This window comes from Pongo abelii, chromosome 13 (assembly GCF_028885655.2).
Source record: "Pongo abelii isolate AG06213 chromosome 13, NHGRI_mPonAbe1-v2.0_pri, whole genome shotgun sequence".
Classification (NCBI taxonomy): Eukaryota; Metazoa; Chordata; class Mammalia; order Primates; family Hominidae; genus Pongo; species Pongo abelii.
In genome coordinates, this window is record NC_071998.2 from 24783709 (window position 1) to 24927015 (window position 143307).

Here is a 143307-nt window from a genome sequence, read left to right on the forward strand (position 1 = left end):
CTCCCAGGTTCAAGCGATTCTCCTGCCTCAGCCTCCTGAGTAGCTGGGATTACAGGCACGTGCCACCATGCCCAGCTAATTTTTGTATTTTCAGTAGAGATGGGGTTTTGCCATGTTGGCCAGGCTGGTCTTGAACCCCTAACCTCAGGTGATCTGCCTGCCTCAGCCTCCCAAAGTGCTGGGATTACAGATGTGGGCCACCACGCCCAGAGAATATTCTTTATAATAGAAGGATCCACTTTAGAATCACATGTTGCATTGTTTTTTTCCTTCAGTGTTTCATTTTTCCAAAAATTACACCAAGCTAAAGCAAAGCTCTAGTTGATGCGGGTGTGTTGTGTAGACGTTAGCAGTACTGCCCTCACTACATGCTCTTTGGACAGTAGTGCGACCCCAAGAAAAGGATGGTTAGTTGTTATTTCTCTATTTTCCTTCAATTGTGATGGGAACATTTTCTCAGTCTTTGACTATTATGACCTTGACATTCTGGAAGATTTCAGGATGGTTGTTTTCTAGAATGTCTCACAATTTGGATTTCTCTAATGTTTCCCATTAAAATTATTAGCATTTCTTAAGGCAGTACTTGAAATTAGGTAAATATATTGTTACTCATCAAATTCCATTTATTTATATCACTATGGATTCATAGTTTATTTTGTTCAATTGGTAATAAATTGTTTCTATCAATATTTATTTTCATTCTCAAATTTTTCCATATTTGGCCAATGGGAGCCCCTTCAAACTGATTTCTGTGTCTTTTTGACATAATCTTATCATTCTTTGAGTTCTTCCTCACTTTCTGACACAAGATTTTCCAGGTTCATCTTGTAATATTCTTAGCCAATCCCTGGAATCAGCAATCAGCCTTTTCTCCAAGAATACCTAGGTCCTTTTATTGGAGAATGGTGTTTAGAAACCAAGACTTGGCTGCTAGATGTGCTCATGGCCTTGGGAAATTTCTGCTCCCAGACAATACACACACACACACACACACACACACACACACCCCATTCTTATTTCATCTATCACTATATTGAAAATCATGAATTTACACCAATTTCTCAAATTTAAATAATGTATCAAAGGATTCATTTTAGTTTTCTCCCTGTCTATATTTGTAACTCCTCTGACTGTCAGAAACTTGGGTAACTCTCATCTATATATAGGTGCTATTTTTTTTTTTTTTTTTTTTTTTTTTTGAGATGGAGTCTCGTTCTATAGACCAGGCTGGAGTGCAACGGCCCGATCTCGGCTCACTGCAACCTCTGCCTCCCAGGTTCAAGTGGTTCTCCTGCCTCAGCCTCCCGAGTAGCTGTGGATTACAGGCATGTGCCACTAAGCCCAGCTACTTTTTGTATTTTTGGTAGAGATGGGGGTTTCACCACGTCGGCCAGGCTGGTCTCTAACTCCTGACCTCAGGTGATCTGCCCGCCTTGGACTCCCAAAGTGCTGGGTTTACAGGTGTGAGTCACCATGCCCAGCCATATAGTTACTTTTTAATCAGTGTTCCTGTGTTCAACACTCTCTTCATCACGTCTTGGCTTCAACACCCTGTACTCGGTTGCCCTACTTCACAGGAGACTTCCTACCATGCTCAGGTCCTGAGTCCCTTTTTGCTCTCCTGGGCTTTGACCCTCTTTGCTGGGCTGCTATCCTCCCCACCCCCACCCTTACCCCTCCCTATCCTGGTTGGGCTTTGACACCCTGTCTATGCTGTTTGGACTCTTATGTTGCTCAACCCTACCTAGTGACTTTTTAACTGAATTTCTCAGGAAAAGGGAGAAAAAAAAATGGAATAAGGTAATTTGTCTTTATAATCCACAGGTCCCTCTTTTATCTTTATTTTTTAGAGATGTTACCCAGGCTGGTCTCAAACTCTTGGGCTCAAGTGGTCCTCGCACCTCAGCCTTCCAAAGCACTGGGATTACAGGCATGAGCCACTGCACCCAGCTATCCATACCTCCCGTCCCTGAACCTGAGGAATATACCTGTGAAACTGTGTCCCAAAGAGTTAAAGAAACCAATGACTAGCAGAAATTCCTGAGTTTGCAGGATGGCAGATAAGAAAAGAAACAATGTGCTGAAATGCCAAAACTCCCTCTGCTTGAGATAAAAGAACTGGCTGAAATCAGTTGGAACAAATAGGGCAACTGGGCTGTTGCACAGAAAGAGCTTTCTGGTGTCACAACCCAAATTTCCACCACGTTTCATTCTAAATCCCCCTGAATTGCACATGTGACCCATGAAGAGGCATGAAGAAATAATTGTGCATGACTGAGGACTTTCCAGACCTCCCCTTTCCTTCCACCAGTTACTTACTAATCTCAGAATCCACCCCCAAACATTTTTCTGATAAAAACACTACCTTAAAGCCAGCCCAGGGAGACTTGAGCCAGCCCAGGGAGACCTAAAGTCACCACAGGGAGATTTCAGCTGGACTCTTCTATCTCCTTGTTGGCCTACCTGCAGTATAAAGCTTTTCTTTTCTCAAAAACCTGGTGTCACAGTATTGGTTTCTAGAACATTGGGCAGTGAGTGCTTTTGCGCTTTGGTCGGTAACACCTGGATCTGATTTAGACAGTACTTTGGACCTGAAGTCTTAATTAGTTGAACCTTTGGGGGATTTTAGGAAGACACTAATGTATTTTACCTGTGAGGAGAATCTAACTAATTTGTGGCCACTGGGAAAACTACTGTGGAATAAAGGTGCCTGACAATTCTTTGCCTCTCCTCCCGTGAAGAGGTGGAATCAGCCAGGTGAAATGGCTCATGCCGGTAATCTCAGCACGTTGGGAGGCCAAAGCAGGAGGACTGCGTGAGCTCAGGAGTTCGAGACTAGCCTGAGCAATATCGCAACATCTCATCTCTACTAAAAATTTTAAAATTAGCTGGACATGGAGGCGCATCCTGGTAGTCCCAGCTACTTGGGAGGCTGAGGCAGGAGACTCACTTGAGCCCAGGAGTTTGAGATTACAGTGAGCTGTGATCACACCACTGCACTACAGGCTGGTTGACAAAGGAAGATCCTGTCTAAAAAAAAAAAGAAAAAACAAGAGGCAGAGACAGTTTTACTCCCCTTGAATCTGGACTGCCGTATAAACTTGTTTTAAGCAAAAGAATTCCCTGGAAGTGATGCTAAGGCTGGGCTTTAAGGGATCTCCATCTTCTGTATTTTTGAAACGCTCCTTTTTGGAATGCTTCCTCTAGTTTGTGAGGAAACCCAAGCAGCCACATGGAGAGTCCTTTGTGGAGAGGTCCAAGTGGAGAATGAAGGCCCCATAACCCAACCCATTCTGAGTTTCCAGCCCCCAGACAGCACCAACTGCCATTCACATGAGTGAAGCCATTTTGGAACTTCCAACTGTGCCAGTGCCTCAGCTGACACCATGTGAGGCAAAGCTGCCCAGCCAACTGCAAAACTGCGAGAAATTGTTGTTTCAAAACAGTAAGTTTTGGGGTAGGTGTTACACTGCAATAGATGACTGAAATAACTATCTACCATGTGCCAGGCACTATTTGATGCCCTTCTGATCCATGAGGGTAAAAACAGAAATGTAACCTGACAGGTGCAGAAGAGGGCGCCATAGGAGGGCAGAGGAAGGCCAGCTGCAGGGAGAAGCAGGGAGCTGGTGATTCTGGGCAGATGAGCACATGGATGGGCCAATGGCCAAGCCCCCATGCCAGCTTTTGGCCAATCAGCACTGCAACTTCCTCCTCCATTTGTCTTGCTGGATGGCATTAATTTTTCACCTGACAAAGTAGAGAGTGGAAAAGAGCTGGAGACAGTGGGGAGGAAGGTTGCCTGGGTCTGTCTCACTAGCACCAGTTCATGTCTGGACTGCTGGACAATGTTGTCCCAAAGGTTTCTGGGCCATCTGTATTATTTGTAATTGACTGATTCTAGGTGCCTGTGGATCAGGGGCAGCTGAGACTAGTGCTCAGGCCTCAGTGGACTCTGCAAGTTCCTGAGGGATAGGCAATCAGCAAGTGTTGTTCCTTTTCCTCGATTTCTGGCCACAGTGTGTCCTGGGACAGGTCTGTGATTCTTAATACCCCCCGCAGTCCTGTCTCCTGGCCATCATCTATACCAATGGAAGACACATCCCCATTTCCCCCTCCACTTAATTTTCAGTTGCGGGACTAATCTGACCCACCCTCACTCACTGGCCAGGCCGACTTTACCCCTAGACCCAGGATGCTGGGGTCAGCTTCACCTTTACCAACTCCTTGGAGAACTCCACTTTACGTTCTAAACTAAATTAGCAATAATTTTTCCCTTCTCTCCTTCCCACATCATCAAGATGATCACAGTATTTAAAAAAGTATTTTAACAAATAGCCGGGCTCGGTGGCTCACAACTGTAATCCCAGCACTTTGGGAGGCCGAGGCAGGCAGATCACGAGGTCAAAAGATTGGGACCATCCCGGCTAACACAGTGAAACCCCATCTCTACTAAAAATACAAACAAATTAGCCAGGCGTGGTGGCGGGCGCCTGTAGTCCCAGCTACTTGGGAGGCTGAGGCAGGAGAATGGCATGAACTCAGGAGGCAGAGCTTGCAGTGAGCCAAGATCACGCCACTGCACTCCAGCCTGGGTGACAGAGTGAGACTCCCTCTCAGAAAAAAAAAGTATCGATTCAGTGCCAACTATGTGCCATGCTCAGTTCTAGGGGCTGAAGATACAGTAGTGAACAAGAGAGAAATTTCCTGTTCTCACGAAGCTGATCTTCTAATGAGGGAGGCAAGACAACAGAAAATAAATGCATAATGTTGCGTAGTTGATATCCACTCTGAAAAAAATCAAGCAGGTTAAGGCTGGGCGCGGTGGCTCACGCCTGTAATCCCAGCACTTTGGGAGGCCAAGGCAGGCGGATCACCTGAGGTCAGGAGTTTGAAACCAGCCTGGCCAACATCAGGCATGGCGAAACCCATCTCTACTAAAAATACAAAAAATTAGCCCGGCGTGATGGCAGGCACCTGTAATCCCAGCTACTCAGGAGGCTGAGGCAGGAGAATCGCTTGAACCCGGGAGGCAGAGGTTGCAGTGAGCCGAGATTGCACCATTGCACTCCAGCCTGGGGGCAAAAGCAAGACTTTGTCTCAAAAAAAAAAAAAAAAAAAAAATTCAAGCAGTTTAAGCAGATTTGGGCAGGAGGCCATTCTGCATAAGGTAGTCTGAGAAGGTCTCTGTCATAAAGTGACATTTAAGAGACCTGAATTGAATGAAATATTGGGGACAAGTGTTTCAGGCTAGGTGAACAGCAAGTACAAAGGCCCTGAGGCAGGAAGAAATATGGCAAGTTCAAGGGATAGCTATCAGGCTAGTGTGGCTAAGGCAGGTCCAGCATGGTAGAGTGACAGATGTGGGTGGGGAGGGAGATAGGAACCAGATTGAACAGGGCTTCTATGGATTTGGTTCTGAACAAAATGGCATGATCTGATTTATGCTTACAAAGATTTCCTGGATGCTCTGTGGAAAACAGACTAGGGAGGAGGAATGGAGGAGGTGGAAGCAGGGTGTCCAATTAGTAGCTGCCATATAACTCAGGGCAAGATGATGGTGGCTTGATCGAGGATGGTTACATCAGAGTTGGCTGGTGGTGAATTTTGATGTTTTGAAGGTAGCACTGACAAAGCTGGCTGAGGGCTTGCAAATGGCATTGAGAGCAAGAGAAGCACATCAAGGACACCTTTTAGATTCTGGGGAACTGAATAAACAATAGTATCACTGTCTGAGGGAGGTAAGAACGGGAGTGGTGTGTAAGGAGTAGGTTGCTGGGGGCAAGATGTGTTTGAGATGCCAGTAAAATAAGCAGTTGAATCTGGAGATCAGGGAAGAGATCTGGGCTGGAGACAAATCAGTGATCAGCATTTGGATATTATAAATCATTCTGAGGGAGTGAGTGTAGACACAAAAGAACATCACGGACTACGGTCGGGGCCTTCAGCAACTGGGGAAGAAGTCCAGAGAGGAGACAAAAATGGCCAGTGAAGTGAGGAAGATCAGAAGGACCTGGTGTCCAGGAAGGCAAGTGAGGAAAGTTGATTCTGTATGATCACAACCAAAGTGTCAACTCATAAGCCTTCATTTTCTCATCTGTGAAATGGACATCGTAACACCACCTACTTCATGGCAGATTGTACTGGCACACAGCAAACTCTCAGAATAAGGTAGCTACTGTTATTCCCTGCTGGTTGGCTGCCAGAGCCCTCAGCTTCCCTATCCACATTACTGACAGCACCTCCATGAGTCTTTCTCTGGGGTGAGGTGTCTCTGTTCACTCAGGGTCTGAGGCCTCTGGGTCAAATCGAGGTCAAGTGGCTTCGGTGCCTAAGTCTCTCACCCACACAGCCTTCAGCCCTTACTTGCAAATCAACAAAGGGTAAACCTGTGGAAAACACGGGTTTCGGAGCCAGAATTCTGCCTCTTGCCAGCTGTGGGCTCTTTGGCAAGTTTCTTAATCTGCCAGGGCTCCACTCTACGACATGGGGAGAACTGCTACTTCATGGGACAGTGTGCAGCCCAGTGTAGACTGTAACGCCGGCTGCTCTCCTGCACGCTGGCCTGGGAGTTAGAGGCTTCTTGCTGCTCTCCTCCTCAAAGTATACAGGGCTCCCGCCACACACACATCTGGAACCAAGCTGGTCTGAAAGCCCCTTATAGCCCAGGCTGGGGAGGCACAGAAGTGGCAACCCGTCCACTTTCTTTGCCGCAGGACCCCCCGTTAAGCAGAGGGGTCCAGCCGGGCTGAGTTAGGGAGGGGGTTTCGAACGTGCCACTCCTCGCCCGGCGTCGAAGCCCGTTTCCTGGGTAACCTTTTGCTGCCTCTCTTCCTAGCCCACCAAGGCCCACTGGCCAGAACGCCGCCGCGGCCCCAAACCACCCCAGATAACCACCCGCCAGCTGTCCTCTCCGTTCTCTCCGCCGCCGCGCTGCAGGCCCAGGCTCGCACCCGAGTCCCTTCGCACCCCAGGAAGTGGCGAGGCCTGTCGAGGGCAGCGTGGAGGAGGAAGAGGAGGCGCGGCTCAACGCGACCGAGCTCAGGAGGAAGAGGGCGGTGCGCGGCCAAGCGTCGGAGCTCCAGTCAGACTCCGGGGACCCCACGAGGCCGCCCCGCCCGCTGCCCACCCTCCCGAGGCCCCGCCCAGCTCGCCCATCCCGCCCATCCCGCCCATCCCGCCACGGGCTGCCCCGCCTTCCCGCCCTCGTCCAGAAAACCCCGCGCCCGGCCCCGCCCCCGCCTCCGTCGGGGCCCCGCCCCTCCCCTCCCCTCCCCTCCCCTCCCCTCCCCGCCGGCGCCTCGGGCGGCTTCTCGCCGCTCCCAGGTCTGGCTGGCCGGAGGAGTCTCAGCTCAGCCGCTCGCCCGCCGCCGCTCCGGGCCCTCCCCTAGTCGCCGCTGTGGGGCAGCGCCTGGCGGGCGGCCAGCGGGCGGGTCGCCTCCCCTCCTGTAGCCTACACCCTTCTTAAAGCGGCGGCGGGAAGATGAGGCTTCGGGAGCCGCTCCTGAGCGGCAGCGCCGCGATGCCCGGTGCGTCCCTACAGCGGGCCTGCCGCCTGCTCGTGGCCGTCTGCGCTCTGCACCTTGGCGTCACCCTCGTTTACTACCTGGCTGGCCGCGACCTGAGCCGCCTGCCCCAGCTGGTCGGAGTCTCCACACCGCTGCAGGGCGGCTCGAACGGTGCCGCCGCCATCGGGCAGCCCTCCGGGGAGCTCCGGACCGGCGGGGCCCGGCCGCCGCCTCCTCTAGGCGCCTCCTCCCAGCCGCGCCCGGGTGGCGACTCCAGCCCAGTCGCGGATTCTGGCCCTGGCCCGGCTAGCAACTTGACCTCGGTCCCAGTGCCCCACACCACCGCACTGTCGCTGCCCGCCTGCCCTGAGGAGTCCCCGCTGCTTGGTAAGGACTCGGGTCGGCGCCAGTCCGAGGATTGGGACCCCCTCCCGGATTTCTCCGACAGGGTCCCCCAGACATTCCCACAGGCTGGCTTTTCTACGACAGCCAGCCTCCCTCTTCTGGATCAGAGTTTTAAATCCCAGACAGGCTCGGGACTGGATGGGAGAGAAGGTTTGCGAGGTGGGCCCTTGGGGAGTCCTGTTGGAGGCTTGGGGCCGGGACCGCACAAGGAAGTCCCGAGGCCCCTCTAGTCCCAGAACCAGAGAAGGCCTTGGAGACTTCCCTGCTGTGGCCCGAGGCTCAGGAAGTTTTGGAGTTTGGGTCTGCTTAGGGCTTGGAGCAGCCTTGCACTGAGAACTCTGGTAGGGACCTCGAGTAATCCACTCCCTTTTGGGGACTGACGTGAGGCTCCCGGTGGGGAAGGAGACTGACCTCTCGGTTCACGTGTCTTGCCATAGAGCCACTCTCCTGAGAGTGGGTTTTTCTCCTGATCGTTTGGGTCAAGTGACTTCTCTCTGAACCTCAGGTTTCTCTTCTGGGATAATAAATGGTCACCCTTTCAAGGGGTTGTTTTGGAAGATTATGTGAACAATGTAAATAAGGGCTTAATTAATGAGGGTAAGCCCTCAGTAAATTGTCACTGTGTGTTCATTTCTTCCTCTGTGTGGATCGTGACCGAGAGCCCTTCCCCCTAGCCTCCTCCCGGTATGGGAACGCAAAACCTAGGGGAGCAGGGATCTCTCCCAGGGGCAGAGAGCTTGTGTACTCTGGGGGCTAGAGGGCTAAAATATAACCAGTCAACACCACATTGCCCATTTCTGGTACTTCCGGTAGCAGCCTGAGTCTCAATTATCTTGCCCAGATTATCTGAACTCTGACCTCTAGCCTGTTTCAGCATAGGCAGAGAGCTTGAGTAGGTGAGTTTGCATTCCTCATAGCAGGAGGCTGAGCCTAGTCTGGACTTCTCTTTGACCTGTAACCTACAGGCCCACAGGCCCAAGGCAACCACAGGTTGCTTCCAGAGTTACCACACAGGTGGTCTCTCATTTCTAATGCTAAGTTTTAGATAATTGTTGTGAGTGAGGGGCCCTGGCAGGCAGGATGAAATCCTGCCGATAGGAGTTTTCTGTCACTTTCCCACAGAGCCCTGGCTACTACATACTCTTGCTCAATTTCGCCAGTAATTGCGTCAATGTGTTCATATCAAGTTTGGGAAGAACATCTTGGAATTGGTTAGACATGAACTGTGGTAGTAATGGGGGCTTGTTTTTTTAAGCAGATAATTAAATTCCTTTGCATTTGATGATGATTCTGGGAAGCAGACTAGTACCATAAAATGAAATGGACTCTGCCTTGCTGCTAAGTGTCTGACTTGAGACATGCTATCGAGTTTCTCAAAATCTCTTCCTTGTGTAAAATGTGGTTGTCGATGATTACCTTACAGGGTTTTTTTTAAGACTAAATGAGATCATGTACATTAAATACAGGCACTCAGGCTGGGCACAGTGGCTCACGCCTGTAATCCTAGCACTTTGGGAGGCTGAGGGGAGAGGTTAGAAGTTTGAGACCAGCCTGGCCAATATGGTGAAACACCATCCTATCTCTACAAAAATACAAAAAAGTTAGCCAGGGGTGGTGGCATCCCAGCTACTCAGGAGGCCGAGGCAGGAGAATTGCTTGAACCTGGGAGGCAGAGGTTGCGGTGAGTCAAGATTGTGCCAGTACACTCCAGCCTGGGCGACAAAGCAAGACTGTCTCAAAAAAAAAAAAAAAAATACAGGCACTCAATACACCGCATAATAATAATATAGTAATAATATTTGCTTAGGACCTTTAAAAAGTTTCATTTTTTCAGACTCCCACTGAAATGGCTCTGAACAGCAGAGTGAAGGGGGAGAGAGACTGAGTCTCCAGGCCAGAAAAAGGCCAGGTTTTTTGCTTTTGTTTTTAGTTGTTGCCTGGATATTGCACAGAAAGAAAAAATAATTAGCAAGTTAAACAAAAGTACCGCAAAGTTGATTAGATTGGTATTTGAGTATCACATCTTCTCTTGGAAGCGTAAGAGACAAGGTCGTGACCATATCTCTGCTTAGTTTTGTTTTGTAATGGTGTTGCTAGTGATCGGCTTGTCACCAGTTACTGGTGTTTCTAAATGGACTGTAATTGGCTACTTGAAAGGACTTCCCGAGAAAGAACATTTTGGAGGACGAGGAGAGAGTGCCTTCTCTAGTTTGGCTGCTTTCGTGTGACATGCAAGGGACCATGACGTTTAGGCTGCTGCTGAGGCAGCCCCAGAAACGGGGGCCGAGAGGTCTTTTCTTCATTTTAATAGGGCCTGTAGGTTTGGATGGTTAGGTACAGTTCTCAGAGTGGAGGTTCCTGGCTATGAGGCCTTGAGAAAGCTGAAAGTCTCCTTGGGAGTGTGTGGGTGGGGGGAGTCGAGCCCATCTGTTCATGGGCAGGTGTCAGCCAAAGCCCTTGCGCGTGGTTTTGTGGTTGGTGGGAGAAAGCATCCGTGGGGTTTAGAGTTGTGGCCTTTTCACTACTTGCAGTTCCTTTCCCCGACTTGGCTTTACTTTCTGGTGTCCAGGGGTCTGGGCCAGATGCTGAGATTCCTCTCGGCTGACAGGTGTGGGTTATAGGTAAGCCCTTCCCTGGAGGACATAACGCACTGGATTGGACTGCTGATGGGTTGCTGTTGGAGCCGTCAGGGCCTTGGAATAGTCTTCAGATAGACTTGGGTTAATGTGACCTGGGGCAGGCTGCAGGTATGGAGCCATAGTACCCCCCGCCCCCACACCAGGCACCCTGCTATGGGCTAATGTGAGGCTTGCAGGAGTGAGTGATGCAGTGGGAAGGTGGGCCTTTCCTGAGGATTCTACAGCTTTCTCCAGGAAATCCTCCAAGGTAGTTTAGGCCTGCAGATGCCATGCTATCCTTCTTTCCTAACCCTGTCTCAGGTCCTCAGCAGGGCCATGCAGCATCCACTTATCACCCTGCAGCGAGGCCCTCTTTTCTGGCCACCTGGGTGTTTGCCTGCTGAGCTGGGAGGAACAGTGGCCTTGGGCTTCTTCCCCCTGTCATGTTTATCTCTGCTCAGATTGGGCAGCAGCTCAATGGGACTTGAGCAGCTGTGGCACTGCCAGTCTGGAGATGAGCAGGATGATGGGGGGAGGTGGGCAGTACCTGAAGCTGAACTGGTGAGAGAGGCAGGCTGGCCTGGGGGCTCAGCTGGGGCCTGGGATGGTTGGTACAGTCCCCTCAGGGGGTAGGGGAGTGAGTGTTAGACTGCTTAAGCCTCAGAGGCTGCTCTTGCCCACCTATGCTTTGAGGAGATCTCTTCATTTGTTCAAAGGGAAGACTCTGATCTAGAGATGGGCACTTGGACCAGCAAACAGCAGCTACAGGTAGCCAGGGCACCCGAGGAGCACTTGCTCATGAGCCGGTTTCCCTGGTTTTTATGGGGGCTGTCGCTGAGCCTCTGCCAGGGTTTGTGCCCTAGCACTTGCTGGTCTTTGCTGGGCTCTCAGCTCTCGGGTGTTTCTATACCAGCACGTTTCCCCACCAGCACGTTTCCCCCTCCCTCATATGCACACATGTGGACGCAAGCAGGCTGCCCAGGACAGAGTGTACTTTGAGGCTTGGGAAAGGACTGTCTCTCGCCCTTTCGGGGATGAGCCTTGGAACCTCATCACCTTCCGGCTTGGGGTGGAGCTTCATCCTGGGGGTTGAAGCTTTAGGCTCAGATAACTAGTCTTGTAAGCCAGTTTTGTCCTGTTGTTTTTTTTGTGGAAAATAATGTATTGACGTATACACAGACATTCTTTGTCTAACAGTCTGAGATTGAGAAATACCCTCCATGACTATTTGGTTTGCTTTCATGGTGAAACTTAGTCGCTTTCTTAGACACAGCCTATGGCGATAAGAGTGATCCCTGGCTGCTGTAATTCATTCCAGACTTTGAGTAAAAACACGGCGCCGCCTCCACCTGCAGTGGAGCCTCTGATGAACCAAATGGAAACTCCTTGGGGAATGGGGAGCAAGAGCCAAATGTGGGATTGGACTTAAACTGCAGCTTCTTAGAACTGTAGCATTCCACGATGAGATTGTCTAGTGCTCTTCCTGGAGGTTACTATTCAATAGTTGGCTAGTGCACAGGTTCAGGGGTGACCTGATATGCCCTGAAACAGGGTGACCTGTTTCAGAAGACGATCCCTGCAAGGTGTGTGTCTTGGTCCATCTGAAGGGTCTTGTATGGTGATCTTGTATGGATATCCATGATGGCTAAGGCATCTGATAACTTCATTCCTTCAGTTCCAGCAGTGTTCCTGTATTATGCTGGGCACTAGAGCTTCAAAGAAGAAAACAAAATGCCTCTTCTTCAGGAACTCTTAATTTAGGCAGGGGAGGCATAATTGAACAGTGCTGACGTCATCTAAGGGAACCAAAGTGTGTATTTATCCCCTTCCCTATCACTCCCCTCCCTCCTTCATTTCTTCCTTTCTTCTTTCACAAACTCCAAGTTCATATCAAAATTCTCCAGCCCTGGTTTTATTTGGTTGTGTGAAAATTTTCCTCTAATTTCTGAAGCTATGCATTAGTTCTGCTGAGTAATCTTTAACTTGCTGCTTTATAATGATTATAATGAGATATCACTGGGTATTATGGTCTTTGGGTAGCAGCAGGGTAGCGATTTCCAGGCTGGGACTAAGCTAATTTATGGGTTGGGAATTATGGGGCAGTTAATGGCAAGGCAGTCCAAGCCTTCCACAGATTCCACCCTAGGGACCATCCAGACTTAAGGAACAGGGCCGGCAGGCTCATCCCCTTTGCACTCAGCTGGGCTATGGGTGTATGTTTGTGAAAGAGGTTTATTCAGTAGTCATACCTGCTGATTTCCCTGCTATCTGTTTACCCAGTGCCTCCTGTACATTGTTTCTTACTCTTTGTTCTCTGCTCTTACTGTGAAGAAGCAGAGACTGGAATTCTGCTTGAACCCACATCTACCTGGAAATTCCAGTTTTCCTTATCCAGTGGAGCAGCAATCCAGTTGTCTTACGACAAATGGTCTGCCCTTGAAGCTTAAATCCTTTGAGGGCCTGGCATGGTGACAGTTTTACATTTGGCTTTGGTATAGACTGGTGTGGTCCCTGGGCAGTGAGGTCACTGTAAGGCCAGCCAGCCAGACCCTGGCTCCTAGGGGAATTAAGAAGGCATGGGATTAGACTCACAGGGTCCCTCCTGTCCCTAAACTTGGTAGGGGTTCCTGGGAGCCAGACTGTGATTGAGATTGTAGAGACCTGAGACCTGAGTTGTAGGGGCCTCTGTGTTGATCTGGGCCATTGCAGGATGAGCTGAGGCGGTCACTAGCTCAAGGAGTGATCTCAGGATATTGTTCTGTAAGTCAGAGACCTACAGGTTGGAGAGTGGGGCTTGGGGGTGGGGGACAGGGTTTAGTGGGGAGCTGGTTCTGGGTGAATGTGGCCTAAAGGGATTTGTCCTTAGAAGACAGAGGGGTGAGTCACACACTCAGTGTTTCAGGTTCCACTTTGCAGCTTGGCCTCAGCCCGCCCCTTCCCTGCACAAATGAAGGCCAGGGGCTATATAATTGGCTGTTGCTGAATTCTTTGGCAGTGATTTTAAAGTCTGGTCTGAGTGTGTTATGTAGCTGCTTCTCTATCCACTCCCCACACCCGCTGCTTCTCCAGAGCCCCTCACAAAGCCCAGGCAGAGAGAGAGAGAGAGAGAACAACTTGCCTCACAGGGATGTTGGGGATAGTGGTATGGGTCTTTGCTTTTGCCCTTTGAGGGGGGATAATCTCTTCCTTCATTTTAAAAGTAAAAAGCAATGCAGGCTCATTGAAAATAATTTGAAAAGTTGAAAGAGATATAAAAGCACACCCAAATTCCTATCACCCAAAAGAAACATACTGGCATATTTCCTACTAGTCTTTTTCATGTTTGAGAATATAGCTGATATCTTTTTTTTTTTTTCTTTTTCTTTTTGAGACAGGGTTTTTGCTCTGTCACCCAGGCTGGAGTGCAGTGATCATGGCTCACTGCAGCCTCGACCTCTCGGGCTAAGCGATTCTCCCACTTCAGTCTCCCGAGTTGCTGGGACCACAGGTGCACACCACCATGCCTGACTAATTTTTGTATTTTTTGTAGAGATGGGGTTTTGCCATGTTGCCTAGGCTGGTCTCGAACTCCTGAGCTCAAGTGATTCACCTGCCTTGGCCTCCCAAAGCGCTGGGATTATAGGTGTCAGTCACCACACCCAGTGTTATAGCTGTTGTCTTTATAGATGGACAGATAGATTGACATAGATTCATGTAGATAGCCTGGTGTTCAGCATTTTTCATTTAAGATTCTGTCACAGACTTGACCCTATACCTTTAAAAATCACAAAGGCATTATCATATTCTGTCAGCTGAATCTGCCATAACTTAAAAAAATAATTCAACTGTTGCTGAACACACACATATACATATATAGTTTTTGTTTTTTCTTAGTGATGTAGTGATGCTTGTGCAGAAAGCTTTATGTACTTTTTGGATGGTTTCTGTAGGAGAGCTTTCTAAAAAAGGAAAAAAAGTGTTGAATGTTTTTTGAGAAGGGCTAGATTTTCAAGCCAGTCTTACAAAAGGATAGACTCATTGGAAATTCCAGATTTGCTTAGTGCTGGCAGATGAGTATCACTTATTGCTGAACAATGTGTCTAGAATTCTGATTAAAAAAGAAACTAGGTCCAGGAAGTGCCTGGGGGCAGGGGCAAAGGGCCAGGCTACAGGATAGGCTCTTAGGATCTGGCTGAGCAGAAATCTGTGGTGAACAGAATCGGTGGGGCTGATGCTTTCTCAGTAACTTCTCCATTTGTTTCTTTAGCAGCTAAGTCCCTGTGCTGGACTTCTGTGGACTACTGTGGCTCTGGGGCTGTGGTGGTGGGTGAACAACAGCTAGCTAAACCAGCTGTTGACATCATTGAGATGTGACGCACAGGAAGGTGGGAGCAAGCTTGCAAATCAGATTCTGAAACATATAGCACAGCTCTCCCACCTCCAGGTGGTCCTGAGATCTAGGGAGGAGCCATAGTGAGAAACTTTAGGTTTCTAGGAATTCTCTTAGGGAGAAGCTCTCTTAGGGAGAGGCAGAACCTGATTCTCAGTTGGGGCTGGTTCAGGTGGGTTAGATCAATAAAGCCTCAGGCCAGTGTGCCAGGCTATTCCCAAGGAGTATACTTTGAAGTTACTCCCTTCAGAATGTCCTCAGTGGAGATAAATTCTCTCTGAGGAGCAGTTTTGTCTGCCGGGGTCATTTGGCACAAAGCCTGGAGCGCTAGGGCAAGGTTGCACTGAGGGAAGGGGCAGGATTATGTCAGCAGTGTGACGGATACGGTGTGAGGTCAGGCTCCTTCCTGCCCCAGCACGGGGGCCTAGAGGTCATGGGGAGGGTCCCTGGCAGGGGATTCAATCATTGCTTGGCCCCATGACAGGGTATATTCTAAAAATGCCTTAAGTTTTTTTCTTTCAAAGTTTCTTCCTGTTTTGCATAATGGCCTTTTGCCTTTGACATCCTGAAACCGCAGAGCTGTCATTGGTGTTGCAGGACACTGCCAGCTTGGAAAAAATCAACAACAAAAAAAGAAACAGGAAAGGATGTGGAGTTAAGGGTGCGGCCTAGGGAAGCTGGTATTTGTGTTATGGGATTGTGGGGATGTGGTATTGAGGTGTTGGGTAGCGCCTGACATTTAGAGGAGTACTCTGGCCAGAGTCCCTGCCTGCCCAAGAATAGGTAGAATTGAGTCTTCACACCAAAGTCAGGAGAGACTCTCCCCAGGAAGAGAATGAATAGGGACTCATTTCCTCATTCAGCAAACTTTTATTGGTAACTACACTATATGAAGTGTGAGAGATAGACATGAACAAGAGAGGCCCCCACTCTTGGGCAGTCCCTTAGTAGTAGTAGATAGACTCTGGCAATATGGTGTGGTCAGAGAGAGGAAGCCTGGGTGCTTTGAGGGTACTGAGGAGGTGCAGGGAGCCAAATGGGTGGTCTGGGCCAGGGCCAGAGTCAGAATGAAGGACCTCTCTTCCAGACGTTGATTTTAGCATCTCTGTCTCTCAGTATGTTTGAACAGTCTCCCTTATTGGAAGGGCAGGAGTCTACTGCTAAAATTAACCTGCGATTTCCTCTACTTGCTGTCATGTGGAAAGAATACTAAAGCTGAAATTCCAAAAGTTGCACACCTTTACCAGCAGGGCAGGAGAGGAAAGGAAGTGGAGGCAGAGTGAGCTGAAGATGATAAAAGAAAGAGAAGGTGGTGCAGTTTGGACTGTTATGGACAGAGGAAGTCTGAGGGTAGCTGGACTGAGGGATCAAAGGGAGGCAGTTGAAAGGGAAGAGAGCTGCAGAGAGGGATTTCTTGGTCTGCAGAAGGTAGGAGCAAGCCTTGAAGGCCCCTGGAGTGAGGATTCCGAGCTCTGGTCTTCATTCTTTTTCTAATTCATTACATCATTTTAGGCAAGTCCTAACTCCTTTGGTCTCTGTTGTCTTTCTGAAATTTGAGTGGGCTGGGCCTGCTGGTCTTTAGCCTCTGTCTTTCTCTACCTCCTAGATTCCAGTTTGGCGAGTGGGGGGGGGGGGGGGGAACCTGCTTGTATCTGCAACATGAAAGGCCTCTGGAATTCCTTTTGAAGCTCACTACCCATGAGGCTTCTGCTAAGGATTTCATCATGTCTGTCTAAGCAGACATAAAAATTTTAGCAGGTGGATGACCCATAGAAATGGCACAAGGAATGTTTCTGTCACACTGTGGTATTTGATTTAAGAAAGTTGTTATCCTCTCTGTGCCTCAGTGTTCTCACTTGTAAAATGGCAATAACAGTATCCACCTCACAGATGTTATGAAATACAGGTAGTAGCCATGAAAGGGCTTAAAACAGTGCCTAACACAGAATAAGTTGTGAATATATGTTATTTATTGTTGGTAGTATAATACTTATTTGGCTTTTGCTTTGTAGGACCTTTTTTTTTTTAGTTGAAAATACAATGTTACCATGTTAAATGTTAAAAAAAATTCTACTTACCATTGTAACAGAACATGCTCCCACTCCTGTATATAACAGAGCTTGCTATTACTTTTCAAATGCATACATATTCCAATGCATATATTCCAGTGCAGTTGTAGAGTGAAACTTTGCATGCAGCCATTTTTATCCAACATTATCTTATAAAATGTTATGTTGTTTATGATTATCCTAATTATCTTTTGTTGCTGTCTAGTATCCTTATAGATATTCCATTAGCATACACTATTCCAGGTTTCACTATCGTAGATAATCTAGAGATGAACATTTTTGTAGTGTGTAGCTCTTTGCTTCAGTTGAATTACTTTCCTGGGATAAATTCCTGGGGAAGAATTTCTAGGCCAGAGGATATGGTCATCTTGACAATACTGATTCACGTTGCCGCATTGCTTTCCAAGAGGTTTGGAATCATTCACAGGTTCTAAATTGGAAAATCCTGGCTTTTGAAGTATGTGGATTCTAAGGGCGAGTTGGATCTAGCTGGAGCCTCACACTGACACTTCCATCCTCTGTGTGTTTGTGTGTGTGTGTGTGTGTGTGTAGTTCCCTGTGCTGGACACCATGTGGCCTTTCTGGACATTAGGGTTTTCCTGTAAGTGATTGCCTCAGAGCAGTTCCTGTTGAATTCACTCTGTGTCCACAAAAGGAGCCTTACTGTGGCTCTTTCAACACCCACCTACCTTTGCCAAGTTGGTTTACAGAAAGTAAGAACATTCTTTCCTTCTTCCTTGATATGTGGTGTTAAACCTATAGCATGGGGCAGGCTCTGGCTTTAAAAACCTGACTTAAAAATAATGGTGTTGATCAAAAAGTTTGTGGATCGGTTTTTGGAAACACTGCATGTAGCCATCCATAGAAACTCTTATATTCTGTTGGGCTAGCCTGGGCGCCTGATCATTTAACTCATGTGGATGAACTTCTATGTAATAGCCCTGGTGTATGGGATCCAGAAACAGGGCCCTAATGAAGAAAGGCTTTTAAATTATGTTGGATAAAAATAAGTTGTTACAGTAGCCCAAAGTCTGCAAATATTAATTGCCAGTTCTGTCCTTGTAGTCATCCCCCATGTGCCTGCATCTTTTGTAGACTCTTGTAGATTCAGAAGCCCACTGAATTGCATAAATGATGGAATGATTTTAGACTTAGTGATTTCAGTGACTAAAAGTTTATAGATCCTGGCCGGGCACAGTGGCTCACACCCGTATTCCCAGCACTTTGGGAGGCCGAGGTGGGTGGATCACCTGAGGTCACGAGTTTGAGACCAGCCTGGCCAACATGGCGAAACCTTGTCTCTACTAAAAATACAAAAATTAAACGGGCGTGGTGGCATGCACCTGTTGTCCCAGCTACTCAGGAGGCTGAGGTGGGAGAATGGCTTGAACCTGGGAGGTGGAGGTTGCAGTGAGCCGACATCAGGCCACTGTACTCCAGCCTGGGTGACAGAGTGAGACTCTGTCTCCACCCCCCCGCCCCCAGAAAAAAAAAAAAGTTCACAGATCCAGCAGATGGGGCATATTTAATTTGTGACAGCCACTCCTTAGCTATGTCATATGTCTTCTTTTCCTTTGACTGCATTCCGCAGCAATCAGTTGTGACTTAATATGGCACTCTGGGCCCACTGAATTAGGTCAGAGCTGCTAGTAGTATATTGTTCCTAGAGACCTAGGGCAAGATTTTCTTACTACTTAAAATGAGGGAGATAATTTCTTACCTCAAGATGTTGGTAAGAGGAGTGAATGAGATTAGTTATATGGTAATATCAGTACTCTGAATGTCTTTTGATCAATGCCTAACTCATCTTCTTGGGCACAAAAGGCATACAGTCAGTACCCTTAGGCCACATATAAAATTCCTCCAAATGCAGGTTTTCATCTGCCTTGGGGCAGAGTCAAGAGAAAGAAGAGGAAGAGCTGTGAGGCTCTGACCACAACTTAGGGACAGAATATAGCCCAAAGCGAGTACCCCAGGCCACAAGGAGAAGGCCGCTATCTTGTTGAATCCACAGCACTGGAAACTTGGAGTGTGTGTTCCCCTGTGTCAGTTACACTGGAATTTTATGGTTGCACACATTCTTCCCTTCAGGTGGACATTGTTCATCAGTATCCTGGGCAAGAGGCCATCATAAACCACAGACAGCTGAGTGATTAGGAAGAGGAGCTGAAGAGGGAGCATTAGATGTTTGATTGAGTCTTAGGTGAGAAAGTATATCATTAAAACAAAAAGATAGATGTAGGTGGGCTGTCTTGTGTGCCTGGTGTGTTGGTAGAAAAACTAAAGCACAAACCTGTAGATAACCTGCTTTATTCTACCTTGGGGCTGGTGTTGGAATCCAGGATGCCAGACCCTAAAGTCCAGCTCTCTTTCCAACCTACTGAATAATCCGAGAGAAATCATGTTCTCTCTCTGGGCCTCAGTTTGCCCATGTATAAAATGAGATGAAGGATTGGCTTGGATGCTCTCCGGAGTCTCTTCCTGCCTGGAGTTCTGATGTAGCCATGTACTCCTGCTCAGCATCACTAAATGGCTTTGTGGTAGGACCATTGAGTGCTGCCTCCATTAGGGCCAGCTATGTAATGCTGGGGTGGCTGTCAGTGGGCCCTAAGAGCCAGGGTTGGTCTTACTGGAGAAATCCACATCCACCTAAACTTAAGACCCAGGGGTGTGCAATCTTTTGGCTTCCCCAAGCCACACTGGAAGAAGAGTTGTCTTGGACCGCATATAGAATACACTAATGATAGCTGATGAGCTTAAAAAAAAAACTCAATATTTTAAGAGAGTTCACGAATTTGTGTTGAGCTGCATTCAAAGCCATCCTGGCCGCATGTGGCCCATGGGCCATCGGTTGGACATGCTTGCTTTAGACCTTCTAGCAATTCTAGTCTCTAAACAGGAAATCAAAAGTCAAGATGAATAGATAAGTTGGTCAGTGTGAAAAAGTAATCGGTGGGAGCCACTGTAGATGCAGGGTTCTAGGCTCCATCAACAACCACCTACATCACCGAACAAAAGATAATGCTTGTTCAGCACTTATTACATGCCAACCATGGGAAAAATACTTCAGTTGCATTGTTTTCATGAACTCTCACAGCAGCTCTTTTTCTTGCCTAAATGCCCCGTGAAAACCTCCAGTACAATGTTAAGTAGATACGCTAAGAGACAACATACTTGTCTTGTTAGCGGGAAAATATCCAGTCTTTGACTATTAAGAATGATGTTAGCAGTGGGTTTTTCCTAGGTGCCCTTTATTAGGTTGAGGAAGTTCCTTTCTATTCCTGGTTTGTTGAGTATTTTTATCATGAAAAGGTGATGGGTTTTGTCAAATGCTTTTCTGTGTCTGTTGAGATGATCATGTGTTTTTTGTCATTTATTCTATTGATATGGTATATTATACATTGATTTTTCAGATATTAATCTTGCATACCTGGGATAAATCCCACTTGGTCATGGTGTATAATTCTTTTTATTTGTTGCTGGATTGAGTTTGCTGGTATTTTGTTGATTTGTATTCGTAACAGATAGTGGTCTGTAGTCTTTCCCTCCCTCCCTCCCTCCCTCCCTCCCTTCCTTCCTTCCTCTCTCTCTCTCTCTCCCCCCTCCCCTCCCCTCCCTTCTTTTCCCCTCCTCTCCCCTCCCCTTCCCTTTCTTCTCTTTCATAGTTGTTTACCACTGTCAGAAAGGGTCTGTTCGTTTTCTTTCCTTGTGAGATCTTTGGTTTTGGTATCAGGGTAATACTGCCTCAAAAAATGAGTAGGGAAGTGTTCCTTCCTCTTCTGTATTTTGAGAGAGTTTGTGGTCGGTTTTTATTAATTCTTCTTTAAATATCTGGTAGAGTTCACCAGTAAAGCCATCTGGGCCTGATGTTTTCTTTGTGGGAAACTTTTTGATTCCTAATTCAGTTTCTGGTTATAGGTGTATTCAGACCTTCTATTTTTTCTTAAGTCAGTTTTGATAGTTTGTGTCTTCCAAGGAGTTTGCTTCATCTAAGTCATCTAATTTGTTGGCATACATTTCATAGTGATTCCTTATGATCCTTTTTATTTCTGTTAAAGTTGGTGTAGGGATAGTCCCTCTTTCATTACTGATTAATAATTTGAATTTTCTTTTTTTCTTAGTCTTGCCAAAAGCTTGTCATTTTTATTTATCTTTTCAAAGCACCAACTTTGAGTTCATTATTTGTTCTCTTTGTTCTTATTTTTCTGCTTCATTAACTTCTCTAATCTTTATTAATTCTTTCATTCTGCTTGCTTTTGGTTAAGTTCGCTTTTGGTTAAGTTTGCTTTTTCTGGTGTCTTAAGGTAGAAGGTTAGGTTACTGATTTGAGATTTAAAGATCATGCACTTTAAACATTTTGATAGATACTGTCAGTTTGCCCTCTGGCTTTTTCTCATTAACAGTGTATAAGAGTGCTTATTCCTCACACTCATACCAGCCCTGGATGTTACTAACCTTTATATATTTGCCGGTATCATATTCAGACATAGTATCTTGTTTTAATATGTTTCTCTGATTACTGATGAAGTTAAGCAGATTTTCACGTGTTTATTGGCCATCTGTCTTTCTTTTTTCATTCTTTCTTTCAAGATGGGAGTCTTTGCCATGTTGCCCAGGCTGGACTCGAACTCCTGGGCTCAAATGATCTTCCCGCCTCAGCCTTCTGAGTAGCTGGAACTACAGGCATGAGCCACCATGGCTGGCTTGCCCATTTGTATTTCTTATGTGAGTATTTTTTCTTTTTTCTTTTTTTTTGAAATGGAGTCTCACTCTATCCCCCAGGCTGGAGTGCAGTTGTCCGATCTTGGCTCACTGCAGCCACCGCCTCCCAGGTTCAAGTGATTCTCACACCTTAGCCTCCCAAGTATCTGGGACTACAGGTGTGTGCCACCACACCTGGCTAATATTTGTATTTTTAGCAGAGATGGGGTTTTGCCACGTTGGCCAGGCTGGTTTCAAACTGGCCTCAAGTGATTCACCTGCCTTGGCCTCCCAAAGTGCTGGGATTACAGGTGTGAGCCACTGTACCCAGCTGACTTTTTTTTTTTCTTTTTTTTAACCTTTTTTTTTTACCCTTTTTTTGGCCCATTTTTTTTTTTTACCCTTTTTCTTTTAACCCATTTTTCTATTAGTTTTAAAAATATGTTTGCAGGAGCTTTTTATATTGTGGATTTTACTTGTTTATTACATATCATTTGTAAATATGGTCTCTCCATCTGTCACTCTTCTTTATCTCCGGTTTCTTTAGCTATATAGAAGTTTTTATGTTATGTTATGTTATGTTATGTTACATTATGTTATGTTACTTTTTGGAGAGGGAGTCTTGCTCTGTCGCCCAGGCTGGAGTGCAGTGGTGAAATCTCGGCTCACTGCAACCTCTGCCTCCTGGGTTCAAGCGATTCTCCTGCCTCAGCTTCCCGAGAAGCTGTGATTACAGGCGCCCGCCACCACGCCCAGCTAATTTTTGTATTTTAGTAGAAACGGGGTTTCACTATGTAGGTCAAGCTGATCTCAAACTCCTGACCTCAAATGATCCTCCCAAAGTGCTGGGGTTACAGGTGTGAGCCACTGCACTCGGCCAGAAGTTTTGAATTTTTATGTGTTTAAATCTATGTTTTCCTTCAGGTTGCTTTCATACTTAAGCAGGTCTTCACTATCCCAAAATGATGAAATTTTTCTCCTGAGTTTTCTTCTAAGTTGGTTCTTTAGAAGCCACCAACTTGGCTTCGACAGCAAAAGATGAACAGAATTTCTGTTCAACTCTCAACGCTGCAAGAAGCTTTATGTAATACTCCAGGGACCCTTTAAGGTCCCAGACTTTTCCTCCAAATCTATCACTGATTGTAGTGGCTAAGAGTAGAAATGTGAAAATTTAGCCATGTGTGCTGATAGAGCTGTAGTAATTTGTAAGCTTTGAAGTTCTAAGGAGTCGGGGGAGAAGGGAAAGTAATATTTATTGAACATCTATTAGTGCCAAGCACTGCAATATGTATGTATATGTATTATTTCACTTACATCTGAAAGGAAGGCATAATTATCCCCACTCCTTAGAGAAGGAAATTGGAGCTGGCTACATTTAAAGTAGCCCTGACACCAGAGAGGTATTGCCAGGAGTACATGGCTGGCTGAGTGCCCAGATGGCCCATAGGAGCAGTGGGCCCTCCACAGTCCGAGAGGTCTGGTTCTAGGTGGAGAGAGAAGGATGTGCTCGTAATCAGCACCGCAGCTCCAGAAAATCTGTCAGGGCTCCAAAACTGATTAGAGGGGCAGCTGACTCAGTAATAAAACTCCCAGGAGACTTACTTACATACTGGAATGCAAAGTTGCAGCTTTACTGGGAAGATTAGAACTGTTGTTGAGTAGCTTAGAATTCTCTGGCTGAATTAACTGCAAGGGAAGCCGCAGTATAAGCTAACAGCTGGTGAGTCAGCAGTCAGAGCAGGGAAGTGAATTTAACATTAGATGGGTCAGTCTCTCGTGGCTGATGAATTCATCCCCACAATACTGTACACCTGCCTTAGGGACCTTTGTCTGGACTAGGGGTTGGGGTCCCCCCTCCTTTGTACAGCCCTGGAAGGACACATCCAGCTCCATCTGCCATCTCTCCCTTACTTATTTCCTTCCTTCCTTCTTTCCATCCAGCCATCAAGCTTCCTTTCATGGCCAATAATCATCATTGGGGTCTACTCACGGACTCTCTTGCCTTATGTATTTGTTTTATTTTGTCCTCATTCCCACTTCTATTTCCCAGGTATATCATAGGCAACTATTCTAATGTATTTATAGTTTGTGTATCTGTTTTTGCTCTTGCCAAAATGGAAGCCACTGCTTTATATATAGATGTATTCTTAACTTTAAAAAACCTTTTTTTAGATTAACCTACAATAAAATTGGCTTTTTGGCATATAGTCTATAAATTTTAACACATACATATTTTTGTGTATCTACCACCACAATCAGGATACAGAACAGTTCCATCACACCAAAAAAATCCCTCTTGCAGTCACATTCTCCTCCCACCCTTAATCCCAGGCAACCACTGATCTATTCTTCATTACTATTGTTCTGTCTTTTTGAGGATGTCACATAAATGGAGTCATACAGTATATATACATTTTTAAAACATATGTAAATGGCATTTTATAGCTCATTTTGATTGTATGTTTTTCATCCAGTTCTGGTTTTTTTTTTTTTATTTTTAAAAAGTTTGACATAACTTCAGACTTACAGAAAAGTTGTTAGACTAATACAAAGAATTCCTGGATATCCTCTGGAGTCCCTAAATGTTAACATTTTACTATATTTACTTTTTCCTTCTCTCTTTCTGTGTGTGTGTGTGTATCTACCTGTAGACAGATAGATATTAATATAATTTTAGATAGATATATCTAGATCTCTCTCTCATATATATGTGTGTGTATATATGTGTATATATATGTGTGTGTGCATATGTGTGTGTGTGTGTGTATATATATATATATATATATATATATCTCCTTTTACCCTTATTCAGTGTATATTTCCTAACAACAAGGTGATTTAAAAATATATATAAACATAGTATAATTAACAATCAGGAAATCAACATTGAAACATTTCTGCTATGTCATCTACAGGTCTTAGGAAGACTTTGTCAGGTGCCCAAATAATAGCCTTGATGGTAGAAGAAAACCATGTGTTGTATTCAGTTGTCATGTCTCTTAGTGTCTTGTAATCTGGAATAATTCCCAAGCCCTTTGGATTTCATGACAGTGACATTGTTGAAGAGTACAGGCCAGTTATTTTGTAGAAGGTCTCTCAGTTTAGGTCTGTCTGATGTTTCCTCCTGATCAGATTCAGGTTATTCACTTTTGACAGGAATACCACTGAAATGATGCTGAGTTCTTCTCAGTGTAACGAGATCTAGAGAAACACACTGTCAGTTTGTTCCTTATTGGCAGTGTGAACCTTGAGGATTTCATTGTAGTGGCATTTGGCATTACTCCATTATAGTTACTATTTTACCATTTTAAATTAAAACTATCTGGCCAGGCGTAGTGGCTCATGTCTGTAATCCCAGCACTTTAGGAGGCTGAGGTGGGCAAATTGCTTGAGGTCAGAAGTTTGAAACCATCCTAGTCAACATAACATGGTGAAACGCCATCTCTATAAAAAATACAAAAAATTAGCCTGGCGTGGTGGCGCATTTGTAGTTCCAGCTACTCAGGAGGCTGAGGCACAAGGCTTGCTTGAGCCTGGGAGGCGGAGGTTGCAGTGAGCCGAGATCATGCCGCTGCACTCTAGCCAGGGTGACAGAGTGAGACTCTGTCTCAAAAAAAAAAGTAAATAAATAAAAAAATTTTTAAAGTATCTTATGGGCATATACTTTGAGATTATGTAAATATCCTGTTACTCCTCAAACTTTCATCCACTTTTTTTTTCTTACCTTTCATTGTTTTCTTTATATCCACTGAGTTTTAGCATCTACAAATGATTCTTGCCTGAATCAGTTAGTTGATGGTTTTCTAATTCCATTATTCCTTCTATGTTTGTTAATTGGCATTCTTCTATAAGGAAGAGCTTACCCTTTTTCCCTATTAATTAATTCATATATTAATGCAGACCTATGCATCCTTACTTCATTAAATCATAATCCTTTACTATCATTATGTATTCTGATGTTCAGACTATCCCAGATTTAGCCAATAGATCCCCTTTACGGGAGTGGTCTTTGGGATTCCTCTTTAGAGGTTCCTGGTTCCTTTTGACATATCCTATTATTCTTTGAGCATTTTTTTTTTTACTTTTAGGCACAGCAAGAAGTTCCATGGTCCTCTTGTTCTTTCCCCAACTCAGCCCTAGAGTCAGTCACTTCTCCAATGAGCTCTAGTTCCTTTTAGTAGAGAATCATAATTAGAAAACAAGAATTGGTGCCAAGTGTGCACCTTTGTTTTTAAGGTCCATCCATGTTGCCGTGTATATGTCCAGCATGTTGATTCTAACTGCTGAATAATACCTCATGATTGTCATCCATCCCAGTGTTTCTTTTTCCCTTCTGTAATGAGGGACTCCTGGACTGCCTCCAGCATTACCTTCGCAAATATTGCTGTGAGGAAAATCCTTAAACATTTCCTTTATGGGCAACGTGTGAGCATGTTTATGTTGATTCAGGGGTGGCAGACACAGCTCCAGAATGGCTGCCTCAGTTTACATTTCCACCAGCAGAGCATGACAGGCTCTGCGTCTCCGTGAATAATCAGCATTAATCAGCTTCCTATTTTTTGCCAAACTAATGGATGATGTGCTAGGATAACTCTTCGTTTTAACTTGCTTTTCTCTGATTACTAATGAGCTGGAGCATTTCTTCATATGCCTCATGGTCTTTGGGATTCCTCTTAGGTAAATTGCTTATTCATTATAATCCTTTGCCTGTTTTTCACTGGAGTTCTTATATTTTTCTTGAAGATATGCAGGAATTCCTTATACGTCCTGGATATTAATCCCTTCCTGGTCTCAGACATTGCAGATATCTCTGAATCTGTTACTTACTTATTTATTTACAATTTTTTTTAAGAGCTGGGGTTTTGCTCTGTCACCCAGACTGGAGAGCAGTGGTATGATCATGACTCATTGTGGCCTCGCAATCCTGGGCTTAAGTGATCCTCCCACCTCAGCCTCCTGAGTAGTTGGGACTACAGGTGTGCACCACCAGACTTCGCTAATTTTATTTTATTTTTTAGAGATGGGAGTCTTAATATGTTGCTCAGGCCAATCTTGAACTCCTGGCCTCAAGCGATCTTTCCACCTCAGCCTCCTGCATCTATTATATATATGTTCACTTCGCTCATGCTGTATTTTGTTGGAACATTAAACTGTTTTTCCCATTGTTTTGTGCAGTCTCTCACCAGCGCTCTTCTTTTTCTGTAACTATGTTAATGCCCTTTGTTCTTCCATATTTTAGGTATGCTGGTATAGTTGAACTCTGCTGACTCTCCTCAGCAAACAGTCTCTTTTTATGACACCTTATCCTCTACTGGATTCTATTAAGAATGACTTGGCTGGGCGTGGGGGCTCACACCTGTAATCCCAGCATTTTGGGAGGCCGAGGTGGGCAGATCACCTGAGGTCAGGAGTTCAAGACCAGCCTGGCCAACATGGTGAAACCCTGTCTCTATGAAAATGCAAAAATTAGCTGGGCGTGGTGGCGGGTGCCTCTAATCCCAGCTACTTGGGAGGCTGAGGTGGGAGAATCGCTTGAACCTGAGGGGGAGGTTGCAGTAAGCTGGGATGGCACCATTGCACTCCAGACTGGGTGATGGAGACACTCCATCTCAGGGGGGAAAAAAAAAAAAAAAAAGAATGACTTGTCTTCCTCTTAGAGTGTGAGGTCCACATACAAATATTATTCTTGTATTTATTCAGCAAATATATGTCATAGGCCTAGTGTGTGTTAGGAACTGTGTTGTCACCAACAAAGTTTAGAGAGGTTATAAAACTTGCCTGTAGCTTTTTAGAGGTGGAGGAGTGATTTGAAACGTAGCCTGTGATTCCTTCCTCCTGTGATTCCTTCCTACTGTGTTGCCTTCCCTTGAAAATTGCATTTGGGGGCCAGGTGTGGTGGCTCTTGCCTGTAATCCCAGCACTTTGGGAGGCTGAGGCGGGTGGATCACCTGAGGTCGGGAGTTCAAGACCAGCCTGGCCAACATGGCGAAACCCCGTCTTTACTAAAAATACAACAATTAGCTGGATGTGGTGTGTGGTGACATGCACCTATATTCCCAGGTACTCAGTAGGCTGAGGCAAGAGAATCACTTGAACCCAGGAGGTAGAGGCTGCAGTGAGCTGAAATTGTACCACTGCACTCCAACCTGAGTGACAGAGTGAGACTCTGTGTCAAAAAAAAAAAAAAAAAAAAAGAAAAAAGAAAAGAAAGAAAGAAAATTGCATTTAGTTCCTGTAGACTGTGTGTCAAATGTCTAAATCTCTTCTAACAAATGGCCTAAGGAGGTGCAAAGCAAAGCATCCTCACCAGCATCCTGACTTGGCAGTGAGGCATGGGACCCTAGAGGGAGTAGTGGTAAGTGTGACTCTGGAGTTCTTCCTGGGCTGCTTGTCAGTGACTGGCTCCAGGTTGAGAGGAGAGCCCAGAAGAGGCAGGTGGCTGCCCCAGCCTGGAGGTGAAAGTCTTAAAATAAAACGCCAGATGCCTATACCATTCTGATCCTTTCTGAGAAGCTAAAATCATCCCTTCTGGAAGCGCTCTAGTTCTAAAAGGACAGATATACAGCAAGATCTTCCTGGGGCTAATATGGGGTTTATAGGCAAGTAGGCCTCAGAGCTTTTTCCTGGTAGAGATATCTGTGGGCAGGCACAGTTTCCACAGTTTCCAGAAATTCCAGCGGAAGGAGTGAGAAGGAGGAATCTGCCCTTGGGTGAGGACCAAAGAAAGCAGAAATTCCTCTTGGGACTTTTTCCTCCAGAGACCAAACACTTGGGAGCCTGTTTACTGGGCTTTAAAAGCCTGTGACCCCCAGTCACTCTTTCTTGACCCCAAGGCTTTGCATTTCTATGGCTTCCCCACTGGACAGAAGTGGAACTGTCATGCTGCCTGTTCTGGGGTCTCCCAGAGGTTTCCCCACGTCCTCTCCTTGTTTCTACTGCCCCACAGAATTGGGGATCTGTGACCACATATGGTATAGAAGTAATGCTTGAGAATGGTTTAGATCAGTGATGTCAAATAAGATTCACTTTTATGCCACCTCCATCAGTTGAAGGCCCCCCGGGCCCCTAAATTGGAAAAGATTCTGAGACAGAATCCCCATGGGTACAGCGCAGGGACGGTAAAGGCACATGTGCTGTGATTTGCTGTCCACTGTGTGGATGCGTCCAGGAATATCAGAACCCTGGAAGATTATTTAAGGGGAAGTTAGGACAGCTTTTTTGCCATTCCAAGAGTGTTCTTGAGGAAGTCTGTCTTCCTCTCTGGCCTTCAGTTTCTTTCCTGTGTAACCGTGGGGCCCACACATAATTCCCACGGCTCTATTGGCCCTTGTCTGCCAGGATTCCCTAGGGTCTGGTTCGAGGTGGATCCTGGCCGTTTGAGGTGGCAGAATCTGATCATGGCGCTGTTTCCTTAGATGTAGGCCTTGGCGACAGCATCCTGGGCTGAGTGACCACCTGAGGTTTTTCTGGTGATTTTGTGACCCATGTAAAACTTTGAGCTTTGGGGTTATTCTCTCAAGGAAATAGTGACATTTGGTGAAGAGCCTGTTTGGTGTGGCTATGTGAGGCTTAGCCAAGAAAATGCACCATTTTTATTAGGAGGTTAGGCCATCCATTGCCACAAAGTGTCAGATGTTAGGCCTAGAGTCTGGAGAAAACTTATTTTAAAATTGATGGGATGCTGGAGGGGTTGGGAGGTGGTGGCTGTAGCTCATGAATCAGGTGCTAAACCTAGAAACAAAAGGCCTCATGTGGCAGACTGTTTCTGAGCACAGATGAATGGACGAGCAACTGGCCCAACTTTGCCCACTTGGTCCAGCTTCCCACTTGGCCACCTAGGCTTGCTTTGAAGACCTCGTCTGGCAGAAATTAGAGTGTTTTTGCCCCACCTTGATCTTAACTGTAATTTAAGACTAAAATCTTAGATTCTAAAACATCAAAGGCAAGATGACTCCCAGCTCTGTGAGTTCAGCTTCTCACCTCTTAGTTGAACAAGTGCAGTGTGGGTCAACACATGATTGCTGCTCTTGCTGCCAGGAACTGTCCCAGCATAGAAAGGAATGGGACACAACCCCTGCCCTCAAGATTCTAAGGGAGGAAGCAGGCAGGTCGACTAGTGCCTCATCCCTGCAGGGCTCCAGCCAAGGTTTGTGAAGGATTTTGCAGGCATATGGAGTGGGGACTGATTGGTCCTGAGAGGGGACTGGGGAGAGCTCTGAAGAGGGGATGACATTTGGTTTGAACTTCAAAAAATTGTTGCTTTACCTGTTTCCTGAAGTTTTTGAGGTGGCTTATAAGAACACATACCATAAAAAGGACCAATATAAATTTAAAATCAGAAAAAGAGAAAATGGGCTGGGTATGGTGGCTCATGCCTGTAATCCCAGCACTTTGGGAAGCCAAGGTGGGTGGATCACGAGGTCAGGAGATCGAGACCATCCTGGCCAACATGGTGAAACCCCAGCTCTACTAAAAATACAAAAAATTAGCCAGGTGTGGTGGCACGTGCCTGTAGTCCCACCTACTTGGGAGGCTGAGGCAGGAGAATCGCTTGAAACCTGGGAGGCGGAGGTTGCAGTGAGCTGAGATCGCACCACTGCACTCTAGCCTGGGCGACAGAGTGAGACTCCTCCTCAAAAATAAATAATTAAAGAGAAATGGAACTTAGAAAATTAAGAGGAAGAGTGAAAAGGTAGATATTTAGTCGGGGACGGTGGCTCATGCCTGTAATTCCAACACTTTGGGAGGCCAAGACAGGAAAATCTCTTGAGACCAGGAGCTTGAGACTTTCCTGGCAACATCTCAAATGAGACCTTATCTCTACAAAAAATTTAAAAATTAGCTGAGCTATGTGGCTCGTGCCTGTGATCCCAGCTACTCAGGAGGCCGAGACCACAGCCCAGAAGGATCGCTTGGGCCCAGCAGTTTGAGGCTGCAGTGAGCTGGCACCACTGCAATCCAGCCTGGGCTACAGAGCAAGACCCAGTTTCAAAAAAAAAAAAAAAAAAGATATTCAAACCATGGGTCCCAACATAATTATTATATTTGACTATTTGCAAAAGCTGAAAGCAAAACATGTTACACATTTTCAGAGAGGAAAATGCACAGTAGTTCCTGAGTATAAGTTGTTTTTCTTGGCCTCATTCTTAAATAGCTTCATGGGGGTGGGAGGGAAGTGGTAGTTAATAAGTGAACCTGTAAACCGGCGTTTCTCAAAATGTAGTCCAGGGAATTGCATCACAATTGCAGTTACCTAGAGTGCTTGTTAAAATGCAGATTCCTGGGCCCCTGCCCCGGGCTTATCAAATCAATCTGGTGAGTAGGACCCAAGAATCTGCAAATTCACATACTTCTGCAGATGAGTCTTCTTGTGCTGCACAGCGTGAAAGCCTCTGCAATAGACGGAAACCTACCAGCATTGTGAAAGCAAGCTTGAGTGCTTGGCCTGTGAAGGTTGAGTGGGACTTTAATGAGGGAGAGAGCAAGGCATGAGAAATGGCAGTTCCACTGAGGTCAGTCAGCGGTTCATTGCTGACGAAGTCACTTTTAAGTCATGTTTTAGAAGAACTACCAAGTGTGGCAGGTCAGGCATGTGGCAGGACTGTTTCTGAGCACAGATGAATGGATGAGCAACTGGCCCCACTGTGCCCAGTTGGTCCAGCTTCCCACTTGGCCACCTAGGGTCTGCTGTGTGGACCTTGTCTGGCAGTCTCCTTTAATTTATTAATTTTTTATTATTTTTTTCTTTTTGAAATGGAGTCTTTTGTTTTTGAGATGGAGTCTTGCTTTGTTGCCCGGGCTAGAGTGCAGTGGCATGATCTCGGCTCACTGCAGCCTCCACCTCCCAGGTTCCAGCGATTCTCCTTCTTCAGCCTCCCAGGTAGCTGGGATCACAGGCAAGTGCCACCACGCCCGGCTAATTTTTGTATTTTTAATAGAGACATGGTTTCACCATGTTGGCCAGGCTGGTCTCAAACTCCTGGCCTCAGGTGATCCACCCACCTCAGCCTCCCAAAATGCTGGAATTACAGGTGTGAGCCACCGCACCTGGCCTATTTTTTTCAGCAAATTCTTTGTTTTTCTCTCTGTTCCCAAATGCAGGGTACTGAGACCACAGATGTATTCTGTTTCCTGTTGAAAAAATGTTTCTCACTTAGCTGGGTGTGGTGGCATGCGCTGTAGTCCCACGGGAGGCTGAGGCGAGAGGATTGCTTGAGCCCAGGAGTTCGATAATCATGCCATTGCACTCTGGTCTGGGTGACAGAGCGAGAAACTGTCTCTTAAAAAAAAAAAAAAAAAAAAAGAAAGAAAAGAAAAAGAGGTCCTAGGGAAAGAAACAAATAGTGGCTTGGATGGTGAGTTGGTGGAAAGGACAATGGGTGTTGGGGGTGTTGAACTTGTGTTTGTGTGTGGTGTACCCAAGACATATCATATCAGCATTAAGAATAGACTATTCCTGTTTTCTGGTCACTGAGTTGTATGTTTTGACATCCTTATTTTGGAAGATACTTCCTTATTAGGAATGGGACTAGGGAGGGGGTCACCTTTCCCATCTGTGGGTCATATTTTAAAATATTTATTGTTCAAGTTTAAAGATATAACCAAAGGTATAAAGAAAAATACCACAAACATCTGATTTAAGAAACAAACCAGCCAAGCGCGGTGGCTCGTGCCTGTAATCCCAGCACTGTGGGAGGCCAAGGCAGGCAGATCATGAGGTCAAGAGATCGAGACCATCCTGACCAACATGGTGAAACCCCATCTCTACTGAAAATACAAAAATTAACTGGGCGTGGTGGCGTGCGCCTGTAGTCCCAGCTACTCGGGGGCTGTGGCAGGAGAATCGCTTGAACCCGGGAGGCGGAGGTTGTAGTGAGCCAAGATTGTGCCACTGCATTCTAGCCTGGCGACAGAGCGAGACTCCGTCTCAAAAAGAAAAAAAATAAATAAATCATTTCCTACACCTTCGAAGCCTTCATGAGTTAGATTTTGAAACTCAGTGCAAAATGCTTCACGTGAGAATCGAGAGTCCCTTCTGGTGGCTCTCCATCCCCTGCTCTTCTGTCAGGTTTTCTTGTAGGTTTATGGAAACCTTTGTTACTTGTGCAGGTGGCAGAGAAGTGGAGAGGATAGCTGCGCGCCACCCACACAGCTAGGATTTGTTGGCGTACTCCCATGTGCATGGCAGCCAAGTGGACACAACTCTGTGATGAATCCTCCCAAGAGGACTGAGGGGCCCTGATGGAGGAGCTGCTTCTTTGCAAACCTTTCCTTGACTCTCTTCCTGTCCCCTAGTTGATTCCCCTTCTGTGCTAGTTTTAGCTTATTGTTTACCTGTCACACTCACCAGTACTGTTGGCTTTGCTGGTCTCCTTGACTCCTGGGGGTAAAGACCTTTTTTTGTTGTTGTTGAGACAGTCTTGCTCTGTCGCCCAGGCTGGAGTACAATGGCGTGATTTCGGCTCACTGCAACCTTCACCTCCCAGGTTCAAGAAATTCTCCTGCCTCAGCCTCCTAAGTAGCTGGGATTACAGCTACACCACACCCGGTTAATTTTTGTATTTTTAGTAGAGATGAGGTTTAGTAGAGATGGGGTTTCACCATGTTGGCCAGGCTGGTCTCAAACCCCTGACCTCAAGGTGACCTGCCTGTCTCAGCCTCCCAAAGTGCTGGGATTACAGACGTGAGCCACCACGCCCGGCCTCAAAGACCTCTTCTTTACTTGCTCACCCTGCCGCCCACTCCCCTGCCAACCCCTGCATGCCCTGTACCACCTGGCACATGATACATACTAACTGGGTACATGTTTGAATATGAATGGATGTGGTGCTGTGAATGCTTAGGGGAAGTGGGTGAAATGCTTAAGAACCAACCTTGAGTGGTCTGGGAAGGCTTCCTTGGGGGGTGGTGTTTGAGGTAAGGCCAGGCAGCCGTTAGATTTGTTAGATTGAAGCCCTTGCAGACTTAGAGAGCTTGTGCTCTTCCCAGAATGACGGGTGAGCCACGTAAAGTAAATGGTGCTTCTCATTTCTAGCCCAAGGGGCCTCAAGGGGCACCGTGATTTCATGAGAATGCTGCAAGCAAATCTTTTCTCAGGCTGGGGAATTTGGTGGTAATGCCTGGCTCAGCTTGCGGTGCACACCTGGCCTTTGGAAGATTGGTACAGAGAGAAGCGGCCCACCCACATGAGCCTGTGGAACAGCACTGGTTGGGGAGCTGGTTTGTGAAGAGGGGCTGTGCAGTGTACTGTCAGGTCTGAGACCCAAGAAGAAATTCCAGTATCCCAACTCTCAGAACCACAGAGTTCTAGGCACTGCCTAGTTCCACGTGTTCCCAAATGTTTCCTGAATACTTGAATTTCCTGTCCAGGAAATTTTCAAAAGAAACTTAGAGGCCTGACCCATGGCTGCCAAGGAAGGATTTTTTTTTTAATTAAATTTTAAAAATCAGTCCAGCATGAAAATCTGTGATGATTTCATAAGAGAAAGGACATTTTAATATTCAAAGAGTAAGAAGCAGTTAATCTTGGAAGAAAGGGCATTCCTATACATTGATTACCTTTAGTTTAATGAAAAAACACCTACATGGTCTTTACTTCTATGATTTCATTCCTGGGCTAGTGAAACATTGTCACAATAAAGCATCAGGCCAACGCTTCTTTCGACCCACTGGCCAATCAGTTGACAAACAGTGACTAGATGTTTCAGCCTGTTTTGCTGAGGCTAAAGGATTGAACTAGTGCTTCAGCCAGCATGAAAACCAGTCAGGAGTCCATGCTGGTGTTGGCTTAGATTAGCAGGGCCTTTGATGGAGGGGCATGTATGTGTTTGGGTTTGCTGTGCCAGGCAGGGGAGCAGTGGAATTTGTCTGAATTGAGCTCACACATTGAAGTTATTGAGCGACTTACATGCAAGGCCATGACCTGGACTCCCAGCCGAGAGGCCCACGTGGCGGGGCTTGAGCTGGGGGAGCCGAGGACAGCTTACATCTGCTCATCTGCTTACGTAACCCTGCCTCCCAGCTTCCAGAGCCAAGAAAACACACAAGCCAGCCCAGCGGGGCCGAGAGCATGTGGTAGCACACGCCATGCGCCGCACAGCAAGGGCGCCTTGGCTCGGCTTGAGGCCTGTCATGAAGCCCTCAGCCCTCTGCCTCTTCCCAGAGCCTCTCCCCGCCACCCCAGGCAGTGGCTCTGAAACCTGGTCGCAGGTCTGCATGATTCTGAATAGAGGTAGTCATTGCCTTCCTGGAGTCTGAGCTCTCTGGAGTTTCTCACTCGGACAGAGCCAGGTGTGTAGCAGAGCATGGCCCCTGCAGTATGGCAGGAGGTGTGCAGGGCATTCAGGAGGCCTCCTGGCTGGCACTCGACCCAATTTGTCATTCAACGCCAGGTCTGGGGCTGCTGTCTGTTGTCTCAAAGGAGTGAGCTGCAAGATCCTTAGAGTTGTGGAGAAAAAATTGCCAGATTGGCAAGAAGGGCAGGATTGGGGGTCAAGGTGTCTCAGTGTGTTGGAAGCATGATGGGGGTTGTGCAAGGGGCACAGCGAGTTCAGAAGGGAGCAGGAGAGTGAGAAGAGGCTGTTCAGTGATAAAGCTCTGCACAGAGCCATTGGAGGAGCAAGCTCCTTGACCATCCTTAAACCAGGGTAATTTTCATTTAGGTTCTGCCACATGCTCAGCAGGGAGCTCCTGGAAGGCAGGATTTGTCTTGTCCATCCTCCCTCCTTACCTCAACCCACTCCTCCTTGGGCTGGCACACAGTAGGTACCCAGAAAGTATCAACTGAAACAAATTGAAATTGGTCTTTATACATATCACAGGGCAAGTTTGCAGTTAACAGACATTTCAGAGTAAAGACTCTCTGGCTTGGTGCTTGATCGGCTTCCGTGGGTTGTCAGCATGCTGTGGACAGCCCCGGCATGGGAGCGAGTGGGCGTGTGTGTGTGTGTATGTGAGGGTGAGAGAGCGTTAGTGTGTGTGTTGGGGTTGGGGAGAGAGGAGGGGGAATAGAAGATGGACCACCTGGGTATCAGCTTCTGCCCTGGGGAGACGGTGGTGTCAGTTGCTGAGGGAATCCTGAGGAGAAGCAGGTCTGGCTATAGGTGGTGATGGTGGTGGGGTTGCATGAGAGTCCATTTGGGGCAGGTTGAGTTTGAGGTGCCCATGACATATGGCTAGCCATGTTCTATTGGCTGTGAGGTCAGGAGAGAGACGTGAGATGGAAACAGAGGTTTGGGAGCTGTCATGTGCTTAAACCAAAGACCTGGGTATAGGGAGAGTGAGAAGAGAAGGGGGCAAAGATGGACATCCAAGAAAGAAGCTGAGAAAGCCTAGGAATTGAGGTAAGAGGAGACGTAGGTAAATGTGACTCTTGGTGATCAAGGCTTCTTTCCACCTCTCCTATGCAGGACACTCACATCTCCTGTCTGCTTGGAAATTCATGCTGAGGGCAGGGAAGGTGGGAGCAAGGATTTGTCCAAAGATCTTGCTTTGGATCCCTGCACTCCTCCTGGTTTACCAAGTGTCACTGGACATGTCAGGGCGTTCTGAGACCTTAGAGATCATCCAGTCCAGTCCCTGCAGTTTACAAATGAGGAAACCAGTACCCTGAGAGTGGCTGTACTATCCACTCTCAGGATACCAAAGATCATCTGGAAAGTCACTGGTGGAGCTGGACCAGGGCCCAGGCATCTCTTCTCCTGTCCGGGGCTCTTGACTTCAGGACCACCTTTCTGATACCCATGATGGGGCAACACCAGGACACTTTCCAGCCTGCAGGTGTCTGTCCCGCGGAAGCGACCAGGCCACGTGTGAATTCCTGTTTTCTGGGTGGGTTTCAGAAGGTACGAGCAAGTCGGCAGGGTGACAGCCCAGGTGCTTCTTGGGTTCCCCAAAATGGGGTTATGTTTAGCAGCATCCTCAGAACCAAAGGTGGGGTGGGGGCTGCAGATGTTGTGGGGGCCCTCTGAAGTGAAAAGAGCCCTGTGACAGATCTTTTCTTCATGTTTTTCACAAGTTCACTGTGCAGCAGGGCCCCCCAGTGGGCTTTGCCCAGGGTTGGGTGTTGGGCAGCCCAGGCCTGGCCGACCTTGTGGGGAAGGGTGTGAATGGTGGGAATCCCCGAGGGCCGTCTTTGCCTGAAAGCCCTAAGGCTTGACATCAGATGCCCATCAGATGGTCCATCGGAGCCCTACTACCCAGCTTGCCCAGTGAGAATCATCTGGGCTCCTTGTTACGTAGCCATTTAGGTCCTTCCCAAAATCCGCAGACTCTCTAAGGGAAGGGCCCAAGATTCTGTATTTGTACTAACTTCCTCAAGCAATTCTGATGATAGGTTTGGGAAAAACTTGTCCAGGGTGACCACTGACTGAGTCCTGGTCTTCTCTGAAGAGTACAGTGCCTGCTCACTTTAGGGCACCCTGGGAGGTGGGAGCTGGCTCAGCAGGCAGTCTTACAAGGGACTGAGCTTCAAGGCCTCTGTCCCTCCAGGAGGGAGGTGCATGACCAGAGAGGGAGCAGGGCTGCAGAGAGGGAGCCCTGAGGATCTTCTTCCCTGCCCCAGAGGGTCTGCTGCCTGAGCTCTGTGATAGTGCAGAGAGTAAAAGGACCAAGCTTGATTGAGGCCTATCTCTCAATGCAAAAGTTTGCTAGTTAGAGGAGAGTGGGAAGGGCATTTCTGGCAAAGAGAAAAGTGTGGACAGGCATGGCTTAAGGGATGGGGAAGGAGACAGACAGAGCTGAGATTGAAGGGCCTGTTGCTCAGCTGTGGGCCTTGGCCTTCCCTTGTGCAGGGCCACACAGCCTTAGAGCCACTGGAGGTTTTAGTGGGAAAGTAATATGGTCGGGGCTGTATCTCAGAAGAAAACGAACTAATGGGAACAGGTCCTGTGATGGTGGACCTGGGTCAGCTAAGGAGGGAGGGAAGGTGTGAGATGTGTACTGGGGAAGGGGATGGAAGAGGCAGCTATCTGGTGAGAGGAACCAGGCCCACAGCTTTTTTTCTCGTGCTGTTCAATTCAGAAGGGCGAGTGATTCCGGGAGTAGGGGGTGCTTGGAGAGCCACGCATTATTGATAAACAGGGCAGGCTGAAGCCTGCTCACTGGCCCTGGGCGGGTTCTCACCAGCATGTTTCAGGTTTTGATCTGTGCTTATGGTTGGTGTTCCTACCTGTTCTCTAGGTTCCTTCCTTTGTTCTTATGGCTCATTTGCTTCACAGGTGAAGCTGGTTACACTAGAGTAACAGTTCCCAAAGTGTGTTCCCTGGAAAAATGGTTCTGTAGCCAAATAAGCTTGGGAAATGGTGGGTTAAATATAACCAAGGGGGTTTTTCGACTGCACAACTTCTCAGAGCCTTTGGTGTGTGTTGTGACTTTGCAGAAGCAGGATTTAATATGCAGCATTCCCGTTCTTATTTGACCACGAGACATGTTTTTCCATTAAGCATCTTGCTGGGTCTGATGTTTTCTGGAACACATTTTGAGGCGGTCTGGTCTGCAGAGAGTATGGGGAGCCTGGGTTCAAGTCTTGGCTCTTGACTTGTCAAGAGGGAATCAAGGCAAGTCAGCAGAGCCTTGATTCCCTGTGTTGCCTGGACTGCACCACGTGTACCACATACCTGGTATGTGACCTTTTCCTCATCCCTCTTCCCACCTGCCGTTACCTCACAATCCACAATCTGCACCTCATCCATTTTTCTTCTGAGGCAAGCACTCTCTTACTAACTTACTTCTCTCATCTGCATCCATGTTCTTCTAGGCCAGAAACTTGGGAGTCATCCCTCCCTCTTTGTTACTTCTTCTTCCTCTTTGTTACTTTATCCCCTCTGTTACTAAGCATTCTTCTGTGTTTCCAGCTATTTCTTTTATTTTCCCTCAGTCTCCTTTGGGGTTTCTTTGCCTCCATCCCTCCCAGACCTTGGTTCACCTTCCATCGAGTCCCTTCCTGGGACGTGGTCACTCATGCCACTCCTGCTACCTTCCACTTCGAAGCTAACTCCCTCCACACTGACTTCCCCAACATGCATGTGCACACGTGTGTGCCACGCACGCACACACACACACACACACACACACACACATCCTTCCCCAGTTAGGCTAGAATCAGAGAGATGATGTCAGCCATTTGTCCAAGGCCACGCAGCTGGGAGGTGGCAGAGCTAAGTCTCAACCTCAGGGGTTTTGAGAAATTGCCTTCTCATCCATGATCACTGATTTCTACAACAGCCTATCAGGAAGTCTGGGTAAAAATTATTTCCATTTTACAGTGGAGTCTGAGCGGGGAGGGTCCTGGGCAGGCGAGTGCTTCACAGAGTGACCAACCATCTAGGTTTGCCCCGCACTGAAGGGGGTTTCTGGGGATGGTTGGTCACCCTAATGCTGGATGTGGTGCCTGATGCTGGGCAGGAGGGCCCTCTCCGTGGCCACGTTGCCTCCCAGGAGGAGACATTTCCTCTGCAGCTGCAGCCTGGCCATCTGATGCAGCCTGTGGAGTGGTGGCGAGTCCTGTGGCCTGCTAACTTCTCCCTCCCTCCACCTCTCTAGTGGGCCCCATGCTGATTGAGTTTAACATGCCTGTGGACCTGGAGCTCGTGGCGAAGCAGAACCCAAATGTGAAGATGGGCGGCCGCTACGCCCCCAGGGACTGTGTCTCTCCTCACAAGGTGGCCATCATCATTCCATTCCGCAACCGGCAGGAGCACCTCAAGTACTGGCTATATTATTTGCACCCAGTTCTGCAGCGCCAGCAGCTGGACTATGGCATCTATGTTATCAACCAGGTGAGGCCTGGGAAGGTGGAATGAGAGAGGATGTGTGTGCGTGCAGATGTGTATCAGATGTGTGTGTAATGAGGGCAGGGGAAGGGGAGTGATTTCACAGATACCTGGCACTTACAGCGAGGAGCCAGCTCCCCCAGCCACCACCAGTGCAGATGAGCTAAACGCCAAACAGTGTGCTTGCCTATTGCTGTCAACTCTATAGCCAAGGGAAATGCTGGAGTGTTTTCGTTGTTCTGTTTTTGTTTTCTGGAAGTAGCCTTGCAGCAAAATTGGGAAAAAAAGACAACCCTAATTATTCCAAAGTACACACTGATTATTCCCTGGCTTTGTGTGGCTGTGTATTTTCCTTTTAAAAACAAAACCACCATTTAGATGTCAGACTTTTAGGTAACTTCAAAGTTTATTCAGTCAGTCAGAGTGTGTCTCCTGGGGCACCTGGAGACAGTGCCCTTAGTTCAGGTCGCCTGCCTGCATGCCAGCCCCTGGTGAAATATCTGGAGAAGTCTGATTCATGGGCCATCTGAGAGTTATGTGGACTGGGCCGAGTCTGAGAAAAAGTTTCTCACTGCTCATCTGATCCATATGTGTTGGGCTTTAGCCCTGCTTAGGAAAGTAATGCTAAGGATAGGTCAACTTTCATCACCATGGCATGGAGAATCAGATTGATCTAAGAGGCATCTTTATTGAAATAATTTTTTCAGTTTATTTGAGGAGCATTATTTTCCCAAGAGTATAACTTTGATATTTCAAGATTACCCCTAACACTTAAATTCATGTCTTTAGACTATAACCTCCTAGGTGCAATGACACATCTAACTTATCTAAGCACCCAATTTCATTGAAATTCATTTGAAGAGTCTGAGTACGCCCATTTCTACAAGGCCCAATGTCCATTTCATTTCGAGATAAACTCTGCTTTAGGTAGGAGGATTGTTGGCAGTGTACGGCTTCCATCAAAGTCAAGGGACTCTGTGCACCTTCCCTATGACCCCAGGGGAAGCACTTGAGGACTGCTGTGGCATTGTGCTGCATCACTTGCTGCAGGGAGATTCTGAAGAAGTGTAAGGTCTCAGTCCTGCCCTGTCCCGAAGCCTCCAACCCACTTCTGGCAAGTGGGACCCTCCCAGGGAACAATTTGTTAACAGACCCAAATATCCTGTGATTGGATGGTGGCTGCCAAATGCTTTGGAAGCTCAGAGGAAGGAGAGAGAGCAATGGCTTGGAAGAGCCAGGATATAAACTAGGTTCTAAAGTCTGCAGGGAGATGGGCTTCTTAGCTGGGGCCAGTGAGCAGGGACCTCAAGGCAGAAAGGAGCCTTGCATGTTCCTGGAAACTGAGATGCCCACTGGGGTAGGAAGCACCAGAAGCTCTGGGGCCAGGTGTCAGAGTTAAGCCTGTGAGGCAGGAGAGAGCAGAACAAGCCCTGTTACAAGGAAACTGAAGCACGAGAGCAGGTGGTGGGCAAACCCCTTGAGGCTGTTTGAATTCTTTGGCCAAGTGAGACACAGACCAGGGCCCTATGAACACCTGCAAGCAGGACAGCCACGCAGTTGTGGGTCACCTTGGAAGAATATTGGAGAATGCAAGAGAGAACAGGTAAATGTCCTGCAAAGTGCAGGTCACTTTAACCCAACAAGTATTCATTTAAGAAAAGCTCTGTGATCGAGAAACATTTGTCTGATGCCAGTTAGCACATACCAATGACGGCAAGATTCAGGAGCCTGTTATTAAAGCAGTGGCAGCGAGCACCTGGAAGAGGCAGCCACCATCACCAGGAGCCAGCAGGGATGACTAACAACAAGCCGTGCCAGCTGCATCTCGTTTCTCTCTTGACAGTTGCTATGCCAGTAGATGAGGGATGTGCTTTGGATACAAAGCTGTCATATCTTATTCAGCAGGGCATCTGACAGCATCCCACAAATCTGTCTGAGTAGAAGACAGACAGCTGTGGTCTGGGTGCCATATAGGTAGATTAAAATATATATTTGGGCCTAGGCACAGTGGCTCATGCCTGTAATCCCAGCACTTTGGGAGGCCAAGGCAGGCGGATTACTTGAAGTCAGGAGTTCAAGACCAGCCTGGCCAACATGGCGAAACCCCGTCTCTACTAAAAATACAAAAATTAGCTGGACATAGTGGTGGGCGGCTGTAATCCCAGCTACTCGGGAGGCTGAGGCAGGAGAATCTCTTGAACCCAGGAGGCAGAGGTTGCGGTGAGCCGAGATCATGCCACTGCACTCCAGCCTGGGCAACAGAGTGAGACACCGTCTCAAAAAAATAAAATAAATAAATAAATAAAATATATACTTGGGTAAAGAGGGTAAAAGAGAGTTAGTGATGATGATGCTGAATTTTTGAACTGAGGTGGCTGTTTTCAAGGAAGACTGGAGGGTGGGATGCTACGTCTAGATATGTTGCAGTTTAGGTGAATGTGAGACTTCCCTGTTTTGAAGTCAAATATTGGACCAGTAAAATCTAGCCACCAGCTTAAATTCCTGTGATACAATTTACACACTCCCCAGGCTCAACACAGTAGATTTCTGAATGTCCTCTGCCAGCTACATGCTCCTGCCCATCTCAATCCGAGTAGACAGAACAACTAACCAAGCCAGCTCAGACCGGTGGCACAGCTGTGCTGGCTAACACTGGGCACCACCTAAGAGAGTGCTCCTCCAAAAGTGTGCTTCCCCAAATGGAGCCAAATACGCTTGAGGAATGCTGGGTTGAACCATGTAAAGCAGGTCTCATTCCCGCAGAGCCTTTGGTACCCTGGTATACACTGTAACCCCAGAAGTGTTTCCTGAGCTTGCCTGACGAGAGAACTTTTCCAAGAACCGTCCTCAAGTGATGAGTGTTTTGTGAGTCACACTTTGGGGAAAGTGGGCCTAAGTTAGCATCTCCTCCCAACTGCCTCCCTGCTTTCCCTGGAACACTAGGAACTGCCCATCCTCCCTCCCTCCCTCCCTCTTCCCACTTCACAACTTAGCATCAGGAATATTTTAGTTTTGGTTTTTCAAACATGTATACCTCCTTTTTTCTTATCTTGTCAATATCATCTTTTTTTTTTCTTTGCTTTTCCTCATACTTTTTTTTTCTCTTCCTCCTTTCCTTCTCCAAGGATTAACTTTCCACCTTAGGAGAATCTTTTCCTCTTTTTCTACCACTTCCCCAGCTACTCTCTTATCATCTGCTCCAATCTCACCCTAATTGATCATTTTGGGAAAATATGGTCAGAGTCCAGGTAACTAAGTTGAGAAATACTTAAACTCTGCCATACCTTTTCAGTAAAGAATATTACCTAATAAATAATAAAATGGTAATGGGAAACCTGAACCCTGAAAAAAAAGAGGTGGAAGGAGAAACATTTGGAGCACATCCTGTCTACAAATTAGAAACTGCCTGCGTTGTCTGTTTTATGGTTATATTCTAGAAGAAGAAGAAAAGGATTTTGTAGCACCTGGTTTTGACCTTTCTACACTGTTTGTTGAGCAAATGAACCTTATGGGCTATTAGCCCTCTTTATAGCCTCTCAGCTTCTCCCTGGCCCAGACACCCTGCTGTCATTTTGACTCTTCATTCACACACACAAATACACATGCACACACACACACACACATACCATTTAAGATTAGACAGAAATAATGCTCAAAATAGGTGTGGCTTCTGAGACATTTAGTCCAAGGGTTCCCAAACAGGCTTTTCAGTATCAGATTTGTTTCTGCCCCATTGAAATGCTACACAACCTTCCGCTTATAACAGGTCACAAGGGTTTCATTCTACTTGAAGTAGGGGCCATGTCCCATTTCCACTTCCTTAGCTTCCCATTCAGTCTCTGCTAGGATTTGCCTAGACCCCTGAGACCAGACAATGTAGAAACTTCTGCTCCATGTCACAGGTGAGGAAACAGGCTCAGAGAGGGACAGTCTCCGAAAGTTACATAGACAACAGCAGGGCTGCGGCTCAAACCCCAGCGTCTGACTCCAGGTTTAGTGCCTTCTCAGGGCATCAGTGACACTCCTCATGGCCAGGGTGCCCCCAGTGTTGCTCACAGTCTAGTATCCAGGGCTGAGAGTGTGCTGTGTGCTCAGACTGCCTGGGTTCAGTCCTGGCACTGCCACTTTCCAGTCAGTGACCTCAGGCAGGTTACTTAAGCTCTGCAGGCCTCAGTTTCCTCCTTGGTGGGGAGTGCTGTGAGGCATCCTTCTCATGGTAAACCTTCAGTAAATACCAGCCGTTACTGGGAGGGTCCACTCCTGCCTCTGCACTCTCCATTCATCCTGCCTGTTTCCTCTGCCTGCTTCTGTGGTGGTGAATTCCTCATGGCTCCTACTACCTCCTGCTGCACCCCCAACTCAGGGCCCGCATCAGGACCCTTCCTCCTATTGGTTTGCACTCCTTGGAATCACAGGGTAATGGATAGTGGAGTGAGCCAGGTGGCAGAATCTCAGAGGCCATCCCGGGCCTGTAAGCCTCTTCAAAGAAGGGCCACGTATCAAGCTCCACACACAGGAGTGAACTTTCACAAGTTGTTATGACTCATACTCTGTCTATAGTAAGCTGTTAACCACTACCATTTGGCTTATGCCTCTGTAATTATTGTACTAACTTATATCTTAAAATAAGGATATTGAAAGAATGAGCCGGGAGAGGCTTTCCTGGTTGAGATATAGAAGAACAAGAGTTGCTCTTTTTCCTTAAGGTCTGTCCTCCCACCCCCGACCTTAGCTCACCAGCATGGGAGAATACTATTTGGCTCCCTGTACTCCGAGACATGGATGTCAAGATATAGCATTCTAACTTCAACGGCAGCAAGAAAAGAAGCAGCAGAAGGAGAAGATATCATAGCAAACAGGGATGCATGCTGCATTTCCTAATACTCGAACCCAGAAACGAGACTTCACTCCAGGTGAAGGGAGGGCAGGTCACCACCTGGTAGCACTAGCCCTAAATTAAGGAATGCAGAATGTTTGTGGGATTGCCCATCATAAAAATTACAAAATGAGTAAGGAATGCAGGCACAGCTGGCCAGGTGGGTTTGTCACAACCATGGCAGCCCTTTGCCCCACAGCCAGTACACAGAACTGGTCTCTCCAATCCCGATTGCGTATCTTCTGGCACCTCTGTTCCTCTCCCTCAGCTGCCCAGGATTTTTCTGGTTCTGACCATGTTACTTCCTCTTTTAAACCTGTTAGCATTTCATGACTGCCCACAGGCAAGGGTCTAAATGGTCGGAAGGCCCAAGCTTAGCATCCCAGACCCTGACCTACCTCCAGCCACTTCTTCCTCCTCTCCACTTCACTGGACTCCCCATCTCCACCCAGACACCTCTGTTGTCCCCTCTGCGTGCCTTTGCTTGTGCTGTCCCCTCTGTTCCTAGTGTGTCTCTGGCTATCTTTTAAGCTTCCCTCCCCAACCTCATTAGTTCTATGGAGCCCCTGGAGTAGAGCTGACTTCTCCCTCCCTGCTGCTCCCAGGCTTCTCAGAACTTTCTGGAAAGGGATGATTATCTGAGTTCCAGCCTCACCCCAGCCCCCGGACTCTCAGTCCCTTATGTCTGCCTCCCTTCATTCTCCCTGACCACACAGCTGGTGCATAGTCAGTACAGATGCAGTCAGTGAGTGGCGCCACGGGGCTTCTCCCCGGGATTCCTGCCCCTTTGTTTCTCCCTAGTCTCAGGACTCCCTACTCCTGATCTTCTGCCTAGATCTGTGCCTCTTGGAAGTGAAGCCTCCATTCCCAGTGGGGCCAGGTCGTGACCCTTCGGAACTTGCAGGACCCCTCCCTTAGGCCGCTCCCCGAAGCTTCCGGCTCAATGCTGACCAGAGCACAGGCTGCCTGTGACAGTCCTTGGGGTGACCTCCCTTATCAGGAAAAATGCCAAAAACCTGTTAATACCTTAGCCTTGTGATTGTTAATGGTCACAAAACTCCTTTAGGGTCCTTTGGACTCAGCACCTTTATGATCTCACTTTGAATTTTGACCCTCCCACCTCCCCCCATCCCCCAGAGTGAGGCAAATGGTCTTCTGATTGTTCCTGCAGAGGGAAGGCTCCACAGGTAAGCACATGATGGCTGGGAAGCAGAGCTGGAGCCTGCCTGAAAGACTGTGGAGAAATGGAGGGAGGGCTGCCCTGAGGACTCTGTCTGGCTTTGAAGTTTTCTCCTGTTTCCTTTTCTTCTGTGCACTGTTTTAGGATGATGGGATGATAGTTCCAGGCTGGTTGAGGATGGATTTGGAGACAGTCCTTTGTACCCTCAGTGAGCAAGAGCATCTGTCACCCTACCTCAGCAGTTGTCTCTGTCACTGGTCCAAGCAGCTGGTTCCTACACAAGGTCAAGATCAACTGGGGAGAAGCAGACTCCTGGGTCTATCCCATTAGTGAGGACAGCTGCCTGGGCTTATGGCCCCATTGGTTTGGTTTCTATCTTGATCATCTCTACCATCCCCCTATCCCGGCCTTCCATTTTCTACCTCAGCTGTCAGTGCACAGATTGATGTGTGTGGGAACGGAGCTCGGGAGGAGTGGGGTAGGGCTGGTCCTGTCCTGTAGCCTCCCCTTGCTTCGGGCACTTGGACCCTTTGGAGCTTGCCGGGGTGGGGAGTGGGAGTGGGAAGGCCAGGGAGTGTCTCTGCGCCATCACTGTTTGAGTGTTGCCCCTTTGCTGTGTGCCCCACCTAGTCTGTGTGTGTCTCTGTTCTCCTGGGGACTCAATTTTCTGGTGAATTGCTTCCATGGACATTGTTCTGGGAAACGCAATTTTTTCTGCTCACCCGTGACTCTGTGACAAGGAGTGACAGCTTATTAGAAATTTGTTTTTGCATTGGAACAGTGGTCATCAGAATGGGCCCCTTTTCCCTTGCAGCTTTGACATTTGCCTCTCTTTTCCTCACCTCTCTCCCTTGCATCCACCCTTTTCTCTTTTTCTTCTTTTTTGTTTTCCTTCTAGCAGGGGCCTTTTGCCTTTACTTGTTAATCCTGTTTGTAGCAAAGCAAGTGGAAGGAGGAGTTCCTCTCTGATCTGCTTCTTATTCTCCACCTACCTTCTCTTCTGTACTCTCCGCCTCCTAGAGAGAGAGAGAGAGGAATGCCGACCTAACTACCACTGCCACTGCTGCTGCCACCACCGCTGCCACCACCACCCTGGTAATGTTCACATGTCCTCAAATCAACCCAGAGCCAGGGCCCTGCTGGTCAGGGGGAGGCTATGTAAATAATCCCATGAGTGTGCCATCCTCAGGCCCTGGGGTCTCCTAGGCAAGACCAGGGCCTCTGTGGGCTCTCTCGGAAATGCTGAGGTTGCTGGACGCCAGCCCGTTGTACAGGGTCTGAGAGTTTAACTTCTTTTAAATTAAACTACAGTTGAGCGCATGCTGTGTGTGTATAAACTTTTGTATCCTGCTTTTTCCTTAAATTCTTTATCATCAGCATCTTCCCACGTTATTTCATAGTCTTCATCATCATCACTTTCCATGCCTTCATAGTAGTTGATCGTAGAATTCCATCATGATTAACTTGTCTTTTCTCTCTTAGAAGTCTTTTAGGTAATGTCCAATTTTCCGTGAGTGTAAATAATACCATAATGAACATCTTGGAGTATGAAGTTTATTCTGTGTTGGTTTGTTCCACATTTAGGATAATTTTCCCAGGCTAGATTTTCAGATGTGGGATTATGGGTTCAGATATGGTTTACACATTTTTATAGTTGTTAATACAGATGGCCAAATTGCTTTCTGAAAGAGAAGCTTTTGTTAAGTATTTTTCTCCAACTTGTATCTTAAACATCCTGAACGTGCTTAGCACCACTGTCTTGATATATCTGCGGAAAGCCACGTCTCCACTTTTCAGTGTGTCAGGCCCTGGGAGAGGCAGGCGTCCTGCGCTGGCTCCTTGGAGCTGGGTTTAAAATTGTCTCCTCTGGCTGGGCGTGGTGGCTCACATCTGTAATCCCAGTACTTTGGGAGGTCGAGGTGGGCGGATCACTAGGTCAGGAGATCGAGACCATCCTGGCTAACATGGTGAAACCCCGTCTCTACTAAAAATACAAAAAATTAGCCGGGCGTGGTGGCGGGCACTTGAAAAGTCCCAGCTACTCGGGAGGCTGAGGCAGGAGAATGACATGAACCCGGGAGGCAGAGCTTGCAGTGAGCCAAGATCGCGCCACTGCACTCCAGCCTGGGTGACAGAGCGAGACTCAGTTTTAAAAAAACAAACAAACAAACAAACAAACAAAAAACTCTCTTCTGTGCTCATTTCATCCAGAATCCCTGTTGGGCTCTTCAAGGAGCTCAGTTCTCTCTGAAAGCAACTTTATAGCCTCAGTCCAGTCTGTGTTCCTGTGTGGCAGGGGTCAAGGGTATGCTCACTCTTGAGAGTGGTGACTGATTGACCAAGAACCACTCCCATAGCCTGGTCCCTAACCCTTGAAGGCCCATCTCTCTCACTCACTGGGGTGAAGAGTTTAAATCTCAGATCCAAGTTTTGTTGACAGCTCTGAGCTACCATATTGTTATGGTTAACAACTAGAGCCCAGCTGGGCGTGGTGGCATGTGCTGACAGTCCCAGCTTCTCAAAAGGCTGAGGTGAGAAGATTGCTGGAGCCCAGGAGCTCAAGGCCAGCCTGGGCAACATGGCGAGACCCTGTCTCCCCTGCAAAAAAACAACAACAACAAAAGCAAAACTAGAGCCCAACTGCTGTGAACTTACGGCTGAGTAGATATTATTAGCCCTCCACAAACTCAGCATTTGTATAATCCCAGGCTCTTTCCAGAAATTCTCTGGGGATCACCTCCCAGCCTGCCCACTGTTCCAGGATCCACACTTAGGCCTGTAGGAATGCCCAGTCAGAGCTTCTGCTGCCGCTGATCTGTTACTGTTTGATGCAACCCACTCAGCCTAGTTCCTTCCTCTTACTATCTCAGTGGGCACAGAAAAGCATATAGAGGGTGTTTCAGCAAACATTGCCGCTGGCTGCAGACCTGCCCCCGGATCTGTCGTGTTGAGAGCTCAGTGCTGCATTCTTGCATGGTGGGGAGGGGTGTGGCGCTGTGATGAGCCAGGGCATGTGTATGGGAGCAACAGTGTCTCTTATCACGTAGAAATTCTGACTCATTGCGAGTCTTGGCTTTGGATTGATGGTTCCAGCCATGTTGCTGCTGTGTCTTTTGGTGCAGGAGAGGCTGGGCACAGTTGGTCCCTAAGCCATTATGGACAAGGGATGTGTCTGCTGATATACACACATGGACCTGACATCCAAGGAAGGCAGGGTGATTGGACAGAACAGTTCTTCCAGAAACTGTTGGGACTTGGACAAGAGTGGCCCGTGGCTTTCTGTAGTTGGTCATCTGTCCCCTGTTGCAATCAGGGGAAGGCCATGCTTGCCTTCCTTAACCATAGTTACGGTTTTCTTGGGGATTAGACCAGATTCTAGCACCTGTCCTGAACCTCTCGCCCTGCCCCTACAAAGTCTGCTTGCAAGTGTAGTGCACATACACGGGGAGCAGGTGAGGCGTGGAAGTGGAAGTGGAGACCCTGCCTTTAGCCCTTGGGGGAGGACTGTCCGCTTACCCACGGTTGTTGCCTCATAGGAATCATATAACAGCTTCCTTGCCTTCAGTTGGATTGGGGCACAAATCCCTCCTTGACATACAAACCATGGTTTAAGGCTCCCTGTGGACTAAATAAAGATAAAGCTTAAGTATCTTAACAAGCACCTAACCCTTCTCCCCAGCCTCTGTGATTTGGCTCATCTCTGCCTTCATGTTTCATTCTGGCTTCACTCATTCGGAATTTCTTGTAGTTCCTTGACTGTTCTCTTTTCCATACCGCCTTTACAAATGCTCTCACCATGCATGCTTTTCTCTGCTCCTACAGATGCCTTCTCTCCCAGCACCGCCTCCAGAGTCTATGTCTGGTCGATTCTGTCTGCTGTCTGCAGTCCCCGTCCTGTAGCACTCTCTGCTCAATCATGTGGGGATTTTATATGTTTTCTGGCCTTTCTTTAGGGGGCCTGTCTTCTCCCTCTAAAAGCAGCCAGTTGACCTAGAAGGAAGGGATAACTCTAACTCTTGTCTACCAACATAAGATTAGGCCCACCCTTTAAAAGCTGCGTCTTTGAAAGGGACACCTGCACCCAGCATGCTGGCTTCTCTTCACCAAGCGTGACTTCCTACGCATTTCACAGGCCTCCAGAGGTCCCCCTGACTCTCTTCTGCTGTGAGAAACTCTAATCATGTAAGCCACAGGCTAATTCCCTTGAGCCTTAAATGTTTTTAGTAATTTCCCGTTCATCAGAGAAAAGCAGGATTTGGGAGGAATTTTGAAGCAAACACTACAGAAGGCAGAGTCTCCAGGTAGGATATCTAAGAGACATTTGGAATGGTCTGACTGTTCAAGATGGATGGGAAAGCCTCTTCCTGTAATGATAGTAGCCAACATTTGTTGTCAGGCAGTGGGGCCCCATTTTTGAGATGGGGTCTCTGTCACGCAGGCTGGAGTGCGATGGTGCTGTCATGGCTCACTGCAACCTCAGCCTCCCCGGGCTGGGTCTTCTTAATTCTGAAAAACCCAGCTTTTAAAGGGTGGACCTAATCTTATGTTGGTAGACAGTGTTGTCTCATTTAATACAATGCACATGCTCTCCCCATAACACAAAAGAGGAAACTGAGGCCTGGAGGTGTGATGTGCCCCAAGTCACATAGCTAATAAGTAAAGAAGCCAGCATTCCTGGGATTAAAAATGCATGTGTCTGTCACCGTGGTGTATTTGGTGCTTGATCGATGTTTACTTGAGCAAACAGAGTAGCAGAGGCACCGATGAGTGTGCTCAGTGAGGAGGGCAGGAGTGAAGCTGGGGCTCTTCCCACCTCTTGCGAGTGATGGGGCTTGGTGAGCTTGCCAGAGCCTGTCTTTCTTATCAAAGAAGGTGTGTGCCCCGGTGTTACAGCATTTCACCTAAAGAAGCCTAGAAAATGCTTGACTTTTCTGTCATTCCAGGGGAGGACACTTTCCTCCTCCACTGTTCTGCTGGCCTGGTGTTCCCATGGCCCCTGATAGGTGATAGCACCTGCTAAAGTGCACCATGCCCTTCCGTCTCACTGCATCCCACAGATGAGGCCAGGCTGGGATGAGGGAGAAAGGGAGGGATATGTAGCTCAGGTTATTTTGGAAAACTGCCTGACCAATTTTAAGTCCGGGCCGGACACTGGGGCATTTCACCGCATTGAAAGGGCCGTGGCACCCCCCGCGGTGAAAGGGGCTGGAACCAGGTCTGCTTCTTGGGCTTCTCCTCCAGGGTGCCATTGCTCATGGGCCTTAGCTCTAGAGGTGCTCATTCATGGTTCCAAAATTCCAATTTCTGGGAGAGGAAAAATGCTTAGTTCAGCAGTTAGGCCTCTGCTTAGATCAAACAACCAAGGCCAGTAGGCCCAGTCCTATTGTAGAGACATGGCCTCAAAGAGCCCTCTGCCCCAGTTGTTGGGGAGTGTACCACGAGAAGGGAGCATTGTCCTGGGCTGGGCAGCCCTGGGGGTCTAGTGCACAGATGTAGAAAGGCTCTGTTGGTATACCTCCCTTTGCTTGTTGGAAAGTGCTCAATGGGGCTGAATTGTGTTTGACAGTGTAAGTCTGGGTTGGGGTGAGGGTTGTTACAAGATTGTCAAGATGATTAAATGAAATGCCATTTGAAACACTTATCCATGCCTTGTGTACGGTATCCCCACCAGTGAATATTCACACTATATTATAATAATTCCAACAACTTCATAATTTTCATATGCAATTTCTAAACTTTGAACTTTTTTTCTTTTTTTTTTTTTTTGAGACAGTGTCTCGCTCTGTTGCCCAGGCTGGAGTGCAGTGGCGCAATCTCGGCTCACTGCAACCTCCACCTCCCGGCTTCAAGTGATTCTCCTGCCTCAGCCTCCTGAGTAGCTGGGATTCCAGGCGCCCGCCACCACACCCAGCTAATTTTTGTATTTTTAGTAGAGACAGGCTTTTGCCATGTTGGCCAGGCTGGTCTTAAACTCCTGACCTGAGGTGATCCACCGCCTTGGCCTTCCAAAGTGCTGGGATTACATACGTGAGCCACTGTGCCCAGCAATTTTTTGTATTTTTAGTAGAGATGGGGTTTCACCATGTTGGCCAGGCAGGTCTCAAACTCCTGACCTCAAGTGATCTGCCCGCCTTGGCCTCCCTAAGTGCTGGGATTACAGGCGTGAGCCACCGCGCCCAGCCTAAACTTTGAATTTCTTTGATCCCATGACTTACACAGAATTAGCTGAACACGGAATTCCAAATCAACTCAGCCTGTGGGACAGCCAAAAAACACAGTGTGCCTTTTGGCTCTTTCACTCACCACACGGGGTTAGAAAACTTTGTCAGGGGCTTTAAAAAAGGAGCTCTTGTGTGTAAAATGTTTCCTTGTTTCTCTTCCTGGTGCCTCTCTTTCTCTAAGTGGTTTGCTTCCCCGAGTTCCCCACCTGAGTCTGGGTGGCTGTGGCACATCTGTGCGTTCTGTACGCACACAGGCAGCCTTTTGGAGTGCCAGTTTCCAGGTCTTGGTTTTATTTATTTATTTATTTTTGAGATGGGGGTCTCACTCTGCTGCCCAGGCTGGAGTGCAGTGGTGCCGTCATGGCTCACTGCAGCCTCAACCTCCCTGGGATCAGGTGAGTCTCCTACCTCAGCCGCCAGAGTACTAGGGACTACAGGTGTGCGCCATCGTGCCTGGCTAATTTTTGTAATTTTTTGTAGAGGCAGAGTCTCACCATGTTGCTCAGGCTGGTCTCGAGCTCCTAGACTCAAGTGATCTGCCCACCTTGGCCTCCCAAGTGTTAGGATTACAGGTGTGAGCCACCACACCCAGCCCAGGTCATCTTATAAGGGCATGGAGAGAAGACTTTGAGCATCCCACTTTTGAGACTGTGTACCAGTCGCAAGCCCCTATGACACACTTTTTCCCCAAAGTAGAGGGCTCTGACTGTGTTGATCCCAAGAGAGATGGGAAAGAGCATTGAATGAGGATTCCAAAGTATTGGGCCTTAGTTCATTTCCTCATGTTGGTGTTGTGAGGATTCCGGTTAGGATGACAGCATGTGTGCAGGAGGCTTTGTGAACTGCTGAGAGTGAGGTGTGGCAATGTCAGTGCTAGGTCTGTCCTTACTAACCTGGGGCCATGGGAATTGATAAGACCAGATTCCCAACTCTACCCCACAATGTGATCCCTGTGGTGACCCCTCACAGGGCTCTTTGGTTGAGCTTCCCAGAAGGGATTACCATCTGCCATTGTATGTGGAACCCCATTCATTCATTCATTCATTCAGCCAACCAGCAACTATTTATTGAGCTCTTAATGTGTGAGAAGCAGTATTCAAGGAACTGGGTGAATAAAAAAACAAAACATCCTAACCTTCACTGAGCTTACATTCTTACTGAAAGAAAACAAATAAAACATACATGTAATCCCAGCACTTTGGGAGGCCGAGGCAGGTGGATCACTTGAGGTGAGGAATTTGAAACCAGCCCGGCCAACGTGAAACCCCATCTCTACTGAAAATTAAAAAAAAAAAAAAAAAAAAAAGCCGGGCATGGTGGCACGTGTCTGTAATCCCAGCTACTCGGGAGGCTAAGGCAGGAGAATCGCTTGAATCCTGGAGGCGGAGGTTGCAGTGAGCCAAGATCATACCATTATACTCCAGCCTCAGTGAGGAAGCAAGACTCCATCTCAAAAATAAAAAATATAAATAAAAATGTGCATTCCCTTTGCACCAGCACACTTGGTGCCTGGGGACCTCGTGGTTGGCACCCTGAAGCAGGTGTCCTTCTTCTGTCTTGCGCACCTTGCTTCTATCCTGGTGTGTATGGCATGGCCTCCTACCCTCCATGGTGAGCACTGTGAGGGCAGAGGTTGAGTTGGGTTTGCTGTATTTCTCAGGTGCCTAGGTTTGTGCTTGACAGGTAGATGGAAGGTACACAATGTGGTCATCAAGCCTCAGTCAACCATATAAGGAAGGGAGAAGTGAAAAGTCCCATAGGTACCCAACTAATGTCACCAGTTTCCTGGATACCTTTCCTGGAGTTTATTTATAGTGTGTATAAATAAATGATGTATGTGTTTAAATGCCTTTTTCACCTTTCCTTTCAGAGCTGCCTCTTTTTAACGGTTCCATTCCATTGTATGGATGTACTATGATTTATTGAACCAGTTCCCTACTGATTCTGTTTTTTGCAGTCTTTTGTTATGATGAACATTCCACAGTGACAATGTTGTGCATAGTCATTCACACACATGCAAGTCCTTCTGCAGGATATATTCCTAGAGGGGAATTGCTGACTCAGAGGTTTTGGAACTCTGTGTTGATTGTAGAGTGAGGACAGAAAAGTGAGGCCCAAGAGTTTCCTAGTGACCGTGTATAGTGGACAAGTCACCAGTCCCTGTGAGTGTTTGGCCTAGAGGCTTTAAGGCATTTGATATCACTGTTTTTGTTTCTGCACCAGGCGGGAGACACTATGTTCAATCGTGCTAAGCTCCTCAATGTTGGCTTTCAAGAAGCCTTGAAGGACTATGACTACACCTGCTTTGTGTTTAGTGACGTGGACCTCATTCCAATGAATGACCATAATGCGTACAGGTGTTTTTCACAGCCACGGCACATTTCTGTTGCAATGGATAAGTTTGGATTCAGGTAAGAGATACTCAGTCAGAGTCTGTGGTAAACATGTTTCTCTCTCATGTGTTGACTAGGAAGTGCAGTCCTGGCAGCCCAGGAGTGCCTCTTTAAGCTCTGGAGCAGAATGCCTCCTCTGAGAAATGGGTGCTTTGTATTAGTTGAGATGGAAAGAAGAGACCAGAAATGCCTGTAGTTTCTGCACATCCAGACAAAAACAAATTCTCTCTCTTTTTTTTTTTTGTTTTTTTTTTTTTGAGACAGGGTCTGGCTCTGTCACCCAGGCTGGAGTGCAGTGGCGTGATCTTGGCTCACTGCAACATCTGCCTCCCGGGTTCAAGCCATCCTGTCACCTCAGCCTCCCGAGTAGCTGGGACTACAAACACTTGCCACCATGCCCAGCTAATTTTTGTATATTTTGTAGAGATGGGGTTTTGCTATATTGCCCAGTCTGGTCTCGAACTCCTGAGCTCAAGCAATCCATCTGCCTTGGCCTCTCGAAGTGCTGGATTATAGGCATGTGGCACCATGCCTGGCCTAAGAACAGTTTTTAGCATTTGGGAGGGGCTCTCATCTTTAAGCTCCAAACGGTACTGTATTTTCTTGCTTTTTTCTTTCTCTTGCCCCACAAGTTTTGGAAAGTAAATTGGAATAGTTTTTCCCCACTGAATTATTTAGCTTGTATACCTCAGCAGATGTTCCTTGGCCTGTTTTGTTTTGTTTTTGAGACAGGGTCTTGCTCTGTCACCCAGGCTGGAGTGCAGTGACACAATCATGGCTCACTGCAGCCTTGACTGCCTGGGCTCAATCCATCCTGCAGCCTCAGCCTCCTGAGTAGTTGGGACTACAGGCATGAGCCAGCATGTCCAGCTAATTTTTTATTTTTAGTGGAGATGAAGTCTGGCTATGTTGCCCAAGCTGGGCTTGAACTCTTGGGCTCAAGTGATCCTCCCACCTCAGCCTTCCAAAGTGTTGGGATTACAGGTGTGAACCACTGCTCCCGCCCTTGGCCCTATAAGAAGGAACGTGATTCTGTTTTCCAGCAGGGCACAAACTTCTGCTTAAATACAAAGCCCAAATTTTTCCACCAAAATGCCCCTAGTGAAGAGGCCAGCCCAGATGCCCGACTAGGGTATTATCCAAAGCATATTGTCATTGGTGGAAAATGGCCTTATAGTCCATTGTTTTGTCTTAAAAATAAATATATAAATAAACTTGTATATTGTTTCCTAATTCCGTGTTTATATTAACATAAAAGTGTTTTAAATTACCTGTCAGTGGCCAGGCGCAGTGGCTCACGCCTGTAATCCCAGCACTTTGGGAAGCTGAGGCAGGCAGATCACCTGAGGTCAGGAGTTCAAGACCAGCCTGACCAGCATGGTGAAACCCTATCTCTAATAAAAATACAAAAATTAGCCAGGTGTGGTGGCAGGTGCCTGTAATCCCAGCTACTCGGGAAGCTGAGGCAGGAGAATTGCTTGAACCCGGGAGGCAGAGGTTGCAGTGAGTTGAGATCGTGCCATTGAACTCCAACCTGGGCAACGGAGCAAGACTGTCTCAGAGAAAGAAAAAAAAAAAAAACCTATCAATTGAATAACAAAACCCTTTCCTTCCTTGGTTTAAGTGAATTTGAAGATCCAGGAGCTGTGCCACAGGTACCCTCTATGTTGGGTACCCCTGGTTTAGGCTGACTAGTACAGTGTGGTTGGCTCATGTAGACAGCAGACCCTTTATTTTAGATACAACTTTTTTTCTTTTTCTTTTATTTTTTTTGAGACAGAGTCTTGCTCGTCACCCAGGCTGGAGTGCAGTGGCATGATCATGGCTCACTATAGCCTTAAACTCCCTGGCTCAAGTGATCCTCTCACCTCAGCTTTCCTAGTAGCTGGGACCACAGGTGTGGGCCAGCACCCCTGGCTGATTTAAAAAAAAAAAAAATTTTTTTAGAGATGTCTCACTATGTTACCCAGGCTGGTCTTGAACTCCTGGGGGCTCAAGCAATCCTCTTGCTTTGACCTCCCAAAGTGCTGGGATGACAGGCATGAACTACTGCACCTGCTGAGATGCAACAGCTTTCTGTCAGACTCATTTTATTCTCATCATTTCTTCCTGTCCTCCCTTGCTGGGAGCATGAGAGCCGTGATGGGAATATGGGAATGTATGAAGTCCTTCTCCCAGATCAAAGATCCTAACTTCTTGTCTTAAAGGGAGGAAAATTTGAATGTAACCTTACTTTTAGACTCTTCAGAAATCCTTCTATACCCTTCCATCCCCGCTTTCACCCTTCCTCCCTCTCCGTGTGTGTATCTTCTTCTCTTGAAACACACAGGTTTATACCCTGACCCCTCTTGATTCCTCCCTTGAAGCACAGTGGTGAACAAGGAAGGGGCCCGTGATGCCCTAAGTCTTTGCCACAGCACCATGTTTGTTTCACAAGGAGCCTGGCAGGTTTGGGCTTGGGGCAGATAGGGAAGAGAAAGCAGCAGACACAGCAAAACCAAATCATGTCAGCTTGGCATGTACTTCCCCCTGAAATAGCTAAGAATCCATTTCTGTAAAAACACTGATTATCAAAAAACCTTATTGGCCTGGCCACCTTTGGTTCAAACCCTCACATTAATAATGTGGACAGTAGTATGAGGTGTGCCAAAGGTGGATGACTCGGCACCTAAGTGATGACACCTAATTACGAATAGGTTCATTAAAGCAGACCCTCTGGGGGCCTTTGCTTGAGGAGCCTTACAGTCAGAATTCCTGAATATATTTGAATATAATAATTGCATCTTTATTTTCATATGTTCTGTATGGTTTGGCTGACTTCCCCCTCAAAGTCTGAGTTAGAGTTTTCCTTAATTTATGTGATGGGTTTGGTCTTTTTGGATTCCAGAAAGAGCTGGGTGTGGTTTGGAGCTGCACTCAGAGTCACACAAAACCACAGCCTTTAGAGAACCCACAGGAAGGCTTTGGGGCACGTCCTGATTCTTGACATTTCTCATCAGTGCTGACTTTGTATCCCTTAGGAGTTCACAATTCATAACCACTGAAATATTAAAATACAAAAAGTTTTGGAAGGATGAGAGCCCAGATGCTCTACTACTTGAAAATATGTTAAAACATAAGTTCATCATTATACATTTTGCTAAATCAAGATAAAGTCTGAAGTTTCAAAGAAGTTTTATTTTAGCAAATTTTCAGAAACACTTCCTCAACTGTTAGGGCCAGTGTTCTAGTCAGTATGCCTTTGGAAACATGAAAGCTAGACTGGTCGATAGGATGGGTGTGGAAGGGGGGCCATGATTGGGTGGGTACAGAGAGGCTCTAAAACAATCTCAGATTCCAGGAGCTCCTGGATAAGGACTTCATGTGCGGGAACAGAGCGCTGGAGAAGCAGATTCCTGAGCCACTCAGGAAGAACTGGGCTTAGGCCTGCTTTTGTCACTGACTGGCTTTCTACATAACCACAGAAACAGCGCTGTGTTGTGGAAAGAGGAAAATCATACTTTTTGATATCTGTGTCTAATCTAAGGTCATGTGAGCCTTGATACAAAAGCAAAACAGACAAAACCCTCGTAACTGCTCCCTCCCACCCCACCCACCATCAAAAAAGCTCTAGAGAGGCTGGACATGGTGGCTCTTGCCTGTGATCCCAGCACTTTGGGAGGCTAAGGTGGTTGGATCACCTGAGGTCAGGAGTTCGAGACCAGCCTGACCAATATGGTGAAACCCCATCTGTACTAAAAATACAAAAATTAGCCAGGCGTGGTGGCACACGCCTGTAGTCCCAGCTACTTGGGAGGCTGAGACAGGAGAATTGCTTGAAAACCTGGGAGGCGGAGGTTGCAGTGAGCCGAGATCACGCCATTGTACTCCAGCCTGGGCTACAGAGCGAGACTCCCTTTCAAAAAAAAAAAAAGACCCGGCTTGGTGTCTCACAACTGTAATCCCAGCACTTTGGGAGGCCGAGGCAGGTAGATCACGAGGTTAAGAGAGCAAGACCATCCTGACCAACATGGTGAAACCCTGTTTCTACTAAAAATTAGCTGGGTGTGGTGGCGGGCACCTGTAGTCCCAGCTCCTCAGGAGGCCGAGGCAGGAGAATCGCTTGAACCCGGGAGGCGGAAGTTGCAGTGAGCCTAGATTGTGCCCCTGCACTCCAGCCTGGCAACAGAGCAAGACTCCGTCTCAAAAAAAAAAAAATAATAAATAAATAAAAACTCTAGAGAAGCAAAAAGAAGAACTTTAAAAGTGTTTATGTTCTCAGCAAGCTTTATTTTGGGGATGTCAGAACTTAACTAACCACTGCTCCTTCTGTGTGTATGTTTTTCCTCCAGCCTACCTTATGTTCAGTATTTTGGAGGTGTCTCTGCTCTAAGTAAACAACAGTTTCTAACCATCAATGGATTTCCTAATAATTATTGGGGCTGGGGAGGAGAAGATGATGACATTTTTAACAGGTAATGGTCATAACTTAGATATCTTTCTCCTCTGTCAACCTTCACTTCCAGATTTTAAACCAATGCTTGGTTGTTCCCCAAGGACTGACCCTCAGATGGGATGCACTCTAGTCAGCCCACATTCTTAGGTGTGGCTTCCTACAGGTCCTGTAGGTGCTAAAAGGGATCTGTAGGAAAATGAGTTTCTGAGATTTTTGTATAGACCTGGAAAAATGTCAAATGGGAACCAAGTGACGGGGCAAGTTTACTTTGACTTGCCGCATGCCATTTTGTACTCAAGGCGTAAACCAATGTCCTTTGTAAAAATCCCTCATTTCATTATGGTCCCCTTTCACTGTGAAACAAGTTTCCTTGAGCAGAATCCTAACTGCCTTCACAGAAGCTTTGTGTTATATTTTTATTTTGGAGTATTTTTCACATATACAAAAGAGATACTGTAGTATAATAAACCTTTGAGGACCTATCCAGCCCCAGCAACCATTATGGCATGGTCAGTTCTGTCCCATCCACATCCTGGGGCTCTTTTTAAGCTGGTAAATCTTTATGATGTGGGTTGTCATTTACAGTGGTAAAAAACATCTGTCAGTAGTATTTGAAAGAACATTCTGCTCAGTCCTCTGGCCGTAGAAGCTTCAACCCCACCAGCCCCCGATGAGCACCCTCTCCCTCCAGGAGCGAGTCAGAACTCATTACTGAGTTTAATATCAGAATACACCCTGGTGCAGCCTTTCTGAATTGCAGTACCAGTTAACAAAAGGTATCTGTCAGAGCAACACCCAAGTCATTCAAGTTACCATTGTGTGCAAACTTAACAGAGACCCAAGTCTTCAATATAAGCCTTGAAGAAAACTCCAGTTTTAGTATGTAGATGGAGTATCAAGTGTGCATATTGAACATCTGCTGCATACAGAGCACTGTGCCAGGCAGGCCCAGGACACTGAAAACCTGGACATAGGGTCCAGACAGAAGCAAGCCTGCTTCCACAGAGGCATTCCTGGGCAGACACTCTGGACCGATATGACAGTGTGCAGGGCTGACAGGTCTGAATGGTCAGAACAGCTGGGGAGGGAGGGAGCATCCGCAGGCATCTAGTCCCATGCTAAGGCGGTGGCACTAGAAGGATGGGTGGTGTGTGGAGCAACTTTCTTGAAAGATAAAGGACCTAACACTTACTATGCACCACTTACTGTGTGCCAGGCAAGGCCAGGAATGTTTAAGTGGTCTGGGATCAGCCAGTTCTGCCTCTTAACTAACTTTGCTGTTCCTGCTCTCCAGGCTTTTGTTGGTCCTCATTCCTTTTCCTTAGACCAACACAGAATCCTCCACCCTGTTCTGGCTGCCTCTAGTCTTGTTCTCAGCCCTCCATTTGTTTTTTTCTGCCTTTTCCCACATGTTCTGAAGCCCTCCATTCTTATACTACTTTCCAGAGAGACTTCCCCATGGCTAAAAGTATTTTGGAAATACTGTATATTAGGCCCCTTTCAGATACTGGCAACCGTTTGTGGGATGCTCTGAGAAGGCCTCTGTGACTTAGCCTTGCCCTTTTCAGCCCATCACCTGCCACGTCCTACCCCAGACCCTTGTCACCAGTCCCCAGGAGCTTATGTTGCTCCCTGAGGGCACTAGGCTTGCTCTCACTTCCATGCCTTTGCCTGTGCCATCCTGGCTGCCCAAAATGCTCTGGCAGATACCTGTTCATCCTCAACTGGGCTCTGCCTAGGCTTGCTCCAGCAGAGGTTACAAACTGTGCTTCTTCCTCTGTGTCTCCAACCTCATCTTCTTCTTCTCACCTCCATCCTGGCCCTGAAGTCCCTATGTTTGAAGCATTCACACTGTATATTCTGTGGGGCAGACGCCCCCAGTGTCTGGCACATGATAGTCAACACCACAAACTGCAGAACCAGTTGTAAAAGGACATGGAGTAGGAATGTGAGTTTTAACCAGGGTCATGCTGGGCTGAGTTCTGGCATGATGCTGGGTTGTGGGCTGAGTGAGAACAGCAAGGTTGATGGTGGATGGAGCAACAGTCTTGCAGCCAGGGCTCTCAGGCCAAGTGTATGGCAGCTCTGTGATAATGACTTTCCCTTTACTCTTTGCAGATTAGTTTTTAGAGGCATGTCTATATCTCGCCCAAATGCTGTGGTCGGGAGGTGTCGCATGATCCGCCACTCAAGAGACAAGAAAAATGAACCCAATCCTCAGAGGTGCATTCTTTGTTTATTCATACTCCTTCCCCCTTTAGGATGAGGTAGGCTGCAGGTCCGAGGCTCTGCAGAGGGCTCTGGGCCTAGAGGGAAATTGAGGTGGTCAGGTTACAGTGGAGAGGGAGGAGGAAGTACGTGTAATGATTTCTTCTTAAGATTTTTGTTTTAAGACAATCTCATTGTGCTCTTTTCCTTGTAGGTTTGACCGAATTGCACACACAAAGGAGACAATGCTCTCTGATGGTTTGAACTCACTCACCTACCAGGTGCTGGACGTACAGAGATACCCATTGTATACCCAAATCACAGTGGACATCGGGACACCGAGCTAGCGTTTTGGTACATAGATAAGAGACCTGAAATTAGCCAGGGACCTCTGCTGTGTGTCTCTGCCAATCTGCTGGGCTGGTCCCTCTCATTTTTACCAGTCTGAGTGACAGGTCCCCTTCGCTCATCATTCAGATGGCTTTCCAGATGACCAGGACGAGTGGGATATTTTGCCCCCGACTTGGCTCGGCACGTGACTTCTTAGCTCTGCAAGGTGTTTATGCCTTTGCGGATTTCTTGATGTGTTCGCAGTGTCACCCCAGAGTCAGAACTGTACACATCCCAAAATTTGGTGGCCATGGAACACATTCCCGGTGATAGAATTGCTAAATTGTTGTGAAATAGGTTAGAATTTTTCTTTCAATTATGGTTTTCTTATTCGTGAAAATTTGGAGAGTGCTGCTAAAATTGGATTGGTGTGATCTTTAACAGAAAAACACAAAATTTCAACTATTGTTAATGTTACGTCCTCCCCCCACCCCCTTCTTTCAGTGGTATGCAACTACTACAATCACTGTGCATATGTGTTTTCTTAGCAAAAGGATTTTAAAACTTGAGCCCTGGACCTTTTGTCCTATGTGTGTGGATTCCAGGGCAACTCTAGCATCAGAGCAAAAGCCTTGGGTGTTCTCACATTCAGTGGCCTATCTCCAGATTGTCTGATTTCTGAATGTAAAGTTGTTGTGTTTTTTTTTTTAATAGTAGTTTGTGGTATTTTAAAGAAAGAACAGATCGAGTTCTAATTATGATCTAGCTTGATTTTGTGTTGATCCAAATTTTGCATAGCTGTTTAATGTTAAGTCATGACAATTTATTTTTCTTGGCATGCTATGTAAACTTGAATTTCCTATGTATTTTTATTGTTGTGTTTTAAATATGGGGAGGGGTATTGAGCATTTTTTAGGGAAAAAAATAAATATATGCTGTAGTGGCCACAAATAGGCCTATGATTTAGCTGGCAGGCCAGGTTTTCTCAAGAGCAAAATCACTCTCTGGCCCCTTGGCAGGTAAGGCCTCCCGGTCAGCATTATCCTGCCAGACCTCAGGGAGGATACCTGGGAGACAGAAGCCTCTGCACCTACTGTGCAGAACTCCCCACTTCCCCAACCCTCCCCAGGTGGGCAGGGCGGAGGGAGCCTCAGCCTCCTTAGACTGATCCCTCAGGCCCCTAGGCTGGGGGGTTGTAAATAACAGCAGTCAGGTTGTTTACCAGCCCTTTGCAACTCCCTAGGCAAGGGAGCCTCTGTTCTAGTGGGGGCCACCTCCCTCAGAGGCTCTGCTAGCCACACTCCCTGGCCCACCCTATATTACCAGTTCTCCTTCTTCCTCCTTCCTCTTTTCCCCTGCCTTTCTCATTCCTTCCTTCCTCTCCCTTTTTTGTTCCTTTGCCTCTTGCCCGTCCCCTAAAACTTGACTGTGGCACTCAGGGTCAAACAGACTATCCATTCCCCAGCATGAATGTGCCTTTTAATTAGTGATCTAGAAAGAAGTTCAGCCGAACCCGCACCCCGACGCCCTCCCAAGAACTTCGGTGCCTAAAGCCTCCTGTTCCACCTCAGGTTTTCACAGGTGCTCCCACCCCAGTTGAGGCTCCCACCCACAGGGCTGTCTGTCACAAACCCACCTCTGTTGGGAGCTATTGAGCCGCCTGGGATGAGATGGCACAAGGCACTTCCTACCACTGAGCACCTTTGCCAGATCCAGCCTGGGCTCAGGTTCCAAGACTCAGCTGCCTAATCCCAGGGTTGAGCCTTGTGCTTGTGGCGGACCCCAAACCACTGCCCTCCTGGGTACCAGCCCTCAGTGTGGAGGCTGAGCTGGTGCCTGGCCCCAGTCTTATCTGTGCCTTTACTGCTTTGCGCATCTCAGATGCTAACTTGGTTCTTTTTCCAGAAGCCTTTGTATTGGTTAAAAATTATTTTCCATTGCAGAAGCAGCTGGACTATGCAAAAAGTATTTCTCTGTCAGTTCCCCACTCTATACCAAGGATATTATTAAAACTAGAAATGACTGCATTGAGAGAGAGTTCTGGGAAATAGAATGAAAGCCTCTCTTTCTGTCCGCAGACCTGACTTTTCCAAAGTGCCTTAAAAGAAATCAGACAAATGCCCTGAGTGGTAACTTCTGTGTTATTTTACTCTTAAAACCAAACTCTACCTTTTCTTGTTTTTTTTTTTTGTTGTTGTTGTTACCTTCTCATTCATGTCAAGTATGTAGGTCATTCTTAGAACCAAGGGAAATACTGCCTCCCCCATTTGCTGATGTAGTGCTCTCATGGGCTCACCTGGGCCCAAGGCACAGCCAGGGCACAGTTAGGCCTGTATGTTTGCCTGATCCGTGAGATGCCACGGGTCCTGTTTCCTTACTGGGGATTTCAGGGCTGGGGGTTCAGGGAGCATTTCCTTCTCCTGGGAGTTATGACCGTGAAGTTGTCATGTGCCATGCCCTTCTTTGTTTCTGTGTATCCTATTGCTGGTGACCCTTTGTGAACTGGCCTTTGGGAAAGATCGAAGAGGGCAGAGGTGGCACAGGAGGGTAAAGGAGATGCTGTGCTGGCCTTCAGCCCGGACAGGGTCTCTGCTGACTGCCAGGGGCGGGGGCTCTGCATAGCCAGGATGACGGCTTTCATGTCCCAGAAACCTGTTGTGCTGTGTATTTTGATTTCCTGTGTATGCAAATGTGTGTATTTACCATTGTGTAGGGGGCTGTGTCTGACCTTGGTGTTCAAAACAGAACTGTATTTTTGCCTTTAAAATTAAATAATATAACATGAATAAATGACCCTATCTTTGTAACTGCAGGTGGTTTCTGTTTGCCAGGTGTAAGGGGTGTCATGGCTGTGGGATGGGGTGGGGACAGGGTCATTCCCTGGTCTGTGACCCACAGAAATACACATGCCTCCCTGGAATCAGACATTTCCCCATCTGAACTTCATTCTCTTATCTGTAAAATGGGAATAATAACACATAGGGACTTTTTTGAGGCTTAAAAGTGACGATGTATCTAAAACAATGACTAATGCCTCACAAGTACTCACTACATAGTAGCTAGTGCCATTTCAAAGAAGAATTTTTTTCCCCAGCAGTTCTCGGACCACATTCTGCTATTTTCAACAGATACCAGGATCATTCAGACGTAGATCTCAGGGCCATTTGCACCAGGTGCTCACAGTGTAACTTGAAGGGAATTATCCAAAATGAGGTTTCTTGGCAGTCTCAGGAAATGTAACCATAAGCTCTAAAGGATCTTAGTTTCTACCCAGGTGCCTCCTCCCTGGTGGCCCTGGGTCAGGCTGGTTGGATTGAATTGGCACTCCTGAAGAAGGGCTGCAGGAAACCAGTGAGCAGGAGAGCCACCCCTGGCAGGGAGCTGCAGGCCCTGCCTGCATGTCACTGCTAGAGGGATCCCTGGTGACCTCAGGCCTGTGCAGAGGTGGCCTGGGGTTCAGATCTGGCCTTCAAACAGGACAGCTCTGGTCCTTTGGACAAAATGCTGCCTTAGAGGGTCTGACAAAATTAAAAACAAACAAACAAACAAAAAACCTGTTTCTTTCCTTCTCACACACCACCACTCACAACACTTCAGTTCTGCCCCCAGATATGTGGGGATTTCTCCCCACCAACAAGCAGTTTTCCAGTGGACACTAGCTGGGTGTCCTACAATTTAACTCAATTCTGACACTGTCTGCCTGGAGATAGCATCGGATCCCACAGGTTGAGGGCTCAGTCTCACAAGACTGCCTCCACTGCAGATGCCAGTCACAAGTAGTTGGTTGGGACCTATGCTTTAAAAAAATGTTTTTTGGATACAGGGCCCTGCTGTGTCACCCAGGCTGGCCTCAAACTCCTGGGCTCGCGCAATCCTCCCGCCACAACTTACCAAGTAGAAGTAGCTGAGCTGCAGGCTTATACCACTCACCCAGCTGTAGTTGTGACCTATACTTCTGACCAACCAGCTATAAATTGGGGTTCCCATGAGCCTCTTCTTGGGTTTAATTTGCTAGGACAGCTTACAGAACTCAGTGTAACACTTAACATTTACTGGTCTTATTATAAGTGATATTAGAAAGGACACCAATGAAGAATAGGATGGAGAGATGCATAGGGCAAGGCATGGGGGAGGGGGAGAGAAGCTTCCATGCCCCCTCCAGGGGCTCCACCCTCCAGACACCTCCACGTGTTCAGCTATCTGGAAGCTCATCTGACCCTGTCCTTCTGGTTTTTATGGAAGCTTCATCACATAGGCCTGATAGATTACACCATCGGCCATTGCCAGTCAGCTCAACCTTCAGCCCCTTTCCCCTTCCTGAAGGATGGGAGTGGGACTGAAAGTGCCAACCTTCTCATCATGGCTTGGTCTTTCTGGTGACCAGTCCCCATCCAGGAGTTCACTGAGAATCCTTTCATTAAAACAAAAGACGTTCCTGTCACCCGGGAAATTCCAAGGGATTAGAAGCTCTGTCAGGAACCAGGGTCAAGCACCAAATATTAGAATAAAAGATTCTCCTAGCACCCTATTGCTCAGGAAATTATAAGAGTTTTAGGGGCTCTCTACCAGGAACCCAGCGCAGAGGCCAAATATATATATTTTATTATATCACAGTGCCACACAGGACTTTGCAAGCTGTAAGGTCTGAGTGAGTGAATGAAAGGTTAAACTCACCCTTTCACTGTGTGCTCCACTTCACTGAGACACATATCCACACAGACACACAGACACACACATCCACCCAGACGCACGCATCCACCCACACACCTCCACACATGCCTACACACTAACATGCATAACACACCTGACATGTGCCTATGAGAGGTCGGAATACCTGGATTCAAATCCTGCCACTGCGTCTTATTCTGTGGCCATGAGCAAATGACTTCGCCTCTCTGTGCCTCAGTTTCTCACAAAATGCCTTTCAGAATTTTTTTTTTTTTTTTTTTTTTTTTTTAGAGACAGAGTTTCGATATGTTGACCAGGCTGGTCTCAAACTCCCGGCTTCAAGCAATCTTCTTGCCTCAGTCTCTCAAAGTGCTGGGATTGCAGGTGTGAGCCACTGCACCTGGCCCCTAGTGTTTCTATTATTTGTTTGTTTTTTAGAGACAGGGATCTCACTATGTTGCCCAGGCTGGATTCAAACTCCTGGGCTTAAGCAGTCCTGCCTCAGTTTCTGGTTCTGTGTAATGGGAGTTATAACAGAACCTATTTCATAGGGCTGTTATGAAGATTAAGTGAGTTAATACCATACTTATGAAGCACTTAGAACATGCCTGGCTCATAATAAGCACGACAAGTGTTATGCTTGTTTAATTGTTTGAAATGCACGTGGGCATATGTGTTGACATGTACAGACTGCCATGTACATATTGCACAGATATACATATGCACACACTCAGGTGCTGGGGATCTTCCCTTTTCCTCTTCTGGGGCACAGGTCTTGAACTTTGCTATGTGGCAGCTGGGTGAGGAAACCTCAGGGCGAGTGACTGCTGCTATTCTGGAGACACCCAGGACCTCACCAACGGTGTTTCCCCCACCCTTCCACGCCCCACCTGAGTGAAGGTGTTGAGGATGGCAGCCTTGGGGAGGGAGAGAGGTTGAACCCCCTCCCCATGGGCTCCAAGGGACCAGGGAGGGAGGGAGGAGGAAGAGGGCCAAGGACAGGCTCCTAGGCTCAGCCATTTCCTCGAGAAATGCTCTGTTTCTAGTCTCACACAGGACCCAGAAGAACCAAGTCTGAGCCAAGCAGAGCCCCATAATCATGAGAGTAATCACCAGATCCCCCACATACCACCTCTTGTCCATGGGAGAATGTGGCCCAGGTGCCAAACCACTGGCCTACAGCTGTTCTTTGGAGGCAGGGCCAAGGGGCCCAAGGAGGCGGCTGCCCCTGGGGGTGAATGAGTGGCGCCTCCCTGGGCGAGACATGTTTGCTGCTCTCGACTGAGGCCAGCTGTGTGGGGGTGGTGGGGGGAGAGGGGAGGGAATGAGGATGATCACGTTGACCACATTCTGAAGGTTACCAAGTTTCTGCCACATATCCAGGCTCCTTCCCTCTTGTTTCTTCCAGGAGGTGGGATTTCAGACATTCCTAAGGGCTGGTTTCTTCTTAGAACTGGAACTTCTTACCATGTCGGAAAGGAAATGAGGTTTATCTGGCTGAGCCGGTCATGGCAGGCAAGCCTCATTTCCGTCTTTGGCAGTGTCCCCAGGCAGGGAACGTGGCTACTGCCTTTTTCTGGGCTTCAGGACCTGTACCCAGGCTGTGAGGCAGAGGAACCCCAGGTGCAGAGGAGGTTGTTATGAGTGATAGGGTCAATAGACTGGAGACCAGAGGAACATGGCACCCCAAGGACATTTGCCCTGCAGCGAGATGTGTTCCAGGGTCACCAAGAGTAGAGACGGGGCACAATGATGTCACGGTGTATTTGGGGAGAGTGAGTGCCAGGTCACCAGGCAGGGAGCCTGGAAAGACAAGCCAGGAGGAAGCCATACAATGACCATTATGTGTGACTGTCTCTGACTCCCCACTTGCTGGGCAAGTTGGTTCGCCTCTCTGTGTCTCTGCGTCTTCTGTAGGAAGTGCCCTGCTGTTGACTTTCCTCTTGCCCTGCGACTAACCTTCTCTGTCTTCTTGAGGGAAGTCCATTTATTTCTGGGTCATCATTTGTAAAAACAGCAGGATCACCCCTTCCTGCTCTCCTCCCTCCCTCCCTCTTCTTTTCCCTCCCTCCCTCCCTCCCAGGGCCTGGAGCATCATGGGGTAAGCTGTTAAAGTTCTGCCTGGTGAGGGAGGGCTGGCATGGCGTTGGAGACCTCTCCCTCTTGTGCCCAGTGCCATCCATGCTCCATTGCTGTCCCTCGGAAGTGCTTCTTTGTCTCCATCCTTCCTCTCACCTGCTCTTCCCTAACTTTCCAAAACTCAGGCTTCCTGATCATCCCCTACCAAGCTCAGCAGGGTCAAGAGTACCCAGGGGCCTGAGGGAGAAGCACAGGGATGCAGACAGGGTGGCTGTGCCTCTGCTCAGCTCCCAGGAGTAAGAGATAGGGTTAAGAGGAGTATGGGAGCCAATTCCCTACCCAGGCTCCTTTCAGCTGGGCCATCTGTCCTTTGACAAAGAGATCTAGGATTTCCTGACCTTAAGAAGTCTCCCAGTGGAAATGCAAATAAAAACCACAAAGAGATACACCAATTTGGATGGTTATTATTTTAAAAACCAGAAACACAAAATAAGTGTTGGCAAAGATATGCAGAAATTGGATCCGATGTTAGCCATTGTTGATTCAGGGTAAAAGAAAAGAAGAAATTGGAATACTTGTGCATTGCTGGTAGGAATGTAAAATGGTGGAACCCCTACGGAAAATGGTATAGAAATTCCTCCAAAAATTAAACATGGAATTACCATAGAATCCAACAAGTCCATTTTTAGCTATATACCCAAAAGAAATAAAAACAGGAGCCTGAGCAGATACTAGTTCCTAGCACTATTATTCACAGTAGCCAAAAAAAACCCCACGAGTCCATTGATGGATAAACAAAAGGCGGTATATATATACAACAGAATATCGGTCAGCCTTAAAAGGGGAGGAAAGTCTGACGTATACTACAACTCGGATGAACCTTGAAGATATTATGCTAACCGAAATAAGTCAGTCACAAAAGGACAAATATCATATGATCGCACTTAGACAAGTTAGCTAAAATAGTCAAATTCACAGAGACAGAAGGCAGAATGGTGGTTGTCAGGGGCCGGGGGAGGTAAGGGGAATGGGAAGTTATTGTTTAATGAGTACAGAGTTTTAGTTGGGGAAGATGAAAAAGTTCTGGAAATGGATGGTGGTAGTGCAACAATATAAATGTACTTAATGCCACAGAACTTTACATTGGCACTCTGCCCCCGATGACTGGCTTTTCAGTTGCTACCTGTTCCCATTTAAAAATGGTTAAAATGGGCCGGCTTGGTGGCTCATGTCTGTAATCCTAGCATTTTGGGAGGCTGAGGCAGGAGGATCACCTGAGGTTGGGAGTTCGAGGCCAGCTTGACCAACATGGAGAAACCCTGTCTCTACTAAAAATACAAAATTAGCCAGGCGTGGTGGTGCATGCCTGTAATCCCAGCTACTTGGGAGGCTGAGGCAGGAGAATCGCTTGAACCTGGAAGGCAGAGGTTGTGGTGAGCCGAGATTGGGCCATTGCATTCCAGCCTGGGCAACAAGAGTGAAACTCCGTCTCAAAAAATAAATAAACAAATAAATAAGGTTAAAATGTAGAGGCCGGGCGCAGCGAGTGGCTCACGCCAGTAATCCCAGCACTTTGGGAGGCCAAGGTGGGCGGATCACTTGAGGTCAGGAGTTTGAGACCAGCCTGGCCAACACGGTGAAACCCTGTCTCTACTAAAAATACAAAAATTAGCTGGGCGTGGTGGCACATGCCTTTAATCCCGGGCACTCAGGAGGCTGAGGCAGGAGAATTGCTTGAACCCAAGAGGTGGAAGTTGCAGTTCATTTACTTAGCACGTCACTGCACTCCAGCCTGGGCAACAGAGTGAGACTGTCTCAAAAAAAAAAAAAGGTAAAATGATGCATTTTATGTTATGTGTATTTTACCAAAGTATGAAAAAATAAGAAGGCTCCCTGTGGTGAAGGCATTGCCTGGTCTGTTCTGCTCTGGAGGTGGCAGAGCATGGTGGTTAGTCCCAGCATCTTCCTGGAGATTTGAGCGTGAGATGTGCTGGCTGTGTGGGCTATGCCACCTGAGGAGGATTGGCCAGTCATAGGGACTCAGCCTGGTTGCTGAATCCAGCTGGGGACCTTGTCCCCAATGACTGGCTTTTCAGCGGCTACCTGTTCTCAAGACAAATGCTGTCCTCCCCTAAGGAGTCTAGGCTGTGGCAAAGCTATAACATAGATACAACCGTCCTTTTGCCAGGTGGGGCTTAGGTAGAGAAGTTGAAGCCTGGACTCAGTCAAGATCTCAGGACCGAGAGCAAGGAGCCCCTTACTCCCAGGGTGCCCACTTGGTTCCCACTGACTGTTGGTGGAAACTAGGGGCTGAGCTGGAGGCTTTTTAGAGGAAGAAATGACAAGCTGGGGGCTGGATTATCCCTGGGGGTGAAAATGGAGTCAGCTAGATAGGTTATGTCTTGAAGGAGAGGAGGGTCCCCTGGTGTCAGGAAGGAGAGCCTGAACTCCGTGTTAGATCCTGGATTGGAGATGGGCAGGACACTTGGGAAAGACAGGACTTGGTACTGGCGAGGGTACTACCACACCCATTCTGGGAGTGGACTATAGAGAAATAAGTCTTAAAAGTGGACCTATCTTTTGAACTCACAAGTCAACTTCTAGGAATTCATCCTAAGAAAACAAAGTCACACCCCAAGATGTATGTGCGTCAGTGTTCGCCCTAGTGCTGTTTGTAGCTCTGGAAAATGAGAAGCCACCATCAATAGGGGACTGTGCTAAGTAAAATGAAGTACATCCAAACAATCAAGTACTATGCAACCATTGAGAATGATGAAGTGGATCTATATTTATCGATTGGAAAGAGGCCTAAGGAAACAAAGGAAACTACAGAATGGTCTTTCCATATGAGGCAGGGAAATGTATGAATAATTTAGTGCAGAAATTACTCTGTAATTGTTTGTGGGAGCAGATGCATGAGCAAAAAATTGAAGATGATTTTCCTTCTCTACATAGCCTGGGGCCAGGCTCCTGTTCTAAGCGTCCCCGCCCCACCCTGGGCTGAGGCCTTTGTTCAGAATGTTGGCCCTGTTGAGAGGACATGCTGGGTCGTCTTCTGGTAGGAGTTGCATTCCCCACAAGTCCTCTTGGAAGGGCGATTCAGGGTTCCTCCCCTGGGGGAATGGTGGAGGCCTGAACCCTGTTCACAGGTGGTGGGATATGGCATGGCTGTAGGAAGATCTGAGAAGGCAGAACAGGAGCTCAACACAGGCTGGGGGGGCTTCTGGCAATTCTCTCAGGTTTAGAAAAATAGTTACAACATTTCTTGCCACTCTTTTGTGAGTGCGATTGAACTGTCGAGCCTCAAGACACTAAAGAATGGAAAGAATGCGGTAGGAGAGGAACACTGTCTTGGCTCTGGAGGGGCGAGATTCGCCTCTTGTGCCTGATCAGAGCTCGACAAGGGGGACCCCTTTTCTAGTAGATCTTTGACTCCAGAATCTAGGAGCCCTGTTGCAGAGGGAGGCCCTGACATCTGGATTTTGACACAGACCTGAGCCTGGAGCTGTTGGAAACTCATTTCTGGGACAGATGTGGAATGCTGGACAATCAAACGTCGCCGGGGCCTTTGGAGTGCTCCCTGTGTCCTGCTGCGGTGGCCGCAGTGACTTTGGTCTCCCCTGATGACAGAAGCACAGGAGATAGGCCAGCTCCATGGCCCAGCTCTTAGTTCCCACCTTCCTCCAAGGCGGGCCTGTGGGGCAGGGAGGGTGCAGGTGGACTCGTGAACCCCTCACCCGTGTTCACCCTCCATGAGCACACTCGGCACTTTCCCACGTACCGTGTGTTGCTCCTTACAATAATCCCAGCATGGGAAACTTAGGCTCAGGGAGCTCACATGACTTGCACAAGGTCACACAGAGTTTGGGTCTGACACAGATCTCCTGAGTCCCAGGCTAGGGCTCTGGCCACTGGACCACGGCCCAGCTCCTCATCTACACAGTGTGGGAGCAGGGGGATGGAGGCTGTGAGGTGCCTTGCCCCAGCCAGGGAAGTTGTGGCCTCAGCAGCGCTGCCGAGAGGAGTACAGCCTGGATCCAGGGCTGGAGCCAAGAGCACCTTTGGGATGAGATTATTTGTGTTTTGTTTTGTTTTCCCTTTACTGTTTTAGAGGACTTAGGAACCTAGTAAACTCGAGAGCGACAGTTCCGTATACCAGGGGCATTGGTGTCACCACGGTCTGGGAGATGTACAGGAATGGTTAACACTGAAACAATCCATGAGGATGCAAGGAGGCCTAAGGCGTGGGGAAGAGGGAAGAATGGAGACTCCTGAGGGCTGGGGATGCAAGTGGACCTGAAGACATGGGGTTTTCTGCCTCTGAAGCATCACTCTGGGCAGCAACAACCAGTTCCTGCTTCATGGACAAGACAGCTTCTTAATCCTCCGGGACCTGCCCTGCCTGGGCCAACACCTGGTGTTCAGGAGGGCTCAGCACAGTGTCTGTCTCAAGACTGCGGGGACCCAGAAGGTCAGGTGGAGACCTAGGATTCCCCAATAAGGCCTAGATGCCTGCTCAGTTCTCCCTTTCTCTTCTCGGCACCTTTCCTCCCCGACTGTACACCCTCTTCCCAAAGGAGGGCAATTGCCACACTATTCCAAGACCACCTGTAAGTTCTCAGCCAAAGGCATTTTCCTAAGCGAAGCCAGGGGCTGTGGTTTGTTTTGATGACAAGCTGAATCAAGACTGCTAAAAAGCAGGCTGTTGGGTTTAACCTCATCAACTCCAAGCCTCAATGATTTGTGTTTCATGTGGTTTGCTCTGGATAGACACTGACCTAGTGACAATGAGACTATGGAACGGGGAGAGAAGAATTGCATGCTGAGGACAGGAGAAATCTCCCCCATGAACAATTTGTCTGTTGGGCAAGACATCTCATATGTCACCTTGGGCCATTCCTACCAGCTTGGAATGCTCTGTGTCTGACTCAGATGCTGTGTGTGTCTCAAGGGCGCTGGGCTTGGTGGCCTCTGTGAGTTTGGCTGGGAGATCTTGGCCCTGCTGGCTCCCAGGGTCCATGGGCACTCTTCCTGTCTTGGGTCTACCCTGTCGTGCAGGTTCACTGCCCACAACCTCCAGGAGACTGTTCCAAGGGTTTTCTTTGTGGGAGACAAGTCCTGCCAGGCCTTTCCCTGGCCCCTCTCCAATCCTGATGTCAGTACACATCCTAGCATACTGCTGGGAATGCCTCAATTTGGGGGAGTGCAATTAGTTGAGGGAACTGAGGAAGTGCTGTACTGGGAGTCTAGGGTTGACTCCTGGGTGACCAAGGCAAGAATGTCAAAGGCATTTGAACCAGTGTGACTCCATCTTGAATTGGGGCTGGGTGATATAAGGCTGAAACCTACTGGGCTGCATTCCCAGAAGGTTAGGCATTCTTAGTCACAGGATGAGACTGAAGGTTGGCATAGGATACAGGTCACAGACCGGGCGTGGTGGCTCACACCTGTAATCCCAGCACTTTGGGAGGCCGAGGCGGGCGGATCACCGGCGGTTAGGAGTTTGAGACTGGTCTGGCCAACATGGCGAAACGCCATCTCTACTAAAAATACAAAAATTAGCCGGGCATGGTGGTGGGAGCCTGTAATTCTAGCTACTCGGGAGGCTGAGACAGGAGAATCGCTTGAACCTGGGAGGTGGAGGTTGCAGTGAGCCGAGATCACACCATTGCACTCCAGCCTGGACGACAAGAGTGAAACTCCATCTCAAAAAAAAAAAAAAAAGATACAGGTCACAGAGACCCTGCTGATAAAACAGGATGCTGTAAAGAAGCCAACCAAAACCCACCAAAACCAAGATGGCGATGAAAGTGACCTCTGGTGTCCTCACCACTCACTATACGCTAACTATAATGCATTAGCATGCTAAAAGACACTCCCGTTCCCATCAGTGCCATGACAGTTTAAAAATGCCATGGCAATGTCTGGAAGTTACCCTATATGGTCTAAAAAGGGGAGGAACCTTCAGTTCTGGGGGAAATCCCCACCCCTTTCCCAGAAAATTCATGAATAATTCACCTCTTGTTTAGCATATAATCAAGAAATAACTATAAGTATACCCAGTCAAGCAGCCCACACCACTGTTCTGCCAGTGGAGTAGCCATTCTTTTATTCTTCTGCTTTCTTAATAAACTTGCTTTCATTTTACTCCATGGACTTGCCCCAAATTCTTTCTTGCACGAGATCCAAGAACCCTTTCTTGGGGTCTGGATTGGGATCCCTTTCCTGTAACAAGATCATCTCTCTAGTCCCCATCTGGAAACGGGGTCAGGAGGCTGCGAGGGCCTTTCAAAGCTGCCATTTTGTATTTCTAAGAAAACTCTTCAGCCTGATTATAGTTACTGCTAGGGTGCTAAAGACAGGACTCCCATCCTCCCTCAAGGTCTCAAAGCCAGAAACAAAGGTCTACTTTGTCAATCCAGGAAACTAGGGAAGGGAGGAATGGAGGAAGGGCAGCCTCGGAACCCTGGTAGTTCCGAGGGATCCCCCAGGGCATGGCCAAGAGGCCAAAGGGAACTAGGCCTCGGCTGCATGTTTTCCTGGAAGGCTCTACTGCTTTTCCTTCTTCAGCTGGCCTCTACCCCTGGACCAAAGCCGCAAAAACACAAAGTTCAGCTTAAAAAGTAAAACACAAAACTTGTCCCAAGAGTCTCTGGTGACCTAGTTCTGGTGACCAAATTCTGGCCTGAGGCTGACCCCAAGGGAACCTCAGAGCATCAGCCTCTCACAGCGCCCTGGGGGTATTCAGTCCTGAGTACCTTGGCTGTAAGGCCAGCCCCCTGCTGAAGTCCCCCTTCCCAGAGTCAACCAGAGGGCCACTCTTTTTCAAAGGGACTTGGTGGTCAGGTGCCAGCTGTACTTTACCAGAGAGGAGGGGAATCCAGTAGGAGCTTTAGGACTATGGGCCAAGGAGACCCTACCAACCTGGAAGGCAGTAATTATCTCCTCCGCAGGTATTCACAACATTTTCTGGGTCACAGAGCACCTCCATAGCTTGGGAGGCCTGTTGCTCACGACAGCTTTGGGACGTGACATGGTGGTTGGCCAAATGTAAAGAGTATGGACTTTAGAGCCAGATACGTTTGGGTTTAAACACTTGGCTTCAGGCCAGGCATGATGGCTCATGCCTGTAATTCCAGCATTTTGGGAGGCCGAGGCAGGCAGATCACCTGAGGTCAGGAGCTCGAGACCAGCCTGGCCAACTTGTTGAAACCCTGTCTGTCCTAAAAATACAAAAATTAGCCGGGTGTGGACTCTGTCTCAAGACAAATAGAAAAATAATAAAGACTTGGCTTCACCACATAGTCACTGGGGAACTGTAGGCAAATTGCTTTTTTGTGGACATCCACAATTATCCCAGCACTGTTTATTGAAAAGCTGTTGTCCTTTCCCCACTGTACTTCAATGCCACCTTGGTCATAAAGCAAGTGTCCTTTCCTGTGAGGGTCTGTCCCTGAACTCTATTCTAGTTCATGGCTTTATTTATCTATTGTTGTCCCACTACCATACTGTACCTTTTTACTGAACCTTGTTGTTTTTTATTGAGGGTCTTGGCTCTTGCATTTCCATAAGAACTTTACAGTCAGCCTCTCAAGAGCCACCAAAAAACCCCACCGTAATCACCCCACTTTTTGAGATATTGATTGAAATGCTGGTAAGTTTATGGATCACTATAAGAGACCTGATATCTTTAAGACATTGAACCTTCAACGTATAAACAAGATAGAATCCTCTTTTGGTTTAGGTCTTCTTTCATTTCTTCACAGGGATCTTATACATTTTTATTATTTTTTCCCAGGTATTGTATATATTTTTACTCTTTTTTATTTTTTGAGACAGAGTCTTGCTCTGTTGTCCAGCGGGGAGTACAGTGGCGTGATCTCGGCTCACCGCAACCTCCACCTCCCAGGCCCAAGTGATTCTCCCACCTCAGCCTCCTGAGTACCTGGAACTACAGGCACATGCAACCATGCCTGGCTATTTTTTTCTATTTTCTGTGGAGACAGGCTTTCACCATGTTGCTCAGGCTGGTCTCGAACTCCTGGGCTCAAGTGATCCACCTGCCTTAGCTTCCCAAAGTGCTGGGATTATAGCCGTGAGCCATCGTGCCCAGTCTCTTTTCACTATTTTTAAATAAATGATAGCCTTTTGAAATATATTTTTCTTTTGTTGCTCATATATGTAAACACAATTTTCGTATATTGAGCTTGTATTCAGTAATCTTGATAATTAATTCTAATAATTTTCTCCCCATTCATTTGGATTTTCTAAGTATCTTCTACAAAGATTTCCTGTCATCTTTAAATGTGTCTTCTGGCCGGGCGCGGTGGCTCACATCTGTAATCCCAGCACTTTGGGAGGCCAAGGTGAATAGATTGCTTGAGCTCAGGAGTTTGAGACCAGTCTGGGCAACATGGCGAAACCCCATCTCTACTAAAAACACAAAAATTAGCCAGGGATGGTGGCACGCACCTGTAGTCCCAGCTACTTGGGAGGCTGAAGCAGGAGAATCACTTGAACCCGGGAGGCAGAATTTGCAGTGAGCCGAGATGGCACCACTGCACTCCAGCCTGGGCAACAGAGCAAGACTCCATCTCAAAAAAAAAAAAAAAAAAGATGTTTCTTCCTTTCCAATCTCAAAGCTTTTTTTCGTACCTTCCTGTGCTGTCTAGGACTTTCATTACAATGTTGAATAGAGGTAGTAGAGACGTATTTTCATTTATTCTAAGTCTAGGTGTCTAAAGGAAAACTAAAGTTTCACCATTAAGAAGGGTATTTGATATAGTTAAGAATGATAGTTGAAGGCCGGGCGCGGTGGCTAACGCCTGTAATCCCAGCACTTTGGGAGGCTGAGGCAGGTGGATCACCTGAGGTCGGGAGTTCGAGGCTAGCCTGACCAACATGGAGAAAACCCATCTCTACTAAAAATACAAAAAAATCAGCCAGATATGGTGGTGCATGCCTGTAATCCCAACTACTCGGGAGGCTGAGGCAGGAGAGTCACTTGAACCCAGGAGGCGGAGGTTGTGGTGAGCTGAGATCGTACCACTGTACTCCAGACTGGGCAACAAGAGTGAAACTCCGTCTCAAAAAAAAAAAATGATATTTGATATAGTTTTATGTAGACTTTCATTATACTAAGAAAATTCCCTTCTATTCCTTGTTTGGTAAGAGTTAAGTTTTTTGTTTTGTATTGTTTTGTTTTAATCATGAATGGATGTTGAATTTTATTAAATGCTTTTTGGCATCTATTAAAATGATCACATGATTTTTCTCCCTTATTCTTTTAATGGGGTAGATTTTTTGGATTGGTTTTCAAGTCTTAAGCCAAACTTGCATTCCTAGAATAGAAACAATTTACTCATTATGAAGTGACCTTTTTATGTATAGCAAGATTTGGTTGGCTAATCTACTATTTAGGATTTTTACATCTATGTTCATGACTGAAATTAGTAGGTAATTTTCCTTAATCATAATATCCTCCTTAGATTTTCATATCGCTGAAAAAGTCTTTTTCCTTTTTATTTCAATCTCATAATTATGTTCAAAGGAAAAAGTTTTGTGGCCAAGCACACTGGCTCATGTCTATAATCCCAGCACTTTGGGAGGCCGAGGCAGGAGGATCATGTGAGCCAGGAGTTTGAGGCTGCAATGAGCCATGATCACACCATTGCACTCCAGCCTGGGTGATAGGATGAGAAGACCCTGTCTAAAAACAACAACAGAAAGTCCAGCAATGGTAGCTCAGGCCTGTAATCCCAGCACTTTCGGAGGCCGAGGTGAGTAGATCACCTGAGGTCAGGAGTTCTAGACCAGCCTGGCCAACATGGTGAAACTCTGTCTCTACTAAAAATGTCTCTCTCAAAAGATCTTATTGTACTATGCTTACCTATTTTCAGATTGCAGTTGACCATGGGTTAATTGAAACCATGGAAAAGGAGACTGCGGATAAGAGGGGGACTACTGTAGTCAGAATTTTAGGGGACAGTATTCTGTGTATGTCTCTTAAGTCAAAGTTGTTAACTGTATTGTTCAAATCTTCTATTTCGTTAATGAATTTTTTTTTTTTTTTTTTTTTTTGAGATGGAGTCTCGCTCTGTCACCCAGGCTGGAGTGCAGTGGCGCAATCTCGGCTCACTGCAAGCTCCGCCTCCCGGGTTCACGCCATTCTCCTGCCTCAGCCTCCCGAGTAGCTGGGACTACAGGCACCCGCCACCACGCCCGGCTAATTTTTTGTATTTTTAGTAGAGACGGGGTTTCACTGTGTTAGCCAGGATGGTCTCGAATTCCTGACCTCATGATCTGCCCATCTCAGCCTCCCAAAGTGCTGGGATTACAGGTGTGAGCCACCATGCCCGGCCCTACTTTAATGAATTTTGAAATCAAATCTTCTATACTCTTTGCTTGTTGACAATTTCCCACTAGGCTTGTAGCTTTTTCTATTTTTCTTTGTAGTTCTATCAGTTCTTACATCTTGTGCTTTGAGACTATGTTATTAGAGATTTAGCAATTTAGGATTGTTGTATCTTCTGGGTTTAAGACTTTTTGGCTGGGCGCAGTGGCTCTCAGCTGTAATGCCAGCCCTTTGGGAGGCAGAGGTGGGCGGATCGCCTGAGGTCAGGAGTTTGAGACTAGCCTGGCCAACATGGGGAAACCCCGTCTCTACTAAAACTACGAAAATTAGCCAGGCAATGGTGGTACGCGCCTGTAATCCCAGGTACTCAGGAGGCTGAGGCAGGGGAATTGCTTGAACCTGGGAGGCAGAGGTTGCAGTGAGCCGAGATGGCGACACTGCCCTCCAGCCTAGGCAACAGAGTGAGACTGGGTCTCAAAAAAAAAAAGAATTTTTGCCTTAAAGTAAATTTTATCTAGGAATTATATAGTGGTGATGGCTACATAATATTGTGAACATACTGAAAAAAAATTGAATTATATACTTTAAAAGGAAGGAGGAAACCAACCTTTTATGATATATATATATATTACATAGCTATATCAGCTTTCTTTTAGAGTCTTCCAATTTTATATTTCTCAGTCCTTTTACTTTCATTTTTTCTGTATCCTTATGCCTTACCTCTGTCTCTGGTAAATAGCATGTTGTTTGTTTTTTAAATCCTGTCTACTAATCCTTGTATTTTGAGAATTTCTTTTCCATTTATATTCACTGTAACTATTGGTATATTTCAGTCTGAATCTATAATTGTATTAAGTTCTTTATTTCTTTTTTTTTTTTTGAGATGGAGTCTTGCTCTGTTGCCCAGGCTGGAGTGCAGTGGCATGATCTTGGCTCACTGCAACCTCTGCCTCCCAGGTTCAAGCTATTCTCTGGCCTCAGCCTCCCAAGGTAGCTGGGATTACAGGTGCATGCCACCGCACCTGGCTAATTTTTGTATTTTTAGTAGAGACGGAGTTTCACCATGTTGGCTAGGCTGGTCTTGAGCTCCTGACCTCATGATCCACCTGCCTCGGCCTTCCAAAGTGCTGGATTACAGGCATAAGCCACCGCGCCCGGCCCAAAGTGCTTTCTATTTGTCTCATCAGTCATCCTCAGTCATCATCAGTGGCTTTGACATGAGAGGACTTTGTGGAATGGTAGATGAAAGTCATATTGGAATAGGGTAGGAGTGAACAGATTGAGGGAGTAGAAATAGCATTTTGGGGGCAACTCTTTCTAGAAGTTTCGCTATGAAGGAAAGCAGAGAAATGAGGTGGAGTATGAAAAGAAATAATAGGCCAGGAAGAATTTTAAGAGTGAGAGATACCAGAGCATGTTTGTATGCTGAAAGAACACTCTTTATGTGCTCTATATTCCCTTTTCTCTCCTTTCTTGCCTTCTTTTGAATTGATAATATATTTTTAACTTTTCTACATTTTTCTCTACTGGCTTGGAAATTATGCACCCTTTCACTATTATTTTATTAATACTACAGGGATTACTATATCCACCCTTGACTTATTTAAGTCTAATAGGAGTTTATCTTCTTCCAGGATAATGCAAGAACCTTGGAACACTTTTACTCCATTTACTGTCTTGGCTTTTATGTCATTGTTGTTATACATTTTAATTTCATTTTCAACCTCATGTTATTATTATTGCTTTATACAGCCAGCGTCTATTCAGGTTTATAAACATATTTACCATCTTCATTGTTTTTCATTCTTTTCTGCATTTGCAAGCTTTTTTTTTTTTTTGAGATGGAGTCTCTCTTTGTCGCCCAGGCTGGAGTGCAGTGACACAATCTCAGCTCACTGCAAGCTCCGCCTCCTGGGTTCACGCCGTTCTCCTGCCTCAGCCTCCCGAGTAGCTGGGACTACAGGCGCCCGCCACTATGGCCAGCTAATTTTTTGTATTTTTAGTAGAGACGGGGTTTCACCGCGTTAGCCAGGATGGTCTCAATCTCCTGACCTCGTGATCCACCCGCCTTGGCCTCCCAAAGTGCTGGGATTAGAGGTGTGAGCCACCGCGCCCGGCCATTTGCAAGCTTCTGTGTGGCATCATTTTCCTCTGACCTAAAGAACATTTTTTAGTATGGCTCAACCAGTGACAGATTTTCTCATTTTTATTTGTCTAAAAATGTCTTTATTTTACTTTCATTCTTTCTGAGAAATTTTTAGAATGGAAAACTTCAAACATATGCAAAAGTAGAGAGACTAGTATAATGAACCTGTATATCCATTATTTAACTTCAACAATTATCAGCACCTATCCAATCTGTTTCCCACCACACAGTCCCCACCCAGTTCCAGATTATTTTGAAGAAAGTCCCTGGCATCATAATATTTCAACCGTAGGCCGGGCGCAGTGGCTCACGCCTGTAATCCCAGCGCTTTGGGAGGCCAAAGCAGGTGGATCGCCTGAGGTCAGGAGTTCAAGACCAGCCTGGCCAACATGGTGAAACCCCGTCTCAACTAAAAATACAAAAAAATTAGCTGGGCGTGGTGGGGGGGTGCCTGTAATCCCAGCCGCTTTGGGAGGCTGAGGCAGGAGAATCGCTTGAACCTGGGAGACGGGTTGCAGTGAGCCAAGATTGTGCCATTGCACTCCAGCCTGGGCAACAAGAGCGAAACTCTGTCTCAAAAAAAAAAAAAAAATGCAACTGTAAATTCTTTAGTGTCTATCCCTAAAAGATAAGTACTCGTTAAAAAAAAACCACAATTTAAAATAAATTAAATTACTTAATATCAAATATTCAGTCAGTATTCAAATTCCTCCGATTTTTTCTTATTCATTTATTTACAGTTTTTTTTTTTGAATCAGAATCTTACCTTTCTTCTTGAAGGGTATTTTTGCTGAATACAGAATTCAAATTTGGCAGTTATTTTCTTTCAGTACCTTAAATACGTAATTCCATTGTCTGCTGGTTTTCATTATTTCTGAGCAGAAGTCATTGATTAAATTGTTGCTTTTTTTTTTGGAAGATAATGCATCTGTATTCCTTTGACTGCTTTTAATATTTTCTCTTTGTCACTGGTTTTGATGTGTCCCATGTAGACTATGTGTCCAATGTACTATGATGTGTCTGGGTGCAGACTTCTTTTTATTTAGTCTGCCTGGGTTTCTAGGATTTCTTGAATCTGTGATTTGATACCTTTCTTCGTTTTTGGAAAGTCTTCAGCCATTAATCATTCAGGCTCTTCTTCTACCCCGTTATCTCTCTCTTCTGTCTTACTGGAACTTGAATTACACATGTGTTAGAACTTCTCTACACACTCTTTATGAATCATTTCCTCTCTTCTGTATTTTCCATACTTTTTTCTCTCTGCACTTATTTCTGTTTTTTTTCTGACTTATTTTCTAATTCGTAAATTCTCTCTTTAGTTTGTCAGATCAACTGGTAAACCTATCCATAATTACTTATTATTGATGATTGTATGGGTATACCTTGGAGAGATTGTGAGTTCAGTTCAAGACCACCACAATTAAGTGAATATTGCAATAAAGTGAGTCAAATTTTCTGGTTTCTGAGTGTATATAATAGTTGACGTTTGCACTAGAGTCATTAAGTGTGCAATAGCATTATGTCTAAAAACCAATGTACATGCCTTGATTTTTAAATATTTTATTGCAGCCACGAGGTGGCTCATGCCTGTAGTCCCAGTTACTCAGGAGGCTGAAGTGGGAGGACTGCTTGAGCCCAGGAGTTTGAGGCTGCATTGAGCTATGATTGTGCCACTGCACTTCAGCCTGGGTGATAGAGCGAGACCCTGTCTCTAAAAAGAAGAAGGAGGAGGAGAAGGAGGAGGAGGAGGAGAGGGACAGAGGGAGAAGGAGGAGAAGTAGGAGAAGGGGGAGAAGAAGGAGGAGAAGAAGAAAAACATTGCTGAAAAAGGCTCTCACTTTGTGAGATAAAAAAACAAAGTGAGCACATATTATCAGAAAAATGGCCTTGCTAGATGGTCCAGGCAGGGTTGCCACAAACCTTCAATTTGTAAAAAGTGCAGTTCCCCAAATAAATAAAATAAAATAAAGTGGTGCACAATAAAACAAAACATGTATGTGTTTTTGGTTCTTGAATTTCCATTTAGGTCCTTTTTTATTATTCCCAGTCCTCTGCTGAAATTCTCAACCATGCCTTTGAACATGGTAAACATAGTAACTTTAAAGTTGATTTGTTATTATGCAAACATTTGGAGCCCCTGTGGAGTTACTTCTATTGTCTACTGGTTTTGCTGGTTTTCGTTCATGCTATATTATCTCTTCATGAGCCAGAAATTGTATTTGCAAAATACAATGCAAAAAATTGCTTATAGCAATAAGTTGAGGCCTGTGATGTCTTCCTCCAGAAAGGCTTTAAATTTGCTTCTGCCAGGCTCTTCAGAGTCAATGGCATTCCAGAATTACCTTATTCTAGTTGCAGGGATGGAGATGATTTGAAGCTGATTCCAATTAGGGTCTGTCTACTTGTAATTGACCCTTACTTCCAAGGTTCAGCTGTTCCATATCTCAACTTGGGGAGGTTCATTAGGGCTCCTTTATTTATTTATTTTTTTGGAATACTTTAAGCTCTAGGGTACATGTGCACAACGTGCAGGCTTGTTACATATGTATACATGTGCCATGTTGGTGTGCTGCACCCATTAACTCGTCATTTACATTAGGTAATTCTCCTAATGCTATCCGTCCCCCCTCCCCCCACCCCCAGCAGGCCCCGGTGTGTGATGTTCCCCGCCCTGTGTCCAAGTGTTCTCATTGTTCAATTCCCACCTGAGTGAGAACATGCGGTGTTTGGTTTTTTGTCCTTGTGATAGTTTGCTCAGAATGATGGTTTCCTGCTTCATCCATGTCCCTACAAAGGACATAAACTCATCCTTTTTTATGGCTGCATAGTATTCCATGGTGTATATGTGCCACATTTTCTTAATCCAGCCTGTCATTGATGGACATTTGGGTTGGTTTCAAGTCTTTGCTATTGTGAATAGTGCTGCAATAAACATACGTGTGCATGTGTCTTTATAGCAGCACGATTTATAATCCTTTGGGTATATACCCAGTAATGGGATGGCTGGGTCGAATGGTATTTCTAGTTCTAGATCCTTGAGGAATCGCCACACTGTCTTCCACAATGGTTGAACTAGTTTACAGTCCTACCAACAGTGTAAAAGTGTTCCTATTTCTCCACATCCTCTCCAGCACCTGTTGTTTCCTGACTGTTTAATGATCGCCATTCTAACTGGTGTGAGATGGCATCTCATTGTGGTTTTGATTTGCATTTCTTTGATGGCCAGTGATGATGCGCATTTTTTCATGTGTCTGTTGGCTGCATAAATGTCTCCTTTTGAGAAGTGTCTGTTCATATCCTTTGCGTAACTTTTGATGGGGTTTTTTGATATTTTCTTTAAATTTAAGTTCTTTGTAGATTCTGGATATTAGCCCTTTGTCAGATAGGTAGATTGTAAAAATTTTCTCCCATTCTGTATGTTGCCTGTTCACTCTGATGGTAGTGTCTTTTTGCTGTGCAGAAGCTCTTGACTTTACTAAGGCCATTGGAAAAGTATAGTATTAGGGTGGGAGTGTCCCGATTTTCCAGGTACCATCTGTCACAGCTTCCCTTGGCTAGGAAAGGGAATTCCCTGACCCCTTGCGCTTCCTGGGTGAGACAACACCCCACCTTGCTTCAGCTCACACTCTGTGGACTGCACCCACTGTCCAACAAGCCCCAGTGAGATGAACCTGGTACCTTAGTTGGAAATGCAGAAATCACCCCTCTTCTGCGTCGCTCACGCTGGGAGCTGTAGACTGGAGCTGTTCCTATTCGGCCATCTTGGAACCAGGAGCCCTTTTTAATTTTTATTTTTTATTTTTTATTTTTTTTGAGATGGAGTTTTGCTCTTATAGCCCAGCCTGGAGTGCAACAGTGCAATCTCGGCTCACTGCAACCTCCACCTCCCAGGTTCAAGTGATTCTCCTGCCTCAGCCTCCTGAGTAGCTGGGATTACAGATGCCTGCTACGACACCGGCTAATTTTTATTTTTTATTTTTTTGAGATGGAGTCTCACTTTGTAGCCCAGGCTGGAGTGCAGTGGCGTGATCTTGGCTCACTGCAAGCTCCGCCTCCTGGGTTCACGCCATTCTCCTGCCTCAGCCTTCCCAGTAGCTGGGACTACAGGCGCCCACACCACGCCTGGCTAATTTTTTGTATTTTTAGTAGAGACAGGGTTTCACCATGTTAGCCAGGATGGTCTCGATCTCCTGACCTTGTGATCCTCCCGCCTTGGCCTCCCAAAGTGCTGGGATTACAGGGGTAAGCCACCATGCCCAGCCCAGGGCTTCTTACTTTGGCTAGCCCTAAACTTCAATAACTGTCCTCCTGTTTAAAAAGGCCATCTTCCTCTGGTCATTCATTCGAGCATGGAGAAATACCCTCCAGGGAAAAAGTAGTCCCAAACACCAATTTATTATCTCTTCTATGCCTATAAGCAGATTTGTTTCTTATTTTCCAGTTGTCCTCACGAGGGGACTGGACCAAATTGCAAGAAGTGAAACTCTGTTTAACCTGCTGAGTCTCTATTTTCTCTAGATGAAGAACTAGGTAAGCCTGTTGGATTTGGCAACAGGAAAATCATCAGTGACTTTGACATGAGAAGACCTCATGGAATAGTAGAGATGAAAGTCATATTGGAATAGGGTGGGCGTGAACAGATTGAGGGAGTAGAAACAGCATTTTGGGGGCAACTCTTTCTAGAAGTTTGGCTATGAAGGAAAGCAAAGAAATGAGGTGGAGTATGAAGAGAAATGATGTAAGTCAAGGAATAATTTTAAGAGTGAGAGATACCAGATCATGTTTGTATGCTGATGGGAACGCCTATGCTGATGCATGTATTTCCCATCCTCACGACAGGTATATTTCACAGTAAATTAACAAGCTGGCTTTCTATGTCTGCCTTAGTACTGTTTTAATTAGCATGAGTCAGAGCCCAGGGTCTCAGCTCTAATCAGCTTTTTTTTTTCACCATCGCCCAGGCTGGAGTGCAGTGGCATGATCTTGGTTTGCTGCAACCTCTGCCTCCCAAGTTCAAGCGATTCTCCTGCCTCATCCTCCCGAGCAGTTGGGATTACAAGCACCTGCCACCACACCCGGCTAATTTTTGCATTATTAGTAGAGATAGGGTTTTACCATGTTGGCTAGGCTGGTCTCGAACCCCTGACCTCATGCGATCCACCTGCCTCGGCCACCCTAAGTGCTGGGGTTATAAGCGTGAACCACCGCGCCTGGCCTAACCAGCCTTTCTTATCACATCCACAGTCACTTCCATTTCTTTCTCTTTTCACTCCTACCTCATCCTCAGCCCCAGAGCAAGCCCCCACCCAACTCTTACGTGATCGGATGCTCCTGACTGAGCTTCCTGCCATCAGGGCCATCAGTTTCCAGCCCCCTTTTCATGAAGCTACCAGAGCCATTCACATTTATTGTGTGTCAGGCACTGTTCTAGGTGTTGGGCCCTCAAACGTGGAAATTTAAACATGTCACCCCCCTACTTAGTCATACCTCTTGCCCCCCAACCCCATTTTCTTTTTTTTTTTAATTATTATTATACTTTAATTTCTAGGGTACCAGTGCACAACGTGCAGGTTTGTTACATATGTATACATGTGCCATGTTGGTGTGCTGCACCCATTAACTCATCATTTACATTAGGTATATCTCCTAATGCTATCTCTCTCCCCTCCCCTCACCCCACAACAGGCCCCGGTGTGTGATGTTCCCCACCCTGTGTCCAAGTGTTCTCATTGTTCGATTCCCACCTATGAGTGAGAACATATGGTGTTTGGTTTTCTGTCCTTGTGATAGTTTGCTCAGAATGATGCCCAACCCCATTTTCTAACCTGTCTCTCAAACCTCACCCTCCTCACCCTTGGTTTCGCCCCTGCAGCAGGCTGCTACATGAGGTAAGGCTGGCCTGTGTGGGGAAGAGATGCTTGGGTTGCAGACGGTGGGGGCTCTGAGCATCAGAGCTTGAATGTTTGGTCTGGGCCAGCTGGCCCAGTGGCACTCAGTGCCTGGGCAGGCTCTGTTTTCCTTGGCGAAGATCCCTGGGGCACCATTTGAGCCAGAACTACAGTTCCAGGAGATGAAGGTAGGACAGGCATCCTGGACTGGTGAGCCAGGGCTGGGCTGTGCCAGGGCCTTCGTTTCTAACTTGGGAGAGGCTTTGTGTTTCTGTCCTTTTTCTAAGAACTGTGCAGTGACAAGAGTCAACAAGAAAAACAATACCCCGGGGGAAAATCTTACTTCCTTAAGCCACAGGATTGTGGGGGTGTGTGTGTGTCTTTGTGTGCGTCAAAGTTTCCATGTCTGCCACATTATTTTATCTGTTTCTGTATATGCATGTCTTACCTGTGTATGTGCACATGCCTATATGTGTATTTCTTACCTGTTCCTGTGTGTGTATCTTTAGTGACCACAGGGTGGGGTCGCCGAAAGCCACATTTTATCAAAGTACTTCTCTTCCCACTGTACATGATAGGAAGGAAGAAAGGGGAACTGTGAGCTTGCCAGACAACCCCAAAACTGTCCATTGCAATTAGAGAATGGAGAATCCCAGACGGCTCCAAGGGTAGGGATAAAATGGGGAACGAGGCTGGAACCCTCCCCTCTGTCTTGTGAAAGAAAGATCAAGCATCCCAGGCATACAAATTTAAGACTTATTCTGTGCCCTAGAGTCCCTGGAAAGAGAAAAGCAGTCTGAGTAGGGAGATGAGAGATGCTATTTTAAAAAAAGGACAACAGTGGGAAAGTACTTTCCTGTGGGGAAAGTGCAGGTAGCTGCTGGCACTCTTGCGGCCTGGCCCTGTGTATTCTGTTTGTACAGATCCCAGATCAAAGGTGTGCTAAGGGAAGCCTCTGGAACCACAAATGCTAACAAGTCATGATGTGGGAAACAGGCCTCCCATTTGAGCCCCAGCCTTGAGGGAGGAACCCTTTCTGTGTAAATAAAGGAGATGCTGGCTACACACACCATAGCGGCTTTGCATCACAGAGGCTGAACTGGCCAGTGAGACATGGACAGGGATTTCAGGGGTCAAGACAAAGTGGACTACTGGAGACCAGCCAGCTTCCAGCTGGTGGAGCATGAGCAGGGTACAAGCCCATCTGTGACAGCAGTATCACACTAAAGAGAGGAGTTCCTCACTCCAAAACAGACCAGTTTTAGACTTTTTTTTGACTTATAGTATTTATTTTCTTATTGTGGTAAGAAACATAAATAATAGAAGGGCTTTGACATCTTAATATATAATAATAGGCCAGGTATGATGGCTCACACCTGCAATCCCAACACTTTGGGAAGCTGAGGAGGGAGAATGGCTTGAGGCCAGAAGTTCAAGACCAGCCTGGGCAACATACCGAGACGCTATCTCTACAACAAAAACAACAACAACAACAACAAACTCTTACTTACCGCTCACTACATGCCAGGCACTGTTGTGTTTTGTATGTATTAACTCATTTAACTCTCATAACTTAAAATTCACATTCTGCAAAAAGCACATAGAATTATGTGATTTTTTTCTCTGCTTTGCCTTATTATATCCTGTTAGATGAAACTGGTCTAGTTTAATAGAAAATAAAACCAACCTTTTGCCCCATTTTGGCACTCAAATGTTGACTTTCCCTTCTACAGTACTTCCTTTACCCGCAGGACCAAGAATCTCTCTCCCCTCCACCTCTTTTCCTTAACCAGTTAGACATTTGGAGGCCAGGTTTACAAGGGTAGTTTTTCTGTGACTGTTCTGCCCTCTGCTGGATTCAAGAGATAGATTGCTCATACATGGACTTATGGGAGGGGGCCCATTTACTGGAAAGCGGGGCGGATCAGGAGACCGGATTTCCCTCTGGGTTACTTTTGTTCACTAGAAATTTGGTCTAGGAGGTTGTGATCCAGCCTGTGAGTATGCGGTGGAAAGATTCTTGGTGAATACAACTGCCTGGTTTAGAGTTTAGGAGTTGTCTGTGTGTGTGCCTGCTTGTTTCTTTATTTATATATGGATGGAGAGATGTGAGAGACCTCATTTGTCTAGTGTTAAAAACAAAATTTCCCATACAAATTGATCTTTAGGAATTGGCAAAATTTATCAACTTGTGAACAAGAGATCAGTAAGTTGACAAAAGCTATACTTTTGGGTATGGGAAAAGCATGGAAATGGATGGATTGTTGGAATACAGAATACTTACATTAGCAACCACTTCAGGAAGGAAAAAAATCCTCCCCAACTAGGTAAAGATTGTAATTTCTTATACATGGTAACAAAAACATCATATTCCACTTTTTTATTACAGAATAAACATGAATGAGGAGGGTTTGCAATGCCAGCAGCATCAACTGTCAATCAGGGGTTAAAAATCCAATATATCGAAGAAGCAAAGGATAGGTATACATCTGTGGCTGCTTGCTAGTCATGATAAAGTTTCATTTCTCAAGAATGGTGCCCATGATCACATTGACGTGAATGCATAAACCACAGGCACAGCAGCAAATAACAAGTTCTGACTTGAAACAGGCTACTTGGCACCAGGGATTATCTCAAGCAGCATGTGATGCAGACAGAGTATAGTTTACACTCCCCACCCTCCACTGCCCCACCTTTTCTTTCTTTCTTTTTTATTTTTATTTTTATTTTTTGAGATAGAGTCTCACTCTGTCACCCAGGCTAAAGTGCAATGGTGCAATCTCGGCTCAGGGCAACCTCCGCCTTCTGGGCTCAAGCGAATCTCTTTCTTTAGCCTCCTGAGTAGCTGGGATTACAGGCGTGTGCCACCATGCCCAGCTAATTTTTGTATTTTTGGTAGAGATGGGGGGTTTCACCATGTTGGCCAGGCTGGTCTAGAACTCCTGACCTCAGGTGATCTACCCACCTTGGCCTTCCAAAGTGCTGGGATTACAGGCGTGAGCCACCATGCCTAGCCTATTTTTATTTTATTATTATTATTATTTTCTTTGGAGACAGGGTCTCACTTTGTCTCCCAGGCTGGAATGCAGTGGTGCAATCATGGCTCACTGCAGCCTCAAACTCCTGGGCTCAAGCCAATCCTCCTGCCTCAGCCTCCCAAGTTGCTGGAGCTACGGGCGTGTGCCACCATGCCAGGCTAATTTTTCTGTGAAGAAGGGGTCTCTTGCTATGTTGTCCAGCCTTGTCTTGAGCTCCTGGTCTCAAGCAATTTTCCCACCTTGGCTTCCCAAAGTCCTGGGATTATAGGTGTGAGCCACCACACCTGGCCAATATGTGCTATTTTTTAGAGAAAAATTAATCAATTTAATTGTACCTGTAATTGACTGAATAAAAGGAAACTGAAGTGAAACCAAAAGAACTGTTGAACTTATGTAAATGTTTCTTTATCACAAAATATATTATTTTCTAAAAGATCTTTCCAAGGTTAAAAAAGGAGAGTAAGAAAAGTATTAAGGGATTGGAGTTATTATTTTGGAACAATGTCTAATAGGCATCTCTTTGACATGTTCTCAATACTATTAGGTTCAAGGACCTCCAAATCTCTTGTAACATCCCTTTTAGTGTTCTGAAATTCATAAGTAATATACTCTACTTACACACTGGGAGGCCAAGGCAGGCAGATCACTTGAGGTAAGGTGTTCGAGACCAGCCTGGCCAACATGGCGAAACCCGTCTCTACTAAAAATACAAAAATTTGCTGGGCATGGTGGTGCGTGCCTGTAATCCCAGCTACTTGGGAAGCTGAGGCAGGAGAATCACTTGAACCTAGGAGGCAGAGGTTGCAGTGAGCTGAGATGGTGCCACTGCACTCCAGCCTAGGCAACATAGTGAGACTCTGTCTAAAAAAAGAAAGAAAAATCTACTTATGCAGATAATGAAAAAATCAATATAATGCTAAATATATAGGAAAAATAAAAATACATTAATTTGTTATAAAATAGAGTAATATGTATTTCAATATCAAAATCCTAGGGTGTTACTACAAAAGACATAATGAAGCAATAAGATGCTCACATCTATAAGTAATGAACAAGCTTGGATGTAATAGCAGTCATAAGAAGAGAAGCCATTCTATTCAAAATGAAAGCAGAGGTGTGGTGGATATTAGAATAAAACCTGGTGTTAAGTAATCATAGAGAAATTTATTTGTATAAACAAAATAGAGAAGTAACCTGAATTTAAGAGTAACATGACAAGTACTAGGTAGAGAAAATGAGGACATATGCTATTGTTGTGATGAGCTGGGTCTTCTTTTCAAGGAAGAGGTTATAATAATTTTGTGGTGTTATGGGATAGAATAGTGAAGGAGTATCCCATAAACCATATAACCCATCTTGATATCTCACTACATGTCAAGGCAAGCATGGAGACTCTAAAACGTTTGAGACCTTGGAGACCATGTCCTTCAACAATTGATAGGAAATAGAGGATGATTTGAAAAAAGAAGCAGTATTTAAGAGGTTATGGACAAGTTGTATGGCAGACCTTTAGGCACAGAATCAGATAAGACCGAAAGCCATCAGGAAATCTCCAAATACATCATTTCAATATGTAATTTCAGAACATAGATTTATTTTATTTATTTAGTTATTTATTTATTATTTTTTGAGTCGGAGTCTCACTCGGTCACCCAGGGTGGAGTGCAGTGGTTCGATCTCTCCTCACTGCAACCTCTGCCTCCCGGGTTCAAGGGATTCTCCTGCCTCAGTCTCCCGAGTAGCTGGGATTACAGGTGCACACCAATCTGCCCAGCAAATTTTCTTATTTTTAGTAGAGACGGGGTTTCACCATGTTGGCCAGGCTGGGCTCCAACTCCTGAACTCAGGTGATCCACCCGCCTCAGTCTCCCAAAGTGCTGGGATTACAGGCGTGAGCCACCGTGCCTGGCCAGATTTATTATTATTGTGCTGCAAATAATTTTTACAATTTATATACAACGGCAATAAAATATTTAAAAATAGGTTTTATGTATGAAGTTCACTGATATCTCTACATTTCATTTGTCACTACAAATGTAATAATGTGTTTGACCTAAAGTCCCGTGACAGGGCGTGGTGGCTTATGCCAGTAATCCCAGCACTTTGGGTGGCTGAGGTGGGAGGATTGCTAGCGCCGGAGGGGTGGAGGCTGCAGTGTGCCATGATTGAGACACTGCACTCCAGCATGGGCAACAAAGCGAGTCCTTGATTCAAAAAAACGCAAAACCAACCAACCAACCAAAATCCTCAATTAAACTCTTCCTATAAATTTTGGCTAGTGTTATGTTGGTTTTGAATGTATTAATATCCCATCAGGTATTGCATATTCAGCCTCATCTTAAATCTAATCAACTAATTACATCAAACGAAAGTAGCATTGGCTGGGCGCAGTGACTCACGCCTGTAATCCCAGCACTTTGGGAGACCAAGGCGGGCAGATCACGAGGTCAGGAGTTCGAGAACAGCCTGACCAACATAGTGAAATCCCATCTCTACTAAAAATACAAAAAATTATCCGGGCGTGGTGGCAAGAAACCTGTAATCCCAGCTACTCTGGAGGCTGAGGCAAGAGAATCTTCTGAGCCAGGGAGGCAGAGATTGCAGTGAGCCGAGATCGCGCCATTGTGCTCTCCAGCCCAGGCGACAGCGCGAGATTCCGTCTCAAAAAAAAAAGTAATCTTTCCAAACCAGTGCTTTTTCTTTCTTTTTTTTCTTTGCTTTTCTTACTAGTATCTGATCACCACTACTTTTCTTTTCTTCTTTTGAGACGGAATTTTGCTCTCCTTGCCCAGGCTGGAGTGCAATGGTGTGATCTCGGCTCACCGCAACCTCCACCTCCCGAGTTGAAACGATTCTCCTGCCACAGCCTCCTGAGTAGCTGAGATTACAGGCGCCCCCGCCACCACGCCCGGCTAATTTTTTGTATTTTTAGTAGAGACGGGGTCGGGGGGGGGGTTCACCATGTTGCCCAGGCTGGTCTCGAACTCGCGCGCTGGGAGTACAGGCGCGAGCCACCGCGTTCCGCCCCAGCGCTTTTCTTTTTCAGTGCATTTGTGAGCTGTATGGCGCCCGGTGCTTTTTTTTTTTCTTTTTGAGACTGAGTTGCCCTCTTGTTTTCCATGCTGGGGTGCAATGGCGCGATCTCGGCTCACCGCAACCTCCGCCTCCTGGGTTCAAGCGATTCTCCTGCCTCAGGCTCCCGAGTAGGGATTACAGGCATGCGCCACTACGCCCGGCTAATTTTGTATTTTTAGTAGAGACGGGGTTTCTCCATGTTGGTCAGGCTGGTCTCGAACTCCCGACCTCAGGTGATCGCCCGCCTCGGCCTTCCAAAGTGTTGGGATTACAAGCGTGAGCTACCGCACCCGGCCCCGGCCTGCTTTTAAACAGTCTTCCTCCTGGTGTGTATTTCTCTGGGGCAGGGGCATAAACTCCGCCCTCTGACAGCCCCTGAGGGCTCCGCCCCTACGCACACCTCGCCCTTTCTTTTCGTTCACTCTATCTCCAGAGCGGGAGCCAGACGCCGACCCAAGCGGAAGTGACGTTAGGCGTCCGCCGGAGGTGTCGGTGTGTTGCGCGACTGGCCTTGAGGGAGAACTGGGGCCTGCTCCCGGAGAGATACAGCTATGTCGATCGAAATCGAATCTTCGGAGTGAGTCCTGCGGTGGGGATGTTCCCGCCGTGCCGGGGGCCTGGAGGTTAAGGGTGTGGGGCGGAGGGCACTCGGGAGAAGGCATCCGAGAGGCCACGGAGTGGAGGGCCATTTCCTTGTCCCCAAAGAAGCATCTTGGATCTGGCTACCTCGGAGGTGGGCCCACAGGAAAGTAGCAGCTCTCAGACGTGAAGCCCAAAGCCTCGACGAAGGTGGCACGGGTGGGGAAAACACACCTTGCAAACCTAAGTTCTGTCCTTGGCCGACTGCTGGCGCGCTGTGATTGACCAAATTAAGGATCCACTCTGGACTCCAGTCTAATTATCTGCACAAGGGGATAGGTCTCTTTAAGCCTTGCTTCTCTCCCTGCCCAGCTTATGCAATGTGATTCGTTGTCTCTGTGCTTATACGGCCCCTCTGCTTTTCTCTGCCTAGCATTTATCACTCAGTATTGTCACTGTTTGATAACCTTACCCCAAACTAGCCTTTGTCGGTGCCTAGGAGCTCCTTTTCCTTGTGGTCTCAGTGTCTAGCATACCTTAGAGGAAGAGTTAATTGCTTTTGGAATGAATGAACAACTAGCTTTTGGAATGAATGAACAACTATCAGGCCCGATCTGGCACTGAATTTTGGGTTGTCTGTGAGCTCTCTGTAACCGCAAGGGAGAGACAGACTGGAGACTGGGCTAGAAAGAAAAATTTTCAAGGAATAGGGGATGAGAAGTAGTGACTAAAGAAGACCTTAGTGTGCTTTTCCAGAACTCCATCCTCCACCTGTCCTTGCCAACACTTAATAATAATTAAATTAACAGACATAAAAATTGTGTCTGAGTGTAAGGGAGGGAGAGGACCTTTTTTGGAGACTTTTCATAGGAGAAAGGGAGGTTTATGCGTTCAGCAAATACTGAAATGATGTTAACCGACTTGTCCAAGGTCACATAACTTTGATTCAAATCCCAGACTATCTTCAAAGCTTCTAGCTCTTTATGTATTCATTTGTGTTTGAAGGTAGGGAATTTGATTTTGGCTATGTCAAATGTGAGCTGTTTGAGGAGAGAAATGACTTATTTTGGGAGTGTAAAATGGAAGTCAACCGACATGTGCTAAGGAAGATAGTATCATACCAGAATAGCAGGGATCTAAGTCTGGATACCTGCATACCTCATAAAGGGGCCATGAGAGGAAAAAACTACTGCAAGTAGCAGCAATCAGTTCTTTTTTTTTTTTTTTTTTGAGACGGAGTCTCACTCTGTCATCCAGGCTGGAGTGCAGTGGCGTGATCTCTGCTCACTGCAAGCACCGCGTCCCACATTCACGCCATTCTCCTGCCTCAGCCTCCCGAGTAGCTGGGACAACAGGCGCCCACCACCATGTCCAGCTAATTTTTTTGTATATTTAGTAGAGACGGGGTTTCACCGTGTTAGCCAGGATGGTCTTGATCTCCTGACCTTTTGAGCTGCCTGCCTCGGCCTTCCAAAGTGGTGAAATGACAGGTGTGAGCCACCGTGCCCGGCCTATAGTTGTTTTTAAGAAGAGGGGCCAGGTGCGATGGCTCACACCTGTCATCTCAACACTTTGGGAAGCTGAGGTGGATGGATCACTTGAGCCCAGAAGTTTGAGACCAGCATGGTCAACATGGCAAAACCACGTCTCTACAAAAAATACAACAATTAGCCAGTGTGGTGGTGCATGCCTGTGGTCTCAGCTACTTGGGAGGCTGAGATGAGAGGATCACCTGATCCCAGGAGGCCAAGGCTGCAGTGAGCCACAGTCATGCCACTATTCTGTCCAGCCTGAGCGATGCGAGTGACCCTTTCTCAAATAAAAATAAAAAAAAGAGGATGTTTGCTTTCTCCTCAGTAATATGTACTCTAGAGCCACACTGCCAGTTTGAGTCTTGATTTTTCCACTTATTATCTCTATTATCTGATCAAATCCTCATCTGTAAATTGGGGATAAAAGTAAACTTACCTCATAGGTTTTATTTTATTTATTTTTTTGAGACAAGGTCTTGCTCTCTTTCCCAGGCTAGAGTGCAGTGGCATGATCACGGCTCACTGCAGCCTCAACCTTATGGATACAAGCAATCCTCCCACCCCAGCTTCCCAGGTAGCTGGGACCACAAGCAGACACTATCATGCCTAGCTAATTTTTTTTTTTTTTTCTTGTAGAGAAGGGGTCTCTTTATGTTGCCCACGCTGGTCTTGAACTCCTGGGCTCAAGGGATCCTCCCACATCAACATCCCAAGTAGCTGGGACTACAGGCACATGCCACCATGTTTGGCTAATTAAAAAAAAAATTTGTAGAGATGGGGTCTCACAGCTGCCTGATCTGGTCTCAAACCTCCTGGTTTCCAGCAATCCTCTTGTCTCAGCTTCCCAAATTACTGAGATTACAGTCATGAGCCAGCATGCCCAGCCTCATTTAGATTATTTTGTGTAAATAACTAGTCTAGTCATTTAAAGTATTTCAGTGAAGTGTGCTACAATATAATTACAAGAATGAATAGGAAACTAGGCTCTGGATTAGGAAATAAGATAGTCACCTTGATACCAACTCCCTTTCTAGCTGACTGAGATATTAGGCAAATGATTTCCCTTCCTTGAACCCCAGTTCTGTCTCTATGGTTGGGGGGGGCCCTTATAATTTAGATTCTGTGATTTTGGAAAATTTTACTCACATGATAAAGAAATAGTAGTGAAAGGAAGATGATTGAGTAGGAGCTTGGTAGGGTTTATTTTTGACCTCTGGTGAGTGAGAATCCCTGAGCTGAGTGATTTGTTTTCTTTCAGTGTGATCCGCCTTATCATGCAGTACTTGAAGGAGAACAGTTTACATCGGGCGTTAGCCACCTTGCAGGAGGAGACTACTGTGTCTCTGAATACTGTGGACAGCATTGAGAGTTTTGTGGCTGACATTAACAGTGGTCATTGGGATACTGTGTTGCAGGCTATACAGTCTCTGAAATTGCCAGACAAAACCCTCATTGACCTCTATGAACAGGTAAGAGTGGTGGTGATGCTGATCCCCATGGGCTGGTTTGTTGTGGGTCAGCTCCCCAACTAAAAAGCGTCAGTGAACGTTCCTTCAAGCACTGTAGGGCTGCATCAGCCCATAAAACAATGGCAAGGCTTGACATTGTATTTTTTCTCCCTTCTTGGAAAATCCAGGATTTCCCAAATTAAAATTCTTTCCTTTTTTTGAGACTGGGTCTTGTTCTGTTACCCACTCTGGAGTGCAGTGGCAAGATCACAGCTTGCTGCATCCTCCATTTCCAGGATCAATCCTTCCTCCTGCCTCAGCCTCCTGAGTAGCTAGGAACACAGGCACGCGTCACCACACCTGCCTAATTTTTGCATTTTTTTGTAGAGACAGGATCTCACCATAATACCCAGGGTGGTCTCAAACTCCTGGGCTCAAGCAATTCGCCAGCCTTGACCTTCCAAAGGGCTGGGATTACAGGCACGAGAGAGCCTCAACTTTCTAATCACAGTTAGTCTTTTTGGTAACTAGCTCCTACCTATCCTGAGCCGTTTCCTTTGCACAAACCCAGGTTTGATTCAAGGGGCCCAGGAGTAACAAAGATACCTCTATCACTGGTCAAATTCCAAGAAGCTCCAAGCCAAGAACCTAGGACAAAGATCAGACAAATTTGTGATTATAAAACAGCAGAGTAGACTTTCTGGAAATAAGATTGTAATTTGAAGTAAAAGTAGTGAAATTGGTTTTTTGTTTTTGTTTACGGTTTTTTTTGTTTTTGTTTTTGTTTTTGTTTTTTGTTTTTTTTGAGACAGAGTCTCACTCTGTTACCCAGGCTGGAGTGCAGTGGTGCGATCTCTGCTCACTGCAACCTCCATCTCCCAGGTTCAAGCGATTCTTCTGCCTCAGCCTCCCGAGTAGCTGGGATTACAGGCGTGCATCACCACGCCCGGCTAATTTTTGTATTTAGTAGAGACGGGGTTTCACCGCATTGGCCAGGCTGGTCTCCAACTCCTGACCTCAAGTGATCCACCTGCCTCGGCCTCCCAAATGCTGGGATTACAGGTGTGAGCTGCCGTGTCTGGGCAGTTTGTTTCTTTACAATCCGTGTGAGTTCAATAATTCCCAAAGAAAATTTTGGTAACTGGAGAAAGGTTTCTCTGGAGCCCATGGGGATATTCCCATTTTTAGCTTTCTTTGGCATCTACATTCTGAGCAAGAAGCCTGAGAGGAGGGGAGATTGGTAGATAAAAATGAAGGATAGAGTTTGAAGGATTGAAATTATTATTTATTTATTTTTTGAGACAGATCTCGCTCTGTCGCCCAGGCCAGAGTACAGTAGCATGAGCTTGGCTCACTGCAACCTCCGCCTCTCAGGTTCAAGCAATTCTCCTGCCTCAGCGTCCCAAGTAGCTGGGATTACAGGCATATACCACCACACCCAGCTAATTTTTTTGTATTTTTAGTAGAGAGTCGGTTTCACTACGTTGGCCAGGCTGGTTTCGAACTGCTGACTTCAAGTGATCCGCCCATCTTGGCCTCCCACAGTGCTGGGATTATAGGCATGAGCCACCAAGCCCACCAAGTCCACCTGAAATTGCTAGTGAAAATGGAAAGGGGCACTTCCTGGTATTGGAAATCACTTTGACAGGCCATATCTGTGTTAGATATTTTACTGAAAAATATTAATAAGAGAATGTGTTGAAACATCTGTTTTTTTTGTTGTTGTTTTTTTTTTAATTGTCCAGGTTGTTCTGGAATTGATAGAGCTCCGTGAATTGGGTGCTGCCAGGTCACTTTTGAGACAGACTGATCCCATGATCATGTTAAAACAAACACAGCCAGAGAGATATATTCATCTGGAGAACCTTTTGGCCAGGTCTTACTTTGATCCTCGTGAGGTATGACTGTGGTAATGAAAAGGAACTTCTTGTTAACTTTGGAAATGGAATAACATGATCTTTTTTTTTTTTTTTTTTTAACCATTTTATTGTATACTCTTTGTGATTTTGATTTAATTTTTGAGAATTATGCTTCTCTGTTTATATATGTTGGCTGAAATTTGCATATGTTAAAGAGAATAATTTGGTTCAGTTTTCTGATTATTTGAGTCTTCTATATACCTCAGTTTAGAGGATTGTGTGTTGGTTAGTAAAAAAAGCAGAAAATTTTATTCTGATGTCATTTCCACATTAGCCCTCCCTGAAGTGCTGCCTGACTGCTGGTATGTTCACTGATCATTTGTGTGTCTTGCCCCTAACAATTGCAGTTTCTTTCTAGCCTTTTTAGTCCCTAGAAACTTGTGCTTTTGTTTCTTAGCTGATGATGCTTACCAGTAGAGCATGATGATAGTCTTTTATTCTTCCAAAAACTTATTATCTGTATAGTTTCATTCTTCCTAAACCTTATTATCTGTATGGTTTCATTTTTCCTGCCCACCCCGCCAGCCTTTCACTAGAGGTTTGTCAAGATAGGAGGAAAAGTATTTAAAAAAAATTTTTATGGGTACATAGTAGGTGTATATATTTATGGGTACATAGTAGGTGTATATATTTATGGGTACATAGTAGGTGTATATGTTTATGGGTACATAGTAGGTGTATATGTTTATGGGTACATAGTAGGTGTATATGTTTATGGGTGCATAGTAGGTGTATATGTTTATGGGTGCATAGTAGGTGTATATGTTTATGGGTGCATAGTAGGTGTATATGTTTATGGGTGCATAGTAGGTGTATATGTTTATGGGTGCATAGTAGGTGTATATGTTTATGGGTGCATAGTAGGTGTATATGTTTATGGGTGCATAGTAGGTGTATATGTTTATGGGTGCATAGTAGGTGTATATGTTTATGGGTGCATAGTAGGTGTATATGTTTGTGGGTGCATAGTAGGTGTATATGTTTGTGGGTGCATAGTAGGTGTATATGTTTGTGGGTGCATAGTAGGTGTATATGTTTGTGGGTGCATAGTAGGTGTATATGTTTATGGGGTACATAGTAGGTGTATATGTTTATGGGTGCATAGTAGGTGTATATGTTTATGGGTGCATAGTAGGTGTATATGTTTATGGGTGCATAGTAGGTGTATATGTTTATGGGTGCATAGTAGGTGTATATGTTTATGGGTACATAGTAGGTGTATATGTTTATGGGTACATAGTAGGTGTATATGTTTATGGGGTACATAGTAGGTGTATATGTTTATGGGTACATAGTAGGTGTATATGTTTATGGGGTACATAGTAGGTGTATATGTTTATGGGGTACATAGTAGGTGTATATGTTTATGGGTACATAGTAGGTGTATATGTTTATGGGTACGTAGTAGGTGTATATGTTTATGGGTACATAGTAGGTGTATATGTTTATGGGTACATAGGTGTATATGTTTATGGGTACATAGTAGGTGTATGTGTTTATGGGGTACATAGTAGGTGTATGTGTTTATGGGGTACATAGTAGGTGTATATGTTTATGGGGTACATAGTAGGTGTATATATTTATGGGTACATAGTAGGTGTATATATTTATGGGTACATAGTAGGTGTATATATTTATGGGGTACATGAGATATTTTGATATAGGCATGCAGTGCATAATGAGGGTAAATGGAGTATCCATCACCTCAAGCATTTATCCTTTGTTACAAACAATTCAATTCTTTCAGTTATTTTAAAATGTATAATTATTATTGACTATAGTCACCCTGTTGTGCTATCAAATACTATTTCTTATTTATTCTTTATAATTTTTGTATCTATTAACCATCCCCACTTTCCTTCTTACCCCCACCACCTCCATGCTTCCCAGCCTCTGACAACCATCCTTCTACTCTCTATCTCCATGTTTTAGTTTTTAGTTCCTGCAAATAAATGAGAACATGCGAAGTCTGTCTTTCTGTGCCTGTCTTATTTCGCTTACCATAATGAGTTCTAGTTACATGCATGTTGTTGCAAATGACAGGATTTCATTCTTTTATATGTCCAGCTAGTACACCATTGTGTACATGTACCACATTTTCTTTATTTATCTGTTAATGGTCACTTATCGTTGCTTCCAAATCTTGGCTATTGTGAACACTGCTGTAATAAACATGAGAGTGCAGATATCTCTTTGATACACTGATTTCCTTTTGGGTGTGTACCTAGCAGTGGGATTGCTGGATCATATGGTACCTCTATGTTTAATTTTTTGAGGAATCTCCAAACTATTTTCCATAGTGGTTGTACTAATTTACATTCCCACTAATAGTGTGCGAGGGTTCCTTTTTCTCCACTTACTCACCAGCATTTGTTATTTCCTGTCTTTTTGTATAAAAGCCATTTTAGCTGGAGTGAGATGATATCTCATTGTAGTTTGATTTGCATTTCTCTAATGATCAATTGTGTTGAGCACCTTTAAATAAACCTGTTTGCCTTGTGTGTGTCTTTTTTTGAGAAATGTCTATTCAGATCTTTCACCCATTTTTAACATTGGATTATCAGATTTTTTTCCCGTAGAGTTGTTTGAGCTCCTTATATATTCTGGGTTTTTTTGTTGTTGTTGTTTTTGAGACAGCTCTGTTACCCGGGCTGGAGTGCAGTGGTGTGATCTCAGCTCACTGCAGCCTCCGCTTCCTGGGTTCAAGTAATTCTCGTGCCTCAGCCACCAAGTAGCTGGGATTACTGGTGTGTGCCACCACACTCAGCTAATTTTTGAGTTTTCAGTAGAGATGGGGTTTCGCCATATTGGCCAGGTTGGTCTCAAACTCCTGGCCTCAAGCAGTCCACCCACCTCGGCCTCCCAAAGTGCTGGGATGACAGGCATGAGCCACCACACTTGGCCCTGTATTCTGGTTATTTATTTATTTGTTTATTTATTTTTCTGAGACAGAGTCTTGCTGTTGTCTCCCTGGCTGGAGTGCAATGGCACAATCTTAGCTCACTGCAACCTCCGCCTACCAGGTTCCAGGAATTCTCATGCCTCCCGAGTAGCTGAGATTACAGGCACCCACCACTACGGCCTGGCTAGTTTTTCTATTTTTAGTAGCAACGGGGTTTCACCATGTTGGCCAGGCTGGTCACGAACTCCTGACCTCAGGTGATCTGCCCGCCTCAGCCCCAGAAAGTGTTGGGATTACAGGCGTGAGCCACCCCACCCGGCCATATTCTGGTTATTAATCCCTTGTCAGATGGGTAGTTTGCAAGTATTTTCTCAGGAGGAAGAAGAACTTAATAGGCACTGGATAATAGAATGTTAACCTATAAAATCTATGAGGATAAAGGAAAGGATTTTAGATAACCAGGACAGGATTTAACTTAGAGGTGGTGAAGCACTTCTGTGCTGGGAGCCATTTAAGAAATTACTAAAGAATATAAAAGAATTCTTGGTTCTGCAAATTTTTCAAAAGCTGGAAAAACAACTCTGGGTTTAATGTGGTTTACTTGGACTCTTTTCAGAAAAATAGCAGTGTGTCCCTTTGGCCAGGAACTCAATGAAAAAATAATAATAGTGTGGATTGGCTGATTTCAGTTTTCTCCCAACTCATGCTTTCGAAATGCAAGCGGGCAGAATTGGGAAGTCATTTTCAAAAACTAAATTAGTTTAACTAATCCCTTCTTTAACTGGGTAATTTCTTTTCACATTTTCCTCTGTGTATGCTTCTGCTTGTTTGTTTTAAATAAGCACACTCATATCTTGTTGTTGCTTCTTGGAAATGATGCTACACCCTCTCCTTTTTCAGGCATACCCAGATGGAAGTAGCAAAGAAAAGAGAAGAGCAGCAATTGCCCAGGCCTTAGCTGGTGAAGTCAGTGTGGTGCCTCCATCTCGTCTCATGGCATTGCTGGGACAGGTAATTCAATTCCTGTAGAGGCCAGGTGTGGTGGCTCACACCTATCATCCTTGCACTTTGGGAGGCTGAGGTAGGAGAATCACTTGAGCCTAGAAGTTGGAGACCAGCCTAAGCAACATTGTGAGACCCTGTCTCTACAAAAAGTAAAAAAATTAGCGGGGTATGGTGGTGTGTGCCTGTGGTCTCAGTTACTTGGGAGGCTGAGGTGGGACGATCACTGGAGCCCAGAAGGTTGAGATGACAGTTATGATCATGCCATTATACTCCAGCTTGGGCAACGGAGTGAGACCCTGTCTCCAAAAATAAAAATAAATTTAAAAAGTGAACTGTTGGTACAATTTCCTAATTTCCTATGTATAAACTATGTCTTAGCTGAAGAAATTGTACACCCTAAGAATTGGGGACTACCTACAGAGTTGCTTATACCAGTAGCTGTGCTGTTCCACTCTCCCTCTTTCCTGGGAGAGGCAATATAGATGAGTGGTTAAGAACAAGCTCTGGAGACAGTTAGAATTAGGGTTACCATAGAATTTATCATCCTGTCTGGGATATCGTTGAGAGTACAGTTGATCCCTATGCCAGAACACCAAGTGCAAATAGTAACTGTCCTGGAAAGATTGGAACAAATGCCCACCCTAGTTAGAATCCAGGCTTTCTCATTTACCAGCTATATAGTCTTGGCAAATTCCTTAACTTTTCTGGTCCCATTTACTCATCACAGTATTGAGAGTAAGGATTAAGAGAAATAATGTTCATAAACACTTTATACATTTCCTGGCACCTTGTAAATAGTAAATGGTAGCTACTGGTGATGATTTTTTTAAAAATTACTAATAGTGTTGCCAGCATTGTCATTATTATAAAGCTACTTAGAGTAATAGACATTTTATAAATAACAAAGGGCACAAGTGATTAATAGGGATGTTAATAACCTTTTTGCACTAAATCTGCATTTAGAAAAGGACCAAAAAGCTATTTGTTGCAGGCCTGCAATGATTCTGAGATTCAAAAGTAAGCTGCTTTTTGGCCTGGTGGGGTGGCTCATGTCTGTAATCCCAGCACTTTGGGAGGCCGAGGTGGGTGGATCACCTGAGGTCAGGGGCTCGAGATCAGCCTGGCCAACATGGTGAAACCCCGTCTCTACTAAAAATACAAAAATTAGCTGGGCGTGGTGGCAGGAACCTATAATCCCAGCTCCTCGGGAAGAGGCTGAGGCAGGAGAATCACACGAACCCGGGAGGCGGAGGTTGCAGTGAGCCAAGATCGAGCCATTGCACTCCAGCCTGGGAGACAAGAGCGAGACTTCATCTCAAAAAAAAAAAAAAAGTAAGCTGCTTTTTAATTTTTTAATCAAACTAATAGCTATGCATCGTTTAAGTAGTACTTCAGGGCTTACAGTGAAAAACAGTCCCATGTGCTTCCCTTCTCCACCTCTGATTCTTAACTTTCCTGACTATTAGCTCCATAGCTGAATACCATGTTTATACTGTTATTACCTGATTTTTTTTTTTTTTTGGTCATTAGCAACTAACTTTCTTCAGCGAAAAATGATTTGTCTCATACCCACTCTCCTCAATACACACTTAACTCTTCTTCCAGATTTTCAGTAGAGTTGTATCACAACTTTTGGTTCAATCTGTATTCAATGTTTACAGTTATTTTTATATAGCTATTGTTCACAGCTAAAAAAATAATTACATGTAATTTCTTACATAAATTTTTATGATTTGCAATAATTATTGCTTATTTTTTCTTTTGCCTAGTTTTCTATGCACTTCTGCTAGTCCAGCCTGAGTATTTCTAGTAGAACTGTCAAAAGTCCTTTTTTTTCCGCTTGCTGATATCTTTCCTGAGGCCCTTCTCTTTTTGTTCTCATCAGGACTAGTTCTCTTGTATTGCTGCACAGTTACTGTACCAGGACTTGTCTCATCTTCATACTGGGAATTTTGGGCCTCTTATTTTTTTTGTAGGTCTTATTTATAGATTCCTCATTTTTCTTTCTTTCATAGTTAGACCTTTTTTTTTTTTTTTCTTTTTGAGATGGAGTCTCACTCTGTCGCCATGCTGGAGTGCAGTGGCACGATCTTGGCTCACTGCAACCTCTGCCTTCCAGGTTCGAGCAATTCTCCTGCCTCAGCCTCCCGAGTAGCTGGGACCACAGGCGCCCACCACCATGCCCAGCTAATTTTTGTATTTTTAGTAGAGACGGGGTTTCACCATGTTGGCCAGGATGGTCTCGATCTCTTGACCTCGTGATCTGCCCACCTTGGCCTCCCAAAGTGCTGGGATTACAGGCGTGAGCCACCGCACCCGGCCTTTTTTTTTTTTTTTTTTAATTAAATGGAGAACAGAGCCTTGCTGCGTTGCCCAGACTATCCTGCCTCTGCCTTCCTAAGTACTGGGATTACAGGTGTGAGCCGCTGAGCCCAGCCTAGACCCTCATTTTATGGGAGTACTGAGTCCGGTAACTTCCTGAGAAAGGAAGCATAGAAATAAATGTTTGAGATTTTACTTGTGTCTGTAATACCATGTATCTTTCTTTCTCTTTAAATGTTTAAAGTTTTATTATCCTCCCTGCATTGTCCCTGTATTCCTATTTTTCCTTTTTCTCTTGAGTTTTCCCCTTCCCTGTTTGTTTTGCTGACCATATATGGGAGTTTTCCTCAGATATTTAGAGCTTTCTGCTATGGTGTGTCAGGTTGGGTGGTTGGAAAGAGGAGTTTGAGAACTGATAGAATTCAGCCTGGGATGATAGGATGGAGATCCTCATTTGTCATTCTCTGCAGAAATGTTTTCTTGGGCTGGTCAGCTTTTCCAGAGAGTAGTTCCTGCTTGGAGAGTAGTTCTTGCCTAAACCATATGTTGAGAGCCAGAGCTGAGCGGATGCAGGTAGGAGTAGAGGATAGAGAAATCTCACTGTTCAGCATACCAGTGTACACTGAAGCCCCCAGTTTTCATTGTGGATTCTCACCTCCACCCTGTCCTCAGCTCTACTGAGATTTTCAGAGCCTAGGACCTCAACCTTTCCAGAATATACATCACCTGATTTCTCTTGAGGCTAAGGCGAGGTAGTTGCACAGGGTTGGGAGAAGTCGTGGTTGCTAAATGCTCCTTATACAGACTTTAATATTGCCCCTGTTTTCAGCCCTGAAGCATGCCTTGTCCTTGAAGGGTATGTGATTCCTCCGGTTCCTAAGCTTTTTTGGAGTTTTGCAAGGCAGTTTGGCTTGCTTCTTGTGACTTCGCCTTCTTCACCTTGTACAATTAGGTTTCAGTTTTCTCTGTTTTTGGTTTCCACTTGGTTCCACTAGTCCATTCACTTTTCACCTTCTAAAACTTAACTAACATTTTTTTCTTGCTATTCTCCCATTCTCTTTGTCTTTTGGGGCATGTATCTTTTTTATTCCTTAATTACCATCACTTTAGTGGATTTTCTAGAGAGAGTAGAAATAAACTCATGTGTTCTACATTTAATTGGTTAGATGTGAAAAGCAAGTGAGGTTTTGGTTCTAGGTTTCGTTTCCCTTTAGTTTCTGGTTTGAGTGACTTGGTAGAAAATATAAGAAGGACAGATTTGTTGGGGGCTGGGGTTAGAAACTAGGGATAGGGGAAATGATCCGTTTTTAGATGTGTTGAAGTTCCTGTGGGACATACAAGTGGAAACTTGCAGTATAGGCCCTTGGATCTGTGAATCTGGACCTTAACCTAGAGGTTTTGGCTAAAATTATAGATTTGGAAATTATAGTAGTAGTTGAAGCTATAAATGTAATTACCTAGGGAAAGCATGTAGAATAAGAAAAGTAAAAATGTGGCCAGGTGTGGTGGTTCACACCTGTAATCCCAGCACTTTGGGAACCCCAGGTGGGCGGATCAACTGAGATCAGGAGTTGGAGACCAGCCTGGCCAACGTGGCAAAACCTCGTCTCTACTAAAAATAGACAAATTAGCTGGCCATCATGGTGTGCGCCTGTAATCCCAGCTACTTGGGAGGCTGAGGCAGAAGAATCACTTGAACCCGGGAGGCAGAGTTTGCAGTGAGCCAAGATCGCGCCACTGCACTCCAGCCTGGGTGACAGAATGAGACTCTGTCTCAATTAAAAAAAAAAAAAGAAAAAATATATTTAGCAAAGAAACTTTGGAAAGGAAGAATGTTGAGAGCATACTAGGCTTAGAAATACTGCATTTAATAAAGACCTATAATTTGCATCATTTTGGTAGTGGACACAAGAATATCTGTTGCAACCAGTGCAACAACAGTGCAAAAACCCAATTCTGTTATTTATAATAATTCCATGGATGACAATGGGGAACACCACAAAACCTAGGAATAAGAGAAAAATACATTTAGTATATGATGTTGGGACACTGACTTTAGAATTGCTGGGGAGAGGTCAGATCAGAGCCTGCTCCCATATTTTATGTAGCATAATTTCAGATAGAAAGTTAGATATTTTAAGATAATAGAAAAACACTGGGAGATAATATAATCTATCAAACCTGATAGTCTTCCCAAGCTTAGAGATTAAACACCAAGGAAAAGATAAACAGATTTCATCACTTGAGAATGGAACTTAAGATGAAAAGAAACCTATAAAGCTATAATCCAAAATAGACATAGTCACAGCTGCTTGGAAGGCTGAGACAGAAGGACTGCTTGAGCCCAGGAGGTCAAGGCTGCAGTGAGTTGTGATCATGCCACTTTTCCAGCCTGACAGAGTGAGAACCCCTCTCTTTAAAAAAAAAAAAGTTGGTGAAAGAATTCTTTGCAGCAAACATAAACAACAAATACCTTTATCACATTAAAGCTCACAAATTGGTGAGAATGGTAAGACTATGATAGATAAGTGAGCAAATAACATGAATAAACAGTTAACAGAAGAGGAAATATATCTAATAAATACATAGAAAAGTTCAACTCATTAATCAGAGAACTGACTAAAGTAGGGTATTCTATTTCTACTTATTAAATTAGCTAAAATTTTTAAATCAGTGGTCCCCAACATTTTTGGCACCAAAGACTGGTTTCGTGGAAGACAATTTTTCCACAGATGGTGGTGGGGGTGTCAGGGGGTGAGTTTGGGATGAAACTCTTCCACCTAAGATCATCAGGCATTAGATTCTCATAATGAGTATGCATCCTAGATCCCTCGCATGCGCATTTCAAAATAGGGTTCATGCTCCTATGAGAATCTAATGCTGCGCAGATCTGACAGGAGGTGGAGCTCAGACTATAATGCTCTCGCTCCCTGGCTACTCACCTCCTGCTGTACAGCTGGGTTCCTAACAGGCCATGGACCGGTACTGGTCTGCAGTTCAGGGGTTGGGGACCCCCGTTTTAAATGATACCAAAAATTATTGAGTTTTCTTGGAATAACAAAAGGAAAGGGGAATAAACATTGATTGTGTGCTTATTATGTGAACATGTGCTTATTATACAGGCTTCACTTATATTATTTTATTTTATCCTCTATGAATTAGGCTTTTTTTTTTTTTTTTTTTTTTGGAGACAGTCTCACTCTGTCACCCAGGCTGAGAGTGCAGTGGCGCGATCTTGGCTCACTGCAACCTCTGCGTCCCGGGTTCAAGCAATTTTCCTGCCTCAGTCTCCCAAGTAGTTGGGATTACAGGCGTGCACTACCACGCCTGGCTAATTTTTGTATTTTTAGTAGAGATGGGGTTTCACCATGTTGGCCAGGCTGGCCTGGAACTCCTGACCTCAGGTGATCTGCCCGCCTTGGCCTCCCAAAGTGCTGGGATTACAGGCGTGAGCCACCATGCTTGGCCCCCGAATTAGGCTTTTTTTCCTGACTTTTTCATTTGGCAAAACTGGGAGTCAAAATGACATAGCTGGTGAATGAGTTAGCCTAGGACCATCTGTCTCCAAAGTTCATTATTTCACCCCTCATAATGCAGTTGTGAACACTATTGCAACTGCAACTTTTTTTGGAAAGCAGGCCTTTTGGAAAGGAGTTTGGCAGTATATATCAAATATATCAAGAGCCTTAACCATTCATGTTCTTCTTTGGATTTGGTAATTTCTTTTCCAGGAATATACCCTAGGAGGGGAATATCCCCAAAATAGAAAAAGCTTTATGTCCAAAGATGTTCATTGCAGCATTATTTAGGTGATTGAAAAATTGGAAGCAGTGTAAATGTCCACTAATATATTGATTATGTTAACTGTGAGACATCTACTAGATGGGATATATTTTACAACCATTAAAATGATAGCTGTGACTAATATGATCTATTGATAGGTGAAAACAGGAGAAAATAAAATTTTACATATAGTATAATTACAACTAGGTTAATGAAACACATGTGGGGGGGAAGATTGGAAGGTAGTATATAAAATGTTAATAGTGGGTGTGTTTGAGTGTTAGAACTATGGGAGATTTTTGTTTTCCAAGTTTTGTTTATAACAAAAGAGCCACTCCTATAAGAAAATAGGTGGATGATAGACTTGTTGGCTCTCAGAGTCCCCTTCCACCCTTAGATCAGCCTGTGTTCTTGGACACGCAGAGGAGCACAGATTACTTTATGTTTGGATGGCCAAAAATAGTTGGGGTCTAGATGGCTCACAGCTTTCTCTGAACCTCATCCTTTCGGGCTTGGTTTCTGAGCACTCATGACCAGATCTTAAAAGCACCTGAACAGATTGCTATACATTTTTTTTCCTCATAGGCACTGAAGTGGCAGCAGCATCAGGGATTGCTTCCTCCTGGTATGACCATAGATTTGTTTCGAGGCAAGGCAGCTGTCAAAGATGTGGAAGAAGAAAAGTTTCCTACGCAACTGAGCAGGCATATTAAGGTAGGATCCTAAGACATTCAGCCAGTCAGTAATCATTTGTTGAGGACTTGTCATGGGCTCAGCCAGGCCCTGTGCCAGGGGCTTGGATAATTGAGGGGGACATCTCATTCTCCAGCTCTGACAATATTCAAGGTTGCTGCAGGTGTCCACTGGGATACTGCTGTGGCCTGGGAGTGGTACACCTCAGGTGTGTCATCTAATGGATTGACATCTAGCTTGACATCTAGCCCACCATCTGCCCTTGCACTTCTTCCCAAGAAGCCTTCATTTGGAAGAATGGTTAGTTCTTTTTTGGTTACACCTGGGACTGTGAACTTTGTATGTACTTCTCCTGTTCACCATTTTTGTTTTGCCTGCTATGTGTCAGGCAGAGTGCCAGTGAGGGATTACAAAGTGGGCTTATGTGATGTTTGAGGAAAATGATTTTATCCTCTTATGGTGTGGTTTTTTTAAAATTATTTATTTATTTATTTATTTTTTAAATCTGAGAGTTTTCTAGGAAAAAGTTTTCTAGGTAATTCCCAGAATTACAAGTGTATTTGCTACTTTAGCATCTCTATATTACAGTTTCTCTGGATTTGTGCTCCAAATTCCTGGATTTTAAAATACTTCATATTCCTCAAATCTTTGACTTTGGGTTAACATTTTGGGTTTGCCTTTTCTGGATTATATATTCTAACTTGCAGATAAAGATATTTTTGAGCAGCACCTTTATTTACTCTGCCTGAAACCTTGAGACAAATAGAAATCCATCATTATTATGCTGCTGGGCTAAGATTTTCTGTTATAAACACTTTCCTTTTTTGGCATTTAAGGTGAAATCCACATTAGAGCTTTTCTTTGTTCTTTCTACCTAATTTTCTGTAGTTTTCATCTGTTATTGGGAGCGTCCTCACTAGCAAATGCTCAGAATGCATTTATCAGACAGTATATTAGCTTTAATTAGTTCTTCTAAGTTTGGTCAGCTACACATTATCACTTGATTAAATGAAGGTTGTGAAACACTGATAGAAAGTTTATTTACAAAATAATATAGGGAAACATACATTTACTTTGAAAAAATGAGTTTTTTCCCCCTGAGATACACAACAGGAACATATTAGGCCATATTGAGTGTGAAAGTCGTGCTAACAGTGGTTGATTCTAGCAAAACATTACAGTCTGAGCTAACAAGATTACTTGTTCTAAGTCCCATGTTAAAATAGCTTTTGTCCTTTCCTTTGGAAATATCAATCTCACATTCAAAAAACTAGCTTCAACTTAGTGCCTAGACATAAAACTAAGTCAGAGAAAAATACATCCACCCAGCTCCCTGCGTCCAGGTACAGAAATACCCCTCCAATACTCTATAATATGGGCCAGCTATGACTTTATGCTAGGGCAGGGTTTCTCAAAAGGTTAAAATAGGAATTGTTTTAAGTCCACTAAATAAAAATGCATCTGTTTCATTGTTTCATTTGAAACAGTTTGGTCAGAAATCACATGTGGAGTGTGCTCGATTTTCTCCAGATGGTCAGTATTTGGTCACTGGGTCTGTTGATGGATTCATTGAAGTATGGAACTTTACTACTGGAAAAATCAGAAAGGTAAAGTATTTTAAATGTGTTAACCTTCCTAGTGGAAAAATTACCTACTTTGAATTACTTACCTATGGCCTCTAAATCAGATTAGTTGAAAAACGATCTGTATGTAATGAACATGTATTACTTTTGTAATTAAAAAACTCATTTAAAGCTAGGGACAGTGGTGCACACCTGTGATCCTAGCTACTGAGGAGGCTGAGGCAGGAGGATCACTTAGTTGAACCCCGGAGTTCAACCCAGCCTGGGCAGCATAGTGAGACCGTGTCTCTACCAAAAAAAATTTTTTTTTAAATTAACCATGCATGCTTGTGTGCACCTATAGTTTTAGCTGCTTGGGAGGCTGAAATGGGAGGGATCCCTCAAGCCAGGAGTTTGAGGTTGCACTGAGCCATGATTGTGCCACTGCATTCTAGCCTGGGCAACAATGCTGTCTCAAAAACAAAAAGCAAAAAACGGTATTTTTAATTAAATTCCAATTTTATTAACTAAGGGAGGACCTTTATTATGTATAATTGTTTTATTATCTATTTTTTACAAGTAAAAAATTTTTTTTCAGGCTGGGCGTGATGGCTCAGGCCTGTAATCCCAGCACTCTAGGAGGCTGAGGTGGGTGGATCACCTGAGGTCAGGAGTTTGAGACAAGCCTGGCCAACATGGTGAAACCCCATCTCTACTAAAAATAAACTAAAAAAAAATTAGCTGGGCCCGGTGGTGGGTGCCTGTAATCCCAGCTACTCGGGAGACTGAGGCAGGAAAATTGCTTGAATGTGGGAGGTGGAGGTTACAGTGAGCCGAGATCACGCCACTGCACTCCAGCCTGGGCAAGGAGCAAAACTTCGTCTTGGGGGAAAACAAAACAAAACAGAGTTTCGCCCTTGTGGCCCAGGCTGGAGTGCAGGGGCACGATCTCGGCTCACTGTAACCTTGGCCTTCCGGGTTCAAGGGATTCTTCTGCCTCAGCCTCCAGAGTAGCTGGGATTACAGGGAGGTGCAAAAAAAAAATTTTTTTTTCAAGGGGTTATATGTTCAAAAAAACAGAAAAAGTTACTCAAGTAGTGTTTTGCTCCTACACTTGTACCTCAGCTAGTCATTTGCCTTCCTTGGGCCAGCCAGGATTACCAGTTGCTTATGTAACTTTCCTGGAATATCCTCTGTGTGTGTTACTTATTATGTATCCTTTTCAAAATTTTGTAATACAGATGATAGCATACTATATACCCTGTTATACTTCTTGCTTTTGTAGCATATGTTGGAGATTATTGCTGTATTATATTACATTGCATGGATTGAACCATGATGTATTTAACCACCCATTTTATTTAAGATAATTTCCAATCTAACCTAATTGTAGTACTAATTCTATTTCTCTTATGAATGAAATTAAACATCTTTTTATATGTGAAAAGCCACCAATATTTTTTTATTTTACCAAAACCACTAATATTTCTTACACTATGAAGTCTGTTAATATCTTTTGCCCATTTTTCTGTTGGATTGTTCTTTATTGATTTGTAGGAGCTCTTTATATTTTAAGGAAATGAAGTTTTATAATATACATTACAAATATTTTACAATTTTGACTTTTATCTCTTGATTTTGCTTGTTTTGTTTTACAGACTTGAAATTTTTTTATATCATCACATTTATTCATCTTTTTTCCTACAGTTTCTTCTAGTACTTTAATCTTTTATTTTATGTTTAATTTTTGACCCTTCTAGAATTTGTTTAGTGGGATAAAGTTGGTATAGATCCAATTTAGTTTTTTCCCCAAATAGCTATTTACTAACTTTTATCCACTGATTTAAAATGTAATTTTTGACTGGGCGCAGTGGCTCATGCCTGTAATCCCAGCACTTTGGGAGGCTGAAGTTGGTAGATCACTTGAGGTCAGGAGTTCAAGGCCGGCCTGGCTAACATGGTGAAACCTTGTCTCTACTAAAAATATAAAAATTAGCTGGGTGTTTTGGTGCGGACCTGTAATCCCGGCTACTTAGGAGCCTGATGCAGGAGTATTGCTCGAACCCGGGAGGCAGAGGTTGTAGTGAGCTGAGATTGCATCACTGCACTGCAGCCTGGACGACAGAGCAAGACTCTGTCTCAAAAATAAATAAATAAAATGTAATTTTTATCGTAGAGTACCAAATTCCACTCTATGGGCAGTGGATTTATGAGTGATTTTTACTTTCTACTTTATATATTTCTTTATAGTTTGCTTTTATTTTTTAAACCAGGAAGCAGTCTCACTTTATAATTAGAAAAAAATAAGAAAGGTAATCCGTTTGAACAATAATGGATAATAAAAGAAGCATCACAAATAAATAGATTAGTCAGTAAACTGTTTCAGGAAAGGTAGCTGATGATTTGGAAAAAATATTAGTTTAGTTTCCCACATCATACAAAAATAGGTAAATTCAGATTTATTAAAGATGTGAAATATGAAACTAGAGAAATTTTGCCTAGAAAAAAATCAGTAAGTAAAAGATCTAGAGTAGTATGTGGGTATTTTTTATAATACTAATTTGAATTGTATAAAATTATTTATCCCCAGCAATATCACTAGGAACTACTTACTAGGAACGTGTATGCACGGCACTTCTGTTTACTTTGGGGGTTTAGAGTAGGTACAATCCATTGCCCTGGTTTTTGTGAGTTTGTAGAGAACTGGGGTCTTGGCTTTGTGTTATTTTGATAACTGCTAACCATTGTTTCTTTAGGATCTTAAGTACCAGGCCCAAGATAACTTTATGATGATGGATGATGCTGTCCTCTGCATGTGTTTCAGCAGAGATACAGAAATGTTAGCAACTGGAGCCCAAGATGGAAAAATCAAGGTATGGATTAGTGCCACAGCCTCTCATATGTAGACATTTTGAATGTTCTGCTATGGGGTAGTGTCCTACATATGATATTCAGCATAATAATAGCTACTGATTATTGAGCATCAGCTTTATGCTAATCACTTTACTTTTTCTTATGTAATCTTAGTAACTCTGTCTGGGTGATCCAATAACATGTTTAAGGTCACATACTTAGTAAGTGATAGATCTGAGACTTTAGTTCTTATGCCCTTTCTATTGTACCACCCTGGCTTGCTGTATAAAAATCAAAATAACTGACTTTTTTTTTAAGGGGATGGTCTAATAGCCAATTAGTTGTGGTTTGTATTTAATGCTAGAAATACATCCTGGGCTACAGAAATTGCAGAAATTGTCTCTGCTAAGTGAACTTAGAGTCTATATTTTTGTTTTAATAATTTACAAGGAAAGAGTTTTAAGTTTCAAAGGATTCAGTTACCATTGTACTACATGAACTAGACACATCATATTCAGCTATTAGCATGCATTTTTAATGCTGTTTCAGCACATTAGTGAGCACTGCATCTTGCTTGGCTCTGTGGGCTGTTAATAGTAGGACACTTTACAAGTTTTTTTTAATTCTTTTTTTTTTTTTTTCAAATAAAGGTGTGGAAGATTCAGAGTGGACAATGTTTAAGGAGATTTGAGAGGGCACACAGTAAGGGTGTCACCTGTCTAAGCTTTTCTAAGGATAGCAGTCAGATCCTTAGTGCTTCTTTTGACCAGACAATTAGGTAAGTAAAAATCCCAAAACTGCTCTCACTTGAGTTTGATATAATGAGGCCATGGAGGGAGGTACTCGTGATTCCTTATGCTTTTACCATGATGCTTTTACCATGATGGTGTGATATGGAGAGGGAACGTATGTGAGACCTTATGTCCCCAAAGTACAACTGACACTTGTTGTTTTGTCATTTGAGTCTTTACCCAGAAAAGACATTTGAAAGGGGATAGCAGTGATTCATGTTTCTCAGAGTATGGTCTTATGGACCTACCTGCATCATAATCACTTTAGAGGGTCTGTTATCCTCTAAAGGACCCAGCTGAGACCCACTGATCTCAATCTCCTGTTAACCTGTTTTTTAGAGGTCTATCCCTGAACAGAAGCTTGTGGTATTACTGGCATATTTTCTTCCAGCCTCTTTCTTTGCAAAGCTTTTGTTTGATTGTTTGATATAGTGAAAATTACACCATATACACAATCACATAGCCCTCTTCACTTAATATTATAACATGAGCTTCTGTAATTTATCTAAAATGCATTCAATCATTGGTCACAACCGTAAGATATTAAATATTTATTGTTCTTTTCATTTACTTTCATTTGGTAGAATTCATGGTTTAAAATCTGGGAAAACCCTGAAGGAATTTCGTGGCCATTCCTCCTTTGTTAATGAAGCAACATTTACACAAGATGGACATTACATTATTAGTGCATCCTCTGATGGCACTGTAAAGGTTAAGTATTTGCTATCAGTTTATTTTGGGATGTCTACCCCATCTTTGTCCTTTGAGGAGTTTTCAGTGGTGATAATGGGAATGATTGTGCTGTAGTAAACCTCTTTACTGGCTATTTTCGCCGTAATTGAGGTGAGTCTGAGACAACAACAGTATTCTGTGGGTAATTCCCATTGGCCTTGGGACCCCAATCTCAAACCTTTTCAATCCAAACAAACTTTATCATGTGTAGGAAAAGAGGAAGGGTGAAGAGTCTTAAACTTAAGCCATCCCCCATTCACAGATACACATGGTGGTTAAATCTGTTTTGCCATAGGTATGGTCCACCTGCCAACAGTCAAATTCACGAAAGGCTCAGTGGCCTAATAAATAGATCTCTTTTTTGTTGCACAGCCTCACTGCACTCCTGGTCCCCAAATTTAGGGCCTTCCTCTTCCTAGTAGCATTTATAGAGGAATAGGAGAGATGTTGAGTAAAACTAAGCCTTCTCCTAGATAGTTATTTAATAAGTAATTTGCTGAAAGTAATGGATCTTCAGTACCTTTAAAGATTTAGTTATTTGAAGAGAGGGTCTCATTTCCTAGAAAAGATATGAGAAACCCAAATAGAAAATTATTAGAGATCTTTGAGACACTGTATTTACATTCTGGACCTAATCTTTTTGAATTGTCTTATATGAGTGAGTACTTTGTGGCAGAAGATCTAGACATTTTAATAAAACATTTTAACACAAATATCTAGATATTTTAGATACATATTTAAGTATCTAAAATTCAGACAGCCAGGTGTGGTGGCGTATACCTGTATTCCTAGCTACTTGGGAGGCTGAGGTGAAAGGATCACTTGAACCCAGGAGTTTGAGGCTGCATTGAGCAATTTTCTCACCACTGTACTTCAGCCTGGGCAACAGAGCAAGAACCTGTCTCAGTCAATCAATAAATGTATGTATATATGTATGTATGTATGTCAGACCACCGTCTGAAATTGCTATTCATGATTGGAAATCAAACCGGAAACCTGAAGGCAGGAGATGTATGCTCCCTTGGGATGTATGGGGAAATCACACAGAGCTGTTAGTACTTCAGTCATGGGATTTGCTCTCATGCTATGCATATGGGCCTCACAACTTGTAAATGCCACTGGAAGATGGCTTATCTAAGGTTCCTTATTTTGTGGTCTTTCCCCCTTAGTTCTGCAGTGAGTGGGGCAAAGCGTGTCACTGACCTTTTGAATGGAAAACACTGGAAGGCTTAGCGTTCTTAATTCCTGAAATGTTCATTTTTTCTTCTAAGCAACTGGGCTTCAGAGGAGATTAGGGCAGGCGATAACAGTGTTGACACCAGGGCAACTGTTTTCTCCTGTTTATGGATATTTATTCAACATCTGCTTTGTGCCAAGCTCCGTGGAAGGTACAGAGGAAACATAGCAGAGTCCATGCCTTAGAGACTTTGTACCTGCTGAATTGAGTGGTATCAGGACAATGCTATTTAATGTTTGATCCATCCCTTCTCTAAGCACATCTCAGATTTCTGTGCTACCTGATTTAACCCTTTCAGTTCATAGAAGCCAGAAGGACAAGGTGAAAAGATAGACTGGGAAAAGTAATACAAGTGGCCAAGAGTAGCTTCCACTTCAAAGTTCCTCATGTGTGTGTGCTAACATTGTGACTTCCATTCAGTCATTGTCAGTATAAACCGTACATTGGAATCATTTGTAGCTTTTTAGAAAATGCCTATGCCTCACCCTAGACCTACCACATCAAAATCTCAGGATAGAGTCTCAAGCTAAAAAGCCTCTGTTTGAGCCAGGCTTAGTGGCACCTGCCTGTAGTCCCATACTCAGGAGGCTGAAGTGAGAGGATCGCTTGAACTCAGGAGTTTAACACCAGGGGAGGCAATAGGGCAAAATAGCGAGATCTCATCTGTTTAAAAAAAAAAAAAAAAGAAAAGCAGTTTTTGTTTTGTTTGTATTTTATTTTAATTATTTTAAATAGAGACAAGATCCCACTATATTGCCCAGGCTGGTCTTGAACTCCTGGCCTCAAGTGATCCACCCGCCTTCGCTTCCCAAAGTGCTGAAATTACAGGCGTGAGCCACCATGCCCGACCCCCTGTTTGGTTTTGATATCCAGACAAGGGTAGCTTTCTGGTTGTTTATGACAGTAGCAGTGTTGACAAACAACTAATTTTAAAGAGAGAGAGCTCTATTGGCTAAGGAAAAATGTATGAGAAAAGATCATAGATTTTTAAAAGTTTTTTAGTTTGTGACTTTTGTTTTGCCAATTAATCAACAAATACATGATGAATGCTTACTCTATCACAGTTGATCCTCTGTGTCTGGAACATGGATTCAACCAATCACAAATTGAAAATATTTGGGGAAAAAGAAGAAAATTCTACAAAGTTCTAAAAAGCAAAACTTAAATCTGCCCCATGCCAAGTACTACGTTGAATCTATACAAAGGAAGTGGTGTGTGGGCATTGTATTAGGTATTATAAGTAATCTAGAGGTGATTTAAAGCATACAGGAGGATGTGCATAGGTTATATGCAAATACATCATTTTATGTATGGGGCTTGAGTATCCTTGGATTTTGGTATCTAAAGGGGATCCTGGAACCAATTCCCCACAGATACCGAGGGAAAACTGTATATGGCAGTGCTGGATATTTGATTGGACCTAAAATCAAGTAAGAAACTTTTTTCCGCTGAATCATTTCTATTCTTTTTTAGTAAACTGTTAATATTTTAAACCCTAAAACTTTAGAAATTTTTATACCTAAAAAAGGTTTATAACTTAAATTTCTGTGTGGTAGATCTGGAATATGAAGACCACAGAATGTTCAAATACCTTTAAATCCCTGGGCAGCACCGCAGGGACAGATATTACCGTCAACAGTGTGATTCTACTTCCTAAAAACCCTGAGCACTTTGTGGTGTGCAACAGATCAAACACGGTGGTCATCATGAACATGCAGGGGCAGGTGAGTGTTCAGAACGTATCCTTGCACAGAACCTGTGGGCCATTCCCAAATCAGCATTTCCTGGTCCAGGCCCACCCTCCCAATAACCAAATTTGGGTTCATTTCTCTGTAAACTGTATAAGCTGTATTTGTTTTTCAGATTTATTTATAGCTCCGTAAAACATCTCTTTGGTATTTCAAAAGTGATCTCCTTTCCCTTGGGTGTTTGTATATTAAGCACTTTCATCCTTTGGATAAATGAAGCTCCTATCTGTCTTTAAGCCTCCTTCAGAACCTCACTGAAGATTTTAAGATAACAATGTTTGTCTGAGTTAGGGGGATACAGTGTAGTATGGATTACCAACTCAGGACATCTCCTAGCTACCACGATCTAAAGTGGAACACTAATAGGAGAAAGGCAGCAGCAGTGTCCTCAGTGTATTTTTAATCAGAAAACCTGCAAAGTTCTGAAGGAATCTCACTTTTGTGGACTGTGAAGTAGCACTGGGGGCGTCAGAAGCATCAAGTTTGAGGACTCAAGCCCTAGGTATGTATGGTAGTGCTATTGGATTATTGGCCTGGACACTTGGGGATCTTGCTGACCATAGAGAAGACCCAGGGGCTGGTGTGTAGTACTCTCTTTCCATTCTTTGAGTTCTGTAACTGATGGAGTAGTAGTTCAGAATCCATAGCTGAGATGGCTGGTCTGCAGTATCTTTTGGGCCACTGCACAATAGCTACAGCTGCCCAGTACCTCTGCTGAGCACACTTCACAGTTCTGTGCTTGACTTTTTAAAATACTTTATTTTGAAAAAATAATTTTAGATTCACATAGAAGTTGCAAAAATAGTACAGAAGAGTTCCTATGTTTCGCTCTCTTCAAATTCCTCCAATGATAACATCTTATATAATGATAATACAATGATCAGAACTAGGAAATTGACATTGGTACAGTTATTAACTCTATTACAGATCTTATTTAGATATAACCAGCTTTTACATGCATTCTTTTTATTTATTTATTTATTTTTAAGCAGGGATATAATCATTCTGTAAAGTTTCATTACATGTATAGAGTCATGTAACCACCATTACAATCAGGATACACAACTGTTTTTTTTTTTGAGATGGAGTTTTGCTCTTGTTGCCCAGGCTGAAGTGCAATGGCGTGATCTCGGCTCACTGTAACCTCTGCCTCCCGGGTTCAAGCGATTCTCCTGCCTCAGCCTCCCAAGTAGCTGGGATTTCTAGTAGAGATGGGGTCACTCCAAGTTGGTCAGGCTGGTCTCGAACTCCTGACCTCAGGTGATCCACCTGCCTCGGCCTCCGAAAGTGCTGGGATTATAGGCGTGAGCCACTGCGCCTGGCTAGGATACAGAATGGTTTTATTCCCAAAGAAACTCTCATGCTACATCTTTATAGTCACGTCTTCCCCATAACCCTAGCCCCTGGCAACTACTGATCAGTTTTCCATTGTCATAATTTGTTGTTTTTTTAAAAAATAGACTTTTAAGAGTAGTTTTAGGTTCACAGCAAAATTGAGCAGAAAATACGGAGGGTTCCCATATTTCCTCTGTGCCTCCCACGGGCACAGCCTTCCCCACTATCAGTATCTCGTGCCAGAGTGGTACGTTTGTTACAACTGATGAACCTGCATTTGGTACATCATTAACACACAAAGGCCATAGTTTACATTAGGATTCACTCTTGGTGTTGTATGTTCTGTAGGTTTGGACAAATGTATAATGGCAGGTGTCTACCATTAGAGAATTGTACAGAGTAGTTTAACTTCCCAGAAATTCTCTGTGCCCTTTCTATTCTTCCTCCCTCCCCACTAACTTCCGGCAACCACTGATCTTTTTCTGTCTCCATAGTTTTGCCTTTTCTAGGAAGTCATGTAGTTGGAAACATAAAGTATGTAACTTTTTCATTTTGACTTCTTAATAAGATGCATTTTTCTCCTTGTTTTTTCATGGTTTGATAGCTTATTTTTTATTTATTTATTTTTTTTTAGATGGAGTCTCACCTTCTCCCCCAGGCTGGAGTGCAGTGGCGCGATCTCAGCTCACTGCAACCTCCAGCCCCCGGGTTCAAGTGATTCTCCTGCCTCAGCCTCCCAAGTAGCTGGGATTACAGGCGCCTGCCACTGCACCCTGCTAATTTTTGTATTTTTAGTAGAGAGAGGGTTTCACTATCTTGGCCAAGCTGGTCTTGAACTCCTGATCTCATGATCCACTTGCCTCAGCTTCCCAAAGTGCTGGGATTACAGATGTGAGCCACCACACCCGCCTTTTTTTTTTTTTTTTTTTTTTAAGTGCTTGATAACATTTATTTATCCAGTCATCTACCGAAGGACATCTTGGTTGCTTCCAAGTTTTGGCAATTATGAGTAAAGCTGCTATAAACATCTATGTGCAGATTTTTGTGTGAATATGTTTTCTATTTCTTTGGGTAAATGCTAAGTAGTGTGATTACTGGATTGTATGGTAAAGTATGTTTAGTTGTAAGAAACTATCAAACTGTTCCAAAATGGATGTATCATTTTGTATTCTCACCCTTGGTGAATGAGAGTTCCTGTTAACTCCACATCCTCACCAGCATTGAGTGTGGTCAGTGTTCTGGATGTTGGCCATTCTAATAATAGGTGTGTAGTGGTATCTCATTTTAATTTGCATTTCCCTAATGAAATGTGGAAATCTTTTCATATGCTCATTTGTCATCTCTATACTTCTGGTGAGGTGTCTGTTTCAGGTATTTGACTTATTTTTCAATTGGGTTGTTTTCTTACTGTTGAGTTTTAAGAGTTCTTTGTATATTTTGGATAATAGTTCTTTATCAAATCTAGTTTTTACAGATATTTTCTCCCAGTCCATGGCTTGTCTTTTCATTTACTTCCTTTTTTGTTTTTGAGGCAGGGTCTTGCTCCATTGCCCAGGCTGGAGTGCAGTGGCATGATCATAGCTCACTGCATCCTTGAGCTCCTGGGCTCAAGAAATCTTCCGGCCTCAGTCTTCTAAGTGGCTGGGACTACAGGCACGTGCCACCATGCCCGACTTTTTTTTTTTTTTTGTGGAAATGGGGTCATGCCATGTTGCTGAGGCTGGTCTCAAACTCCTGGCCTCAAGTGATCCTCCCGGCTTAGCCTCCCAAAGTGCTGGGATTACAGGACTGAGCCACTGCATCTGGCCTCATTTTCTTGACAGTGGCTTTTACAGAGTAGAAAATTTTAATTTTAATGAGGTCTAGCTTATCAGTTATTTCATGGATCATGTCTTAGGAGGTGTATCTAAAAAGTCTTCAAACTCAAGATCATCTAGATTTTCTTTTTTGTTATCCTCTAAGAGTTTTATATACAGTTTTGAGTTTTACATTTAGGTCTGTGATCCATTTTGAGTTAATTTTTGTGAAGACTGTAAGGTCTTTATTTTATTGTATCTAGATTCATTTTCTTGCATATAAGTGTCCAATTATGGCATCTCTTGTTGAAAACACCATCTTTTCTCTATTATATTGCTTTTGCTACTTTGTCAAAAATCAGTTGAGTGTATTTCTGGGCTTTGTATCCTGTTCCATTGATCTGTTTGTTCTTTTGCCAATACCACACTGTCTTCATTACTGTAGATTTGTAGTAAATCTTGAAGTTGGGTATTGTGAGCCCTCCAACTTTGTCCTTCTCTTTCAACATTGAGTTCGCTATTCTGGGTCTTTTGCCTCTTTGTGTAAGCTTTAGAATTGGGTTGTCAATATCCACACAATAATTTGCTGGGATTTTGATTGGGATTATATGAAATCTATAGATAAAGTTGGGAGGAACTGACGTCTTTACCATATTGAGTCTTCCTGTTCATGAACATAGAATATCTCTGTGTAGTTAGTTCTTTGATATCCTTCATCAGAATTTTGTAATTTTCCTCATTTAAATATTGTATGTATTTTGTTAGATTTATACCTAAGTATTTTCACTTTGGGGCTGCTAATGTAAATGGTATCATGTTTTAAATTTCGAGTTAATCCCAAGCCCTAACCCTTGGCAACCACTGGTCTGTTTTCCATTATTATAATTTTGTCATTTTGAAAATGGTATAGAAATGGAAGCATATAGTATGTAAACTTTTCGCCTTTTCAGATTGATTTCTCTCAGCTTGGTTTATGATGATTTTAATGTTGTATCAATAGAGCAAGCAAAGTCTCAGAGACTGAGTGTCATCCTGCATGGGGAAAGCTTCTCATTCTGTTAGAGGAAACTGGGGAGCAGATATCCAGAAAGCTTTGAGAACTACTGGTATATTGATTTAGAAAATTGTTTTTTGTATGGCAATGAAATTTGCTTAAAGGTAATATGTCTCTTTAGGGCATGATTGGTGACGTGGGATGTATGAATTCTAAATTTTTGTCTGCCACTTAGTTTAGACTACTTATCTATTGAATATTTCCCAGGCAAGGGGAGTTAGCACATGATGAACAGGACTGGAGATCTAATTACAAATGATAGTAAACCAAAGTGCAAAATAACAATGTAAAAATGTCAGTTTAAAATGCTGCACATGGTTGAGCTGCTACTAATCCTGATATTTTTGTCTTGGGGTGTGGTGTGATCTAGATTGTCAGAAGCTTCAGTTCTGGTAAAAGAGAAGGTGGGGACTTTGTTTGCTGTGCCCTCTCTCCCCGTGGTGAATGGATCTACTGTGTAGGGGAAGACTTTGTGCTCTACTGTTTCAGTACAGTCACTGGCAAACTGGAGAGAACTTTGACAGTGAGTATTACTTACTAAGTTCATCTAAAGAAATATGGTAAGCCTTGTGTCTTTCTGAACTCTGAAGTATGTGCCTTTTCCAGAGCTATCAATGTGACCCTCAGTATAAAAAATGTTGTTTTAAAACATTTAGCTCCATGTCAAATTCAAGAAGTAAAATTAATGTCAGCTGCTATGATGATCCCCAAATCTCAGTGGCTTAACACTATATAAGTTTATTTATTTTTATTTTATTTTATTTTATTTTGAGAGGGAGTCTCACTCTGTCACCCAGGCTGGAGTGCAGTGGTGTGATCTCGGCTCACTACAACCTCTGCCTCCTGGTTTCAAGTGATTCTCCTGCCTCAGCCTCCCAAGTAACTGGGACTACAGGCACATGCCACCCCTCCTGGCTAATTTTTTGTATCTTTAGTGGAGACGGGGTTTCACCATGTTGGCCAGGCTGGTCTTAAACTCCTGACCTCAAGTGATCCACCCGCCTCTGCCTCCCAAAGTACTGGGATTACAGCCATGAGCCAGTGCGCCCAGCCTAAAGTTTATTATTATGTCACAATGTGATGTGAGTTGGAAAACCCTCCTCCATCTTTCTCCTATGCCATTTGGAATATGTGGCCTCCCAAGATCTCTTTTTCCCTTCCACCCACCTCTGGAAGCCTCATCAGAGTGATTTATTGCAGATCTGTACACCCTAACCCTGTGCTTTACGTGTTCCAGGTGCATGAGAAGGATGTGATTGGTATTGCACATCACCCTCATCAGAACCTGATTGCTACCTACAGTGAAGATGGACTCCTAAAGCTCTGGAAACCATAATTCAACTTTTCTTTTTAAATCAGCTTGAAAGCACGTACTTAAATGAAGGCATATTCATGTAATGTGCTTTTTTTTTTTTTTTTTTGCCAGCTTTTCTAAGCAAATAGATTGTCTGAATTAGTCACAGAATAATTTTGTGAAAATTCATGTTTAAGTAGCAACTACCCTTCCTTTTTTTATATATTTTTAAGGTATTAGTTTATCTTCTTCTAATTGGTACAGTCACTTAATGTTTTCATTAATCTTCTACCTGGAGAGTGAAATACTGATATTTCTAGAAAAAAATTCTACTCCTTTTATTATTTGAAATGCTGAGGAAAATGTCCCTCCCATAGTAAAACTTGTAAATAAGGAACTATATCATATTCAGTAACTGTGTCCTGTTCCATCTTTTTTTTTTTTTTTTTTTTTTGAGATGGAGTTTTGCTTGTTGCGCAGGCTGGAGTGCAGCGGCACGATCTTGGTTCACTGCAACCTCTGCCTCCCAGGTTCAAGCGATTCTCCTGCCTCAGCCTCCCCAGTAGCTGGGACTACAGGTGTGCGACACCATGCCTGGCTAATTTTTTTGTATTTTTAGTAGAGATGGGGTTTCACCATGTTGGCCAGGCTGGTCTCAAACTCCTGACCTCAAAGGATCCACCCGCCTTGGCCTCCCAAAGTGCTGGGATCATAGGCGTGAGCCACCATGCCCGGCCCATCTTTTTTTTTTTTTTTTTTTAAAGATGTTAATAAACTTTATACCTTTCTGGAGACTTTGTTCTAAAATGTAAATACATGCTCATCTAGTTAACATATTTACTTAGAATGTGGGAGGAGGAGTGACATTATTATCCCTGAATCTCAAGTACAGCAGAAGTGAATTCCTGGGATAGGAGGACAGACTAACATGTAAAAAGGCCAGGTGATGCATAGGTTCTCATTTCACTGCCCTCAGCCTTCCTCTCCTTCTGAGCTGTGCCTTCTCACATGTTCAGTCAACTCCAGGGAATATTGTCTCCATCTTCTGGATAGAACTATTTGCAGGATCCGTTACAAGAATTCAGAGTTTTGGCATCTCCCCTTTGTATGTTGTAGGAGAAGGTTTGGCATTGAAAATGTGCTGTTGTTCCAAGGAAAAATTAGCAAAGGACTTGAGATTTAGAAAAGTCTCCTTTGTAATGTGCATCATTACCAGTTATCTAAAGAAAAACATGTAAAAGCCAACAAAACCCTTGAAAATATTTTGCATATGGATGTCTGTTTCATGTTTCAACTGAAGATGTATAGAGCACCTCTGATGAGGAAGATACCATGCTAGGCAGTACTTTCAAGAACGTGAGTTCTTATTTCTGCAGGCCTTTTGTGCCCCCTTTTAAATGTTAGCATTTATTAGGTACAAACTAGTGGGGAAGGTTTTTTAAAAAAGTTTTGCAGTCTTGTAATTTACCTTTTTAAAAAATTGATTTTATTTTTCTGAGATGGAGTCTTGCTCTGTTGCCCAGGCTGGAGTGCAATGGTGCCATCTCAGCTCACTGCAACCTCCACTTCCCAGGTTCAAGCGATTCTCCTGCCTTAGCCTCCCAAGTAGCTGGGACTACAGGCGCATGCCACCATGCCTGGCTAATTTTTGTATTTTTAGTAGGGGGGGTTTCGCCATGTTGGCCAGGCTGGTCTTGAACTCCTGATCTCAGGTGATCCGCCTGCCCTGGCTTCCCAAAGTGCTGGGATTACAAGCATGAGCCACTGCGCCCAGCCTTGTAATTTACCTTTGATGGTGACCTGAAATGCAGTATGATCCTATATGTGGCACGTAGTAATTTGCTGAATTAATTCTGGGCAGCACTAAGAAATCCCTCTTTCCCAGTCATATTCTATAACACATTTCCCATTTGCCACAAAACCTGCAGCTTTTTGGCCCAGGTAATGACATTTGCTACCATTTTGATGATTTAAAAATGGTCGTGGGAGTTGAACATAGTCATGAATTCAGGATTCCTGAGCATGTAGACAGTCATCCCAGTGGAAAGACGTTCACTTAAGAGAAGTTTAAGTTAGAAAGAGGAAACAGTTTATGCTAAAAAATTTTTAGAAAAATCCTTGAGAATTTTTGATTTAATCTTGACCTCATGAAGCTGGTAGTTATGATATGCACAGTTTGTACCACCATTTATGAAGATGGAGAATCTAGTCAGCACGTGTTGGTTTATTCTAGGAATTTTTATGGAACACTTCTGTTGCTGGCACCAGCTGCTGAATATGGTTAAAAAAAAGACTCGTTTCTGCCTAAACATAGGGAAGAAGAGCAAATTAAAAGGAGTAATTAAAACTGATAAAAGCTCAAGTTACCTTTCTGATGATGAGAGGCGGGGCAGTTAACGCCAAAGGGTTGGGAAAGGCTTCCTGGAGGGACTGGGGAGGGGGCCGTCTAAGCACAGGGAACCTTCCCGGGGACTCCAGTGTGGCATAGCGGCAAGGGATGTGCTGGGCAAAATGATAGGTGTCTTGGGAGACCAGGCAAAGAGAGCTGGATTAGGAGCCGTTAAGTATATATTTTTCTTCTTTTTAAATAAAATAATGCACTGGGTGAACATGTAAACGCTAAGTTGAAAATCTGCCTTTCCCAGGTAACCCTTGTTAATCTTTCTACAACTTCATTTCGTACAAACCTGAAAAACACAGTGATTTTGTCTTTAAATGGGCACACGCTCCTTACACTCCTCGGCGCCTAGCCTTTCTGAAGCCCCACGCGGCCCTCCCTCCAGCACTGAAGGCTGGGACAGCCCAGCTCCCCTCCAGCGCCAGCACAGCCAGACCGCGGCGGGGTCGGGCCGCGCAGGCGCAGGGCCGACGGCCGGATCTGGGGCGCCGCTGCTCCGGGTGGGCGCGAGATAGGAGTCCCATCTTGGGTCCAGGGCCGGTAGAGCCCCTTACCGGGAGTAGGGAGACTGTGAACCCGCCAGAGCCAACTGTCAGGGCCTGCAGACGTCGGGTGACGCCACTGTTACAAAATTGGCGGTCACATCGTGTTAAGGGCCGGTGGCAGCGGCTGCGCGAACGGGAGTTGGCTGCCGGGAATCAGTGCGTACTTCCTTCTGAATTGGGCGTGTGCAATCGGTTCCTAGGGAAGTGCTCTGCTGCAGCCACCAGATTTAACGGATGCTGCTCTCTAGCACTTAACATAGAAGCTAAACTACCTGGCGTTAAAATTAATTCCATGAGCATAAGGACATTTGTCCTATCCCCCATTCTGCTGTTGAATTAATGACGAAAACATTGCGCGGAGGTATTTCGGGGTAGTATGGCTTTTTTTTTTTTTTTTTAACAGCAAATAGTATAAATCTCAGGTACAATTCAGTATCTTCACCAGTTGTTTTTTTTCAGCATGTATTATTACTACCACTAACAGCCTCTGTTGAGCCCTTCATTGCTATGTAAGCAGCCATATTTAATTCTCAGAACAATGTAATGAGGGTGCGCAAATGCACATGAAGAAACAGGTTTCCAGACGTGAGGCACCTAACTCAGTCCAACTTGCACGAAGCTCGCATTGAAAACCAGATGTGACTCCAAAGCTAGGTTTCTTTTCTCTCTTGCCTCACTCTCAATATTGCTGTCAGTTCCTCCTCAATCTTTAGGTTTGGGCAGGGACAAAGAATACATGGGTTGTTCCTCCACATGCTGCAAACACATTCACCTAAGCAGAGCACAGGTAGTGGGATGAGTAGAGAGAACTGAATTACAGGATTCTGGATGTCAGTCTTTGCTGTCACTTCTTTTGGCTTGTGCTAGAACAGTGGTTCTTAAAGTGTCACCTAATAGACACATTCTAAGGTCCTATCCCAGACCTACAGAATCAGAAATTGGTGGTGGGGCCCAGCAAGCATGCTCAAATTTGAGAGCAGGTAGACTACAGGGTAGTTTCCGCATATACAAAAGGTGTTTTAATTCTTGCTGTCAGTCTCAGAAGGTTCATGCTGAGATAACCAAATTTAAATGATAAAGGTGCAAGACTCTTAAAATCACATTTTTTCAAATTGCCATAGCTTGCTAGTGTTCTCATTCACTGTGCTTTTACAGCTTCGTTTTCCACTATTTTAAGAGAAGAAATTGCTATGAAGTGTATGTCCAAGTGAGGAAGTTCCCTGGTGTGAGGTTGTTTAAAACTTACAATAGGCCGGGCGCGGTGGCTCAAGCCTGTAATCCCAGCACTTTGGGAGGCCGAGGTGGGTGGATCACGAGGTCAGGAGTTCAAGACCAGCCTGGCCAACATGGTGACACCCTGTCTCTACTAAAGATACCAAATTAGCCGGGCATGGTGGCGCACGCCTGTAGTCCCAGCTACGTAGGAAACTGAGGCAGGAGAATAGCTGGAACCCAGGAGGCAGAGGTTGCAGTGAGCTGAGACTCTGCCACTGCACTCCAGCCTGGGTGACAGAGCAAGACTTGGTCTCAAAAACAAAAACAAAAAACAAAAAAAACCGAACTTGGAATAGCAAGGGCTGCCCATTATTTAACCTTCCACGGCAATTTTAACAGTGGTATTCTGTTCCAAGTGGTTAATAGTAAATCCATGTGTCAGTGTTGGTGGCTTTCAACCTTGCCTCCGCATAATCATTTTGATGCTTAGGCTACACCTAGCTGAGTTATACACAATCCCTGGAGGGTGGGACCTGATGAGTGTTTTAATGTTTCCCGGGTAATTCCAATGGTAGCCAAGGTTATGAACCAGTACCGTATGTACAAAAAAGTTGAGAAGCTAATTTCACGTACAGAAAATTTGCCACTGTTCCAAGAGGACTCTCAAGCAACATAATTGGCCTCTACTCCTATTCCCTACAAGTATGAATGGGCAGGAGAAGCATCACAGAGAAAGCAGTTAGTGCTGGAACTTGTATTTTTATGGATGATGACCTCGGTTAATGTTTTAAGGGGCTTTGTTTTTTCATAGGCTCTCCCTCATTACATTGTTCTGAGAATTAAATATGGCTGCTTACATAGTAATGAAGGGTTCAACAGAGGCTGTTAGTGGTAGTAATAATACAAGCTGAAAAACTACAGACAAACCTATCAGTTTCTGCCTCTTCAGGATATAACTATTAGGTTAGTGCAAAAGTAATTGCGGTTTTTGCCATTAAAAGTAATGGCCCATTACTTTTGCACCAACCGACCTAATATGACTTTCTTTTAGTGTTCTTAGGATTTTTAATTGTAAAACATGTAACAAATTTTCCTAAACAATTGTGCAATTCAGTGGCATTATTTACGATGTTACGTAACCACTATTGTATTTCCAAAATGTCATCACCCTAAACAGAAGCCCTGTAACATTGTCAATTAACTTCTCCTTCCCTTCCCCTCAGCCTTTGGTACTGTTTCTGCCTCAATGCATTTGCCTAGTTTGGTTCATATAAGTGAAATTATACAATATTTGTCCTTTTTTGTCTGGCTTATTTCATTTAGCATGTTTTAAAGGTTCATCCATGTATCAAACAGTAAAGTGCTTCATATTTGGGGGAAGTATAAAATTCCTTTTAATGGCTGTGTATTTCAGAGTGTATGTACACATGTATATTGAGAATTGAGATTTATATGTACACATTAACCATTTGTTGGTGGACACTCAGGTTTCCACTTTGGGCTGTTGAGAATGCACAGTAAACACTGACCATACAAGTATGAGGTTTTTTTTTTTTTTGAGACAGAGTCTCGCTCTTGTCACCCAGGCTGGAGTACAATGATACAATCTTGGCTCACTTCAACCTCCACCTCCTGGGTTCAAGCGTTTCTCCTGCCTCACCCTCCCAAGTAGCTGGGATTACAGGCGCCCACCACCACGCTCGGCCAATTTTTGTCTTTTTAGTGGAGACGGGGTTTCACCATGTTGGCCAGGCTGGTCTTCAACTCCTGACCTTAGGTGATCCGCCCACCTAGGCTGCCCAAAGTGCTGAGATTAGAGGTATGAGCCACCGCGCCCGGCCTTCATTCCTGTTTTTAATTCCTTTTGTATAGTCATCCCTCAGTATCCATGGGGGTACTGGTTCCAGGACTTTCCATGGATACCAGAATCTGAGGGTACTCAAGTCCCTGATATAAAACGGCATGGTTATTTGCATATAACCTACACATCCTGCATAATTTAGCCATCTAGCTCTAAGTTACTTGTAATACCTAATGCAATGTAAATACTATGTAAACAGCTGTTATACTTTTAACAGCTGTAAGTCTGTACATGGTCAGGAAACAATTTTTCCCAATTGTTTTTGATCCAAAGTTGACTAAATCCATGGATGTGAAACCCAAAAAGGAGGGCCATCTCTGGGTCATGTGGTAATTCCATGTTTAGCTTTTTAAGCAGCTGCCAGACTTCTACAGCAATTGCAACATTTTACATTACCACCAACAAAGTACAGAGGGTTCCAATTTCTCCATATTCTTATTTTCCATTTTTTGGATTAGAGCTATCCTATTAGGTATGAAGTGGTATCTGGTTTTTATGTGCATTTCCCTTATGACTGACAAACGCTGAAAACCTTGTGTGAGATTTGTAAAAATTTTTAAGTGTCCTATAAACAATGCTTTTTTTTTTTTGGAGATGGAGTCTTGCTGTCACCCAGGCTGGAGTGCAATGGCGCAATCTTGGTTCACTGCAACCTCCGGACTGGGTTCGAGCAATTCTGCCTCAGCCTCCCGAGTAGCTGGGACTACAGGTGAGTGCTACCACACCTGGCTAATTTTTGTACTTTTAGTAAAGTACACCACGTTTTCACCAAGTTGGCCAGGCTGGTCTCAAACTCCTGACCTCAGGTGATCTGCCTGCCTTGTCCTCCCAAAAGTGCTGAGATCACAGGTGTGAGCCACTGTGCCCGGCTCTAAACAATGCTCTTAAATACATTAAAATACAGGTTGACAAATTTTTAGAGTTTGTACATAAACCCAGTGAAAAGTGAAATCTGTCACAAAGCACTTTTTTGAACACTGATCAATTACACTTTCCTGAACATCTGCTTCACATCTCTAACTTTAGGGTAGCTGTGGGTGGCTGGCACAGACTAAAAGGAAGTTGACAAACACTGATGGTTTGGGAACCTTATTTTTTAAACACACAGTTTTTCTCCTTTTTAAACTTGTATTCTTTATGAGAACTTGTTCTCTCATGCTCACTCCAATGTTTGCAGTTTTCTAAGTCCCCTTCTTCTTGGCTCATTACCCAGTCCTCCACTTTTACTCTCCATCCTATTTAATATTATTTAACTATAGTTCAATAGTATTTTTGTATCACTCATTCAGACTAGCTAAAATCAAGTTATGTATCTTAGTTAAAAGCCAAAATTTGATGATCTGGGAAAAAAAAGCCTGTAGTGACACACATTGGAGATGCTTTGTAATTAGTATATTAAGGAGACAATACATTTCAAGAATTGCTTAAATTCTGATACCCAGATTTAAGCATGTGAACATATGAGACTTTTAAACATAACAATTAAAGCTATTCATCATAATTTGCTATACTACCAACATTACTTTGGAGCGAAAGTCAAATGGTTTAAAGTAATCCTGTAACATACCTAAAGAACACCTTCCTATATTACGCATGCAAATTCTCCACGTAAAGGTCTTTTCACTTTAATTTCTATGTTACCCAGCTCTGAAGTCACTACTTGGGCTTATTATGGTCCACAGACAAGGAGGGGGGCAAATGACCAGGACTGGTCAAGATATATATGGAGATATATATATATGAATGGCACAGCAGAAGGAAACACAATTCTGGAAGTGCAAGCTTTCAAGAAGCAGCATATTATGATAAACCCCTCCTACATAAAGGTATCATTTTTATCACTGATACCACAGGATAAATTATATATTACGCCATCTTCAAGTAACAGTTGAGGCAACAGAATAAATGCAGAGGCATTACAATGAATCCCACTTAATATAAAGAACTATACAGACCAACACTTCTCTACAAAATTTTTTTTTCCTCATTGCCAGTTAAATACAGAGTTTACTTTCATAGCTTAACAATGAAGGGTCATACACTGAAGCCAATACATATACCTAGCATTTCAGTCTAAGCTTGTCCACGTACATAGCTGAAGTCAATTACAAGGTTTGGCCTAGAAATGCTAGGGGAACTTCTTTGTAGTTTTTACAGGTATTAAACTTCATCTTGCAAACTGAAGTCATCATACATACAGGGCAAAGTCAGAGCTTTTATATTTGCATTTATTCTTCATTTAACTTTTTAAAACACTACTATAGTTGAATATTAAAACAAAAACAAGAGCAAGTAGTGAGCATATTATGATTACAGTCCTTCACTCATTCACTACTGCACATTAAATGCCAGCAGTGAGTTATTCACTGGCCCATTAAGATGTCTGACACTGAACACCACCTCTGGGATGATGTTCATCATCCTCATATGCTTCTCCATTGTAGTGGCGCCGTCTTTCCTGATTTGGATCAAAGTCCACCAGTTCTACTTGATCCATCTCATCAGTCTCTTCCACTTCCTTCCTCTCGGGTAGGAGTTTTTCCAGCAAAGACAGTTTATCAGGAGAGAGAAAGCCATTCTCAGGAAAGTTTACCTTCAAAAGAAACTTTCACTGTTTAATCTGATTTCATCATTAGCTCCCTTAGAGTATCATGGACCCATTTTCCCCAGAAAAACACATGTAAACACATAATATTTAGGTGAATCTGCCAATCTCAGGTTAGAACAGGCTCTAAAAAGGCACAGTGCATAGCACTCTGAACTACAGTTCAAGGATTATGACCAGAAGTCAGGCTTTATTAAAAATGACTGTATTAAATAAAACTGCACTTTAACAACCATTGTTCTATCCAGCAAACTGACTTTTTATACCAAAACCCATCCTGCAACAGCCTAACCCTTCTTACGACATATTTAAACAAAGCTATTCTTACTCTCAAAAGGGTAGTTCTTTCTTATCCAAAGATGTTTTTAGGCCAGGCACGGTGGCTCATACAATTGGGATTACAAATCCCAACACACTTTGGGAGGCTGACATGGGCACATCACCTGAGGTCAGGAGTTTGAGACCAGCCTGGCCAATATGGTGAAACCCCATCTCTACTAAAAAGCCCAGCGTGGTGGCGGGCACCTGTAATCCCAGCTACTCAGGAGGCTGAGGCAGGAGAATTGCTTGAACCCAGGAGGTGGAGGTTACAGTGATCCAGGATCGCACCACTGCACTCCAGCCTGGGTGACAGAGCAAGACTCCTGTCTCAAAAAGGAAAAAAAAAAGTTTTAATTAATATTTTTATGGTGACAGGCCAATTTAAGACTCAGGAAAATGACTGGATTGCTTTATACCTATTAACAAATCAAGCATTACACTATTTTGCCAAGAAATCTGCAATTATTATAAAGCGCCTCTCAACTTTAAGATGCCAGTTACCACCTTTCATTAGTAAAATACCCACCTTGTCCCACAAACCCTTCCCACAACCTATCTTTAAATATCCAATTAATGATGCAAAAAACCCCATCCTCAACTTGTTAACAAAGAATGCTCAACATGATAGGAGTAAGTAGTTATTAGGTAAATTTTCTTTTTTCTTTTTTTGAGACAGGGTCTCATTCTGTCACCCAGGTTGAAGTACAGTGACACGATCTTGATTCACTGCAGCCTTGACCACCTACGCTCAAGCAATCCTCCCACCTCAGCCTCCTGAGTAGCTAGGACTACAGGTGTGTGCCACCATGCCTGGCTAATTTTTGTATTTTTTGTAGAGATGGGGTTTTGCCATGTTGCCCAGGCTGGCCTGGAACTCCTGAGCTCAAGCGATCCACCTGTCTCGGCCTCCCAAAGCACTGGGATTATAGGCGTGCGCCAGTGGCACATGGCCAGACCCATATATTTCTTGCTGAGGAAAAATATAAGTTTCAGGTTCTCTGGCATTCAGAAATTTTAATTCTTTTTTTTTTTTTTTTTTAAGAGACAGGGTTTCACTATGTTGCCCAGGCTGTTCTCAAAACTCCTGGGCTCAAGGCATCCTCCTGCCTCAGCCTCTCAAAATGGGGGGATTACAGGCATGAGGTACTCACACCTGGCTGAAATTTTACTTTTTTATCAGATTTTAGTAAGCCAATTGTTCTCAAGTATTCTTAAAGTACATTACAGCTTACCTTAAATTCGATGATTAGGCGACCCTTTTCGTATGGTCTACGATAAATTGGCATGCCTTCATTTAGTACACACTTGATATCTCCATGCTTGACAATCTGACCTAAAAACATTGAAGCCAAGTTCTTCCTTAAGTATGGTCACATTTTTATGAGGCAGGGAATATAAAGAACAGAGCACTGTCCTAGCTCATTGGCAGGAGTAAAACTTATGTGGCAAAGCAATCCTGTTACCTTTCACTTACGGGTTTTCCAAGGGCTGACAAGAGAGCCAAGACCTTATAACTTCATCTAAGCCCAGAGAAGGATATGTAACCGAGAAAGAAAAACAATGGGTTTCCCTCAGTGCCTACACTACACTTTGTTATCAGGAGACAAGGAAAATACTAGAATAGAAAAGAGAAGCTTAAGCTTGCCTAGTTCCCATACCTGGATGAGAGGTGATGACGATGGTTCGGTTGTCAAGAGTAGATATTGGCTTCTGGAAGCCACACAATGCTTCAACCAGCTGTATGTCCATACACATGAAAAGGTCTTCTCCTCGTCTGCATAAAATATGACACAAATTTATATTTTTCAAATCACCAATCAGTAGATGTACCAAAGCAGGCTGTTTTTTGGTTTAATAAAAGCAAAGGGTCTTTTACAAAGACACCCTTTTCTTCCCCCATTGTAAAAATCAAGCAGAGCAGAGATCTGGGAAGAGCAAACACGTGGAACCTGCCAGCCCCGTTTCCTAGATAAAGATTCAAAGTCATTCCACACACTCTAGGCAGCCTTTACCATTTACCATCCGTGAATTATTTCATTACCTAATTTTAAATCTGGTTTCTCAGAGAGAAAAAAAAAAAAACTCCCAAGAGTGAGGGTTAGGCCGGGCACTGTGGTTCGCATCTGTAATTCCAGCACTTTGGGAGGCTGAGGAGGGTGGATCACCTAAGGTCTGAAGTTCAAGACCAGCCTGGCCAACATGGTGAAACCCCATCTCTACTAAAAATACAAAAAATCAGCTGGGCATGGTGGCACGCACCTGTAGTTCCAGCTACTCGGGAGGCTGAGGCAGACTTGAATCTGGAGGCAGAGGTTGCAGTGAATTGAGATTGTGCCACTGCACTCTAGCCTGGGCAGGGTCCTAGATAATTTAGACTCTATGAAATTAAACAATGAGGATATGTTCAATTTAAAGGGACTGTAACAATTTCCTCATTGATGAACCTGAAATAATAGTTCCTGGCATATTGTGAGTGAACACAGCCTTTCATATTTAACGTAATAGCCCACTTCCTCCTTCTCATGCTTAGACTTTCCCTTTCCAACCCATATTAATAAAACATCTTCAGGCCGGGCGCGGTGGCTCATGCCTGTAATCCCAGCACTTTGGGAGGCCGAGGCTGGTGGATTGCCTAAGGTCAGGAGTTCGATACCAGCCTGGCCAACATGGTGAAACCCATCTCTACTAAAAATACAAAAATTAGCTGGGCGTGGTGGTGGGCGCCTGTAATCCCAGCTACTCAGGAGGCTGAGGTGAGAGAATCGCTTGAACCCGGGAGTTGGAGGTTGCAGTGAGCCAAGATCTCACCATCGCACTCCAGCCTGGGCCTGTTGAGCGAAACTCCGTCTCAAAAAAATAAATAAATAAATAAATAAAACATCTTTAATACCCTTCTCAAATGACAGCATCAAAAGCCTGAGCTTGACAACATTTCCCATTATCTTCAGACATTTGTAAAATATTAGTCTTTCTTTTTTTTTTGAGACCAAGTTTCGCTCTTTTTGCCCAGGCTGGAGTGCAATGGCACCATCTCAACTCACCGCGACCTCCGCCTCCCGGGTTCAAATGATTCTCCTGCCTCAGGGCCTGCCACCACGCCTGGCTGATTTTTAAATTTTTAACAGAGATGGCATTTCACCATGTTGGCTAGGCTGGTCTTGAACTCCTGATCATCCGCCTCGGCCTCCCAAAGTGTTGGGATTACAGGCGTAAGCCACCAAACCCAGCCGAAATATTAATTAATCCTAAACTAGTTTAAGATGTTCCCAATTTCACCTCCAGTCCATTAAAGAAAAAAAAAAAAAAAAAAAAGATGGGCTCTTAACTGTCACCCAGGCTAGAATGCAGTGGCGTGATCATAACCTTGAACTCCTGAGTTCAAGCCACTCTTCTGCCTCAGCCTCCCCAGTAGCTAGGACTCCTGGCCTCAAGTGATTCTCCCACCTCAGCCTCCCAAGTTGCTGGGAATATAGCATGCACAGAGGGTGTTATGTTAGCCATGGATCACAAACATTTGCTGTTAATCATCAATCTTTCTTGTGCTTCAGTGTTCATCATACTCGTTATTTAGCTCAAAATGGTAGACCTGAATTTATACTTAGTATTGAGTTCCAATTTAAGTTTCCTACAGAGATGCTTTTGGGTATTTATAATTAAAAGCAATTCAATTTATCATAAACGAGATTGAAAACTGGTGAGAGCTTTAAGGCACTTAAATTGTTTTACAAAGATTGAGGGCAAATTTTTGTCCGGGGATGTTTTCCCCATCTGCTGCTTAGGTTCACACAAAACATCTAATTGAAACACATTTTCACCGTTCCATACTTAACAGACAAAAAGCTAAAAATCTGATCCTATGTATTCAACCTCTTATGATCTGAATCAATGGTTAACAATCTTCCCGAGAAATAGGTTCTAAGAGTAATGGAAAACACTTTAAAAAAAAAAACAAAAAAAAACAAAAAACAAAACCAACAACCCAAATATGTAAGATATCAATTTGAGTGGTTGATAAAAGTCTTTACCGAGTAAAAACAGCATGGTCCTTCTGATCTAACACAATGATAATATCGCCTGGCTCCAGTCCTGGTTCTTGGTCTCCTTCACCATGGAATGTTATCTTCTGGCCATCTTTCATGCCTAAAAACAAAACATTAATTTTATACTCTTATTAAATATCCAACTAAGGTCAGAATCATAAAATCTATACACAGATGTTTGTTTATGCATAAAAATCACAGAAATGACTAAGAAAGCCCACTTAAGTAGTTCAGTCCAATTTCCTCCTGAAGAAAGGTATCATAGTGGAGAACACAAACTCTAGAGGCAAAGAGACTAGCCTTCAAATCTCAGAGCTGCTATTCACTGGCTGGATTACCCTGGCGAAGTAAGCTGCATATCCTTTCCAAGTTTCAACTTTCCCACAGACACCTACATCTCATTAGCAATATTTAGAGTATTAACTAAACAGGTATATGCTGGTATTAAACCATGACTGGCAAACACTGGTTATAACCAAAAAATGTTAATTAACTATTTTAATTTCATTACTTATAACACATCAAATTACTTCTATTAAAAGTGTAACAGCAATGTAAATCAAGACCCTTCTCTCTATTGTAGTATTTATATATAAAACTAAAAAAATTTTAAATCTATAATCTTCTCTTGAGATAGGATCTTGCTCTGTTGCCTAGGCTGGAGTGCGGTGGCACAAACATGGCTCACTACAGCCTCCATCTCCTGGGCTCAAGTGATCCTCCCACCTCAGCCTCCCGAGTAGCCAGGACCACAGACCAGCTAATTTTTGAATTTTTTTTTTTTTTTCATAGAGATGGGGGTTCTCATATCGCTCAGGCTGGTCTTGAACTACTGGGCTCAAGGGATCCTCCTGTCTCGGCATCCTATAGTGTTAGGATTACAGACCTGAGCCCCTGTGCCTGAAAATCCGTATTTTTAAGAACTATTCAGTATAGTCCCCTTAAAAAAAGGGTAATTACACTTTGGGAGGCCAAGTCAGGAGGATACCCTGAGGATAGCACCCTGGAGCACAGGAGTTCGAGACCTTGTCTCATTTAAATTAAAACAAACAAGCAAACAAAACAATCAGTACTAGACACTCCCTTAGCCCATGTGGTCCATAAAATACAAGGAGAGGAGTATTTTCTAACAGGGCAAAAAACACGCCTTTTTTTTTTTTAACTGAGACTTCCCTGCCCCTCACCTCTGACCCACATATTTTAGTTCAGTAAGGGTTTGGGCAACGTCTCTTAGAACATAACTCATGTAAGAAAACCTGTGTTTGTAGAGTATTACACCAAAGCAGTTATCTCCTGATTATTTCCCAAGATCACTCTGGTTACCTAACAGAGCAGTCGTGTTTCACCTTTTCGTATGGAAAATATTAATCCTGTATAAACAGAGCCAACAGTACAATGAATTCCTACATATCCATCCAATTTGACTTCAGCAGTTACTAACTCATGACTAATATTTCACGTATTACACCCCTACGCATGCCCCCCACATATACTTTCAAGCAAACTCCAACTATATCCATTAACCCACAAATACTTCAGTATGTACCTCTTAAATAAGGACTTAAAGCGCTATCAGTATCATACACTGACAAAATTAAACAATCTGTTTTTAATCGTGTATTGAGGCAAAATAACTTGTTATGCTAGGGAAGCAATTAAACTCAGCTAGGTTTTCCTGAATAAAGAGCAAGGGTAGGCATAGCACAAATGCCTTCACTTGCTATACAGTTAGGGCATTAATTTCAAGTTCTCACTTACAGTCCATTGTTGATAGGTTCTTGGAAATTGCTTTAAATGAAATGACACATAACAAGACCAATTTTTTTCCCCTCATCTGTGTTATAGTGACATGACATTATTTGAGGACCTGCATGACATTATTTGAGGCATTCTGCTAGAAGTCCCAGTTTCCAAGAACCTATCAACAACGTTAAGACTTACTCTATATGCTATTGGTATCAAGAACACCTCAGAGTATAAACCTTAGGCATGGGCCCACTAAGGGGGAAACAGATTTATTAAGTTCAACAACTGGCCACGGAAACTTATTTTTACCTTTCAATGTACTACATTCTTGGGTGGAAAACCCTGGGGGTCAGAAAGGCCAGTATCATGAGTCACATGATAGAATCCTATTGCAGCCACTTATGTTAATGTAGATTTGTATATTAATATGGAAATATGTTCAAATATTAACAGTTCCAGATTGGTATCATACCATAGTACAGTATAATAGTAGAACCATTTATAAACAGCAAAATCTGAAAAGAGATTACCATAATGTTGATTTAAGTTTCCTTCTGGGGTTATATACATTTCTTAAAATTTCTGCAATGTATTGCTGTAATACATTTTAAAATGTTTTTGCAAGTTGACAAGAGTAAAATTTAAAAATTGACAAATCAATCAAATCCCAAGAATACAAAAAAAAGGTTATATAGTTATTTCTAAATCTGGAGCCCAATGGGTAGGGAAGTGTCAAGTCTAAAAAAAGCAAAAGTAGTCTAAATTATTTCAAATCAATTAACGGAGCATTTAAATATAATAGATGGGCAAGTAAACCAATTAAGTGGGCCAATACGCTTATTTAAACAAGTCCAGGCCAGGTGTGGTGGCACACACCTGTAATCCCAGCATTTTAGGAGGCCAAGGCAGGCAGATCATTTGAGGTCAAGAGTTTGAGACCAGCCTAACATGGTGAAACCCCATCTCTACTGAAAATACAAAAAAAATTAGCCAGGTGTGGTGGTGCACACCTGTAGTCCCAGCTACCTGGGAAGCTGAGGCAGGAGAATCGCTTGAACCCAGGAGGCGGAGGTTAGAGTGAGCCAAGATCGCATCACTGCACTCCAGCCTGGGCAACACAGCAAGACTCTATCTCAGAAAAAAACAAAAACAAAAACATGCCAATTAGTTTAAAAAATAAACATGAGGCTGGGTGCGGTAGCTTATGCCTGTAATCCCAGCACTTTGGGAGCCCGAGGCAGGTCATCACCTGAGGTCAGGTGTTCGAGATCAGCCTGGCCAACATGATGAAACCCCATCTCTACTAAAAATACAAAACATTAACCGGGCATGGTGCTGGGTGCCTATAATCCCAGGTACTTGGGAGGCTGAGGCAGAAGAACTGCTTGAACCCGGGAGGCAGAAGTTACAATGAGCTGAGATCGCGCCATTGCACACTCCAGCCTGGGAAACAAGAGCGAAACTCCGTCTCCGAAAAAACAAACAAAAAAAACCATGAATTTTAATCAGATCCAATTCTTCACCTAACTCCCCTTTCAAATCCTTAAAAGTATGCCTATTCCTTGATCTAGTAACTCCTAATTAAGAATGTGTACAATTAATTCTAATTTTTTAAAAGATAGAAGAACTATGGTTTAACAGGAGAGAATTAAGTTTGGAACACTATTCAATCATTTACAGGACCACTGATTTCAAAAGATGATCCTGTTATATTAAATGAGGAGATTCCTAATATATTCTGTATTAGTAATATACCAATGTGCAAAATTATGTCTGGATGGAAGCACATTATTTACTAAGCTGCTAAGAGTTATTTCTGATTGATAGGATCATATATAACCTAATTAAGAATGGTTTTTAAACAATTATAAAATGTTAATAATAAATCTGCCACAGCATTCAAGACTTCAGAATAAGTAACTCAGAACTCACCTTTGTCAATATGAACTTCTAGAATTTTCTTCTCTCGAACTATCTTCCTTCCGTTGCAGCTTTTACATCTATCTTTAGGACTGATCCGCTCCCCATGGCCCTGGCACTCCATGCACACAGACTGAATTTGCTGAACCATTCCAGGTCCTATCTGATGAATTCTTATTTGCATTCCAGTACCTCGGCAATTGGGACAGCACTCTACTGCTCCTTTCTTACCTCCTCTACCTAAATTTAAAAAGAACATTAAATAATGTATGAATTAGTAGTGTATACAATAGTAAATGTTTTAAGAAGACAATTCCTAAATGCTATACTTTTAATATTTCCGAAGTCTGATGGAATGCTACCCTCTGAATGTACAAGTGATGAGATCGTTCTAATGAGTTTCATTCTTATTAGAACATACTTTATTTCCAATAAATAACTTTTACTTACTACAAAAAAGATACCAAACTAGCTTGATCCCAACTGTATTTAAAATATACACAGAAAAAAGTGCTGATATTTCTTTAGGTGGCAGGTTTTCAGTTGGTTTTCTTCCTATCTGCCCTCCCCTCCCCCAAAATCTAGGTAGTGTACATGAGTCAATTTTACGTATCTAGGAAGTCTTAGCTCCATTTTCAGGTGTCATATTAAAGATGTTAAAAAAAAAAAAAAAAAAACCATACCTTCACATTTGTCACAAATCACATTCTTTTGCAGAGCCAGTTTTCTTGTTGCACCATTATATAAGTCTTCTAGGGTTACTGAGAGCTGATGTACAACATTTTTACCTAAAACAAAATATTTCTCATTACAAATCTGTTTAAGATGCTGGATCTCATTTGTGCTAAAGGCACTATAAAGAATGTGGCAAAGGATAATAAAAGATGAGCCTCACAGGGTACATCTGTTGACTACCTACTATATACACAGAATGTTCACGTTATCACAGATGATCCTCAAACTGTGATGTAATCACAGATGAGGGAAAATCAGGTCAGAGATTAAATATTTGCCTAAGGGCACAGACGTGGCCATCTTGGAAATATGGTAAGCAAAAGCATTACCTTCAAAGTCACTTGAGAAAAACCAATGTTATTTAAAAGGGCACATTTCACAATAATCCAAACATTCATTTCTGTCACAATATATTTTTTGAAGCTTTCACTTCATACCGTATTGAGCAACATGGCCAATTACTTCATCCAAAAATTCTGTAGCACAGTAAATTCTCATTAATCAAGACTGGCCAGGGAAGCTGATGTATTTATTGAGTCACCACAGAAGCGTATCAATTTCTACTTCTTCCTGATTTAGTAGAAAACAGCCCATTTACTGCTGGGCCAGCACCGGTTGTTTTGAAGGCCAAATTTCTCGTGCCTTTTATAATAGCGTTGCCCAACAGAACTTTCTGCAGCGATAAATGTTTTATATCTGTTCTATCCAACGTAGCAGCCACCAATCACATGTGCTTATTGAGCATGTAAATGTGGCCATTTAGACTAAGAAACCGTATTTTTGTTTTTGTCTTAAATTAATGGAGCCACACATGGCCAGTGGCTACTAAGGAGTGCCTTACTTCACTTAAATCAGAATAGGAAATGGAAGGTCAAGATCTCATAAGGACACTGAGGTTAGAAGTATGAAGTCACCTGCTAATAAGTTAATAAGTTCCTAGCTAGTGATCCTTCCACAAGGACTTATTCACAACAGTATTATTGCCTTTCCTCCAACTGAAAAAAGTTCTCAAACTCGTTTCTGTACAACATGCCTAATGAACATTTTAACTTTCTAATCAAGCATTAAATACCATTAATTACGTCCTTCTGCTTATAGTTCCACCTTTAGTTTTGGCACGCTAAAATCTAGCTGCCCTTATTTTGAACAGTGTTGAGTATAAGGAAGGAAAAATAAAGCTTCTAGAGCTTGATGAAGTGCATTTCCCCAAAAATAACCTCTCAATATGATCTAAAGCCACATAAAAGAGCTTGCCAATGTTAACCTGCAGGTCAGTTCTTTGTAAGGTAAGTGAAAAACCACCACTACTTTTTTGTGGACAAATTCTAACGATTAACTAAGCAAGTCATTTGGATTGTGGACTTTCTTTTTAAGGAATTTAAGTATCTTAATAAAAACATAATCCTTTCCTTGAAGATCTTTAAAGAAAAACTGAATAAACAATTTCCCAAATCTTTCTGAACCTTAAGAAGCTCAAAGTGAAACTTAATGGCTTGGCCATTCATTCTAAAACTGGTTCTGCTCATCAGCCCTTATTTGCATACAATATACTGGGAATAAAGTGAGACTGATTTCTCTTGAACATTTTACTCCTATGAGCAGTATTTCTAGAGCCCATAGGCCACTTTCCTGATACATTAGATACATAATTTTGACACAATAAAGCTGAAACAAGATTAGATAGGTGGCAGGCAACAAACCAGTTTTCAGCCCTGGCTCTGTTGCCTTGCTATATGAGCTTGAAGAAGTTTTAGGTTTCTGAACTTTAACTTACTCCCATTTGAAAAAGGCCACTGTACCTACCATCAAATTCCTTTGGGGAGTCAGGGAACACCAAATAAGATCTGTAAAAAGGGCTTGGAAAATTATATTGCTATGTACTTTGTCCTATTTTTTTTTTTTTGGAGACAGAGTCTCGCTGTGTTGCCCAGGCTGGAGTGTAGTGTAATTGGGCGATCTCAGCTCACTGCAACCTCCACCTCCTGGGTTCAAGCGACTCTCCTGTTTCAGCCCTCCCGAGTAACTGGGATTACAGGCACGCACCACCATGCTTGGCTAATTTTTGGATTTTTGTTTTTTTGTGACAGAGATTCACTCTTGTTGCCCAGGCTGGAGTGCAGTGGCGTGACCTCTGTTCACTGCAACCTCCGCCTCCAGGGTTCAAGCGATTCTGCTGCCTCAGCCTCCAGAGGAGCTGGGATTGCAGACGCCCACCACCACGCCCAGCTAATTCTGTATTTTTATAGAGATGGGGTTTCACCATCTTGGCCAGGCTGGTCTCGAACCCTGACCTCAGGTGATCCACCCACCTCGGCCTCCCAAAGTGCTGGGATTACACGTATGAGCCACAGCACGCAGCCTGTTCTCATAATTTGTTTGATAATATCTAAGATTTTTGGAAGCAGTCATTTGCTACCACTCTGTTGGCTATTTTTTAGGTCCCTTAAATCTCATTTTAAAAAAACGACACCACTGGCTGGGCATGGTGGCTCACACCTGTAATCCCAGCACTCTGGGAGGCCAAGGCAGGTGGATCACCTGAGGTTTGCAGTTCAAGACCAGCGTGACCAACATGATGAAACCCCATCTCTACTAAAAATACAAAATTAGCCGGGTTTGGTGGCGCATGGCTGTAATCCCAGCTACTTGGGAGGCTGAGGCAGGAGAATCGCTTGAACCCGGGAGGTGGAGGTTGCTGTGAGCTGAGACCACGCCGTGGCTCTCCAGGCTGGGCAGTAAAAGGGAAACTCCGTCTCAAGAAAAAAAAAAAAAAACACAACAAAAAAACACGACACCATAAATCAGAGGCAGTTTGTGGTCAGTTTGCAACATTATACCAACATGTAAACAAGCATTTAAAATGGGTGACTTCTCAAAGATCTGCTCTGACCAACAGCTAACTTTAGTTAGCTGCACAAAGACTAGATTCTTCTTACCTCTCCTTTCTCTCTGCATCCTTCCTCCTCCTCCAAAAAACATATCAAAGATGTCCATGGGGGAGCCA

General features: G+C 44.5%; 3 protein-coding genes and 1 non-coding gene across 6 annotated transcripts in view; 2 read left to right on the top strand and 2 right to left on the bottom strand.

Annotated features, from left to right (window-relative positions):
* Positions 1-283: 283 nt before the first annotated feature.
* LOC112135046 (U4atac minor spliceosomal RNA) lies at positions 284-409 on the bottom strand. Its single transcript, XR_002916360.2, has one exon. It is a non-coding gene; the product is annotated as a U4atac minor spliceosomal RNA (small nuclear RNA).
* A 6831-nt stretch (positions 410-7240) lies between these two features.
* Positions 7241-63891, top strand: B4GALT1 (beta-1,4-galactosyltransferase 1). Its single transcript, XM_002819701.5, has 6 exons — positions 7241-7895; positions 39212-39447; positions 53942-54129; positions 58443-58565; positions 60665-60769; positions 60969-63891. Exons 1-6 carry the CDS (start codon positions 7484-7486, stop codon positions 61099-61101), a joined length of 1197 nt encoding a protein of 398 aa, XP_002819747.3. The 5' UTR covers positions 7241-7483; the 3' UTR covers positions 61102-63891.
* Positions 63892-92749: 28858 nt separating this feature from the next.
* SMU1 (SMU1 DNA replication regulator and spliceosomal factor) lies at positions 92750-125273 on the top strand. Of its 2 annotated transcripts, none has more exons than XM_024252496.3 (12): positions 92750-92909; positions 95702-95912; positions 97637-97789; positions 101613-101723; positions 108408-108536; positions 110003-110122; positions 112834-112950; positions 113581-113708; positions 114306-114432; positions 117247-117414; positions 121994-122146; positions 122861-125273. In XM_024252496.3, the coding sequence occupies exons 1-12, from the start codon at positions 92884-92886 to the stop codon at positions 122957-122959; spliced, it is 1542 nt and encodes a 513-aa protein (XP_024108264.1). In that variant the 5' UTR covers positions 92750-92883; the 3' UTR covers positions 122960-125273. The 2 variants fall into 2 exon arrangements, with proteins under 2 accessions (XP_024108264.1, XP_024108265.1); XM_024252497.3 differs by lacking the exon at positions 92750-92909 and adding an exon at positions 92960-93130.
* Positions 125274-130306: 5033 nt separating this feature from the next.
* Positions 130307-143307, bottom strand: part of DNAJA1 (DnaJ heat shock protein family (Hsp40) member A1) — a 14712-nt gene continuing 1711 nt past the window's right edge. Inside the window, exons 3-9 of one of the 2 annotated variants that reach the window (XM_024251782.3) lie at positions 143240-143307; positions 140252-140356; positions 139581-139808; positions 135888-136002; positions 133521-133636; positions 133095-133195; positions 130307-131529 (exon numbers count right to left, since the gene is read on the bottom strand). The exon at positions 143240-143307 is cut by the window's right edge and continues 110 nt beyond it. In XM_024251782.3, the coding sequence (XP_024107550.1) occupies positions 131311-131529; positions 133095-133195; positions 133521-133636; positions 135888-136002; positions 139581-139808; positions 140252-140356; positions 143240-143307 (952 nt within the window). In that variant the 3' untranslated portion in view covers positions 130307-131310. 2 annotated transcript variants of the gene reach the window in all.

Bases quoted from the DNA above. Each gene is read 5' to 3' on its own strand.
- B4GALT1 (XM_002819701.5), top strand. From the start codon at position 7,484: ATGAGGCTTCGGGAGCCGCTCCTGAGCGGCAGCGCCGCGATGCCCGGT. The intron at 39,448-53,941 runs GTGAGGCCTGGG...TTTCTGCACCAG, and splicing joins GCATCTATGTTATCAACCAG to GCGGGAGACACTATGTTCAA. The intron at 58,566-60,664 runs GTAATGGTCATA...TACTCTTTGCAG, and splicing joins GATGATGACATTTTTAACAG to ATTAGTTTTTAGAGGCATGT.
- SMU1 (XM_024252496.3), top strand. From the start codon at position 92,884: ATGTCGATCGAAATCGAATCTTCGGA. The intron at 108,537-110,002 runs GTAGGATCCTAA...CATTTGAAACAG, and splicing joins AACTGAGCAGGCATATTAAG to TTTGGTCAGAAATCACATGT. The intron at 114,433-117,246 runs GTTAAGTATTTG...TCTGTGTGGTAG, and splicing joins CCTCTGATGGCACTGTAAAG to ATCTGGAATATGAAGACCAC.